The 141,665-nt window shown below is 36.8% G+C and overlaps 13 protein-coding genes, 1 long non-coding RNA gene, 1 other non-coding gene and 5 pseudogenes across 22 annotated transcripts; 8 read left to right on the forward strand and 12 right to left on the reverse strand.

The window, feature by feature from the left end:
• Positions 1-1,089: 1,089 nt before the first annotated feature.
• Positions 1,090-3,010, reverse strand: LOC121810394 (annotated as a pseudogene).
• A 2,403-nt stretch (positions 3,011-5,413) lies between these two features.
• Positions 5,414-8,129, forward strand: LOC121742718 (SPX domain-containing protein 4-like). The gene is made up of 3 exons (XM_042135953.1): positions 5,414-5,844; positions 7,190-7,355; positions 7,467-8,129. The coding sequence occupies exons 1-3, from the start codon at positions 5,602-5,604 to the stop codon at positions 7,937-7,939; spliced, it is 882 nt and encodes a 293-aa protein (XP_041991887.1). The 5' UTR covers positions 5,414-5,601; the 3' UTR covers positions 7,940-8,129.
• A 647-nt stretch (positions 8,130-8,776) lies between these two features.
• On the reverse strand, positions 8,777-12,541 carry LOC121742491 (vesicle transport v-SNARE 13-like). The gene is made up of 5 exons (XM_042135634.1): positions 12,212-12,541; positions 10,123-10,181; positions 9,847-10,035; positions 9,369-9,539; positions 8,777-9,151 (listed from the first exon to the last, which is right to left on the reverse strand). Exons 1-5 carry the CDS (start codon positions 12,303-12,305, stop codon positions 8,999-9,001), a joined length of 666 nt encoding a protein of 221 aa, XP_041991568.1. The 5' UTR covers positions 12,306-12,541; the 3' UTR covers positions 8,777-8,998.
• Positions 12,542-14,725: 2,184 nt separating this feature from the next.
• LOC121810860 (SNF1-related protein kinase catalytic subunit alpha KIN10-like) lies at positions 14,726-21,387 on the reverse strand. 2 transcript variants are annotated; one of them, XM_042211576.1, is made up of 11 exons: positions 21,236-21,387; positions 20,190-20,379; positions 18,340-18,524; positions 18,054-18,236; positions 17,810-17,941; positions 17,081-17,266; positions 16,683-16,772; positions 16,531-16,614; positions 16,238-16,375; positions 15,774-16,016; positions 14,726-15,323 (listed from the first exon to the last, which is right to left on the reverse strand). In XM_042211576.1, the coding sequence occupies exons 2-11, from the start codon at positions 20,374-20,376 to the stop codon at positions 15,210-15,212; spliced, it is 1,542 nt and encodes a 513-aa protein (XP_042067510.1). In that variant the 5' UTR covers positions 20,377-20,379; positions 21,236-21,387; the 3' UTR covers positions 14,726-15,209. The 2 variants fall into 2 exon arrangements, with proteins under 2 accessions (XP_042067510.1, XP_042067511.1); XM_042211577.1 differs by having other exon boundaries at positions 20,190-20,415; positions 21,236-21,359.
• A 7,134-nt stretch (positions 21,388-28,521) lies between these two features.
• LOC121810395 lies at positions 28,522-29,353 on the forward strand (annotated as a pseudogene).
• Positions 29,354-31,073: 1,720 nt separating this feature from the next.
• LOC121810396 lies at positions 31,074-31,740 on the forward strand. Its single transcript, XM_042211174.1, has 3 exons — positions 31,074-31,239; positions 31,381-31,450; positions 31,568-31,740. Exons 1-3 carry the CDS (start codon positions 31,108-31,110, stop codon positions 31,738-31,740), a joined length of 375 nt encoding a protein of 124 aa, XP_042067108.1. The 5' UTR covers positions 31,074-31,107.
• Positions 31,741-32,323: 583 nt separating this feature from the next.
• On the reverse strand, positions 32,324-34,022 carry LOC121740896. 2 transcript variants are annotated; one of them, XM_042133547.1, is made up of 4 exons: positions 33,535-34,022; positions 33,180-33,274; positions 32,705-32,807; positions 32,324-32,582 (listed from the first exon to the last, which is right to left on the reverse strand). In XM_042133547.1, exons 1-4 carry the CDS (start codon positions 33,826-33,828, stop codon positions 32,559-32,561), a joined length of 516 nt encoding a protein of 171 aa, XP_041989481.1. In that variant the 5' UTR covers positions 33,829-34,022; the 3' UTR covers positions 32,324-32,558. The 2 variants fall into 2 exon arrangements, with proteins under 2 accessions (XP_041989481.1, XP_041989480.1); XM_042133546.1 differs by having other exon boundaries at positions 32,331-32,575; positions 33,535-34,020.
• A 4,080-nt stretch (positions 34,023-38,102) lies between these two features.
• Positions 38,103-40,735, reverse strand: LOC121742400 (annotated as a pseudogene).
• Positions 40,736-52,918: 12,183 nt separating this feature from the next.
• LOC121810398 lies at positions 52,919-53,641 on the forward strand. Its single transcript, XM_042211175.1, has one exon. The coding sequence runs from the start codon at positions 52,919-52,921 to the stop codon at positions 53,639-53,641; it is 723 nt and encodes a 240-aa protein (XP_042067109.1).
• Positions 53,642-57,794: 4,153 nt separating this feature from the next.
• Positions 57,795-60,228, reverse strand: LOC121810399. Its single transcript, XM_042211176.1, has 4 exons — positions 59,421-60,228; positions 58,929-59,312; positions 58,236-58,459; positions 57,795-58,110 (listed from the first exon to the last, which is right to left on the reverse strand). The coding sequence occupies exons 1-4, from the start codon at positions 60,226-60,228 to the stop codon at positions 57,856-57,858; spliced, it is 1,671 nt and encodes a 556-aa protein (XP_042067110.1). The 3' UTR covers positions 57,795-57,855.
• A 1,420-nt stretch (positions 60,229-61,648) lies between these two features.
• Positions 61,649-63,539, forward strand: LOC121810400. The gene is made up of 3 exons (XM_042211177.1): positions 61,649-61,685; positions 62,486-63,328; positions 63,436-63,539. The coding sequence occupies exons 1-3, from the start codon at positions 61,649-61,651 to the stop codon at positions 63,462-63,464; spliced, it is 909 nt and encodes a 302-aa protein (XP_042067111.1). The 3' UTR covers positions 63,465-63,539.
• Positions 63,540-77,703: 14,164 nt separating this feature from the next.
• Positions 77,704-78,836, forward strand: LOC121811411 (zinc-finger homeodomain protein 9-like). The gene has a single exon (XM_042212266.1). It carries the CDS (start codon positions 77,891-77,893, stop codon positions 78,665-78,667), a length of 777 nt encoding a protein of 258 aa, XP_042068200.1. The 5' UTR covers positions 77,704-77,890; the 3' UTR covers positions 78,668-78,836.
• Positions 78,837-80,505: 1,669 nt separating this feature from the next.
• On the reverse strand, positions 80,506-80,585 carry TRNAL-CAG. Its single transcript has one exon. It is a non-coding gene; the product is annotated as a tRNA-Leu (tRNA).
• A 1,435-nt stretch (positions 80,586-82,020) lies between these two features.
• LOC121742304 (40S ribosomal protein S9-2-like) lies at positions 82,021-84,796 on the reverse strand. The gene is made up of 3 exons (XM_042135412.1): positions 83,741-84,796; positions 82,914-83,295; positions 82,021-82,378 (listed from the first exon to the last, which is right to left on the reverse strand). The coding sequence occupies exons 1-3, from the start codon at positions 83,766-83,768 to the stop codon at positions 82,198-82,200; spliced, it is 591 nt and encodes a 196-aa protein (XP_041991346.1). The 5' UTR covers positions 83,769-84,796; the 3' UTR covers positions 82,021-82,197.
• A 2,975-nt stretch (positions 84,797-87,771) lies between these two features.
• LOC121742303 lies at positions 87,772-89,881 on the reverse strand (annotated as a pseudogene).
• A 3,869-nt stretch (positions 89,882-93,750) lies between these two features.
• On the reverse strand, positions 93,751-97,655 carry LOC121742586 (probable polygalacturonase). 2 transcript variants are annotated; one of them, XM_042135771.1, is made up of 6 exons: positions 97,168-97,306; positions 96,619-96,745; positions 96,200-96,320; positions 95,836-96,084; positions 94,869-95,022; positions 93,751-94,462 (listed from the first exon to the last, which is right to left on the reverse strand). In XM_042135771.1, exons 2-6 carry the CDS (start codon positions 96,634-96,636, stop codon positions 93,937-93,939), a joined length of 1,068 nt encoding a protein of 355 aa, XP_041991705.1. In that variant the 5' UTR covers positions 96,637-96,745; positions 97,168-97,306; the 3' UTR covers positions 93,751-93,936. The 2 variants fall into 2 exon arrangements, with proteins under 2 accessions (XP_041991705.1, XP_041991704.1); XM_042135770.1 differs by lacking the exon at positions 96,619-96,745 and having other exon boundaries at positions 97,168-97,655.
• Positions 97,656-115,473: 17,818 nt separating this feature from the next.
• Positions 115,474-124,598, forward strand: LOC121741810 (serine/threonine-protein kinase BLUS1-like). 4 transcript variants are annotated; one of them, XM_042134728.1, is made up of 21 exons: positions 115,476-115,692; positions 115,902-116,202; positions 116,893-117,147; positions 117,746-117,870; positions 118,115-118,159; positions 118,247-118,328; positions 118,426-118,494; positions 118,581-118,751; positions 118,840-118,905; positions 119,574-119,642; positions 119,732-119,875; positions 119,944-119,993; positions 120,386-120,562; positions 122,077-122,180; positions 122,272-122,366; positions 122,438-122,479; positions 123,690-123,809; positions 123,894-123,942; positions 124,027-124,073; positions 124,237-124,298; positions 124,385-124,598. In XM_042134728.1, exons 2-21 carry the CDS (start codon positions 116,035-116,037, stop codon positions 124,437-124,439), a joined length of 1,995 nt encoding a protein of 664 aa, XP_041990662.1. In that variant the 5' UTR covers positions 115,476-115,692; positions 115,902-116,034; the 3' UTR covers positions 124,440-124,598. The 4 variants fall into 4 exon arrangements, with proteins under 4 accessions (XP_041990664.1, XP_041990662.1, XP_041990663.1 ...); XM_042134730.1 differs by lacking the exon at positions 122,438-122,479 and having other exon boundaries at positions 115,474-115,692; XM_042134729.1 differs by having other exon boundaries at positions 115,476-116,202.
• A 217-nt stretch (positions 124,599-124,815) lies between these two features.
• On the reverse strand, positions 124,816-126,163 carry LOC121741811 (annotated as a pseudogene).
• A 12,114-nt stretch (positions 126,164-138,277) lies between these two features.
• Positions 138,278-141,394, reverse strand: LOC121811526 (ethylene-responsive transcription factor ERF113-like). 2 transcript variants are annotated; one of them, XM_042212408.1, is made up of 3 exons: positions 140,967-141,394; positions 140,245-140,737; positions 138,278-138,500 (listed from the first exon to the last, which is right to left on the reverse strand). In XM_042212408.1, the coding sequence occupies exons 1-3, from the start codon at positions 141,148-141,150 to the stop codon at positions 138,479-138,481; spliced, it is 699 nt and encodes a 232-aa protein (XP_042068342.1). In that variant the 5' UTR covers positions 141,151-141,394; the 3' UTR covers positions 138,278-138,478. The 2 variants fall into 2 exon arrangements, with proteins under 2 accessions (XP_042068342.1, XP_042068340.1); XM_042212406.1 differs by having other exon boundaries at positions 138,278-138,513.
• LOC121811527 lies at positions 138,482-141,054 on the forward strand. The gene is made up of 3 exons (XR_006052550.1): positions 138,482-138,920; positions 139,224-139,300; positions 140,928-141,054. It is a non-coding gene; the product is annotated as an uncharacterized LOC121811527 (long non-coding RNA).
• Positions 141,395-141,665: the final 271 nt, after the last annotated feature.

Raw genomic sequence — 141,665 nt, forward strand, 5'->3', positions numbered from 1 at the left:
GTTCTCGCCTCCAATTCAAGTTCGCCGGAGCCTACGAGTTTGAGGTGCTTCAACTCGATAGGAGGAAAGTCGTTTCATCTTTGGGGACATTACGCCAATCCGTGAGCACTAGTCGGGGCGTATTTCGTCTTGCGGAGAGAGGGATACCTCGACTCGACTTGAAGAATACTATAGTTTGCATCTCTTTACTTTCGTTGTAATTTATTTGTTACATTTACCTTCCAACTTTGTGTTTTTTGTAATAGCAAGGGTTGCCAGTGTAAAGGCCATTATATTTCCAACATAGGTCAAATAGTGAAAAAGTTCTATGGTTAAGATTATCCCCTAAGTTCAGGGTCGAGCTATGGTATTTTTAAAGTTGAAGATCTATTTTTGTTCAAACTTGGAAATTCATGTAGTTCACTCTAAACAATAAAAGTAAAAGTTCATGAGTTATTGGCAAATGGTGCCGATTTCGTGAGAGGTTGAGAGTTTGGTTGAGTAGTGATAACCTAGCACGATTTTGGGGAGGAAAGTCGCTATTGAAGAAAAGGAAACCGACGCCGGCGATGGCGTGGAGGGCAAATCGCCGCTTATGCGTGAGATAGAGAGAATTCTGGGCTGCTTCATTCTTGTTGTCGCCAATTGAGAGAAACAAAGGGTTAGAATTTATATTGGGGTTTGACCGATTCAGAGATGTGAGTGGTTTAATTTCACTTTTCATGTTTGGTCAACCAACTAAAATAATTTTGGGCTGATTCTTTTAACACTTACCGCACAATCGGCAACCATGTTAGATAAATAAGACATGTCAGCTCGTTTCATGGCTAGAAAAATCGGGAAAACGGCGACTGATTGTAAAGTTCATGACATTAAATGCCATTTTTTTAGTTAATGGGAAAAACTGAAAAGTAGAGAAAGTTAATTATATTTACTCCATTTGTTGAAGAAGAAAAAAGTATTACTCCATGTACTTAATTTTTTTTTCACGTATTGATCTTATTCAACAAGCGAGTGAGTGAGCAAGAGTGCAAGAAGAGGTGAGTAAGATAAACGAAAATTCACAGATTTATTATAATAAAACGTACAGGTCTAGAACAGCAGCATCATTCATGCATATCTCTGCGATGGGCTAAAGAGAGAGGATTCTTCTCTCCCAAACTTGAGGCTCTTAGCTTCGTCCCGAGAGATGCCGAAAGCGTTCATCAGGACCTCATTGGGCATTGCCCGGATCGCGGAGAGGCGGCCTGCGAGCTGTGCGTGCACCGCATTCTCGTTGGTCTTGAAGCTGATCCACTCGGATCCATTCTCCCCCGCCTTCTTCACCACAACGAAGTTTTGCGGGACTACCAGAAGCTGCCCCTCCTTCACCTCTCCGTCGAAAACCGATCTTCCTCCGAATCCGACCACTTGGATTCTAGCACTTCCTTTAGTCACTTACAAGGCGGAGTGGGCGTTTGTGGTTACAGTATTCTGTTGATTAAATATTAGGAATTAGAATTGTTTGATTTTTTCGAAGCAAATGAAGATACTAATGAACCTTATAGAGGATTCCTCTTTGAGCGCTGAGTTGCAGGTAGTTGAGGATGGGGAGAGAGAGGCTGTTGAGGTTGCTGATGCGGCCGGTGCGGGGATTGTAGAGGTCGGGGCTGGTGGGGAGGTCGAGGTTCTTCTTGATTTTGTGTGAGCAGAAGGTTTCCTCCAAGCCGTTGTAGGGTCGGCCTCGTCTTGGTGCTTGGCTTTCGTAGTCGTCGGGCAGCACCATTCTCAGCTTCTCGGCTAGGACGATGATGCCTCTCTCGTCGTTCCTGCCCTGGAGCTTCCTCATCAGCTCTGGCTCCGTGTTGAAAGCCTCTGCTAGAAGCTGTTCATCAAACCCGTAGAATATGTTTCTTGATTGTTGGCCTTCTCTCCCCCTCATGTACCTTGTCTCTCCACGCATGCCTTGCTGCCTTTCAATGGATTCTGGGTTTCCTGCAAGGACAAATTTCTGCAACAAACATTCTCATTATCATCTACCAATGATTGATAAACATGGGTTTTACATGTTTTAAAGTCTAGATTTCAATCGTTTAGAATGTCAATCATATAAATTATATTTTTAAATTGCATATTTTATACATTTTTGTATTTTGGAGAAATTCTAGAAAAAGGTAAAAAAAATGTCAAAACTGAAGTCCGGTGTAGCCGCCTTAGTTCGAGCCAATTTTTCCGGCAATTTTGAAGTCCAATAAGTCCTTAATGCGTAGCATTATCTTCGTTTTTTAAAGAGCTTCGCGTTTATTAAAAATAAAAAATAAAACTAACAAAACAAACGAATCTAAAACTAACAATAATAAGAAAAACAACTAAACTCATCAGAGTGAAGGATATATATATGGTTGAGAATCTTACTCTGAATTTGAAGTCAAGCTGGTTGTTGTCATTGCCAATATCCAACATGGACACGTAGGTCAATGGAGCATCTCCGTCGTTGTAAGCGAAGGTGGTGATGCCCTCGGGCAAAGCAATTACGTCGCCGCGGCGGATCCGCCTCAGTTTCTGGTGGCGGTCGCCTTGCTCTCCTTCCCGGGAGCGGGAGCTCGAGCTCGACCCCGACTCGGATTCATAAGTCTTGGCACATCCCGGAATCACAGTCCCCAAAATCCCGCTACCTAAACAATTTCACCACAAACATTATAATCAGACACTAATCCGAATTCGACAAAAAAAAATCAGAAACTCGCCTTGGACAACGAAGGTGAGTCGAGGGGCGTTGGTGTAGAAGGGAAGCACGAGGCCCTTGGGCTGCACATGGTGTCGCACGAACTCAATGCCGGCGCACTCGAACTCATCGCTGGAAGTGTCCCAGTACTCGGTGACACCGGCCTCAGGTGGGGTCGCGGGAGGTGAGGTGCTGGATTTGGCATTGGGTCTTGGCGCGGAAGCGGTGCTGCTGCTGTTGAGCTTGAGATTGAGATTGAGCTAGGCAGCAGCCATGGAGGAGGAACAGGAAGCTCAGGAAGAGAGAGAGAGAGAGAGAGAGAGAGAGAGAGAGAGAGAGAGAGAGAGAGAGAGAGAGAGAGAGAGAGAGAGAGAGAGAGGGGGAGAGCTTTAGCCATGGCTGAGCTAGAGAGGCAGTTGATTGCTGGTGGGAAGTGGAGAAGGGAAAGCGAGGTCAATTTATAGAAGGTGCGAGTCGACATGTAAATGGGTGGGTGATACACTTGGTTGTGAGAGTGGGCATGTGTGTTTGTTTGTTCCTTATGCATGCTTTGTAAAATTGTCCCTTCTACTTCTAGTATATACTTATGTGGCATTCGTACGTATAAATGATACATTTGCCTTTAGGGTGAAATAATGTATTTTTCCAATACATATTCACACGTACTTAAATATACTCCCTCCGTGCCTTGTTAATAGAGGCATTTCTTTTGGATATGGAGATTAAGCATAGGGTGAATAAAGTACTAAAAAATACTAGTAATAAAGTAAGAGAGAATAAAGTAAGAAAGAGTTACTTTTTTGCTAAAAATAAAAATGAATCAGTTATCTTGAAACTTTCTAAAATAAAAAAATAACTCAATTAACAATGGAGAAAGTACTCTGCACTTATTTTGCAAGTAAACTGAATCGAAGTCTACTGTATTTATTTTGCAAGTGGACTGAATCGAAGTCACATTTAGACAAATAAATTATTCTTCAAAAATCTTTAAACTTCCATTTCTCCTAATATTTACTGTACAACAGTAAATACTAGTAAATCTTTTCACTTTTCCAATTTCATTAAAAGAATTATAATGATACATTTGTTGTTTTTTAAAACTCCATATTTTATATATGTATAAATAGTATCGTATGAGTTTGGCGAGTCCTTCAACAAGTATATCTCCAAATTTGCTATTTTCGCTTCTAGAGTAGTAGAAATCTTGGAATTTGATGGATTTAGTGAAGGGAAGAGGTTGTCCCACATGTTGAATCCAAATTTTAAACCCAAATTTATTTAATAAATACTAAATTGCCTTCAAAATCAAAATTTTTATGTGTTTGCGGCTATTTGGTCTTCCGATTCTTCTCTTCAAATTGATACGCATGCAAACGATATTTGAGTAGTATAGTTGGAGAGATATATTATCAAACATTGTCATTGTCATCATCAAAATTTAATGTATCATTTTATCCCAAAACTTATCATCATAGGTGGCGTTCGGTTGTCATAACTAATATCATGAGACTATCCATCTAGGATTAAGTTGTGGGATTATTTTAATTGGAGGGGGAGGCTATAACTAATTATCATGAGACTATCCATTTAGGATTAAGTTGAATGGTTCAATCTTATGAACCAAATATGATACATATTTAATCATGAGATTTAATCTTACCAACCGAACGCCATAGTGTATTTAGATACACCGTTAATAATTCTCGTACTTGGTCTAGTGGTATGATTGTCTTCCTTTGCGGCAAAAGGCCCTGAGTTTGAGACCCATCAACTGCACATAATGTTTTTTTTCCTTGTGTTTTACTCTTTTATTTATTCGAATCTTTTTATCTTTTCTAAAAATTCGAATATGAATTCCAAAATAGAAACCTATTTAATGCACAGTCTTTAAATTTTCGGTTTCTCTTTTATATATTAAAATCCTTTTATCTTTTCTATATATTCTAATATGGATTCTAAAATAGAAACCCATTTAATGCACGTATCTTTATTTTTCTGTTTTATTAAATTTTTTTTATTTATTTTGTTTTTCCAAATCTTTTAAGGCATTATTTAACATTTTCATCATTTTAGCTTTTAAAAATATTCTAATGCATCAATTCACACACATATTAGTTTTTTCTATTTTTTAAAATCTTTTAAAGCGTTTTTTATATCTTCATCATTTTAGCCTTTTTATTAAAATATTTTAATTCCATATCGTTTCGTCATAATGCACATCTCTATGATGTTTTTAATAACAAAAATAAAATCATAAATTTTGATTGGAAAAATAAAAAGAATTGGTTAAATTTAGAATTGGTTAAATTTTGAATCTTCAAATCGTTATAATTATCTATTGTACCTTAGTATGCATGGTCTTAACTTAAGCCTAGAGTCTGGTCATTAGCTCGGAAATATCAACACTAATATTTGTCTTACCATCAAATGAATTGATATATAAGTATATCTTTAGAATATTATACTAGATTTTATCAATATCTTCTTTAATAGTATTGGATTTTAGGAGATTTCAAAATTAATAAAGATATAAATGTAGACAAAAAAATATTTTATCCGAGAAAGTTGGCCTTTAATTTGATCTAGTTGTTGGTTTCTTCGTCATGACCTCACGCCTGCCAATTGTAATCAGAAACGACGAAATTGCATAAAGAATAATCCCTAAATTCGACGCAACTTGCAACAAGAAAACCACTTTGATTATATATAAATACGTGTCAATATATGTGAGTGTTAAAAATGTGCCTGCAAATATAGAAATACAATGATTGCCTTCATTTCCATGTCTGTGACTGATATAGAGTATTCCAAAGCAGATTCTCCGCTTTTCCGCACAAACTTTTCTTCGACAATCTAATCAGATGAGCATAACTGAATCGGGAAATTGAATATCAAAGGTCAACGGCGACGAATTCATTATGAAATTTGGGAAAGAATTCAGGATTCATTTGGAGGAAACCCTACCGGAGTGGAGGGACAAGTATTTGCAGTACAAGCCCTTGAAGAAGCTTCTCAAGAGTATCCCGGCAGCTGATAATCCGCCGCCGGACGGCCCCTCGCCGGAGCTTCACGAGTGGTTCGTCGGAACTCTCAACGAGGAACTCGAAAAGTTCAACGATTTCTACGTCGATAAGGAGGAAGACTTCATCATCCGCTTCCAGGTTTTTCTCTTCATTGTTTCTTGATTAATTTCAGTTACATAATTTTAGTCAAGAGGTTTATACTTTATAGTGATTTAGATTGATTCTATTGAAACTTGAGCCTCTCTTGTTCGGATTCATAGCGTCATCCACTAAAAACTTGGACTTACTTTAGTTACATTGTTGAGTATTGTGTGTGTAAATTGAATTTTGGGTTGGTGAGATGATAAGGTTCAGCAACTTACTGCATATGAGAATCATAAATCCCTCCTTCTAAACTTAGATACCGTCGAACTTTACGAAACCAAGAAGCTGCCCTGCAAAATGAATTGGTGCTGAATGCAGGCAGGGCTGTTTAGGATACCTGGTGTGGATTGTAATTGTAATTCTATTGTTGGTGTGAAACTTAAACAGATATGGTGCAATTTGGAGATAGAGGTAGCTCTATGAGTATGAGTGACACTAGTAGTGAGGAAAAAACATGACTATATAAGCTATTATGAAAGTGGAATTCAGTGTTTGTTAGTTGGAGGGTTCAAAAGAATCTCCCATGGCATATTCCATTTCTTCTCATGTCATTTATTTATTTGACCTTGCTTGAATTTGCTAAATGGAACATATGTCTTTACATTGGCCTCAGTTGTGTCAACATAGTTCATTAATAGATACTTAATACTTTTCTAGAAAGCGAATATCTATGCGTAAAGGGAAGGGTAGAATATGGTTAATGCGAATGAGATGCTGTCAAATTTGGGTGATTGCAGTTAGTTTTGAACTTTTGATGTGAAATACATGGAGAAGTTTTGAGAAAATAGTTATGGATTTGTCTCTCCAAATGTTTGGTCAGTTGGCTTCATGAAGTTCTGTCGAATTTGGATGCTTTGGCATATCTGCATATTGCTAAGGCACGGCTCATCTTCATCAATACTCTCACGCCTCATCAAAAGTAGCAGCTATATAGATAGAGAAATGCTCCAGTTTATAGATTCATACACTGGGATATAGTGTGCCAACATACAGTTTGACATGAGAATTATGCTGAGCTTTTTATAAGCCCATTCAAATTATGTAATTTCAATAACAATTAACAACGAAGGTACGATACTCGGTTTTTTCTACTTGAGGTATTTCAATGCAGCTGCTGATCTCTACAAATAAATCAAAGACTTGTTAATATTAAATGCTTGTTATTTGGATTGGTGGGGTATATGGGCGTTGTTCCTTTTGTGTCCAGATATAATGCGAATGATAGGAAAGGGTGCAAAGAAGTGGTATATAGCATATGTGTTGTTAGTGGATTACCAATAAGCATAACCAGTGACACACCTTCAGTCTGGCACTTGAACATTTTCATTTGTCATTTCAGGCATTGAAGGAAAGAATAGAAAGATTAAAGTCGAGAGGAAGTACGAATTCGGTGTTTACATCTGAGACTGAGTTTAGTGAAGAGATGATGGAGATAAGGAAGGATTTCGTCTCCATCCATGGGGAGATGGTCCTTCTAAAAAACTACAGCTCTCTTAACTTTGCAGGTTAAGTAGCTGAGTCATTATTTTTAGTGTGGTTATGAAGGTCTTTCTCACTATCAGCTGTTGTCTACTTCTGTTTCATTTATCTTAATTATCTTGTGCATACCTAATTAGGTCTTATCAAGATTTTGAAGAAATACGATAAACGAACTGGGGAATTGTTGAGTCTGCCTTTTACTCAGCTTGCTGTCCACCAGCCTTTCTTTATGACTGAACCAGTCACGAGATTAGTTCGTGAGTGTGAGGAAAATCTGGAGCTCCTCTTCCCACAAGAAGCAGAGGTTGTTGAGTCAACCTCCATTCAACAGAAGCAGAATGCTGATCCACCAAATGCTTCTTCAGAATTAAAATTGGCACCTGGTGAAGAAACTGTAGATATATATAGGAGCACACTTGCTGCCATTAAAGCTATAAAATGCCTTAAGAAGGCAAGCTCGACCTATAATCCTCTGTCACTATCATATATCTTTGGAAACCAAGATAACGATGTCACAGGTGCAGTAACAGCAGAAAACTCACCTCGTGATTCTCTTGTAACCCTGCCTAAAGAAGAGGACGCAACTGAAGATGTTTGTTCACCCGTGTAAACACCGTTCTACGTCACTGTTTGTTCTTTTGTCTTCCAAGAGTGTGCTGCAGTGTGATGTTTGAGAGATTGTGTGCTGTGTGATCTTTTCTCTTGAGAATATTACAATGTACTTTTATACTTGCTGAATAAGCTGCCAATTGATGACAGAATTTGCATTGCATTTTTATGTGTAAGAAGGTGTTTGGCTATGCTTATTGTGGAATGTCTCATAAGTTTATAAGTTGTCTCAAGTGTTTTGATGATTGAACTTCAAAGTCAGAGATAGAAAATTGGGGGATAAAACTAGAATTGTAATTGATGGAAATAACAAGTATACTATGCTTGTTCTGTGGTGTAAGTTGCAAGTGAGTTGAGTTTCGTGAAATAGTATTCAAATATGGATGATTTGTGGAAACAAGATTTCCTCTCATACTTTTCGTCGATGATTGATATTGGATTTAGGGAGTGTTTTTTTGCCTTTGTTTGGCGTTTGCTACGCAAGTTAGCTTTATAGTTGGGCCTGCAATTAACTTAATAACTTGGTCAAAATGTTGTTGACAGTTAAATATGGACAAAACATATTGTTTATCAAAAACTATCACTTAATGTGTAGGATAAAAAAAACTTTTTCGAGCATTTATAAAAAGACAAATTTTGAATTTTAGTCAAACAGAAATAAGATTCCACCTCCTTATGAGAATTTTTATTTGCTTAATACTACTACTATTACTACTGCATGTAATGAAACCTCGCATGTGAACGCGCAGAATTATAAAAAGCAACATAGAAATTTACAAAAACAAAAATCAAAACCATATATTGCAATTGAAAATTAGATAAGAGAATAGACAGAGGATTTAACTTTATGTAATTCAAAACTGTTGATAAATATATATACTACTACTACTACTATAATTCTTTGCGAATACACAACCAAAACAAGCGCAAACATTTGCAGTACTTCACATTTAGAAACTTCAAATTTACAGCTATACAAAAAACAATGGCAGTTTCACTCAGACCAATGGATCAAGAAGCATAAAAACAAGCACAAAATTACACACTTCATATGTCTTGGTTACTTGGCCAATTTAAAGTATAGGATCAGAGCAATCACGATAACCAGTACCGTGATTATACCACCTATCATCCACTTGTCCCGACTCATCCTTCTTGTCATGTTGGTTAAAATTTTCTTGCTTCTGCCTACGTTATTGTCGACACCACTCAACTGCAAGACAGAGACTACGGTTCAGCTGATTACTTGATTCTTCATGCTTTTTTAAGTAGAGAATAGACAAAAAGTTGAAAATTTTTTTATATCATTCTTCTTATCTGGAGCTGGATAAAGACAATATACAGCATGTTCTATTTATAGATAGAAACATACTACTGTTTCTTCAGATTAAAATTCAATCGTGAAAGGAGTAGTTGAAGAGAAGAAATACTGTGTTATCAGCATGCAAGAGAGACTGTCGCTGCTGATGCAAATCTTGAAGAAGTGAAACGCTAAGCTCTTCTGTTTCCAGCATGACCTCCCTACTATCCTTGATCCTGTTACTCGAATTATCCAGCCGTTCAGTTGTCACTACTAATCTATCCCTTTGATTTGCAGGCACCTGTTACAAGCAATGCAACATGCTACTAAATCAGTCAGTTAAGAAAAGGGGTGCAAATCACTAAAAAACAAAACTTATTAAGCTAAAGGATTTTCCATAAATGCATATATATGTGAGGTGTGTGTATGTGTGTATGCTGATTACAAAGCATGAAAAACTATGGCTGATTGGTTTCTACAATTTTGTACCAAAAGAACCACCAATCCCCACACCATACATCTGAAAGAAAAACAGAGAGTAAATAAGTAAAGAAGACTAGGAAAGAGAATAAAAGACAGATACAGTCCAAAAAGCAGCAGAAACATACTGCAAGTGTATCCGCCAATCCTGCCTCCAGCAGCTCATCCCGGGCGGCTTGGTTCAAGTTTGTCGACACAATTCGTTTAACTTCACTTTTCAAATTGTTCAGATCAGACTTATACTCTCTTAACTTAGCAAGCAGCACTGCCTTAATATTTGGCTGCAAGGCACGAGCCTCCAAATCCATCTTCCTAATCTGCAAGACAATCAACCATTTTCAACTAAATAATTTGAAGAGAGAGAAATGGAATAGATTAACTATTAACCAATAACCATTCTGTACCAATGCTTCTGCCTCATCCAGTCCAACTTTTATTTCGGAAATCTTCTGCTTTTTTTGCTCTGCAAACAAATGATATGTTCATGCTCCCACGCACAAATTTCAGTCATAATTACAATTAACATTATGCAAAAGAAATTCAAAGAAAAAAGGAAGATAATACAGAATACCAACAATTATGACTAAGCACAAAAAAGGAAAAAAATTATTCATCTCAAATTATTCATCCCTAAACCCTAAACCACAGACCATGGGTATTTGCACTAAAACAATCTACTTATTACATTTGTCAATGAAGAACATAAGAGAGACCAGCATTTCCCCTACCTACTTCACAAAATATGTAATTAGCCAGAGTTCAGACTTCACAGAGAGAGTAACATAAGTAAGATGCTTTGTATTCCACACGTAGTTAGCCTATAAAAATGAAGAAAAAAAATATTCCTATCACTACATAGCCCTTTTGGGCATTCTATCAAGTAATGTAGGTCAAGGTGACATGTCCAAACTATGCTGTGTCCTTGTGTTCATGATCTCTCTTCTGAGTAAAGGGGCAATAGTTGTTATATTATTCTGTTCAGTTTTTCACTTGAAACTACAATGAGCATTTATCTTGTGTAGGTGAAGTATAAATTATAAATAAGAAACAGGAGGAAAGCAATTACTCCAGACAAAACCAATCATTACAGTTTATAATAATAATAATCTTATAATATGAAAGAATCAATTCAGAATTCTGAAGTCCGAACACTCCCATGAGTCCCCTTGAGTACAGTACAGATATCTTTAATGAAGTGTTCAACATATAAAACAATAGACAAAATTCCCAGATATGCAGTAGTTTTATGGTTAAAAATCCATGATACAAGAAATAAGCAAGAAAACAACACATCGTTAGTGTAATTGCGCCCAATCATCAGGAAGAACGTATGTACACAGAACATCAGGACCAGTTTCTGCTTTGATTTCATGTTAAGTATATGACGGAAGTCAAGAACAAGACAAAGACAAAGACAAGGATATAATATAAGTCAGTCGTATGGCCTACCTAAGGGAGTCTACCTTTATGGAGTATTGTTCTTTGTTGATTTGAAATTACAATTAGCACCTTTATATATGTGAAATGCGTATGATAGATAAAGATTGTGAGGAGATCACTCAAAAATCAAATCAATATCACAATAATCAATTAGAAATATTCTAATTTTACTCCATATGAAAGAATCAATTCATGACTTCACGACAGTTGGGGTAACTATCAACCAATAACCGATAACACTTCAAAATGTAATCTAGGTAATTACAATATCAGAATCAACAAGCATGTCATACTATATCATTGCTGCAGTTATGTTACAAAGAGGCAGAACTAAGTTTCAGATACATAATAATTGGACTTGGACTGCTGTCAAACTTTTCATACAACTTGATTTGTTACTCAAGTCTGCTTGGTGTGGAACTGTGCTTCGAAACCAAAAAAAATACTAGCAAACAAGAAAATCCGGCCTTATCGTTTAGGTATGGACATAAACCTTCACCACTTGAAATGCACATGATGTAACTTTAATACGCTAATAAGGTCATGGACTCATGAGTAACAAGCACAATGAAGTATTAAATCCCAATCACAATTATGTAACGGAAAAGGTGAAAGAAAGTTCTTTAAAAAATCCTTCATCATACAAAAAAAAGGTTGAAACCCCAACCTAAGGGCCCCACACATCCTGGTCCGACGGTATTGTGAGTGGTGTTAATTCAGCGTTCTTTAAAAAATCCTTAATAATCAGAACTGCAGTCTAAAATCACCTATTTTATGCCGTTAAATTCATATGCTAAAAAACTTAGCTTCAGTAGCTGGCAGCCATATCACAATCGTGAGTTCACATGTTCTTAAACAACAAATTTCTTTGAGATTGATTCAAACTACTAAAAAGATTAGACTTTTAAGCGAAATCTAATCTCTAATAAAACAGAAAAGAAAATGTAACAACAGAGAGAGGCGTGATATAAAGAAAAACAAAGGCCAAACAATAGTAGAAATAACATGAGAACCTGATTTGGAATCCCAAATTGAAATAGGGTTTCAACTAACCTCCATCAAGGTGGTTGGCTGACGCACACTTCTTCGACAAATTCGCAGAGAGCTCGCAGTATTGCTTTTCGTAACCTTCGAATACGGCGCTCATTGTCCTAACAAGTAAGTTTGAGCAGAAAATGATAAATCAATGATCGATCAATCGATATTCCTGATTGTGAAACTACTGCAGTGTACACAACAAAGATTCAAAAGCAAAATTGTCAATAAATTCCGAGAACAGCCGATTTATAGATGTGTTAAATCAGTATTTGTAATTTGATTAAATTGAGAAAACTTTGGGTTTCCTCTTTGCCGACTACTTAATCCAACAATAATAATTTCTTTTTTTTTGGCACGTAAATGAATTTTTATTGAAAGTATATTTAGTGTCTGGGATTTGGTAGGACTTACTCCCTTCCCCTCATAGTTGAGGTAAAACTTTTCTATAAGAAGTTTAAGAAATTTATGTTTAGTGTATTAAATAAATAAATAAAAAGTAAGAGAGTAAAAAAAATAGAAAGAATAAAATAAGAAAGAGTAAAGTAAAAGTGAGAAAAAGTATTACTTCCTATGTCTCACTTTAGAAGTCTCAATTGAAGTACTATAAGTAGAAATGATACAACTATGAGAAAACTTCCCAAAATGGAAAAAATGACTCAACTATAAACAGTACTACTCTTTTTAAAAAAATTTTGCTAAAGTACCCACGCTATCTCCTTTTTATTTTCCAGATTAATAATCATCATTTTACTGTCTTCTCATATGAAATCCCTATTTAGGACTATACTATGCCCAAAAATGTTTTGATCTCAAATCAATATATCAAAACACAATCTACATCCACTAATAATAATCTTGACAATAGATAGATACTCCCCCCGTCCACCATTAGAAGTCTCATTTTTTGGCGGCACGAGCTTTAAGAGATGTTAAGAAAAGTTGGTGGAAAAAGTTAGTGAAATAGGGATCCCACTTATATATATTAGTTTTAAATGAAATATGAGTTGAATGAATTAGTGGAAGGTGAGACTCTATTACTATTTATGGTAAAAGTGAACTGGGACTCTTATTCGTGGACGGACTAAAATGAAAAAATGAAACTTCTATTCACGGGCGGAGGGAATAATAAGTTTAAAAATGAAATTAGTGAAGTATGAGAAAAATAAAAAGAAAAGGCTATGAATATTATTCCCTCCATCAATTTCATAGTGAAATGTAGGAAAAAAAATAAATGAAACATTTATTGATAGATGAACAAAAATGACAAAATTAGGGCAATCCACAATAGAAATAGCCCAGCAATAGCCCAGCCATAGCCTAGCCACTGCCACATCATCAGCACTAAAAATCCTCCTGCCACATCATCAAAACAAGCAAATAGCCCAGCAATAGCCCAGCCATAGCCTAGCCACATACTATCCACATCACTATTAACAAATATATACAAAATGCAATAATTAACAATAACGCAATATACGAAATTTAATTTACGAGACATATACGGGAAAATTCACTAATATTAATAAAATTTAAAAAGTACATAATTAAAAAAAATTACATAATTAAAAAAATTACATTAATTAAATTTACAAATGAAAATTTAAAATACATTACAACTTAAAGTTAAAAAATAAAAAAAAGACATAATTAAATCTTAAAAAAATAAAAATGACATAATTTAAATACGTCCCACATCGAAAGTGGAACATAAAACATTCAAGGATATCTCTCTATAAAAGAGAAACATCCTTGAATGAGTTTGTCCCACATCGAAAGTGGAACATAAAACATTCAAGGATATCTCTCTATAAAAGAGAAACATCCTTGAATGAGTTTGTCCCACATCGAAAGTGGAACATAAAACATTCAAGGATATCTCTCTATAAAAGAGAAACATCCTTGAATGAGATTGTCCCACATCGAAAGTGGAGCATAAAACATTCAAGGATATCTCTCTATAAAAGAGAAACATCCTTGGAATGAGTTTGTCCCACATCGAAAGTGGAACATAAAACATTCAAGGATGTCTCTATAAAATAGAGGCAACCAAGAATGAGTTTGTCCCACATCGAAAGTGGAACATAAAACATTCAAGGATGTCTTTATAAAAGAGAGACAACCAAGAATGAGTTTCATAAATTCGCAAGCCCATTAAATATATATGGGCTATTACGAATTTCTAGTATAAATTTATTCATAAAAATTGATTTTTATATATAGAAAACAATTTTTATAAATAAATAATATTTTTTTATATTTGATTTTTTTTTTAAAATTCGAATTTCAAAAATTCGAATTTAAAAAAAAATCGCGCTGGGCGATCCGGGCGCTGCAATAGCTCCGAGCGGATCGCCCAGCGCACCGCCCAGCGCAACGAAACCGCCCAGCGCTGCGCGGTTTCTCTCTCCAATCGTCCGCTGGGCGACTGCAATAGACCGCCCAGCGAACCGCCCAGCGCCGGCGCTCAGCTGGGCGCCTATTGTGGATGGCCTTATTGATAGATGGAGAGAGTAATAACGAACTCATTAGTGAGAACTTATAAAATATTTTATAGCAATCGGCGCTTCAAAATAGGATGAAACATGATACAACAAAAACCTTCAGTCCCAGAGCCGCATTATTATTGAATAAAACTGGGATCTTATGAGAATATAAAACTAAGCTCTACAGCTAAATAAGTGTTGACATCAACCTGCTTAATTGGAATTCTATTACATTATTACATCAGCAAAGTTACAGCTGACACAACTTAGGTCGACTACCACAATATTTTCAGGTGTTGATGAGAGGCTTTGGTCTCTTTAGGATTGCATAATACTAGGACAACAAAAGTTACAGCAGATGGAATGTCGTTGCAGAAGCCAACTCCTGGCGCGTCGGAGCAAAATTTATCAGCTTGGCACGACGTTCATCTCTAGGGAGGAGATTCGGCACTTAGCTGGTAACAATTATATACACAAATATCACCTTGTATTTCTCCACCCCGGACGAGAAGATGTTTCGCTGCTAAAATTCAGAGCACACGTAGCTGAGCTAGGAATGCAGCGCACAGATCAAGGAACAGGAACTGTGGACCCTGAACTCGCTGCAGATCGAGCAAATATTTGTCTTCGCGGGTCTTGTAAAGCTGAAAATAATTACACGGTTTAAGCATGGAAAAAACAAACACTAACATTAACACCTCAAAATGATAACTAGTCTACAACTAGACACTATCTCAATTGATGAATGAGTTAGTAGTTTCTGGCACAAGGTTTACGACCATCATTCATAAAGACTTGAGTTTCGGAATCTATATCCTTATGTCAGTAAGAATCTCTTCAAAATATTAAGGGTTAATCATATACGTATCCCCATTTACTATCAGTGTTTTCAGGAAAAATGTCCTCAACTTATGTTCTCTCCAAAATCCAAACATAGCGAAATGTTTGATTTATGTCGCCCTGGACATAATTTGGCGAGAGAATTAGAGTTATCTGATAATTAGTACCATCTTTAGTTATTTGATAACGTTGTGTGCAAATATAGAGTTACTCGTATAATGCAGAGAAAGAAAGGCATTAATCAAAAATGTTACCTGCACTTCAAATTTGACCACATGCTGTGGCTTAAAATTGGCACCATGCTCGACGATAGAAGATTCATCCTCAAAATAATTGTTGTCGTGCATAGAATTATTAACTACTCCTTCACTATGACCAGGATCGCCAGGAACCCATCTGCATTTCATGTTGTACTGCCCAATCTTTTTCCAGTTAACATTCAATTCTTGAAGAGCTTTGAGAACTTCAGCCATTATCTCGCGTGGATGGGCTCGAGACTACAAATAAGCCAATATGATAAAAAAATGTATCATATCAAACAAAACAAAAAAACTAAATTAGCTTGACATTCTATGCCCATAGCTACAAACAAGAAAAATTTAACTGTCAAAATCATCGCTAAGACTAAGAACATTTAAGGATTTAAAACCAGCACACACAAAATCTCTGTTGTCACAGATGATTCCAGAATGATACAATGAGAAGCATGCCAACTAACCTGGAGTCCAAGTGCCCATTTCCTCTCGGATGGAAATTGCCTTTCCCCCAATTGTTGATAGTTGATAGCTCCAGGAGATCGTTGCCCAACAGGAGAGGCTACAGTCTCACTTGGATTAGTTGAGTTATATCCGAGTTCCTACACAGGTAGGGATTACTCAGAACACAAACATTAAAAAAAGAAATTACACACATTAGAAAATCAGAAAATGGAGATCAGAAAAAATGCAAATCACAACCATATGAAACTGCAAACTAGATATGTACATAAGCTGAAGTGAAGAGAGAGCGCACCACAGTTTCTTGAAATTCGGATCCAAGGTAGCCACCAGATACACGAAACCTGTTGTCTAGCAGCAGATAGTACGTAACAGTACCCTGAAAGACATTCAAGATATAAGAAAGCTTGAACATAAAGCATAACTAGGATACAGCCATACGCTAACCTCATTTTGAACTCTGTTTTGAATAGAATCAAGAAGCACATTCCTGTCGAATCCCATATTAACCACTTCATGAAGAATCTCTTCGTCAATCTGCACATAGACATCAGAATTGATTTTTTGTCATGATACCATAGTCTACAGCCACAATACAATAGAATCAGATTTACAAAATAAAAAGATTGTCTAATTCATAAGAAAGAAAGCATGATGGTTGAAAATTAAAACTTACTATACTATTCAATGAAAAGACCTAACACCTGTAGATCACTAAAAGATGTAAAACAGAAACTTAGAAATCTTCAGTCCCAGTATATGTGTTCCTAGATTTGTTTACATGTACAAGAAACATCATGCATGCTTTACAAACATCTAAATAGAGCACTACGAGTTATATCAACCTTTTTAGCTTGTTGTGTTGTATCTGGCGGCGGAACAGCTAAGTAGCGGGGCAGATGAGCTTGGAACCAAAGGTGAGCACGAATCTCGGGAATAGTGATTCGCTTAGTTGGATCAACAATAAGCATCCTAGGAATCAAATCTCTAGCACCAACCGATAAATGGCTGGGGAGGGTATAAATTCCACCCTGCAATTAAATTAAACAAAATACATTATATGAATACAAATCCAGCTACCTGGAAATAATATTAACAATAGAATTAGCAGTAAACGCCATAAAATTATGGTGGTAGAACATAACAGTGCACTAAAGGGGAACTTTTGGAATACATCTTGGTTGGATATTGGGGGCATCAGACTTGCAATACTTGTACTACTGGATGTGGTATAGGATTAACAAGCTTGAATAGCTAGTCAGGTTTTAGAGATTCAACTCTAGGCATGTTCGTAGCTTGCTTAAATTAGGTTAACAAATCATTAGAAAACGAACTAAGCCAATGAGACACATTTAGACCGAACTCATTATTAGTCTTGACATATATAATAGAGAGAAAAAGTAAGAAATTCATGATGTGTTCAATTAAGAGCTGTTTCACACTTCAAAATCCTCAAATTGTAAGCTAAATGTTTCAACAAATAACAGACGTTGATTAAGAGATACCAACTTTTCACCTACTATTGCTGAGCTCCAGATTAGACACAGTAATGGGTCTCAAGAGTAAGTCCATACCTTAATCTTCTTGAAAAGATTAGGAATGTTCTCATCATCAAAGGGAAGGGTGCCGCAAAGAAGTGCATAGAGAATAACACCACAGCTCCAGACGTCCACTTCAGGCCCCGCATATAATTTACCAGATATAACCTAGGAGAAAATACAATATCAGAGCTTTCCGTATTTCAACTTTTTTTTTCTTTTGTACTTATTTATATTCTTTATCTTTTTGTCATTTAAGGTCTGGTAAAACTTTAAGCACCTCTGGAGCAGCATAGTTGGGGCTTCCACAACTTGTCTTCAGGAAATGACCATCGCGCATGATGTTACTCAAGCCGAAATCAGCAATCTTCACGTTCAATTTAGAATCCAAAAGCAAGTTCTCGGGCTTCAGATCCCGGTGAACCACCATATTCCTATGGCAATATTCCACTCCCGATATTATCTGAAATTATCAGCAGAATGACAAACACTCTACAAAAATGAATTTATAAACTGACTTGGATATTAGAAACAGCACTACAAGTCTATACAAGAAAAGCACCAACCTGCTGAAAGAAGATGCGGGCTTCATCCTCATGTAACCTGCCTTTCTCCACAATGTAATCAAACAATTCACCAGATTTAACATACTCCATCACAACGTAAATATCAGATTGTGTCTCCACGACCTCATACAGACGAATGATATGCGGATGCATAAACAATCTCAAAATTTTGATTTCTCGTCTAACTGCGGGAAGAACACCCACTCTTAGGAATTCATCATGGTCAAATAAATATAAAACCAGGCTAACTTTTACCAACATTGGAAATAAAAAGAGATCCAGCAAGGCAGCAAGTTATATTTACTTAGGTAGCAGTTAAATTAAAGGTAGGGACACTTAATTCCTAAAGGTTTTTGCCCATATAAAGTTTTGAAATATCCAAGATTACCGAATAAGAATATTCTAATTCTCTCTTTTTTTATATATATTTAGTACTAATTGGCAATGAAATCCTAGCTGCTAAGTGGTGACATGCCATCATAATTTTTATTAGGTGCTTTGGGGTTGTGGAATGGAAATGGAACTAAATTAATAACTAATAAATGGGTATCAATCATGCTCCTCAGGGAAACAAAGCCCTAACATACTTCACCAGAACCTTCATTCCCATACTCATTTACCTTAAACTGGTGGATTAGAGTAAGAGTGGATGATAAAGATCAATAAGACCCAACCTTAGAGGTTTGGCTAACTTCTATGCCACTAAAACATGTAATTTTCTTAAACTAAATATGATACACTGACACTTGGTGATGCAACCACACGTTTTATCAGCTCTTCTTAATTCCCTACAAGGTAGATGGCTATTGCAGAAAGTCACCTATCTCAGTAGTTCCAGAGAGTCAGAGACAGTAATTAGGTGTAGTAGGAGGTAGCACCCCTGGATCCTCCAAAAGGATTTTTCCTATTCGAGATATTGATTTACAAAATCCTCCATCTTCTGGCTAGTGTTTCCATCCTCAACCCCGCCACATTATTTTTATAGGTTAATTTTAACATTTTAGTAGTGTTTCATTGCTTTTATATACACGAAGTTCACACCAATTTCAGTTTTTAATCAAAACTAATTTTTGCCAAAAAAAATACACAAACTTGTCATTTTTGGAATTTGACCTGAAATTAAATTCCAGCCGCAATTAATCCTACGTGGATGCTGGACCTTGGTGACATGGCATTTCGTATGCGATCAGCTCGCACTCTAAGTGGAAATTTGGCTAAAGAAGACACCGTATTGAATGAATGGTAACTTGGGGACTGAATTTCCATTCTTTCAAATTGCTTTTGTTCTTTTTGGACAACATGCTAACTAATGTGATCATGATCTTAATGTCAGTCAATATATATGTATTGAATGTTTTGTATTATTCGGCCAAAAATATGAATTTTCATAAAAAACCGAAATTGATGTAAAAACACCATGTGTTTACGGGCAATAATCTATAGGTAAAATTTAGAATTGATTAACGAGGCCAAAAAAAATACTAGTACCTGGAAGCAGCATTGAAATAAAACTACCATGAAAAGTGTACAAAGGTGTTTCCCAAAGAACTGTGCAGATCTCAATGTAGTGAAACCCAAGTAGATGTAACGTATGTAGAATCATGACATAACTAGTGCTCGAGATAATGATTGAACATACACAAATCGAATGACACAGATGGTACCCAACAAAATATTTTAATAAGGTAAGCAACATATTTTTAGTTTAGGTTTTTTATCAATGGCTGTGGTCTACCTTGCGCTGAAAAGCATCAAAAACAGAAGAATGAACAGATGAACGAAGTACAATGATCATCACAAAGTAATTAACAATAGTAAGTAAGCATCACATGCTTAGTTTACTGACTCACCTTTTTCTTCCATGTCCATATTCTTAATTTTCTTGCGGTTAAGGATCTTGACAGCAACTTTGTGGCCAGTCAATGCGTGTTCAGCAATTTTAACTTTACCGAATGAGCCAATCCCAAGAGTCTTTCCGAGCTTGTAGTTCCGCAAGAATGAATCCACGGTTCTTCCATCTTGGATTGTTCCATCCATTTCCTGTGCCCATATACAATGAAATTAAAGCACCAATTTCTGAAAAAAAAACAAGCATCATGCATCAAAGATGAAAGAACTAATAACAGCCCAGAAACAAGACTGATGTATGTAAGCAGTGAGCAGTCCACTTTCGGCCTTAGAAGCAATTATCACAAAGGGAAAGATTCAGGAAAATTTAGATGAAATATTGTGCGAAAACCAATTATGATACCAAAAAAACACAAAATATCACATAGTTCAAAACTTTTTGAAAGGACTATTTTCAATCTGATAAAATAACCATATTTGAGGCAAGATTGCATTTTTTCATATCTTCTTCAGGCTTCAATAAACAATAAGGTTTCCTATTTCACACATCAGAGCACATGTTTTCTTCTCCAGAAAGGAGCACTGAGAATACTAAACACCAAACAGCTCATTTAAACTTGAAAACAAGCAATCAAATCCCAAATTGAAACCAGAAAAGGGGTAATTCTTCAAAAAAATCGTAATTAAACGAGCCAGCACTTCACTGAACACCCTAAAGCTCCTATTTATGCAATGAAACAAACAATTCACCAAATTAAAAATGCACAGCTCCACAAACCCGCAACCCGCACAAACCCACTTCAGATCTGAGAATCCGTCTGAATAATAAATTTTCAAAAGAAGAAAGAAAGAAAAGAGGGAGACTGAAAATCCGGTCTTTAGTTCACTATCGAATAAAAAATAAACGCTACAAATAATTATAGCTCAGAGCCCCAGTAAAATTCAAGAAGAGTGAACTAACACATAAACAAAAACACACAGAAGAATGCCAAAAACTAGGAGGTGGTGCAGTTAAGATTTAAAGAGAAGAAAATAAATGATAAATTACGAGTTGAGAGGGGGTGACTAGGTGTGAGGCGACGAATCGCCCTCTCTTCAATGGAGTTTCACGAGATGCTGAGCACAAGGCGATGCAGCGAAGCTCGATTGTTTCCCTGCGCTACCTTTTTTCTGTCATTTTCTCTCAATTTATTTCATCTATCTGTATTTCGACCCCTAAAATTTGTATAAATCCCATATTTTGAATATTCTGTTACAGTGGTGAATACCAAAATCTTGTTTCAGTAAAAATGTCCTGTTCGTCGAGGGTAGATGTTTTCTTGTTTGGAATTTGGATGTTTTCTTTGTGCGTTATAAACAGAAAATATTTATTTTTACACTATTAATATCTTTTATAGGATAAAACTAAAATAAATAAATAAAATGAGGAAATCTACCTTCGGACAAGAAAGTTCTAACAGTAGTAATTTAATTTTAATTAGCAACTCACCCTGTGCAAGACACGATATATTATGTTTCTATAAAAAATACTTCCTTCTTACCATAAAAATATTTACATTTTTTATTTCGTTCGTCCCATAAAAATATGAGTATTTCCATTTATCAAAAATTATCTCCAACTCATTTATACATATGCATCAACTTATTTACTACTCATTATATATTAGTAATAATAATGTGGGTCATACTATTCATTAACACTATTTTTACTTTTTTCCTCCACTATCTCAATTTACCAATTGTGCATTAATTCTCGTGTCATTTCAAATGTCCATATTTTTATGGGATCGAAGAGAGTATATAGTACTCCAATCTAAGATTAAATTATTGTGGACCAAAAATAGAAAATAAAAATCACTACCTCCATTCTTAAAAATTATAAACTTTTAAAATGACATGCGTTTTAATGCACAATCAATAAAGTCAGAGATGTAAAGAAAAATTGATAAAAAGTAAAAGAGTTAAAGAGAAAAAATAGTGGAAGTAGTGTTAGTGGATTGTGGAGTCCATATCCTAAAATAGAAAGTTTAAGAAGTTTTTTGTTTTTAAGAGACAATCCAAAATGAAAATAGTTAAGAATGGAGATAGTACTATTTATTAAAATTAGTTCATAATATTGAAATCTAATATAAAAATGGTAAATACACGTCAACAATTAGTTTTATAATAAAACACCATCCACAAGAATTAAATTAATATAAATAGACTTTCATATTAAATTATAAAATATTATTAATTCATAAGTTTTAAAAAATTATCTTTTAAGCAATATTAATAGTCGAATAAATTGTAACATTAACCTCATTACTACAAATTAAAAATTTATAATCATTCACGACTCATAAATGGGATTGAATTCATAGCAACAAAACAATGTGTATATATATTGATAGAAAGAAGGAAAGTATCGATCAGGAGTTTCGATCAGGAGTTTCGATCAGGAGTTTAGCACCTCGTACTCTAAGCATGAGGTTAGGGGTTCGATCACTGTCCATGTGGATGGAGCAAACCACTTGGCCAGTAGCTATTTAGGGCATCAGCAGTGGGGCGCCCTAAGGTGCGCCCTATGTCGCGCCACGTCATCAATTTTATCCTCCTTCCCCCCCACCTGCAGTGGGGCGCCCTAAGGCACGCCCTATGGCGCGCCACATCATCATTTTATTGTTTTGTTTAATTAATTTAAATGTTTTTAAATAACAAGTAACGAGTAAATAAAAAACGTCTAAATAACAAATGGCGATGCATTAATAAAAAAAAGTTACACCATTCAACTTAAAACAAAATAACTAAGTCGGTGCAATTCCCAACTTCCGACGCAGCTCATCGATTAACGCCCGGAGATATTCAGCTTCGTCGGGGTCGGTACACTTCTTGAGGGCCTTGTGCGTCTGCAATAACGTCCTCGCCATCGACGATGTTGCCAACGACTCAAACGCGGTGGCCGTCTGGGTCGGGAGCGTTTCCGGGAACGGAGATGGGTTTGCAGCGGTCGAGGATGAGGTCACGGCCGCCTTCCCCTTGGCCTTCGCAGCCTTGACGCCGGGAGGACACCGGTGTGCCGGAACTCCCTTCATCCACGTACGTCCGGTTGAGGTCAACTGGGTGATTGTTGCTACCGCTGCTCGTGTAATCACCAGCTTCGGTGGTCTTCGTTCTCTTCGGCGCACCAGTGTGCAGAATTCCACCTTGGAACTTCTGCTTGTCCCTCAAGAGCGCCCAGATGACCTCGTGCTTGAAGTCGCCGTACATCGACCGGTACGACAACAGCGCTTTAGCGCGCACGTCGCTCAAGCTCTCGCCGCTCCCCTGTGCCCGCGTGGACTTCTCGAACTCCGCCGCGTACAAGTTCACTTGCTTCTTCACTTGATCCCAGTGCTTGCTGAGTTACTCACGTTTGCCCTTGTACGCGGTCGGCGGCTTGGCCTCATTGTAGAGGCCGGCGATGCGCTCCCAGTACGCGCCCTGCCTCTGGTTGTTCGCGAAAATCGGGTCTTCCGATATATCTACCCAACACCGGGCCAAAATGAGGGTTTCGTCGTCGGTGTAGTTCGTACGGCCGGGGGCGTACTCATCGCAATTTCCGGGAGGCGACAACTTCTGCGTCCGCTGCCGCCGGTTCCGCTTCTTTTTGGCTGGGGCGGAAGCGGTCGCGACGGGTTCGGGATCGGAAGATGGCTCCATGTCAGACAACCCGTACGATTCCGTACTGAAATCGGGATCGTACTGGGTGTCGGCGTCGAACGAACGATATTCGCCGGGTTCTGTACCCGGCCAACGCGCCTCTCCGCAAAACATAGAACTATTGGGACTTGAATCCATTTCGTAGTAATTTTGTAAATGTAATAATAAGTTTCGAAAGTGAAATCGTGAAATGAAATTACAAATGAACTCTATTTATAAAAAAACGAAACCGCGTGCCATCGTCCGCGTCGATCGTCCGCGTAGCCCACAGTGGGCCGGACGATGGTCTATCGTCCGCGTAGGCCACAATGGGACGGACGATGGGCATCGTCCACCCTATACTCCGCGCCCTTAGTATAGGGCGCGACGATCGTCCGCGGCCTATGTCACGCACCCGCAATGGGGCGGACGATGCGCGCCATCGAGCGTGCCATCGTCCGTCCCATTGCGGATGACCTTAGTGCGCTGACCGTTGGAATGATGAATTAGTCGTTTAGCTATCGGCACAAGAGATACATTTAAAAACTAAAAAAAATAAGACAGTTCCTAAATCTTGATGAGCCGATTTACAGAAACCAAATCTCATGCATTTATTGTTCGAATAAAAGTTACATGATTATATTACGAAATCTTTCATTTCACCCCCTTAGGGCCTGATTTCCCATATTATAGCATAATGTTAAATTTGACACATGTTTGTTAAGTAAGATTGCATCCAATGCTCAATTATAGATTCAATCATATGCCTTATCATGTGATTCTACATCACAGTCTCCATCTTCTGATAAAAACAATCTTTATGCATGTATGCATAACATTATTCTATTTTTTTACCTTTTTCTTTTTCTCCAAATCATTTTCTACCATTGCTTAGTTGCGTGAGAAATTACCTTTATAGCCTATTTCTTCAATAGGGAATTGGGCAAAGCGAGAAGAAAATCGATTGAATTGCATAAGTAAATTCAATTTCGTCATATGCATAGAAGTGAGATTTCATTGGTCCTTTGGTTCTTTTTCTTTCGTTTTCCATGAAAATCTTCAGCATCAAATTTATTAAAAAATAAATAAAATTAAAACAAGCATTAGCAAAAAATAAATGTATCATAATATTACAATTTGTAATTTCAAATCCATTTTACTCGTGCGAGGAATAAATTATATTCTCATTTTATTAATATTAATGAGTTGTAATTTATTACGGACTCAATTCCCACATCGGTCGTGAGAACAACTGATGTGGGGTATATAGACTAAATGAGTTCTCTCTCCTATAAGGCTAGTCTTTTGGGATGAGTTCTCCTGTTTGGTCTGTAACAATTGGTACTTTCATTGAGAGCCCAAACGGCTCGGAGTGGTGGCCGGGCAACGAACTCGCCGTGACCAACGAGTGCGTTTGGGACCGCTCGGAGTGGTGACCCACGGAGTGGTGGCCGGGCAAAGAATCCGCCTTGACCAATGTGGCCGTGACCAACGAGAACTCGGAGTGGTGGCCTGGCAAAGAACCAGCCGTGACCAACGAGGACGTTGGCCCTTAAAGGATGATCGAATGTCACGGACTCAATTCCCACATCGGTTGTGAGAACAACTGATGTGGGGTATATAGACTAAATGGGTCACAACCGATATGGGGTATATAGACTAAATGAGCTCTCTCTCCTAACAGGCTAGTCTTTTGGGATGAGTTCTCATGTTTAGTCTGTATCAACCGCTCGGAGTGGTGACCCACGGAGTGGTGGCCGGGCAAAGAATCCGCCGTGACCAACGAGAACTCGGAGTGGTGGCCCACGGAGTAGTGGCCTGGCAAAGAACCAGCCGTGACCAACGAGGACGTTTGCCCTTAAAGGATGGTCGAATGTTACAGACTCAATTCCCACATCGGTCGTGAGAACAACTGATGTGGGGTATATAGACTAAATAAGCTCTCTCTCCAAGGCTAGTCTTTTGGGATGAGTTCTCCTGTTTAGTATGTAACATAATTTCTCACTGCTCAAGAATTAATGGTAATAGTCCCCCAAGTATCAATATGGAAAATGAATATATCAGTCCAAGGTACTAATGTCAATTACTAATTTTTATGCAACTTTCTTTATTTAAATATCGTATAAAATTTTAATTAAAATTATTCTTTTTATAAACCTTATAGGAGTATTACATTGAAGGTAATTTTTCGATAAATTATACTGTAGCGAAATATTAATTGCTATGTACACATATAGAAGTTTGCACGAAAAAATGCAAGTTGTATGCATATCTACCTACTTGCAAAATAATGATGTTCGTGGTAGTGTTATGATGACTCAAGTTCATTAGTTCAAGGAATACAATACAAAAAAAATATACTCCATCATCCTTCTGCGATTATGACTTTTGGTTGGATTCGGATTTTAAGAAATGTTAATGAGAGTGGATGAAAAATGAAATGAAATGTGGATTTCATTTTTATACTAATAAATTGTGGGCAAAATGAGTTAGTAAAATAAAGAACTTACTCATGTTTTTATAGTAAAAATGAACTGAGACTTCACCAAAATAACAAACTAAGACTTCTAATTATAAATGGAGGAAGTAAAATTTAGTTTTATTTTTTAATTTGTATGACAAATAACATCTAAGTTTAGGTATATTGTAATTTTATAATGACCCAATGTCAATACATATATCTAAGTTTAATGTAATTAATGTGTTAAATAACAAAAAATATTTAATAGTACTACATATTATTTATATACATAATGTATACAATAAAAATTAAAAAGTGTAATTAATTTTACAAACATTATTCCTTCTCTCTTAATATAATTAGTAACTCAATGATTAAACCACCTACTACTAAGCTTACAAAAGCCCAACAAATTCTGGCCCAAAATTTACACAAGACATAAAAATAAAATAAATAATTTTCTGCTTGACCATCTCTCGTCACTCCAATTCCCCGTTCTCTTCAAAATCTCCGGCGACACTCACAATCAACCACCACTACCGCCGCCTCTGCCCCTTTTCTTCCTTATTCTTTGCCGACCGACCAGGACGTCATCTCCTCGCCGCGTTACCGTGAAATTGTGCTGGCCGCCCTCTTCTCAGTCTTAACTCAACGACATCAGGAAGCCTTAATCTATTTGTTCATCAGGTCAACTTCTTCTTCACCGATGATACATCTCTTCTACACTTCCTCTTCTTCCTATCCCAGTCCACTCTTTGCAGGGTTTTTGTAATAAGATCTGAAGTTTTCTAAATTTTCCTGAATTGGAATTATGGATCTATAAATTAGAATAATAGGATTCGTGAGACATTGAAATTTGACATTTGATTTTAATTCACATACATATATCATTTTGTTTGATTTCATTTCGTGGACCGCATTAGGTTTGGAATAAACGCTTTTAATATTTACTGATTTGGAATTTCACGTGTATTAACCGCTAATATCCACAGATTTCTATCAAACTAAAGGCTTTTGTAAATAGAAAATGTATTACTACTACTCATTCAGCAAGTATTTGGTGGATGGTGGATGAGTTTAGGCGCCAAAATCTTTACTACTACTGTAATACTTAATGACATGCTTGGATGAGGCTATATTCACAATCTTTTCCTATGGTTTGATTTCTATGCGAACATGCTGGATGAACCGTTTTTGTGGATTTAGTTGGTCTTATGAGGCTTATTGGGTACTCTTTTTAGTAACTAGTGTTCCTTATGGTGAAGTGGTGTTGCTCTGATTGTTGCTGATATGATTATTGGTAAACATCCATAGTGGGAAGAGCATTTGGTTGATTTTGGAGTTTTGAAATTTTTTGCTGATAATGTGATGTGTTATTTGGGAATTTTTGATTGAGGGTGATGATTGATTTGGATTAATGTGAATTTAGATTAAAGAGGAAACATACCTGTGGAAAGTTTTCATTCTTAGATATATCAAAAGATGTAGGAATTTCTTCGTGTACTCCTTAGATATCAGCTGGTCCGATCCAGATATGTTTAGTATTTAGAAATAAATGTTAGGTTTTGAGCACCATTTACATATATTAGCCTACGGTCTAGACTCTAGAGATGGAGGAATTTAACTTTTTGACTTTTAAGATATGTACTTCACGGTTCACAGTTCACACCTATATGAGTGTTTGATATTGTTGCACTAGCCATTTTGCTCTGCATAAGCTATATTTTATGAGTATAACTTTTTGGAACTTTTGGTTGAGTATAGAAGTCAAGGCCTATGGATATTGCTGCATCTCACTCTTTTATTAAGAGCACATATTGTATTTGAATGAATTTATGCATGAGCGTTTTGTGTATTTACCTTTTCATGTAATGGATAGTTAATTGCAGTTTTCCTAAGCTTTTAGTTTGTGCAATAGACTGGGATGTTTTTTGAATATGTAAACTGATGAGAAATTGAAGTAAATGGCTTAATTATCACATGTTGCAACCATCATATGCATATGGTGCTCCTAGCTTTGAATTGTTTGTAAGGATATACTTCTCTATTGCCGCGTTGTAGGTGTCGCTTGGCTTTTCAATTTTCTCCATAAAATTTTGTTGGTCTTTTCAAAATTCAAATATCCTCGTGTTTTGTATTGAAGCTTTCTTATTTTGTGAGGTTGTTCCAGGGATCTTTCTATAAAATAGACTTACAAGAATGGCATCTAAAGGAACGTCCGATATAGTCGTATGCTGATGATGACGATGACTATAATAATGGTAGTGGTCCAACTCGACATGACCCTAGATTTGATTATACTCCCAGAAGCTATGACAAAGTTCCTTGGAAGTCGATAGCTCTTGCAATCTTTTTGCTGCTTCTTGGGTGTCTGCTTATCTTGCTTGCAGTTTTCATCTTCACTGGTCACATGGGAGGCGAGCTCTCCCAAGCTTATGGCCTCTTAGGACTAGGTTTGCTGACCTTCGTGCCAGGTATTTCGATAGCCTCTTTGTTCAATTATTTAGTACCTTTTGGCCTAGAGAATGATTATAAGCACTAGATTACATTCTACATGGTCTTCCTGAGGGGTAATACATAACTCGTATACTCCACCTGTTGCTACCCTCTTTTATGTGCTGTATTCCTCTGCCTCAAAATGTTTGGTGCAATGTGTTTACACATATAAATACTTTATAACCCGAAATCCTCCATAGTCCATACTATCGTAGATGCATCTTGTTTGTGTAATTTCTTGCGCATGACTCAGCTTTTATACTTACTATTATGAAATGATTGTAGGCTTCTATGAAACTCGGATTGCCTACTATTCGTGGAGAGGTGCCCAAGGATACCGGTTTGCCAACATTCCCGACTATTGAGGTTTTGCTTTGTTTCTAGTCGTGCCATATTCGTTTTTTACACATTTAGCATACAAGATTCCTCTGTAAGAACTTGTGGCGTATTCATGTGTATAATACGTAGAACCAAGTGTGTGTAGTGTGTAAATTCTTGAGTTAAGTTTAGCATAATTCTGGTGCCACACACTGAACTGTCGTTTACAAATGTCCGGGACCGGATCGGATAGTTTTTTTGTGTGTGAATCTATGAGCTAGATGCAAATTGACAATGGCATTGCATTGAGGATCATTTTGTTGGTTCTTTTATTTCAGATTGTACGTCATTTTCTAGCCTTGGTTATATATTTATATGTGATGTGTGAGGGGGTAGGGGTGTGTTATGGTGACACTATCTTTAAAGTGACAACGTACCACCAACCTCGTACTGTCACTTGCCACGCTATCCTGCAATATTGGGGGCGTATCCAACAATATCATAGTAAGCGCTTTAGATGGTTGCATGATAGTACTACGTGGATTGCAGTGTAGATTGTTGAGTATTGCATAATGCAATACTCAACAATCTACACTGCAATCAACCTATTACTATCATGCAATTTGTAAACGCCTAATAAATGAATATTGTTGGATACGCACCTAATATTGCTGGATAACGTGCCACGTGGCAGCACGGGATTGGTGGTACGTTGTCACTTTAAGAAGGGTTGTCATCTTAATACATCGCGATGTGGGTATTTTCGTTAATTATTTTACATTGTAAAGCGTTGCGGCTTGCCTATTAATGTGTTTATCCCTAAACCAAAGTACAGAGTATATAGTAGTAATACCATTCATAAATTTCAATTCTACATTTGTGATCTGAAAATCGGATCAAACTAGCAAGTTCAACTAATTTAACCGCAGACCGATCATTTAATCGATCCAATTATGTTTTTAAGTTTAAAATTCAATGAAGAAACCACACACCAAATAGAAAAGATTTCATTTTGACGCGAGTGATGCAATAATTCATGAGCATTATTGATGGTAGAATGCCAATAAACCAAACAAGAATCATTAAATCAGACAAATTGGATAAGATTGTAAAGCGGATAATAAGGTTGATTCACCACTTGGAAAAATAACGAGAAAGGAGGAGGGAACACCAATTAAACAACGTTGCTATCTCCTCCTATCTGTATCTTTAACCCACTATAGATACAAAAATGGAAAGAAAAATGGAACAACACAAATAGAAAGGTGCAAGATTGGAGTTTCTACCGGACCCACTTCTCCTTTTCCCATGGAGAGCCTTTGTTACAGGTCCCACCTCTCTCTATCTCATCTTCACGCACTGTGTCTATTTTAAGGCAAATTCCTTCTGGTAATAAATGGAGTATTAGTTTATGTTTTGGTGCTTGAATCCCATTTGTTAAATGTTAATCACCTTGACGCTTAAATTCAAATCAATGATAGAAGCATATACTAGAAATTTGGTCTTCTATTCTTATATAGTAATCTCAATAATCAATTGTTTTGTAAATTATTTCATTTTGTTGGATATGTTGTTGGTTGAATTTCCAGACCAGGCTCACACTTTAGCACTCTTGATGTATTGGTAGTTCATCAGGGGAAGTGGAGAATGCAATTCATGAATCTTCCCTCTGATCTTTAACCTATTCAAAGGGGGAGGACTGCACTTGTTGCAGTTACGGGGCGCTTCGTTGTTCTTAATGCCGTGCTAAGGTATGTGTGTCATGTATTATCAATTCAACAAGATAAAGGCCCAAGGCATTTTTCAGCAGCACCTTATATATTTTTGCAGAGATTTAGAGACTGAATTGCTATAATGGGTGGTTGTGTATCATCTCCATATATAGCAACTAAACGTCAAAAGTAGTAAGACAGGGAGGTACCATGGTCCCTCGAAAAAGAGACTCGTGAAATCAGCTTCAGAGGTAAACAGGATACGGAATAGTGATGCAGGAGCTCGAGTATCTACAGTTAGTGAATTTGTTCACACGACTGCCAAATGCAGAACATCTCCAGTCTCTAATTCCTCTTTCCATCTCACTCAGCTGCAATTTCACCACAGTCAAAGTGATGTCAATGGTATATCCTACAAAACTGAAAATTCTAGTGTTTTATGTTATCACTCCAATCCAAACTGATGAACCTCCGTTTCTTGAGGATTACGAGATTGGCTACGTTAAGAATGACAAGATATACTTATATTCTACAGCAATCTACCAGGAAGAATGGTTTGACACACTCAGTTTACTGGAGTCCGACTCCGATGATGACTTTAGTAGCGTTCATGGAGGTAAACAATAGCAAACTTCTCCAGTTTCTTTTCACCTCTTTGGTTTGCTCGGAGCATTAACTTATTTAGCTTTTGGATCAGCAACACCAGTTTTTATATTTCCACCTTCTTGTGTAGATAATGGCCCATTTACAAATGGAAGAGTTCTTCATTACGAAGTAGATAGCAAGAGTAATCTTAAAGAGTTGTTCTCAAGCAAAGATGGAGTAATGCTAATAGATGCCCAAAGAAAAGGGCATCCTGGCTTAGTGCAGAGTGAAGATTCTGGTGCGGTGAAGACACTAAACTAGACCAGGCCTACTTAAGTTTTAATGGTATTAAAGTTCATGCGAACGACCATGATGATAAGACGTCGGAGACCCTATTGAAATCTGTCTTGCCGGCATTAGTTTCCACCTTAAGTTTCAACGACAAGATGCACAAGGCAGTAAATTCTATTCCACAATCTCAGAAGAATTCAGCAACTATATTAGGCTCTCCATACAAAAAGAGGCTATTGAGGAAGAAAACAAATGATTTTGTGAGTAACCTTTTAATTTATCATTTGCCTAATGGAAGCAATCATCCCAGCTCTTATTTTTAACAGAAGTTCATACAGGTGTCCACAACAAAATATCTTTATCGCCCTAGAGCTGGCTTATTGATTCTTGTACTCTGACCAACATGCAATGTCGAAACCTAACATAACGAAGATTTTATTTCCACCCAGCATGATAAAAAAAAGAGAATAAAGAGGGATGTTGTTTGATTCCAAGGTTGTCAATAATATTCATCCAAAGCATGGGAGACACATGTCCATACAATCATAAAAGCAGTTAAATATATAGTTTTTACATTCAGGCTATGGATCAGATGCATATTGAAACATCGAATATTAAGTACGGCTGTGTTTCCATAATAACGATGAACAATCAAAACAATAAATCAAAGGTTTTTTCTCAACTTCCAATTTTAGGAATTGTTAACCTATTCAACCAAAACTGCTTATCTATATCGCAGAACACACCTGGGAAATTCTTCTCCAATATCATCTTCACCTAGAACCCCTTTTCTCAAAGCTGTTTCCAACATTCCAGCTGTTTGGTATCTCAATGCAAATGCCTTCTCTTTAGGAAAGAACCCAATCTGCAAACTAAATTCATTGGATGATACGCAAAGTAATTCAAATTTCGATTATTGAACTGCCGGCAAATTTAGATCTTGCGCATTACTATTGAATAACCAATAGTGAGATCAGGCAATAAGAAGTCTCACCTGCTGATATTTGTCCACCGTAAACATGTTGGTCTCTTTAATCTTGTATTCAAACCACTCTGGCTCGTCTTCAGGGCTCAATGGAGGCTGCCTGATGTATAACCTATATTTTGGGAAACCAGTTTAACACCCGAGTAATACCATATAGAAGAAAAACAGAGCAATGGGATTCTATTAATAGCAACCATAGCATGCTATGCAGTTTCTCTGGCACTTGGAAAGATATAGTTACTTCAAAGTTCGAACCAATAAATAGTTGAATCTCAAAACAGGTTATACAGTTTCACCTTCCAAAAACATTGACTTCACAGAAATTGTTCTCAATTTATTGGTTAGGAACTTAGGATAGTAAAGCTTCAATCATACCCAAAGGAAGAAAAACGAAAATCATATGAAAGCGACAAATAACCTATATCCATGGTAATGTGTTCATATCGAAAGTCCGTTCAAGTAATCTTCCAGGGTAAAAACTTACGACTGGATCAAACTCATGAGTTCATTTTCTCCGTAAGAGCTCGCAGCAAGCTTTGTACTAATCTTATATAGCAAATTCCCATTACAATCGAATTGCTGCAATATATCAACCAAAAATGCATTATCAGCATCCTCGCTCAAAGTTCAAACTCTCTAAATCACAGTAATAAAATTTCTTCAAATCAGAAATACCTCACTCATACAAAACAAACACAGAATGAAGCTTCATATTAACATTGTCAACGATTAAAACTGATCAGAAGAATCATTACAAACATTGCATACATGAAAACGTAAAAGTGAAAACCTAGATTTTGTTCATAGAAAATACAGAGCTGGGAAGAATGAACAATTACATGGAGAGAACCCTTCCAACTGCCGGAGTTGAGGTCAATGAAGCGCTTAAGGACGTCAATGCTCATCGAAATGTCACCGCTTTGCTGTCCACCTTCCACCGCCGCCGCCGACGGGACATTAACGGAGCTCGGCGGTGAATTGGGTGAAAATGGTGATGTCGTTCGAAGAGAAGGGGCGAAGGGGCGAAGAAATTGCGTTGTTAGCCATAGGGACGATGGAGGGTTGTTGAAAGTGGATGCAGAGAGGGAGCTATGCGCCGTTAGCGGCAATATGGAAGATAGCGCCGTCGCCATTGTCACGGCGACGCGGGGAGAAATATCTTATCCGTTGGGGAAACAAACGTTTGATTGCCTTCAAATTTTTATCTTTAATACTTCCACCAAAAACATGGACTTCTATAATTCGATTCAAATCAATTTCTTGATTTCCAAATTTAATTTAGCACAGCATTTTTAAGATTGCAAACTTAATAAGTTAAAATTAAGATTGTAAACTTAATAAATAATAGTCGCTCAAATTTCATGCTAGGTAGAATTAAAACTTCAAAACTTCAGATTTTAACACAGAAGTTGGGGTTACAATTCTTCGGATCTTTTATTTTTCTGTATATACTAGTAGTATTTCATTTTATTTTTATTTTTATTTTTATCATGGTATCAAAATAATTAACGATCTATAATTAATTGTTAGTTCATTCATTATGATATCTATATTGACTCGGCTTAACCCTAATCCATGCATATAAAAAAAACCTTTGATACAAAAAATAAACAAATTCGACAAAAGCACAAACTATCAATGAAAAATTGAAGTGACTAATGAATATAAGCAAAAATGATTTAGATTGACTTATAGACACGAGCAAAAACTGACTATGTTGGTTTTTTAACAAGAGTCAAAATTGTCAACAGAAAATGAATGAAAGAACTACTTAATACCTTGATACTAACCTAAATTATCAAATGTTGAGTTAGAAAAGATTGTTGATATCAATAAAAATTGAAGAAGTGATAAATGAGATAATACAGTTATAAATTGAAGATAGTAAACAATTAAGCAAAAGAGAAAAATGTATAAGTGTGAGTTAATTTATTTGAATACAAGCAAACTCTGGAAATAGAATGGTAAAGGAAGTTCAATAAGGAGATTCAGCAGAGAAGGAAGATTGTGGAGGAATAACAGATCTTTCATTGTGGGTTTGGCCCTGTTTCTGCATAATCCAACTCAAACATTGTCCTTCATTTTTCCTGCAAATGTTCATATAAATATACTACATAAAGAGATTGAAATTGAGAGGATGAGAATGTTGTCAAGTAAGTACCTGCAACTCAGTAGCAGTAGCAGTAGCAATGGCGTGAGTTTCTTGGAGTGCCAGTTTTCTTCCAAATCCTAATAAGTATTTTTGTGGGTCAAACGCACGCATTTATGTGACTACTAGTTGAATAATAATTCATGTACTTGTATCAAAACCATTAAATCCAGTGCAACTTTATTTTGCTTTGAATCTACTCATACTTTTTCTTTTATCTTTTTTATTTAACTATGTGTATCATAAAGTCCACGCTGCCTCTCTTTGTTGGCAAATTATTTCATTTTTTAACTAAATGGTAGTATAGTTTCTTACTGGGAATTCAGGTCCAATATCCTTCTACGAAAAATACGTCACAGGACATTGTTGTGATGGAGTAATAATTACACTAATGTAGAAGTCTTTTTTGACAGCATACAAGTAACATCATTTTCTTAAAACACTTGAACAAGAATTCGTCACTTGTCAATGTGATTGAAAGAGCAAACTGAAAAGACGAGACGATATCTTACACTAAGAGCATCCACGATAGTTTTGGACAAGCAATAGCTCAGCCATAGCCTAACCACAAACTCTTTCTGCTACATCATCAGCACTAAAAACTCTTCCTGCCACATCATCAGGACAAGCAATAGTCTAGCCACAATAAACAAAATAATAACAATCACACCAAATACGGACTTCAACTTACGACACAAATACGGGAAAATGCAATAATTTTATTTAAATAAAAAAATTACATAATTTTTTTTTCAAAAAAACTAACTATGTGCAGTCCTCCGCGCCACAACTCTTCAATTAAATCCTTTGGAGTCGAACATGAGCTTCTACTTAGCGCATGTCGGCATGTGCTTGGAGGCGGCCGGCTTCATCATGAGGTACCCCACTTCGTACGTTCGGGGCGGCCACGTCGTGGCTTGGACCGACTGCATTATCGTCGTTGGCCAACTAGTCAGTTGTACACCTTCATCTTCGACAATCATGCTGTGCATGATAATACAGGCGTACATTATATCAGCAATGCAATCGACATGCCACAACCGCGTTGGACCCCTAATTGCCGCCCATCGAGACTGGAGCACACCAAATGCGCGCTTCACGTCCTTGCGCGTCGACTCTTGCCGTTCTGCAAAGTAGGCCTTCACCTCATCTGATGCGCACCTGATCGTCTTCACAAAGACGGGTCACCTAGGGTATATCCCATCCGCCAAGTAGTAGCACATATCATGTTGGTTCCTGTTGGCGATAAAACTGATGGCCGGACCGACGCCCTGACACTGCTCGTTGAAAAGGGGCGACGAGTTGAGGACGTTGAGGTCGTTGTTCGACCCGGCTACCCCAAAATATGCATGCCAAATCCACAGCCGGTAATCAGCTACGGCCTCGAGAATCATCGTGGGATTCTTTCCTTTGTAGCCGGTCGTGTAGAACCCCTTCCAGGCAGCGGGACAGTTCTTCCACTCCCAATGTATACAATCTATGCTGCCTAACATACCCGGGAACCCATGCTTCTCCCCGTGCATCTGCATCAGCTCCTTGCAGTCTTCGGGGGTTAGGGCTTCGAAGATACTTATCACCGAATATTTCAACCACGCCCTGACAGAAATACTTCAAACATTCAAGGGCAGTCGTCTCACCGATGTGGAGGTACTCGTCCCACATGTCTGCCGCGCCTCCGTAGGCCAACTGCCTAATTGCCGCAGTGCACTTTTGAATAGGTGTGTGGTCGGGTTTGCCAGCCGCATCGTGTCTGAAGCGGAAATACAGATATCGACGCTCCAAAGCGTTAACAATACGCATAAACAGAGCCCTGCTCATCCTAAAACGCCTCCTGAAAAGGTTGATGTTAAACTGCAGCTCCGGTGCGAAGTAGTCTTCATGTAGCCGCTGATGTGCAGCTCTACGTGATCCCGCTCAATCACTGCTCGGCGGTGGACAACGGGTCGAGGTCGAGGTACCGCCGGCTGCAAGGCCCTCTGTAACAACCGGTCTATCTCACGGGACGTATACGCCTCCAACACTTCGTTCATTCGCCGGTCGTACTTCTCAGCATCCCCGCCACTACTACCACCCGCGCTACTCATTTCGCGTTGTTGCTCTTATACAAAAATTAAGATAAAGAGAATACTCGTTAAAACAAGTGGTGCAAATGAAAATGAGGTGCAAATCGCGTATATATAGTGTTTCGAAAATTAAATAAAAAAATAAAATCCGCTTGCCGATCGCTCGCCGATCAAGAGCCTGCAATGGGTACCAGCCGATCGGCGAGCGCATCGACCAGCGGTCGGAAATCGGCGTGCGCTCGCAGTTTTTTCCGCCGATTTGGCGCTTGCCGGCTGCAATGGTTAGACGAGCAGACTGGCGAGCACCAGGGATCAGCTAGCCGGTGGGCTCGCCGCCAGGGATCAAACTCCTAAATCGTTGTATACTGGCTTGTTATTTAACTTGCAAAATGTATTTTGAATTAATACAAATTAGCATATGTTATCCGATATGAAGTGCAATTATACAAAAATCACGCATACTACCCATTTTTTGAAGAAAAATATGGAGTGTACGAATTCAAGTTAACATTTCCATCAGAAATGTTAATTACTGTGAGGTACAAAAATTGGCTACAATATACCATTTCCATAAGCTGGAAAATAAATTCACAATGCATGTATAGAAGTGAGAATGATAAATTAGATGAGATTTATTTGAATATTGAAATCCACCAAAGAAGATGATAGAGCTATTACTAAAAACATGACAATTCTGGCATCATTGATTAGTTGGGTTAACAGTAAGTTCGAATTGATGATCAAATTGAAATTGAAATCGAAATCGAAAGTGAAAGGAAGAGGTGTGTTCTCATCTCTATCTATTAAAATCATATACCTTGTCATTATTTTTCAAAATAAATTTCATCTTGAGCAAGAAAACCCCACACACACACATGCTAAGAAGATAAATCAATATAATACTCAACAAGCAGATAATGTGGACCACTGTATTCACCATCTCCTACTCTTGAGCCAAATTTGACATCTCACATGCTTAACTAATCAAGAAAGACTATCGACTGTTATTACACAAGTATCACTAAACTAAAGGGAACACTGACCTAAAAGAGTAGAAAGGCTTCTTCTTAGTCACACTTTCTAAATACTGTATCATCTAATTCCAATCCAAATATCAAATTCGATGACCATCTCGGCCTTGGATAGAAATGGATGTTTTCCGATAAGAACCTACTTTAGGAAGAGGCAAATAGTATTACAAAGAAACTCAACTTATTGCGCTGCACAAGCATTACACTGTTCTTGCTCTCGCATATAATTATGTACAATAACTAAACAAGCCCCCGAGTCCATCTACTACCTACCAAAGAACAGCTATTTGCTAGTTTTAATGTTAAGTAATCACATGTTTATGAAGATTGAAGAGAATTTACCCAATCTCCAGCCTCATTCGTCTGTAGCTTCATCAATGGATATCCTGGCACAAGGGATTGTCTGGAACAAATCAAGCAATGATATCCTGTCGAGACTATTCAAGAAGAAGACAACTACAGTTCGGTAAGCTTAAGAGCTCTCTTGGAAGCTCAATGACCTAGACAAAGCTGCTGGATTTGCTTGTAATAACTGTCGATGTTTCTGGACCATGAGCCTTTTCACCGCCTTTCGCTTGGCTTTCGAAGGCCTTAAAAAGACCACCACTACCCACAGAATCCGCTCTCTCATTCTTTATACCTAAAGTTGCCCATATGGAACTCTTGGCGGCCTCTCCAGGATCGTCAATTCTCAAAGTTTTCGGAACCCACAGACATTTCTCGGGATTACTCTCCTTCTCACTTGCTTCCTCTGGGTTGACGGGCATCAGAGTGTTGTCATCTCTCGAGTGCTTCCCTAATGTCGGGGAATTGGGGCTGGAATTCGGAGGAGTGTGGCTCTGTGATGGTGTTGGGGGGATAATCCAAGGAACATTCCAAGGGCCAGGTACAGTACAACCCCAGTAAGCTGGTGCCGGAGGATAGAAGGGCAAAGCAAAGCCACCGGGTTGAAAGTTTGGTGGAGACACGGGAGCAGTCCACTGAACAGAATGCCACGGATAAGGCCATGGGGCACCTGGAAAGCAAGGAACTTGGGGAGGAAAGGGATGACTGTTTGGTATCAGTTCAGGCAAGCCGGTTTTACCAACTTCTTCCTTTGAACTTGCAGCAGTGGTGGAAGATCCACTTGAGCGATCATCTCCATTCTCTTTAAGCCCATGAGAAGCCTCGATTCCTACTTCTTCCGGTCTGTGAAACCCGTTCCTCATGTTGTTTCTGACGGTTTTATCGGCAATATTTAAGACAGACACCATTGATTCACATAGAGGTGTGTTTGAATTGAAAGTGATAACAGTGCCATTGGGGCTCAGAACAGGGTGGTGTATTCCGTTCGGGAGGTCCACCCGAACATTCTGAAGGCCATCAGGAACAGTTAGATGACGGAACTGGGAAGCAGCATTCTTGTTCTTACGGCGACCGGCCCCTACAGGCACATTCCTCATGGTCCCACCAGCTGTCCAGTACCTCTGACAATTCTTGCAGAAATGTCTTGGCTGGTTGACGTTGTAATTGTTAAAATAACAAAATTTTGTATCCATGCTGTTGCAACGAGGACACGGGAGTATCTTGTCTGGCTTCTTCAGAGTTTTGTCCTGTGAGTCACTGGTCTCAGTCTGGTCCTCTTCCGTCTTCAAGCTTTCCATGGGGTCTGGCATCGCTACCAGCAGACAATGCCTTAGGTTCCTCAACTATAGATGGGGTTGCATTAGAATCTTTTAATTCATCCAATGTCAAAGCCTGGGACCGACCCTCCTCTTTATCGTCGTGTTTTAAGCCTGATTGGTTCTGCAATCATATGGAAGCAAAAGCTATGAGTTCACAGTTGCTACTAGTTGCATAAGTAAGCCCCATTTAAGGTCTAAATAGCACATTCCATTTGTTTATAACAAATGAGGGATTCCATTAATGCCAAAAACATCACAAAGTCACAATCTAGAAGACAATAAAGAAGAGATGGTTACTAAATTTCATCTGTCTTCAATTTTATCACTACAACTAGGATTTTCTCCATCCAATTCACAATTCTCTCTACACTGACCCAAACACTTTTGATTTTGGAATATTGAAGTAGACAATAGATATTCATAAAGATCACCATGAACCCCAGAAATACAAGGAATAAATCACAATTGCAAACCTAACCAGACACATAGAAACCATATAAGTTATATCACTTTATCATAGATACTAAACTAAGCTTTCGAATTCATATTCAGTGTAAGCCAGAAACAACATAACCACTCTGAAACCCTAAATCGAGACAGCATAACACAAAAGTAAACAAAATTAAAAAAAATCAATTAAAACCAAGATCGACCGATTAATGCTCATTCCAAGGACTTTTCATCAAAACTTCAATAATCAATTACTAGTTCGAAATGAATACCTTGTTCGATTCATGGTCCTCTCCGTCGCCGTTGATATCATTTTCTTCAATCATGGAGCTAGATGAACAAGGGGGATCTTGATTAATCGAAGTATCCTCTCCAGCAGCATCACATGACTGAGCTGCTTCACCAGTCTTCTCCGCCGCCAAGGCAGTCTCGGGAAGTTCGATGGTTTTTCCGAAAAGCTTAATCTTGGGGTCTTTCACTTCAGACATTTTCTCTCTGGTTATCCCCTCGAGTTCTTTCTTCCACCGTTTATAAACAAGACAAAAAAAACTCCCGATGAGTTGGGATAAAATTGAGATAAAATTGAGAGATCTGACACGCACTCACACTGAGTTTTTTGTGTTCTTTTTCTATTTCTGGGGGTACCTTTTTGCTCTGTGTTTGTGCGTGTTTTCTCTCTCTTATCAGTGCATACCTGTTCTTGGGCAACGTGGGAGAAGAGATGGCGTTTTTAAGGTTTGATTCCACATCAGCAGCGAAACTGAATTCTGAGCCACAAGTTTGTATGTGGCCTCAGATCTTCTTTTATTTCTTTTTATTTTTTTGCCTGTGTGTATTCTTCTACAGTCTACTCTTCGGTCAAATAAAAAAATTCATCATTTTTAAAATCCCTCCGAATTTTCTCCTTGGTGCCTACTCCCTCCATCACAAAGGTGAGACCTACTCCATACATCCGCCGTTAGGAATCCATTTATGAGCAGTACGGATTTTAAGAAATATTAAGAAAAGTAGATGAAAAAAAGTTAGTGGAATAAGAGTCTTATTTATATATATTAGTTTTAAATAAAATGTGAGTGAAATGAATTAGTGGAAGGTGGGATCCTATTATCATTTATGGTAAAAGTGAACCGAGACTTCTATTTGCGGACAGTCTAAAATGAAAAAACGGGACTCCTATTCGCCGACGAAGGGAGTAACTTTTAGGCACGAAAATTAAGAAATTGGAGTGAAAAGTAAGAGAGATGAATAAAATAGGAAATATAAAGAGAGAGTAAAATAGATAGTAGAATAAAGTAAGGGTGATTGAATGTTTTGTTTTTTGTTAAAAAAGGAAATGACTCAACTTACTTGGGACATCCCAAAGAGGAATACGACTCAACTTAGTTGGGACGGATGGCGTATATCCGTTCGTGAAATAATGATTCATTTTGCTACTTTAGCTCTGTAATTTAAAGTCTCGTTTGCTTTTTTTTCATTTTAGGTAAGAAAGCCCGCCTTATGCACCGCCACGTCAGCATTTTATCCTCCTGCCCTTCCACCTGCAGTGGGGCGCCCTAAGGCGCGCCCTAAGCATTTTCTTCTATTTGAATATTTAAATAACTACAAAAATTGGGAAAAACCTTTATTTGAATAACCTCGTGTTGCATTATGGCTAAGCATTCCGCCATTGCGTCTTGCACGGCTGCATTTAAGGCTCGAGTCAAGGTCGGACTACCGTCCTCCGAGGAACTCCGGTCGTCGTCGTGGTTCATTTTGATTTGTGAGAGATGGAGAAATGTGAGAGATGAGAGAAATGAGAGATGCGAGAAATGTTCGTATGAAAAATAGAATGACAATCGAGGTTTAAATAGACAAATTTCGAAAAAAAATAAAAACGTGTTGCATCGTCCGCGTCGCCCACAGTGGGGGGACGATGTCACGGACGATGCCCTATCGTCCGCGCTTCGTCCGTCGTCCGCCCACCCACAATGGCGGACGATGGCGCGCCAGAGGCATCGGGCGGCCTATCGTCCGTCCCACTGTGGATGCCCTAAGAGCATCTCCAACCATTTACACAAAACTGAAACTCATTTTAGTGTAAATGTCACATCATGATTTTACTCCAACCATTTACACTAAATTCAAACTTTAAAGAATATTATCCATTTTAGACTATTAGCAGTGGGGCGCCCTAAGACGCGCCACGTCATCAGTTATCCTCCTACCCTCCACCTGCAGTGGGGCACCCTAAGGCGCGCCACGCCATCAGTTGTACTATTGTTTTGTTTAATTAATTTAAATGTTTTCAAATATAGTATGCAAACGAAAATTAACAAAAAAAGAACGAGTAATTAAAAACCGGCGAATATTGATTACGGAAAAAGTTACACGATTCAAGTTACACTAAAAACCGGCTAATCTACGCAATTCCTAACTTCCGGCACAGCTCATCGATCAACGCCCGGAGATATTCGGCTTCGTCGGGGTCCGTACACATCTTGAGGGCCTTGTGCGTCTGCAACAACGTCCTCGCCATCGAGGCAGTTGCCAACGACTCAAAGGCGGCGGCCTTCGGGGTCGGGGCTGGAAACGGCGATGGGGTTGCGGTGGTCGAGGATGATGTCGCCGTAGCCTTCACCTTGGCCTTCGTAGCCTTGACGCCTATGGGACGCAGGGAGGACATCGGTGTGCCGGTACTATCGTCCTCCATGTACGTCCGGTTGAGGTCTACCGGACGATTCCCGCAGTCGCTGCTCGTGCCACCACCAGCTTCTGTGGCCTTCGACCTCTTCCCCCCTGGTATGCACAAAATCGCCTTGGAACTTCTGCTTGTCCCTCAAGAGCGCCCAGATGGCCTCGTGCTTGAACTCGCCGTACAGGGACTGGTACGACAACAGCGCTTTGGAGCGCACGTCGCTCAAGCTCTCGCCGCTCCCCTGCCCCCGCGCGCACTTCTCGTACTCCGACGAGAACAGGTTGATTTGCTTCTTCACCTGGTCCCAGTGCTTGCGGAGCTGCTCCGGTTGGAGCTTGTAAGCTCTCGGCGGCTTCGCCTCATCGTAGCGCTCGACGATGCGCTCCCAGTACCCGATCTGCCTTTGGTTGTTCGCGAATATCAGATCCTCCGATATATCCACCCAATACCTCGCCAATATGAGGGTTTCATCCGGCTGGTAGTTTGTACGGTCGGGTGCGTACTCTTCACATACTTCCGGAGGTGGCAACTTGTATGCGCGATGCCGGGTCCGCTTCTTTTTGGCGGGTGCGGCGGATGGGGTGGCGTCGGCAGCGCGGCGGGAGGGGGCGACGGGTCGGTTTGGTGACGGCTCCATGTCAGAAAAATCGTACGATTCCGTGCTGAATTCGGGACCGTACTGCGTGTTGGCGGCGAATGATCGATATTCGCCGAGTTCTGTACCCGCCAACGCGCCTCACCACTGAACATCGGACTGTTGGGACTTGATGAATCCATTTCGTAGTAATAAAAAATGTGAGTTTCGAGAGTGGAATCGCGAAATGAAATGTTAAAAATGAAAGGTATTTATAAAAAAAATGAAACCACGTGTCATCGTCCGCGACCATCGTCCGCGGAGCCCACAATGCGGTGGACGATGGCGCGGACGATAGGCTATCGTCCGCGCTATACGCCGCGGACGATGTATCGGCCGTGAGCATCGAGCGCGCCCGATGCCAGGCACCCACAATGGTGCCATCGTCCGCGCCCGAGGACGATGGACGCCATCGGGCGCCCCATTGTGGATGCTCTTATGCTTTTTTACTGACAAAATTTGAAAAACTTTTGGGTTTGAGTTTAGTGTAAACCTAAAGATAGATATTTTTTTTCCAAAAATAAAAAATGAGATTGGTTTTGGAATACTATTGGAGCTAATTACATATCTCATTTTAGATTTTATTGTACCCTTAGAGATGGTCTGCCTCTATACACTCACATTTTATTATAAACAAAGATATTAAAATGGGATCAACTTTGCACTAACTCATTATCCCATTTTCTTTCACAAATTCAAACAATTTCTTAAAACCATACTTACTCTTTTTTATTCCCCCTCCTTCCCATACTCAATCTCACTCAGTATCGAGAAGGATATCTAGTGATGGATCCAGATGAAATTGAAGGAAGTTTACCAATCCTACGCCAACTCATATTGTGAGAAAATTTCACTGATCTTTAGAACTGTCCCGAACTCACGATACCAGAGATAGATTTAAGTGGGGTCAAAGTGGTTTGCCCGCGCCAACAAGGGTTGGTAAACTCTGTTAATATTCTAAGTTTAAAATAAAATAGATATAAACATGATTTATGTAAAAATAAATTACAAAAATTGAATACTGCAAAATGAACAAGTATTATCTTTGTCTCACTATAAGTGATTCATATTTCTTTTTGTGACATACTACCACCTAAAATGAGTCATTTCCTATTTTAGCAAAAAAAACTAATTATCTCTTTTACTTTATTCTTTTTTATACTTTATTCTCTTTCCACTTAATTCTTAAAAAAGAAGCGTCTTTCTTATAGCGGGATGGATGAAGTAATAAGTAAAGGAGTAATATTTATATTTTTGCGTTAATATTGATTTTAGAATAGAATTTTCAAAAATTACACATACAAGTTTATAACTTTACGCTTTACATTTAGCAATAGTAGTTACTAAAAAGACGATGAAACGCAACTCAATCGGCAAGACTAAAAGACAATAAAGTTTTAAAAGAAATAAAAAGAATATATGATTAATTCAAACCCTAAGAAACCATGTTTATGCAGATAGTATATGAAGCTATGTGCATGATAGACAGTTTGTAAACATATTCCCCGTATTCAATATTTGATATAAACTTTTATTCCCTCTGTCCCACTTTAAGAGTCCCAGTTGAGTTCGGCACGTGTTTTAAGAAATGTAAAGGAAAATTGGTGAAAAAAGATAGTAGAATGTGGATCCTCCTTTTTATATTAGTTTTATAATAAAATGTGAATGGAAAAAAGGTTAGTGGAATATGGGGCCTAATACCATTTATGAAATATTCTAATCGGGACTCCTAAAGTGGGACACCAAAAACGGTAAACTGAGACTCCTAAAGTGGGACGGGGGGAGTAATATATTGTTATTATATTATATACTAGCAATTAATTTAATGTTAATAAAAAGTGTATTAAGTATCTTTCACTATCTCGCTCCTAGGTAGTTAATAAGAATCCTAGTTAATAAGAATGACAATAAACGTAATACGAACAATCGATTCATATATTGAATACATATCCAAATATAGTTATAATAGTATAACATACACCTAAACATATATTCTTTTTATATGCGTATTGCTCGTTCTTGTTGTGTACTGCCACGGACGATTCATACACACACTCATTTGACGGAGACCCCCTTTTCCACTTTCTATTTTTCCAAATTAAATAATCCAAACATTAATATAAATAAAGAATTTGCAACAAGAATATATCTAGCTATGACAGTTACTATTGAGGCGTAACTTTTTAGAACGTAGTTTAAGAAAGAAATGTTAAGTGTGTTAAATAAATAGATTAAAAAAATAAGAGAGAGAAAAAAGTAGAGAGAATAAAATAGAAAGTGAATAAAGTAAGAGATAGATAGTAAAGTAAGAGTGGGAAAAAAGTTATAATATATAAAAATGACTCAACTATAAAGGAACTTCTCGAAATGAAAAAATGACTCAATTATAAAATAACGGAGGAAGTAGATATGAAACATAATAATCATGAAAAAAAAATCACAAACACAATAGTTATAGAAGCAGATATGACTTAAATGCATAAATATTTTATTCGTAAAACTAAACCTATACATAAATGAAAATGTTGCCATACAATAGTTATAGAAGCGGATATGACTTAAATCAAATTTAAAATTTCGAGCAAACTCTAAATTTTTTAAAAAAATCTATAATCCAATCATCTTAAACTCAAATTAAACAGGTTAAACTCAACCATTTTAGTAAAATGTCACAAAATCCTATATAAATTTTACCAATGCAGAGTATATTTTTGTTTTGCATATTTTCAATTTCTTAATGAGTCCTAAAAAAATTAGTTTTTAAATCGTTAGATTAAAAAGAAATGAAAAAAAAGTAGAGAAAAACTGATATTATGCGGTAATAATGTAATTAGAAGACATACATAAGCATTTGCTTTTAAATTATTAAAATAAAAAACTTGACACGCTTCTTTAGGCATAACAACTCGGCACATTTTGAAAATAGTTTTTCTAATATAATAATATTATTCTACTCTATTAGTCATGTTTTATGAGTTGGTCTTCTTCATCCTGTAGCCGCAGTCTGCTATAATTCTTAGTTTTCCTCTACAAATTTCTATTTTCAGGTAAGTTCAGCCCCTTAAATCGATCAATTTTCAATAATTTAGTCCCCAACAACATTCATACAGTAGGGGCTTAAAACATTTTTTCAAAAATTTCAAAAAATTAGAAGTATAAAAAACCAAAAAAAATATTTTGGGTAGGGGCTTAAGCCCTCCCCTCTCCTTTACTGGGTCCGCCCATGGTGTTAAGTGAGAGACCCCTCACTTTCTCTCCTCTATTCTAGATCTTTCTCTCTCTCTCATCAACATTTCTCTCTGCCTTCTCTCTTCGTTCTCTCTCTACACGTCTCAGGTGATTTCGCCGGTGAACTCCTCGGATCTTCAGTTTTTTCCGATTAATCCTTGTTTTAGTAGGATCTATCGGAGTAGATCTTGAGTCAGGAGACTTTCTCGGTTTCCTTTAGAGTGAATGATTGGTTCTAACCTAGGGTTGGAATCTGACGGTGCTTAGTGTGAGAGAAGTGAAAACTTGTGGAGTGCTTGTGAGATTTGTGAGTTCCAGTAAGTTGTGAGCTGAATAGGCGGTTTGGTGGCAGTCGGTGTGGTTAGGGTTTTCTGACCTAGAGTTCGACGATTTCCCATCTTGTGACTTGTGGTTAAAGCGTGTAGGCAGGTCCTTGGCCTGGTTTAGTCACTGTTGTGACCTGAGCCATATCTCTACTTGTTCTTCCTTGGTTACTGGTTGTCTATTGCTCTTGTTTAGATCCGAGACCGAGAGGATCTTGTGTTGGTTTACTAACCTCTCTATCTAGTGTGTAGGGTTTATATCAGTGCAAGCTTGGATTCCAGATCTTGTTATTGATCTATGATTAGTTAGGGCTTAGATTAGAAACACAATCTGTAATAGATAGTTAGTTAGTTTCATAGATTACTTGTAATCTTGAATTGGAATTTGTAATTAGCTTGTTCTTACTGAGATTAGCTATCTCAGTGGTGACCTAATACAAAAGAGGTCCCGGTAATTAGTAAATCTTGAGTGATCTGATCCCTACAGTGGTATCAGAGCCACGGAGGGATCACTTGGGTACGCCGGGTGGCAAATTAAGAGGAGGTGGGCTCTCCAGAGTAAAGCTCGGCCTCCGGTATAAGCCCTGAGGTAAGACGGATACACCTTAACGAAGGGTATCCGCTCTGGTATATTGGCTTGAACCCTAAAACTTTTACTACTTTCTAGTTTTAGGGGTGGGCAGTTGTTGCTGGTAGTAGCCACTGGCCGAAGCTTAGGTTTTCTGTGCTCTTGTCTTCTACATGCTTCTTGGTGCTTTACAGCTTTCTTGCTTCCGTTGCCGCTTTCTGTGTGCTTGTTTGTGTTCAAAGTGTGTATTCCAGAACTTAGTTTCTGTGTCTTGAGTGAATTGCCTATCCACCCTGTGCCTTAACCACCTTGAGTGACCCCCTGCGCCCCCATACATTGGGTGATTGTGAACTGGGAAATCCTCTTGCCGGGGTACACGTGACGGATAGGGAGGAACTCATTTGTACTTCATTCCTGTTTCGGGAATCACTTTGAACTGTCTCCTGTGTGTGTGTCTTGCTGTAAGTGTGCATCTGTGATTCTTGCCTGAAAAATCCATGCATACCTGTTCTAAGTGGACTCTCCGATTGTTCTGTGTTTAAGTCCACTTTCTGTGCTAGCAGGGTTGCTTGTTGTGCCTTCTGTCTTGTTGGTTCTTTTGTGTGTGTTAAAATTTTCCTCAAAATGTCTCAACCAGTTGGTATTGTTCCTTTCAATGGGAAAAATGATTTTGTTATCTGGAAACAGAAAATAAAATGTATTTTGATTCAACAAATGTTTTTAAGTCGGTAGAGGGAACTATCCCTGATACTGAATATGAAAATAAGGTTGCAGAAATGAATGAATTAGCCAGGTCTACTATAATCCTCAACATTTCTGATTCTGTGATCAGAAAGGTTGGGGCCATTGAGTCTGCTTCTGAGTTATGGGCAAAGCTAGATACTCTGTATACTGAAACCTCAATGTCTTCAAGAATGTATTTGTTGAAAAAAATTTTAAGTTCAAGCTTGATCTTTCAAAGGACATTGAGGATAGCATTGATGTTTTTCAAAAACTTGTTCAAGATATTAAAAGGTCTGGTGACAAAACCATTGATGAGTATACTAGCATTGCTCTAATGAATGCTATCCTTGATTCATTAAAGCTGCTATAAAGTATGGCAGAGATAGTGCCCCTCTTGATTTGATCATAAGTTCTTTAAAATCTAAGGAAATTGAAATTAAAGAAAATCAGGCTTTTAAATCTGCTCAGTCCAAAGCTTTAAATGTTAGAGGCAGATATAAAACAAGATGGGGTAATGAGGACAGTAACTCTAATGGTAATGGTAAAAAGAAGGGCAAGAGTAGGTACAGGTCTAAGAGCAAGAATCCTAAGGCTAATAGAAAGTGTTTTAACTGTGGTGAGGTTGGTCACTATAAAAAGGAGTGCCCTAATCCTAAAAAACAGAAAAACAATAATAACCAACTGGATTCAATTGCTAAACTGGCTAAGAATAATGATTCTGAAGGTGTTTGCTTCATGATTCATGATATTCTGTCTGTTAACTCCTCTCTTGGCTGTTCTTTTTCCATGAATGATTGGCTAATTGATTCAGGATGCACCTATCATATCTCTCCATTCAAATCTGTGTTTTCTGAGTTCAAACCTGTTGAAACTACTTTTGTGTCTATGGCTAATGGAAAAAAAGTGTCAGATTCTTGGCATTAGAATTGTGTGTTTGAAATTTAGCAATGACTATGTGTTTAATTTGAAGGATGTGAGATATGTGCCTGATTTATGTTACAACCTGCTTTCTTGTACCTGTTTAGAGCAAGATGGGCTTGAGGGTAAGTGGGGGCAGAGTGTTATAAAAATCTGTAAATGTGCTATGTGCTTGTTTAAAGTTGTGAAGAAATGTAATCTCTATGTGTGTTCTGCTCAGTCTTTGGCCTGTGTGAATAATGTTTCAAATGTGGTCAGGGTTCATAAAACCATGTTATGGCACAATAGACTTGGTCATATGAGTGAGAAAGGGTCTAAATATTTTGAAGAAAAATGAGTTGTTGTCTGAAAATGATTTTCAAAATAGTCTCCCCATCTGTGACACTTGTGTTATGGGCAAACAACATAGAGTGTCTTTTCCAACACCTTTGACTAAAAATATCAGTCAGTGTTATTGAGTACCTACACATGGATGTCTGGGGTCCAGCCTCTGTTTCTACTCATTCAGGGTCTGTGTACTTTCTGTCTATTATTGATGATTTTTTCTGAAAAGTTTGGTGTTTTTTGATAAAAAATAAGTCTGAAGTCTTTGAAAAATTTTTGACATGGAAAAATCTTGTTGAAAATCAAACTGGTAAAACTATTAAGGTGATCAGAATAGATAATGGTCTTGAGTTTTGTAATTCCCAAATGGATTCTATGTGTTCTCAGTTTGGAATTAAAAGACACAAGACTACTCCTTATACCCCTCAGCAAAATGGAGTTGCTGAAAGGATTAACAGAACCCTTTTGGAAAAAAGTTAGGTGTCTTTTATCTAAAAGTGGTTTGTCTAAAAAATTTTGGGGTGAAGCCTTACTGACTTCAGCCTACCTTGTCAATAGGTCTCTTTCTGTTCCCCTCAAGGGGAAGTGTCCAGAAGCTATTTTCACTGATATAAAAATTACTTTATCCCATTTAAGAGTCTTTGGTTGTAGTGCCTTCATTCATACCAAAACTGATAAGTTGGACCCCAGATCCAAGAAAGGGGTGTTTCTTGGATACCCTGAGGGTGTTAAGGGTTATAGGATCTGGAATAGGAGTGAGCCTGGTTTCAGGGTCACTATAAGTAGAGATGTTGTCTTCAATGAAGATGAATTTCCCTGTCTTAAACTTGCCCCTGATTCCTCTCCAACAAGTATTGACAGTGAGCCTCTTAGTGAGGTGGAGTCCACTGACACTCTCACTGATGTGGAGTCATCTGAGGATGCTCCAAGTGAGGTGGAACACTTCTGGAATTCCAATCCTATCACCCCTGAGCCTGAACCTAAGACTGAGCCATTACTTGTTGACAACCAAAATGTGACTCATCATGATGACCAAGTTGCTGAGACTGAACCTATTGTTAACCCTGATCCAGATTTGAAAAATTATCTTCTGTCTAGAGATAGAGTCAGGAGACACATTAATGAGCCTAATAGATATACTGGTTTGGTCAACTTGATTACTTTATCTTTTAATGTGCATGAATTTGATTGTGATGAACCTCATTCTTATAAACATGCTGTTAAATCTAAGTTTTGGAGTCAATGGCAAAAAGCCATGGAAGATGAAATGCTCTCTTTGAAAATTAATTGTACTTGGCTGCTTGTTCCTCTGCCTGCTGGTGCTTCTGTTATTGACTGCTGTTGGCTCTATAAAATTTAAAATGAGGTAGATGGCCTGAGGTACAAGGCCAGACTTGTGGCTAAGGGTTTTATTCAACAAGAAGGGGTAGATTACACTGAAATATGTGCTCCTATTGTGAAGTTTACTATTGTTAGACTAATGCTTGCCTTATGTGCTCATTTTGATTGGGGGTTGAAACAAATGGATGTGAAAACTGTCTTCTTGCATGGTGAATTAGATAAACCTATCTATATGAAGCAGCCTGAGGGCTTTGTGGATTCCAAGTATCCCATTCATGTGTGTTTCCTGAAAAAGTCCTTATATGGTTTAAAGCAATCCCCTAGACAATGGAACATCAAGTTTAATTATTGTATGCAAAAACTTGGGTTTGTGAGAAGTACCTTTGATACTTGCCTATATGTGAAAAATCTTGATAAGGTTCATGTCTTTCTTTTGCTAGATGTTGATGATATGCTGATTTTGGGACCCTACCTTAATGCCATCAGGTATGTGCAATCTGCTTTGTGTGATAATTTTGACATGAAGGATCTTGGTGATGCTCAAAAGATTTTGGGTATTAATATCTATAGGAACATAAATGAGTCTGTCCTTGTACTTTACCAAGAACCATATGTGCTTAAGATCATGCAAAAGTTTAACATGTCTGCTGCTAAAACTGTTTCTGTGCCTTTAGCTGCTCTTTTTTTGTTGAGTACAGATCTGTGCCCAAAGTCTGAATCTGATATCAATGCTATGAAAAAGGTCCCTTAGAGTTTATGGTTGGTTCTGACCTAGGGTTGGAATCTAACGGTGTTTAGTGCGAGAGAAGCGAAAACTTGTGGAGTGCTTGTGAGATTTGTGAGTTCCAGTGAGTTGTGAGCTGAATAGGTGGTTTGGTGGCAGTCAGTGTGGCTAGGGTTTTCTGACCTAGAGTTCGACGGTTTCCTATCTTGTGACTTGTGGTTGAAGTGTGTGGGGAGGTCCTTGGCTTGGTGTAGTCACTGTTGTGACCTGAGCCATATCTCTACTTGTTCTTCCTTGGTTACTGGTTGTCTATTGCTCTTGTTTAGATGCGAGAGGATCTTGTGTCGGTTTACTAACCTCTCTATCTAGTGTGCAGGGTTTCAATCGGTGCAAGCTTAGATTTCAGATCTGGTTATTGATCTGTGATTAGTTAGGGCTTAGATTAGAAACACAATCTGTAATAGATAGTTAGTTAGTTTCATAGATTACTTGTAATCTTGAATTGGACTTTGTAATTGGCTTGTTCTTACTGAGATTAGTCATCTCAGTGGTGACCTAATACAAAAGAGGTCCCGGTAATTAGTGAATCCCGAGTGATCTGATCCTTACAATACGGATAAATCTGGTTCCAAAAATATGATCTTTCTTGCTATTTTTGACCTAACAATAACTTTGGTTTTATCCGCCACAAACTGCTTTTTAAATTTTTGTAATGTTTTTTAAATTGGCACTAAAAAAAGCGCACTTTAACGGTGCAAAATGTTTGATGGTATTACAATGATATCTTGGAAAATGTATATCTTACATGCGGATCTCCAACAAATTTTGGCGAATCAGATTAGCGCCATAATTGTTGGTTATTTTAATGTAATTGGATTAACTTGATTGATCAATATTGTTAAAATGAGACATCATACAAGTTTGGAAAGTGCGGAGTGCACGCTTGCTTGAATTCATTATGATTAGACGGGGGTTCAGGAGAAACGCCCCCGAGTAGCGGGGTCTAAGGGGCGGCAGCCCCTGGCGGGGTCCAAGGGACAAAGTTCCATTCAAGTTGCTGTATAGAAAATTCATCCGGAAATATAATTTCTAATAGTCGAAGGACTAATATGCAATTTTTGAAACCCTTTGGAAAAATAGTTAAAATTGATTAAGAAATGAAGAGACGCAACGTTTCGTGAAAAGACACGACGTTTCGTTTCAGACCTCTTCTTATTGATCATTTTTCGGTTCAAAGTGGGTATTGCAGAATCAACATACGAAACTTCTAAACCTGAATTGTATCCGATCAAATATTGGTAGAACCACCAAATTGATTTGATCTAAAAGTGTTTCACGCCTTTCAGGATATCCTATTGTTCACATTTGGGTAAATATCCATAACAAAAATCAAATCAATTTTTTTTTAAATGTCGAACAAGCAAACAGCGAAGGAAGCAACGAAAGGTTTCGCGAAGTTGGACAAGTTTGCTGGCCAGGATTTCAGACGCTGGCAAAAGAAGATGCATTTCATGTTGACGAATCTGAAGGTAGTGTATGTTCTGAGTACTCCTATGCCCGAGGCTGTTGAAAATGAAACTCTGGAACAAACAAGGAGACGGATGAAGTGGGAGAACGACGACTACATATGTCGTGGTCACATCTTAAACGGTATGTCTGATTCCTTATTTGATGTGTATCAAAACGTAGAGTCTGCTAAAGAGTTGTGGGATTCTCTCGAAGCCAAATATATGGCAGAAGATGCCTCTAGCAAGAAATTTCTTGTTGGGAATTTTATTAACTATAAAATGGAGGATTCGAGGCCTGTCATGGAACAATACAACGAATTGTTGAGGATATTGGGACAATTTTCCCAATATGATATGAAAATGGATGAATCCATTTCTGTTTCTAGCATTATCGATAAACTGCCACCCTCCTGGAAAGATTTTAAAAATAATCTGAATCAAAAGAAGGAGGAGTTGAATCTGGTCGAACTTGGAAGTGACTTCCAAATCGAACAGTCCATACGTGATATGGAAAAAAGCTCTGTTGGTAATGGTAAAACAATTGTTGGTTCTTCTGTGAACATGGTGGAAGAGGGTGAATCCTCCAAGGCTGGTAAAGAGAAACGAACATTTCAAGGGAAATGAAAGTTTCAAGGAAACAACAGTAAGGCTGGGAATAAGAAGCCTAAACTGATGTGCTGGAAGTGCGGTAAATCCGAGCACTTCAAGAGGGATTGTAAGTCTGGAAACGGTGGAGGTAAAGGAAAGAACGAGGCTGGTACAAGTGGATCCAAGGATCCGAGAAAACAATCAGGTTCGTTTTCTATACCTTATGATCATTCTGTTGAGAACTATTATGCATCAATAATTTCTGAAGCACTTTATGTGCAGGATGATGATCTCTCATGGTGGATTGATTTGGGTGCAACATGTAATGTGTGCAAGGATCGTGAATGGTTCAAAGATTTCAAACCAATTGAAGATGGATCTTCATTGAAGATGGGCAATGTTGCAACTGAACCAATCAAAGGAATAGGAAATGTTAGCCTAGTATTTACTTCTGAAAACTCTTTAGTTTTAGAAAATGTTGTGTATGTACCTGGAATTCGTAAAAACTTAGTATCTGGTATTGTATTAAATAATTGTGGATATAAACAAGTTTTAGAAAGTGACAAATACATTCTGTCAAGACATGATACTTTTATTGGATTCGGTTATCTTTGTGGTATGTTTATGTTGAATCTAGATGTTTCTTTTGTTGAAAATTCTGTTTGCATGACTTCTACTAGTTCTAGTAATCATGTTAGCAAATCAGAATTATGGCATGCTAGATTAGGTCATGTACATTACAAGAGATTCAAAGATATGTCGAAAATGAGTTTAATACCAACTTTTGGATTGAATGTTGAAAGGTGTAAAACTTGCATGTTAACTAAGATTACTCGACAACCTTTCAATAAACATATCAGTAAAGATACTAAGGTATTAGAACTTATACGCAGTGATTTGTGTGACTTTCATTCGACTCCATCACTTGGTAATAAAAAGTATGTAGTTACTTTTATTGATGATGCTTCTAGATATTGCAATGTCTATCTGTGCCATTCAAAAGATGAAGCTCTTGATAAATTTAAAATCTTCAAAGAAAGTGTAGAGCTCCATCATGGTGTGAAGATTAAAGTTCTTCGCACTGATAGGGGAGGTGAGTACTATGATCCAGTATATTTCGAATCTACCGGTATAGTACATCAGACCACTGCTCCATATACACCACAACAAAATGGTGTAGTGGAAAGAAAGAATAGAACATTGAAAGAAATGGTTAATTCAATATTGTGCTATTCTGGCCTAAGTGAAGGATTTTGGGGTGAGGCTATGTTAACAGCCTGTTATTTGTTGTACAGAGTTTCTAATAAAAGGAACAAGATAACCCCTTATGAACTTTGGCATAAGAAACCACCAAAACTGAGTTATCTCAGAGTTTGGGGTTGTCGGGCTGTGGTAAGACTAACTTACCTTAAAATTAAAATCATAGGTCAAAGAGGTATAGATTGTGTATTTCTTGGCCATCCTGAAAATTCTGTTTGCTAGACATAGAACCTAATGACTACGTATCCGTGCACTCTATTATTGAGTCAAGAGATGCTGATTTTGGCAATGAGGATAGATTCACGTCTTTACCTAAACCTGGAGGCATGATTGCAAGTTCTAGTAACTGTGATGTGACTAACAAAGTGACTAATACACCTCCTGAGGCTAGGAGAAGTGGTTGAGCAAGAAAAGCTAAGTCTTTTGGTGATGATTTCCAATTGTACTTGGTAGCAGGATCAAGGAATGAATTTAACTTTCCATATCAATATTGATTTAATATTGGTGATGATCCAAGGACCTACAAAGAAACTATGGCATCGAAGGATGCTGCATTTTGGAAAGAGGCAATCCAAGATGAGATGGATTCTATAATCCAAAATAATACTTGGAAACTGATTGATTTACCATCTGGGTGTGAACCTTTGGATAGTAAATGGATCTTCAAAACGAAGATGAAGGTGGATAGAAGCATAAACAAATATAAAGCTAGATTGGTTATCCAAGGATTTAGACAAAAGGAAGGAATTGATTTCTTTGACACTTATGCTCTTGTTGCTAGGATTTCCACCATTAGATTATTGTTAGCACTTGCTGCTATACATAATCTTATAATTAATCAAATGGATGTTAAGACTTCCTTTTTGAATGGTGAATTAGATGAAGAGATTTACATGAAACAACCAGAAGGCTTTGTCATGCCTGGTAATGAACATAATGTATGTAAATTAGTAAAATCTCTTTATGGACTAAAGCAAGCCCCCAAGCAATGACATCAAAAGTTTGATGACGTGGTATTGTCTAATGGTTTTGTATTAAATCAAACAGACAAGTGTGTATATATCAAATTTGATACTACTGGTAAAGGAGTGATCATTTGCCTATATATATATGACATGTTGATCTTTGGTACTGACCAAGACAAAGAAATTTTTGTCATATAAGTTTGAGATGAAAGACATGGGGAAGGCTGATGTGATTCTTGGAATTAAGATCACACATGGAGAACAGGGAATTTCCGTTTCTCAATCACATTATATTGAGAAGGTGTTGGAAAAATTTAATTTCAAAGATTGTTCTCCAGTTAAGACTCCTTTTGATCCTAGTGCAAAACTCGTGCCAAATAAAAGAGTTGTTGTGAATCAGCTTGAATATTCAAAGGCTATTGGATCACTCATGTATGCTATGATTAGTACTAGATCCGATATAGCCTTTGCAGTTGGAAAATTGAGTCGATATACTCACAATCCAAGCAATGAATTTGAGTTTGTGGCATTAGCAGTAGCTGATAAAGAGGCTTAATGGCTAAGAAATTTAATATATGAAATTCCATTGTGGCATAAACCGATATCACCTATATCTATCAGATGTGATAGTGCAGCTACCTTGGCTAAGGCATATAGTCAAGTGTATAATGGAAAGTCAAGACACTTAGGTGTTAGACATAGCATGATTCGTGAACTTATTACGGATGGTGTGATATCTGTGGAGTTTGTGAGAACTCATAACAATTTAGCCGATCATTTAACCAAAGGGTTAAGTAGAGATCTTGTGCACAAGTCGGCTATAGGGATGTGATTAAAGTCCACTATAAATCTCTGATATTAAGATACCCAATTCCCATTTAGTACGATACTAGATGTTGAATTCAATGTGGAAGGCTTAATGTTTAGAGATTGAAACACATTGAAGAATCATCCTAAGGTATGTGTTCAGACCTACAAGTTAAAGAGGTTGAATGTATATATTCTTAATAGTTCTTTTGAAAAATTGCATATGTAGGTGCAAGAATAAAAGAACTACCTATATAAGCATGAAGATTAGCCGCTTCAAGGAACTAGGACTTGGTTTCAACATGTTTATGAAGGATAAGGACATAGGCTAGTAAATATAGTGTCAAGATAGAACATATTCGTATGTAAACTTTTGTGTACATTATCTTCGTGTATTCAATGTGAGTTCCCAGTGTTCAATCCTTAGAGACACCCTGGGTATTCGAATGTATGGAATGTGTAATGTACTAAGGTGCAATTCAATCGTTACGATATTTCATTTATGCAAAAGTTTGAATTTTGAGATGACTTGTTTTTAGTTAATCAAGGATTGCACTAAAATAGGAGAGGATTGTTGGATTATTTTAGTGTAATTGGATTAACTTGATTGATCAATATTGTTATAATGAGACATCATACAAGTTTGAAAAGTGCAGAGTGCACGCTTGTTTGAATTCATTATGATTAGACGGGGGTTCGGGGGCAGCGCCCCCGAGTAGCAGGGTCCAAGGGGCAGAGTTCCATTAAAGTTGTTGTATAGAAAATTCATCCGGAAATATAATTTCTGATACTCGAAGGACTAATTTGCAATTTTTGAAACCCTTTGGAAAACAGTTAAAATCGGTTAAGAAACGAAGAGACGCAACGTTTCGTGAAAAGACGCGACGTTTTGTTTCAGGCCTCTTCTTATTTATCATTTTCTGTTCAAAGTGGGTATTGCAGAATCAACATACGAAACTTCTAAACCTGAATTGTATCCGATCAAATATTGGTAGAACCACCAAATTGATTTGATCTAAAAGTGTTTCACGCCTTTCAGGATATCCTATTGTTCACATTTGGGTAAATATCTATAACAATAATTGCCGGCTGTTAGATCTCCAATAGTTGTTATTTAGCTAATTTAATAATTTAAAGATAGAGGGTGCTTATTTAAAGTTAGAAACTGTAGTGTATATACATATGTATATTGCTAAAACAATCGATACATCCGATGAATCAAGGCAAGGGAAACAGCTGAGTGTTTGGCCCCCTAAAAACAGTGTCTTCCTTAAAATCTAAATTGTTAAGCTTGTCTTGACACCATTTGAGGTGAGACCTATTAATTAAAGGCATCTTAAGCATCCTTTGCACTAGCCTCACATCAATCATGCCAACCACAATGTTTCTCTTCTCTTCTGCTTGCACTTCTTTCACTTTCCTTCTCATCCAACACTTTCTCTTTCCTTCCACACCTCTCAGCATTATCTCTTTCTACACAAAATTACAAATTCACAAACATTATGGCTGTGGTTAAGGTTAATGGCTGCTAAATGTGATGATTTTTTCCTTATTTATTTTTTTTGTCATGATAAATTTGCAACTAAATAAAGCTCAACCTTATGAAAATCTTTGAGCACATTGTATAGAAGCTCCAAATACTGAGGATCTTCAACAGATGGAGGAGCCCTCCAGATACCCTTATATTTCCAAAATGGCTTCTTTTCATCATCTGTTTTGATGTATAACCAGAAAGCTTTGGTGCAGTTGTCAATGGCTTCTAATAATTGAGCTGGCCTTATGCAGCCCAGCATCTTGTTTTCTTTCTCCATATGGACAAATCCTGTGGATTAAATAAACATACATTTCCCATGAAAATGTTTTTATTTGTGCAGCAATCTTAGTTAGCATGCATGCACAAAATTAAAGAAAATAATAATGAATGATTATATATAATGAAGTTTTGCACATATGATACAAGTCAAATTGGTCCCAACAAGTGAGTTTTAATATGGTTCAATTAAGTAAAGCTAACAAATACATTTTATAGTATTTTACTGATGTAACATTACCACATACCTACTCGATCATTAGTAGTAGTATTTAATTTCCTACTGGATCATAGTATATTCTTAAAAAATTAATTCCTGCATGACCAAAACTGCACTATAACAAGTCGTGAATCAGGTTAGAAAATCATGGAGAAGGGGAAAATAAAATAAAAAAGATCACAAGTTGCCACTAATCCAATTATCCAAGGTTACCCAAATCAAGAAATTGGACTAAATTTTGTGTTATGCAGAAATATTTACCTGCTGCATTAGGGATACGGAGAAGACTCTGGAAAGAAAGTCTTTTTCTAGTAATACTTAAAGATTTTTGGCTTTCACATCTTTGATTCTCCACAAATCTTATCAATAGAATCTCAATCTCTTGAAATTTCCCTGAAATGTTATGATGAAATAGTATGTTGCCACAGTTTTCAGATAGTGAAAGAGACTCAACTTTGTGATACTGATGATCAAGGGCCTCCCAAAACAGGCAAGACTGAGCCACATTAATCATTTCAAGATCAAATTCCAAACTTTTCAGCACCCTCTTTCTTGCAGTTCCACTCCACACAATTGGATAATTAGTCAATGGCGCCATGAAGTCGAAAATGATAGGATTCCTCAAATGCTCGTTCAAGATCGCATCTGCGCGAAATTTTAGGCCGTGCACAAAATCAGAATTCAATAAAAGTTCATTCATGTATTTAGATTTTAGACATACAACTACCTCATTTATAAAAAAATCATACTTACTGATTCCATGTAGTCTTTCGTGATAGAGGACGTCGAAGAATCTCACTCTAGACATGTACTTATTGTGGAATGGATCTTCAGCATCAGTGCTACAATATGATGGCAAAAAAGCTTTATGTACAAGCACGTCGCCTGCTGCTGAAGACTCGTCGTTGACATCCAGACTTGAAAGAGGCGAAACGCAGTCGTCTTGAATCATATTCTCAAGAATCAGAGGATCATTAGAAGGAGTACTAATCACAGAATCTTCAGTTTCACCATCAACTGAATGGTTCAAGAAAGTAGAAGGAATTGGAGTTGTACATTCATGTTGATCAGGTTGTACATAAGTGGACATGTTAGTAACATCGTACATGAAATTAGAAACAGTATAGTTGTAATGATCAGAATACAAATACTGATTCAACCATGAATCTTTAACACATCTACGATGAACTATTTCATTTCCACTTGTGTAAAAAACCCGGGATATTGTTGCAGGTGTCGATTTCCTAGACGAAACGAAAACCTGGCAATCTTGTAACGATTTATGTTCTGGTTCAAGAGCATCATAATAGACATCATCTTTGGTAATTGGCCTAATGTAGGAAAACAAAAACACGACTACCCTCGCGATAAATGGAAACACGAGGTCTAAAGGGAGAAACAAGAAGATGAATAGGTTGAGCAAGTCGTTGAACCATAGAAAGAGTTGGCAGAAAACAAGAAAGGATGGATGAATGTAAAAGCTCAAGTAGAACCACTTGATGAATCCATGTGGGACGACGAAAGATTCGACGATCAACCAACAGGAAGCTAACAGAGCCATGTTTATGAATGGCTAAACTTTCAAGCTAATATATAAGTCGAGTGCATTACTCTTTCTACATCATGTATAATATGCACGAAGTTTCCTTCTCATTTCTTTATGTTTCTCTTGTTTCTGGGCTTATCGGTTAAAAGAGTAAAGCCAAGAATGAGGAATAAAATGTGTCGTCCTTGCATATTTTAGTAGCCATGATGCAATTAAAAATATTAAAATCGTGGTTGAAGTATTATGAGATATTTTAGGCCAATTTGACTATTTGGGCTCAACCTAATCCGATAAAGTGCCTTAGGCAGTATTAGGAGTATAATTTATTCTTTTTTGCTTTCATGTTAAATTGTGTGTAACCAAGTTTCTTCATCTTCCGATAGTGGCACACATTAATTCTTCTATATAATCAAAAGTATTTGATATATGTAATTTATGAAATTAATTAATCTATAGTATAATTTATTTTTGGATATGTTTCAATTGTTGGAACATTTTAATATGGTCCAACATAATCGTCTAAAGATTGTATAATATTTATGACTATTTATTGAATGACCCGATTACGTGATCTACTAAGTTAATATAACTTATAGGGTCAAACGATCATCTATAAAAGTATGAGGACTATTGTGCAGATACTACTTTTGATAGCTTTAATTTTATTATGGGTGAAATTAGAGTTATAATGAAGTTAGGGACTCGTTCTCTAAATACGGGGTTATGGTCCCCAAGTGCAACATAATAAATACATCGATAGATTCCCATTCCTATCAATGTTACAGAATACAGAAAACATATTCTCTGTAAAAGCGTTGACACTTGGAAGACCAACTTCACGAATCATCAAGAACATCACATCATGAATCCGAATCCATGTACGCTTCCGCTTGTTTATCAATCTTATTCAACATGTATGATTTATGTGAATCATTAATTTGATTCCAACAATTGGTATCAGAGCCAATACATGTTGGAACGAATTGATAATTCGTTGATTTATAATTTTGTTTTGGATTCGATAACTATGTGATCTGTTCGGATGAAAATTCGAAACTGTGTTTAAATTTGTTCAATTCATCCGAAATTGATTGATTCAATTCATTCAATTTTACTGCACGCAAATCGAGATATGATAAGTATAGTTAAGGAATTCTTGTTCTGTGTGCGATTATTTAATCAATCAAATTGAATTTTAATTGTCGGTGGAATTCTTCTTCATCAAATTTCATGTTGGATTCTTAAATTTCTGCATTCGAGAACGGGCCTGAAAACTGATTTCTGTCAAAATTTGAATCTGTCAAATATATATATATATATATATATATATATATATATATATATATATATATTTTTGCTGGAGCATTCCTGTTTTCAAAATTCTCTGACCGCCATTCTTTTATTCCGACGAACGGAGAGTCGGCAAGTCCCGACGATGTCGGAGCAGTTGACGGCGGTTGAGGCGGTGAAACGTTGGCCCTGTTTTGTGAAACAGCGCGTCTGTTTACTTTTAATTCAGTTTCTTGGGGCTGAATAGTTGTGATGTTTTGCAACGAAAGTGATTTGGTCGTTTTCTAAAATATAATTGGCCAACAAAAGTTTATTTATTTTTTCAAATGCATTTTAATAGCCGACAGTTGCTATTACGTTTTGTAACTCAATTATTTAACAATTAACTTAAATTGTTGATTTCTTTTCAATTGAGAACAGTAGCTAATGTTTTCCTTTTGGGCTTATTTATTATGTTTAGAAAATAGCCCAAAATTAAAACTGTAATACAATTAAAGTAATTAATTGTTTTGGTTTTTAAGTAATTAATTAAATAATGACTTAAGTTTTTGTTGTCTATTATTCTAAATGAGTTAATTAAAGCATTAACTCGCCAAAGTGGGCTCTGATGTGTAGATTAATTTATTTGGAATGTATAGGTTATTTGTATACTTGAAATACATGCGAATAGTTAATCGGCCCAAAGGAAGATTGTTATTTGGCCGTGTTTCTTGTGTACTTTGTGGTAATAATATGAGATTATTCTTAAGTCATTGTGGACACTAAGTCGGCCCAAAGGAAGACTTATTGTTTGACAGGAAATGATTATCTATATTTGATTACTATGTATTAAGATGTCACTTGCGAGTTATTATTTTGTCCAAAGATGAAATTTTAATGTTGTGCCGACATCTTGAAATGGGAATTGTCATTATTTAATTTATTTACTTATTATTTCCGTGAGCTAATTATTGTCCTACTTGTTATATTTGTTCTTTGCTAGCTCAAGAATCTGCTATTGGTTTTCTAAATTCCATTCCTGTACTTAAAGGCAATACCTATGCATCATGGAGAAGCAAGGTATTGATTGGTTTGGGGATTGCAAATTTAGACTATGCACTTCGAACGGAGCAACCCTCCCCTCTTACTGATGAAAGTTCCGATGAGGATAAACGGAATTTTGAGAGGTGGGAACACTCCAATCGCATGAGTCTTATGATTATGCAACATGCTATCCCTGAAAACTTTCGTGGTACTGTCCCAAAAGAAGCAACTGCTAAAGAATTCCTCGAGGCCATTGATATGAATTTCGCAAGCAATGAAAAGGCCGAAACGGCTTCATTGATGCATAAACTTGTGACTATGAGGTATAATGGCCGAGGGGAAATTCGGGAGCACATTATGGAAATGTCAAACACTGCTTCAAAGCTTACGGCACTTAATTTGACGATCAGTGATGATCAATTAGTGCATTTGGTTATGATATCTCTTCCTCATCAATTTGATCACTTCAAAGTTAGTTACAATACTGTGAAGGATAAATGGTCATTGAATGAGTTGATTTCTCATTGTGTTCAAGAGGAAGAGAGGTTGAAGCAAAGTAAGACAGAAAGTGCTCACTTAGCAACAAGCTATAGGGGTAAACGAGGAAAGGACAAAGGAAAGAGGATTCTTTCCGAGTTCGCTAAGGGGAAGAGGATTCTTCCCGATTCCTCCAGAAATGTTGCGGGTCCATCTGCAAAACAGTTTAAGAAGGAAAGATCAGGTTCAGTTTGCTTCTTTTGCAAGAAAGATGGACACAAGAAGAATGATTGTGAAGAATATCACGCTTGGCGCGTGAAGAAGGGTACATCTTTCACTTATGTTTGTTCAGAAGTTAATTTAGCTTCTGTACCTGGACATACTTGGTGGCTAGATTCTGGTGCTACTACTCACATAAGTGTGTCCATGCAGGGTTGCCTCCAGTGCCGAAAGCCGATTGATGCTGAAAGATTCATCTATGTGGGCGATGGCAAACAAGTTGAAGTGGAGGCAATAGGCACATTTAGATTATTACTAAAAACTGGTTGTTATTTGGATTTAGAACAGACTTTTGTTGTACCGTCATTTAGACGGAATTTAATTTCTATTTCTGTATTGGACAAATTCGGTTATACTTGTTCATTTAGAAATAGTAAATTTAGTCTTTATCTAAATTCAAATTTGGTTGGCACTGGTTCTCTTTCTTATGGTGATAATCTTTATTTGCTTAATACTATTACTTCATTTAATGAAGCCCTGCATGTGAACTCACAAGGTACAAAGCGTAAATTAATGAGTGAGAATTCTGCCACAATTTGGCACAAACGTCTGGGTCATATCTCCAAACGGAGAATAGAAAGACTTATATCAGATGGAATTCTTACCATTCCCAATATGGCAGACTTTCAAGTCTGTGTTGAGTGCATTAAAGGGAAACAAACAAACATTAGGAGATTTGAAGCCAATCGGACTACAGACGTCTTAGAACTTATCCATACAGATATTTGTGGACCGTTCCCTACTGCTTCTTGGAATGGTCAACGATATTTTATTACGTTCATAGACGATTATTCCAGATATGGTTATTTATATCTAATAAGTGAAAAATCTCAAGCACTGGATACGTTCAAGAGTTACAAGGCCGAGGTTGAAAACCAACTTGGCAAAAGAATTAAGAACGTCAGATCTGACCGTGGTGGAGAATACTATGGTAGATATGACGGCTCAGGTGAACAACGTCCAGGACCTTTTGCCAGATTCCTAGAGGAATATGGAATCGTTCCCCAGTACACAATGCCTGGTAGTCCTACCATGAATGGTGTTGCTGAAAGACGAAATAGAACCCTCAAGGATATGGTTAGAAGCATGATTAGTCATTCTACTTTGCCAGAATCCCTTTGGGGAGAGGCACTTAAGACCGCAACATACATCCTAAACCGTGTACCTACTAAAGCAACTGCCGTAACCCCTTATGAATTATGGACGGGCAAAAAGCCCAGCTTAGGTCATTTACATATTTGGGGTTGTCCAGCAGAAGCTCGGCCTTATAGGCCACACGAGCATAAGTTGGACTCTAAAACGGTAAGTTGCTACTTTGTAGGTTATCCTGAGCGGTCAAGGGGTTTCAAGTTCTATGATCCCACAACTAGATCATTTTTTGAGACGAATAATGCAAGGTTCTTTGAGGAAGTTGAGTTTGGGGGGGAAGATGGTATGAAGAATGTTGTCTTTGAAGAGGAAGTAATTTCACTTCCCTTCATTCCAGAACAAGACGAGACTCTTGTAATTCCTGTTCCGCCTCCCGAACTACAACATGAAGAACAACCTCAACCTCCTCAAGAACATGACGAAGTAGTGCCACTAAGAAGATCCACTAGAGTGAGGAGACCTGCAATATCTACAGATGAATATATTGTATATCTCCAAGAGCATGAGGTAGACATTGGAGTGATGGAAGATGACCCAGTCACTTTTCGTCAAGCCATTGAAAGCCCTAATGCTCAAAAGTGGATCGATGCTATGATTGAAGAGATTAAGTCTATGCAAAGCAATGACGTTTGGGATCTTGTCCCATTGCCTGAAGGTGCAAAACCCATTGGTTGCAAGTGGATTTTTAAGACCAAACGGGATTCGCAAGGCAATGTGGAAAGATTTAAGGCTCGTCTTGTAGCTAAAGGCTTTACTCAGAAAGAAGGCATCGATTTTACCGAGACTTTCTCTCCAGTTTCAACGAAAGACTCATTCAGAATAATCATGGCACTTGTGGCTCATTTTAATTTGGAGCTACATCAGATGGATGTAAAGACAGCATTTCTTAATGGCGACATTACAGAAACGATTTATATGGTGCAACCTGAAAACTTTGTGTCGGGCGACCCAAAGAAGATGGTATGCAAACTTAAGAAATCCATCTATGGTCTTAAACAAGCGTCTCGTCAATGGTATGTTAAATTTCATCAAGTTGTCGTGTCATTTGGTTTTGAGACGAATCCTGTTGATGAATGCATATACTATAAGTTCAGTGGGAGCAAATTCATTTTCCTAGTTCTATATGTCGACGATATTCTACTTGCTTGCAACGATGTAGATTTATTACGTGACACCAAGAAATTTCTTTCAAGAAAATTCGAAATGAAAGATCTTGGTGATGCTTTTTTTTGTATTAGGAATCCAAATACATCGGGATCGTTCCCTAGGTGTACTTGGATTATCACAAAAGAGCTACATCGATAAAGTGTTGGCAAGATTTGGCATGAAAGATTGTAGACCAGGAGATACCCCTGTGGCTAAAGGTGATAAATTCAGTTTAAATCAATGCCCCGAAAATGAGCTTGAAAGAAAGGAAATGGAATTACATCCTTATTCATCTGCTGTGGGAAGTCTTATGTATGCACAAGTATGCACGCGTCCGGATATTGCGTTCATAGTAGGCATGCTAGGCAGATATTTGAGTAATCCCGGTATGGATCATTGGAAAGCAGTCAAACGTGTTTTGCGGTATCTGCAAAGAACAAAGGATTATATGCTCACTTATAGGAAATCGGATCAGCTTGAGATCATTGGGTATTCTGATTCGGATTTCGCGGGATGCCAAGACAGTCGTAGATCCACGTCAGGTTATGTGTTCATGCTAGCCGGAGGGGCTATATCTTGGAAAAGTGTTAAACAAACATTGATAGCCACCTCTACAATGGAAGCAGAATTCATAGCTTGTTTTGAGGCATCACAACATGGAGTATGGCTGCGAAACTTTATTCAAGGACTGCAAATTGTGGATAGTATTGAAAGACCACTCAAGTTATATTGTGACAATAAGTCCGCAGTCATGTACTCCAACAACAACAGGAGCTCGTCGAAGTCCAAACACATTGACATCAAGTTCCTTGCTGTTAAGGATAGAATTCAGAGTAGACAATTGCAAATTGAACACTTAGGTTCAACTTCCATGCTTGCGGATCCTTTCACTAAAGGTTTACCGCCTTCGGTCTTTCATGAGCATGTATTTCACATGGGTGTTCGACCTTGTGATACTTTGGTTTAGTGGGAGTTTATGTTCATATATGTAATGATATTGAATTTCAATTATTAAGTGCACACTTTAGTTACTATGGTTTTAGTTACTTTGAATTATACTTTGGTATTTTCTGATCTCACTATAGTTTCAGAGGACCAGTTGGAAATAGACATGCAAAAGATCACATAGCATGTAATTTTCATGTTGCACACTCATATTTTGATTTGTGTTGCTAGATGTGTTGATATTTGTGATCACTGATGAGTTTAGTCATGTATACGTGTTGTGACTTAAACTTCTTTGGTTCTATATTAACATGCTTAGTAGACCGGATCGGTAAAGATGATTAATATAAATAGTAAGCGCGCAACTTTAGTAATGTACAATCATTTGGTGACTTTTATGTTGGCCCAAGTGGGAGATTGTTGGAACATTTTAATATGGTCCAACATAATCGTCTAAAGATTGTATAATATTTATGACTATTTATTGAATGACCCGATTACGTGATCTACTAAGTTAATATAACTTATAGGGTCAAACGATCATCTATAAAAGTATGAGGACTATTGTGCAGATACTACTTTTGATAGCTTTAATTTTATTATGGGTGAAATTAGAGTTATAATGAAGTTAGGGACTCGTTCTCTAAATACGGGGTTATGGTCCCCAAGTGCAACATAATAAATACATCGATAGATTCCCATTCCTATCAATGTTACAGAATACAGAAAACATATTCTCTGTAAAAGCGTTGACACTTGGAAGACCAACTTCACGAATCATCAAGAACATCACATCATGAATCCGAATCCATGTACGCTTCCGCTTGTTTATCAATCTTATTCAACATGTATGATTTATGTGAATCATTAATTTGATTCCAACATCAATCTCACTAATCTGTCATGAAATGATTCTTGCAAATTGTAGATATATTTTTATAAAAATATGATTTTACAAAAGTGCAAAATTATGATGGAAGGAGGTAGACATGCATTAAGTCAATGGTTTCTACACCTAAACGGTATTATACATATCTCAACTAATTATATTTTATGGTTTAATATGATCGATTTGGTGATGAAAAATTAATTAGAACTGCCCAACCCTGCAAAAGCAAATTTACACCACATGTGCCTGCGTGCTATGATGATTATCATTTTATTTTTTCGATTTCTGGTTCTAGTCAAAAGATTATTTATGCCTATATATATTAAATAGTGGTGTGATATCATATACGGTATGGGCATCTATTGTGTCATTGTGTGCGACATGCAATTTAAATCAATCCGGAATAGTAGTACAGATTACTTACTTACTTAGATGCGGTTTGGACCAAAAATCACTTACTGTAATTTTCAAGAGTAAAGATAAATGTACATAAATTGTACATGTACATAATATCCTTAGATTTTTAAATTTAATTGAACTTAATTAAAAATTTATTTTGTTATTTATTGTATTATAAGTATGTAGCAATAAGAAAGAACTAATATATAAAATTTATGTCAAATCGTAACATGATTTCGAGCTTAATTCGAATTAATTATACACTATTTAGTAAAAAAATATATTTTTTTCTTAAATTTACAAATACTTAAGTTAAATTTCAATTTTTTTTGAAGTGTTGCAAAATGATTATTATGAAATTTATTTTAAATTAATTTTCAATATAAAATGTTAAAAAAAGTTTGATTATATATGTACAATTATGTAAATTTATCACTACCAATTTTTAAATACTAGTATGATTTTGAAAAGCTAAGTTAAACTAAAAAAACATTATTGGCAGAACCGTTTGAGCACATATAAAATTATAGTAACACAATACATTTATTTGAAAGGAATTAATAAGAATTAAAGTAAGTAGAATTTTTTTTTGTTGAAAAGCGAGGGTTTACCCAGTTATAATGAAGTCTAGCGCATATAAGAAACACTTAATTTATCATATATCCAATCATGATAGTTAGGTTTTTTTATCGGACAATACCAGGATTTGGCACATGCATTCAAAATTGCATCTAAATTAGATTTAAAAATAGCAAAAAGGGTGATTTTGTAATCTCTACAATATTAGTTCAACATTATTGTCATATCGTACTTTGCTAAGTATAGCAATACCTAAAAACTGTAACTAAGTGTGTGGATTAATAAGAAAGGAATATAAAGGAGATTAACAATAAACGAATAAACAATTGAAAACCCAAGATAATCAAACTCATAATATGAGCACGGAAATGAAACGACCGCACGAATGAAGGCATGCGCCTCCGAGAGTCTTCAATTAGAATAATTAGGAAACACTACAAAGCTCTACTCAGCACTCTCCTCTTCTTAGCTCAACCTATATATTTAAAAATATATGCAGAGCTAAGAAGAATTGATTCCAATAATTCGAGATGAAAGATCTTGAAGCCTTGAAATATTTTCTTGGGATGGAAGTCTTGAGATTAAATGAGGGATTTTTCTTGCGCCAAAAAAATATTTGATCTTTTAGCTGGAACAGACTTTTGGACTATAAATTTGTTTACACTCTAATTATAGTAAATCATGGACTAAGAATTAGAGAAGGAGCCAAACCAATATATCGTAGAGATATCAACACTTAGTTGGGAAATATATTGATCTAGCTCTCTTACACCATGCCAAAGATAGCTTATGTCGTCGTGGTATAAGTCCATTCATACATCAACCATATGAGGATTAGTCATGTTGAGAAGCAAAAAATAAAAGATAGTGGCTCTATCTAGTGTTGAGGTTGAGTTTCGAGGAGTTAAAAATTACTTAACTGAAGTTCTATAGTTGAGAGGGTTATTAACAGAAATTGGGTTTCCCAATATAAGAAAAAGTCAATTATTTTGGGACAACAAAGCAACTGTCAGCATCGCCCAACTCCTAGTTCAATATAACAGAACCAAAAATATGTGAAAATTGATCAACATTTTAGGAAAGAAATGGTATTATGGAACTTCATTTCATCTGATCGGAGAATCAGTTAGTAGATATCTTGACAAAAGCAGTTAATTCGAGAAGCTTCAAATCGTTGTTACCAAGTTCGGTATTGGAGATATCGTAACTCGACTTGAGAGGAAGTGCTAAACATATACTCCATCCATCCCACAATAAGAGTCACATTTTGTTATTTCGGTTCGTCTTACAATTAGAGTCACATTTCACTTTTATCATGAATGTTAAATAAGCCTCACATTCCACTAACTCACTTCACTCACATATTATTATAAACCAATATAAAAAAGTGGGCTCCATATTTCACTACTTTTCCAACTCACTATTCTTTACATTTCTTTAAACACATGCCCACAAACAAATGTGACTCCTATTGTTGAATGGAGGGAGTAACAAATATCAATAGATTTGTGGAGAGAATTATGCAAATTGATTTGATTGACTTGTAATTTAAGGTATAAATATATTACTACTTCATTAGTTCAGTGTATAATTCTCCCTGCAAAAGGAGGGACCATGTACAATGTAAATCATCATCGAAGAGAACTTGCCATTTAGAGCATTCACTATGCGGCCCGTCACCGTTCCGCATTCCGTCACGGAGGGACAGAACAGCGGAGAGACGCGTTGCAGCAAGTCGTTCCGTCCCCAGCCCGTCCCCGTACCGTCCCAAGACCCGTCACGCCGCGACGTGGGACGCGACGTCTCGCCACGCGCCGAGGCGACGTGGAGAGCTCCCAGGCCATGCGTGACGCCCACTGACGCAATAATTCATTTTTTAAAAAATAAATTTTTAAAAAATATTTTTTATTTATAAAAATTGATTTTTATATTTAAAAACAATTTTTACAAATAAATGAATACAAAAAATTCATAATAACCCATATATATTTGATGGGCTTGCGAATTTATGAAACCATTCTTAGTTGTTTCTCTTTTATAGAGACATTCTTGAATGTTTTATGTTCCACTTTCGATGTGGGACAAACTCATTCTTGGTTGTTTCTCTTTTATAGAGACATCCTTGAATGTTTTATGTTCCAATTTCGATGTGGGATAAACTCATTCTTGGTTGTTTATCTTTTATAGAGACATCCTTGAATGTTTTATGTTCCAATTTTGATGTGGGATTTTAATTATGTCTTTTTCTATTTTTTTAAATTATGTCATTTTATTTTTTTAGGATTTTAATTATGTCTTTTTCTATTTTTTTGAATTTTAAGTTGTAATGTTATTTTAATTTTAATGAAGTGTGTTTTTTAATTGAATTTGTTGGAAAAAAATTAAAAAAATATAATTGAATGAATAGTAATTTAAGGGACGATTAAGGGACGGTTAGGGGACGGAGGGTTGCAGGTTCCGTCACTTAGTTAATGGATGGAGTAAAAAAGTACAGTGGGGCCTGCAAATAGTGTTTTAAGGGACGGTATTGTGACAGCGTAGTGGGATGGCCTTAAGAGTATCTGTGTTTGTAATAGTGTGTGTGGTCTTTTTATTTTATATTTCTTTGAGGAACTTGCTAACGTGTCTTCGTTTTCTTATGTTGAAATTATGCCCACTTGGATTACAAATTTAAGCATTTTATACCCCGAAAAATCTCATAGTAGGTACCATTCTTCATTATATTTTGCATATAGTTATCCTTAATTTTTTTATGCATATGCATTCACGTACTGATCAAACTAAAATGGCTCGTAAAATTAATGCCAGTTATTTAAATATAGAGTACTATTTGACTTAAGTCGTGAATTATTAAATGCTACTAGTAGTTTGGTATTTCATGATATTACGCATTTATATCTACTGGATACCTGGCGATAGTGGTGATGTACCATATAAATGTTGAAGGACTACTCAGAAACTCCTTAACAAATTATAAATCCTTCTTTGTTATACTTTTATCTAATTACAATTACAGATTGGACCGATGGAGAAAGAACTTGGAAATAAAATTATACTACTAATACTTAAGGTTATTTTGTTATCTGATAAGGATGAAGCTCTTTAACTCGTAGATTTTGCGTCGAACGTCGCGGGAGCTTTTGCCCGTCGATCAATCCGGCGTCAAAATTAGGGTTTTGTTCGTTTTGCACGTTTAAAAGGAAAGAGAGTAAGAGAAAATAAAATAGAATGATAATTGATATTTCTTGAATGATCAAAATGACTAACAATGTCCACTATTTATAATAGTGGATACTAACTTAATGAGCAAGACAAAAGATATGAAAAAGATATGCAAATCCATAATTAACTAACTAAATAATAATAATAATAATAATCATCGTATCATTATCCAAAATACAATTAACGTTGATTGCTTTAAAGTAGTTGACAAATTCATAGTTTAGGATGTTTAGGTGGGTGATTAACACACGTTGTTGTATATTTTGAGGTATAAAATATAGGTTTCATCCACTTATTTGCTGTTTTTAGAGTTAACGAGTTTGTCGAAGTCTTGATGCAAAAACAGGTCTAAAACGGGCAAACGGAGCGAACAGGATGTTTCATATACAGACGTTTTGGGCCAGGATTCCAGAGAGTTCACCCGGCCGAGTTTTTCGCATCCGACAAAATGCCCGACCGGGCGTTTGAAGTTGATGTCGCGATTCTACCGGAATGCTCGTTCGTACGTTTTCCCTTTTTCAGATCGCGCGGTCGGGCGTTTGTGACAGATACCCTTTTTGCCTATTTTTCACTCCGAGTATAAAATGGTTCTCACTCATTTTCGAACCCTAACCTCCCATACTACAAAATCAAGAGAGAAATCTAGAGATTGAAGAGGATTGAAGGCAAGGAGGCTTCCATCTTCAAGAGATTGAAGAAGAAGACTCTCCCCAACATCAATTCCACCTTAAGGAGTTCAAATTTCCATTTCCATTATGTTTTCATTTGTTTCTTTTGTATTTTCTTTTGTTTTGTGTTTGACTATGAGTAGCTAGATTTCCTTTAGGGATTTGGTGAAGTTTGAATGGATTGTATGGATTGAATCTATGGTTTAATGCTTATCTATCTCATTTTGTTGGTTTTGTTGATTCTTGAGCTTTTAATATCTAATTGCTTAGCTACCAATTAGATACATCCTTTTTGCCTAATTGTTGTCATTGAGAAATGCGGATAGATGTGTAATCAAAAACTCTGTGCATTACATGTGATCGAGAGATGCATGAGCTAGAGAGAGGGCTTGGGTCCGTAGTTCTTATGAGTCAATCTCGAATTGTATGGACGAGACTCCTACTCTAGAGATTGATCCACGTGTTAGATGCACCCGAGAGGGGGTCTAACCAACCTTCTCGACTTTCCTAACCACAATTGAGGCCAAATAGATGAGCATGACTAGACATGCACAAACCGAACCGGCCCGACGGTTAACCGCCGGTTCGGGCCAGCCGGTTCATCAACCAGAACCGGCGGTTTGAACCGTCTGGAGGGTTGCCGGTTAACACGGGCCGGTTCAGGGTCGGCGAATTGTGAACCGTGAACCGGCGGTTCGGCAGTTTGAACCGCCGGTTCAACCGAATTTTTAAAAAAATTATTTATAAAAATTTATTTTTATATTTAAAATCAATTTTTACAAACAAATGAATACAAGAAATTCGTAATAGCCCATATATATTTGATGGGCTTGCGAATTTATGAAACCATTCTTGGTTGTTTTTCTTTTATAGAAACATCCTTGAATGTTTTATGTTCCACTTTCGATGTGGGACAAAATCATTCTTGGTTGTTTCTCTTTTATAGAGACATCCTTTAATGTTTTATGTTCCACTTTCGATGTGGGACAAACTCATTCTTGGTTGTTTCTATTTTATAGAGACATCCTTAAATGTTTTATGTTCCACTTTCGATGTGAGACAAAATATGTTGAATTACTTTCTTTTATAACTACATGTTTAGAGCATTCATTCATCTTTTTCCAATGTGGGATACAAAACTTTCTTTTGTCTTCTACTTTTCTTCATGTTTTGTATGATATAAATAAATAAAATTATTATTCAAATATATTCTTGATTGATAAAAATAAAGAATTATTGAGAAATATGATTTGTATATAGAAAATATTTATTTTTATAATAATTATTGTTAGGTTTATACAATTGTATAAGAATTATTCTTTCAATGTGTATAATATTATTTATTAGTTAACATATACATAAATTTATAAACATAAGCAAATCATTAATGATAAATAACTAATGAATAATAGTTTATGTAATAATGTTTGTTATTATTACATAAACTATTATGTCCAATATTAAGTATTGATATTTTTTATGTCCAATATTATTTATGTATTTATAAACTATTATGTCCAATATTATTCTATAATAAATTTATGTATTTATGATCAAAGCAAATTATTCTATTTCATTAGTTATTTATGTATATATTTATAAAATATCAATACTTAATATTGGACATAATAGTTTATGTAATAATAACAAATATTAGTACATAAACTAGTTTATTAGTTATTTATCATTAATGATTTGCTTATGTTTATAAATTTATGTATATGTTAACTAATAAATAATATTATACACATTAAAAAATAATTCTTATACAAATTGTATAAACCTAACCATAATTATTATACAAATAAAAAAGAATGATATTGTCCCACATCGAAAGTGGAACATAAAACATTCAAGGATGTCTCTATAAAAAAGAAACAACCAAGAATGATTTTGTCCCACATCGAAAGTGGAACATAAAACATTCAAGGATATTTCTATAAAAGAGAAACAACCAAGAATGATTTTGTCTCACATCGAAAGTGGAACATAAAACATTCAAGGATGTCTCTATAAAAGTGAAACAACCAAGAATGATTTTGTCCCACATCGAAAGTGGAACATAAAGCATTCAAGGATGTCCCTATAAAAGAGAAACAACCAAGAATGAGTTTGTCCCACATCGAAAGTGGAACATAAAACATTCAAGGATGTCTCTATAAAAGAGAAACAGCCAAGAATGAGTTTGTCCCACATCGAAAGTGGAACATAAAACATTCAAGGATGTCTCTATAAAAGTGAAACAACGAAGAAAGATTTTGTCCCACATCGAAAGTGGAATATAAAGCATTCAAGGATGTCTCTATAAAAGAGAAACAACCAAGAATGAGTTTGTCCCACATCGAAAGTGGAACATAAAACATTCAAGGATGTCTCTATAAAAGAGAAACAACCAAGAATGAGTTTGTCCCACATCGAAAGTGGAACATAAAACATTCAAGGATGTCTCTATAAAAGTGAAACAACCAAGAATGATTTTGTCCCACATCGAAAGTGGAACATAAAACATTCAAGGATGTCTCTATAAAAGTGAAACAACCAAGAATGATTTTGTCCCACATCGAAAGTGGAACATAAAGCATTCAAGGATGTCACTATAAAAGAGAAACAACCAAGAATGATTTTGTCTCACATCGAAAGTGGAACATAAAACATTCAAGGATGTCTCTATAAAAGTGAAACAACCAAGAATGAGTTTGTCCCACATCGAAAGTGGAACATAAAACATTCAAGGATGTCTCTATAAAAGGGAAACAACCAAGAATGAGTTTGTCTCACATCGAAAGTGGAACATAAAACATTCAAGGATGTCTCTATAAAAGAGAAACAACCAATAATGGTTTCTTAAATTCGCAAGCCCATCAAATATATATGGGCTATTACGAATTTCTTGTATTCATTTGTTTATAAAATTTTATTTTAAATATAAAAATTAATTTTTATAAATAAAAAATATTTTTTTTAATTTCGGTTGAACCGCCGGTTCATGATCCGGAACCGGCGGTTCAGGCAAAAAACCGGCGGTTTTGAACCGCCTGGTGAACTGGCGGTTTTTTGAACCGGAACCGGAACCGCCGGGAGGTAGGCGGGCCGGTTCAGGTTCAAGGATTTCCTGAACCGTGAACCGCCGGTTCAAGAACCGGAACCGGCGGTTCGTGACCCTTGTGCATGCCTAAGCATGACCCTTAGATGACGTCTTTGATCCATTCTAACGGATCTATATCCCTACATTTCCCAATTTGTGTGAAAACCTTATTTTACTTGCTTTACTTAGTTAATTGTCTTTACTTGATCGTTTACTCTTTGCTCTTAGTTTAAAAAAAAACAAAACCCCTTTTATTAGTCTAGATAGTGTTCAAAGTTGCATCATAGTATTCAAACCGGCTTTTAGTCTTCGTGGATTGATAATTTTAACTTGTCACGTGCTACTTATCCCGTACACTTGTGGGTGACGCTTTTGATGCAAAATTAGCATGAGTCAGTAGTCGATGTAAATAAAAACTCAAAATCAATTCTTTGAACCACTCAAATTAATCACTAGTAAAAATCATACTTCCTTTGTTCCACCATAACGAAACGCTTCTTTTAAGTACTCATATTGAGAAAATGATATTTAATAGTTAAAATGGAGATAGAGTAAAGTAAGAGAAAGAATAATTCTTATCTAGTTCACTCTCTTATTTTTACTTTTGTTCCATTTATTTTTTTTATAATCTAAAAATCTCAAACCACCAAGTAGTGGTGAGGTAGACCAACCACAATAAGAAGAAGAGCAAAGAAATAACGTCTGCAAAACAAGAACCAAGCTGACCCAAGAAGAAGGAAGCAGAAGATCAAACCCATAGAGCAATCACCCCCCCCCCCCTAAAAAAAGTGATTATCTTCCGTGAGGTGTCTCATTGCCCTTGCCCACATTCTAATATCATCAAAAGTTTTCATTATTAAATTGCTCCAGTTTAATAATCAGATATTTTCTCAAAACGAGGGCTTAAAAGAAGTGTCTCGCTTACGGTGGGACGGAGGAAGTATATGCTTAAGTCGCTATTTTTAAAATTCTTAAGAATAATTTGGTAATTTAATGTTAATTTCATTTACTGAAAATATAAATGATTCAATTATTTTGGAATATTCTGAAATAAAAAATGATTCAATTAATAAGGAATGGAGGAAATATTTTCTTTTCTTTTTTGACATTTATTAGAGGATTTTTTTTCACATTATCAACATGGAACCTATTATTCCATGATAATGACATTCAAACTAACAATTCAAAAGATAATACTAGCATACGTAAAAGAATAAACATTATTCGGGAGACAAAATCCAGAAGCAATTTGAAAGAAAGATGGGTAAGGTATATAGTTTTTCAAATAATGATTTCTCACATGTTTAAACAATACTACCTCCGTCCAGAAAGTTTGTCCCATTTTTCCATTTCCGTTCATCCCCCAAAGTTTGTCTCTTTTTACTTTTTACTATTTTTGGTAGTGGACTTTATATTTCACTAACTCATTCTTATTCACATTTTATTATAAAATTAATATATAAAAGTAGAACTCACAATCCATTAATTTTTTCAACCCACTTTCCATTATATTTCTTAAAACTCGTATCGGGTTAGAGTGAGACAATATTTGGGGTAGGATGTATTAGAAAACAAGAGTGTAAATGGGAGGGTGAATGCGAGACAAAGACTTTGATAAATTAAGGTGGTTTCAGTAAATGCTCAAAGTCTGCCCCTTTCTGCTCTACTTGCACTGACATCAATTTGGCAAGTATAATTAACTCTCACGCAACTACAAATTTCTCTCATTTATTATACCCATATTATTTACTCTTGTTTCATTTCTCACAGCTTGAATTTTAGGGGAACCAATTGTTTCGATTTGAAGCACGACTAACAATTCCACAAAATATAAATTGATAGTACTATTAGTCATACTAGTAATTTGAATGCTAATAAATAAATACTCTTATAATTACAAAGCCTATTCTAAGCTAGTAAGATTGGTCTAATTTAACATGAAAACAGCTATTGGTTATTATTTTTTATTTAACACTTAAGTTCTACAAAATATTTACATAAAAGGAAAATCAGGGAAATGACTTTTACCTCTGAGTGGGCTCTATTACCAGGTACTGTACACACTGTATTCCACAGGCATAAATTATTGAATTCAATATGTGCTGTAAAATCCCAAAAAGATCACTAAAATCCAAAATGACCACATTTCCTATTACGTTATGTGCGATAAATTAGACAGTGAACTATGGTTAGAATTTACATGAAAATAGATCATATTAAAACCAAACAGAAAATAATGATCCACATACACATAATTAACTATGGTTAAAGAGAAATAGAAATAAGCGGTCAACACGCATCTCCACCAAATCAAGATTTGTATCATCAATATCATCATCATCATACTCAAAACAAAAAACCAATCACATTCTTGTTGTCTCTCTCCTCATACCCTAACTCCATTTCTAATCCCAATCTCTTAAAAAAAATACAAGAAATAAAAAAAAGGAGAAATTAAAAAAAAACCTCATCCTTTTAGTTTAAAATTAAACGAGTGTAATAGTAGTTGATGTAGTTTGAGGAGCAATGGAGCTAAGCAAATCGGCAGTCAAAACCCCAGATGCTGAACCCGAAACCCCGACCCGGTTCCAACCCGCCCCGCCTCCCTGCAACGGCGCGATGAAGCGCCTCCACCTCGGCCACCCCGTGGTGGTGGCATACAAGGAGTGCCTGAAGAATCACGCCGCTGGCGTCGGCGGCCTCGCCGTCGACGGCTGCGGCGAGTTCATGCCCTCCCCTCTCTCCAACCCCGCTGATCCCGCCTCGCTAAAATGCGCCGCCTGCGCCTGCCACCGCAATTTCCACCGCCGCGAGGAGCCCCCCGCCGCCGCCCCGCTGCCGGCGCTCGAGTACCGCCCCATCCACCGCCACCGCCCCTCCCCGCCGCGCCTGAGCAGCGCCAGCCCGGATAATTCGCCGTCGCCGCCGCCGATCTCATCCTCGTTCTACCCCTCGGCGCCGGTGCACATGCTGCTGGCTCTCGGCGGCGGCGCTCTGATCAGCGGCGCTTCGCCACCGGTGATGAGCTCCGGCGGCCGGAAGAGGTTCCGCACGAGGTTTACGCGGAATCAGAAGGAGAAAATGCTGGAATTCGCGGAGAGATTGGGGTGGAAAATGCAGAAGAAGGATGAAGATTTGATTGGCGAATTCTGCGGCGAAGCTGGATTGGAGAAAGGGTGTTTCAGAGTGTGGATGCATAACAACAAGAACACTCTCGCTAAGAAAGATCGTCCGCCGCCGACCGCCAATAGCGGCGGCGGAATGAGTTGCGCCGCTGACAGCAAAGAGGTTTTAGATAGTTGAGAAAAGATAAATCGGAATTTCGCCTGCAATTTGTTAGTAGTTTAATTTCTAATTCTGCTTCTTAATTAGATTCTTACCTTGCTTAACTAATCTTTATCTATTACTATGAGTAGGATTGATCAAATTTATGGGTGATTTAGAGTATTTGTTTAGTTATCATTTATCTAAATCGGTCCATGCATTACTTTTTTCTTAATTATCTCTATATTATCTAATGAAGAATTAACATTACTTTTTCACTTGGTTTGTCTGAAATCAGGCAGCAAAAGTGGCTATATTAATCAAATTGAGGCATTTGTGTTTTTCTAAATTTTAGGTCCTTTTGGAGAGTATATAGTACAGCTTCTTGTTCATGCTAGAAAAAGATTGACATCCAGATTTGAGATTATTATTTTAAATAATTGTTCCTGTTTAACACTTTAATTTAATCTCGTTAGTTCACTATCTCATAACTTTATTCGCGCATATTTGCTTTATCTTATCTATCTATAGTGATCTTTATCTCATGGGTGGTAATAGATTTGAATTGACTTGACATTGTCTTTCGAGGGTTTTATCCATGATAATTAAATTTTGACTTTTAATTAAATAGTATTCCTCCTTTGCAACTAAATTGAATTAAAATTTTTGGGTAAAGAGATCAAGAAATAGTGTTAAAAAGTATGAGAGAAGAATAAAATAGAAAATAGAAAATATAAAAAATAAAATAGGTGATGGAATAAAATAAAAATGATTGAATTTTTTATTTTTTATTAAAAAAATAACTCAACTTAGTAGAAATAATACCACTCAGTTTGGAAAGTAATATATAAATTAAAAATATATACTATTATGACTTTGTAGATGTACTTTCCTAATCTAAATGGAAAGTAATATATAAAATAAAAAAAATTTACTAGTATGACTTTGTAGATGTGCTTTCCTAATCTAAAACATATTTGTTGTCTTAATATATGGACTCTTAAATTCTTAAAGTGAGTGAATTATTTTTGGTACTTCCTCTGTTTAATGTTAATAGAGACATTTTTCTTTTACACAAAGTTTAAAAATAATGTATTAAGTGAACGATAAATAAAGTAAGAGAGAATAATGTAAGATAATAAAGTAAGAGGGATGATTACTTTTTGCCAAAAATAGGAATGATTCAATTATGGTGGAACTTCTCAAAATAGGAAAATGACATTATTAACATTGAATAGAGGGAGTACCATGTTTATTTCAAGTTTATTGCAGACATACAAAGCTATACACAATAAGAAAGTACTCCCCGTTCTTTGTTAATTATGTTAAATAGATAATGAATGAAGTAAGAGAGTTGAAGAGAATAAAGTAAAATAGAAATGATTTTTTATTAAAATCTAATTATTTGACTTTCTAAAATAGAAAAATAACTCAATTAATATGGAATAGAGGGAAGAGTACCTATGAGGTTGTGCTAGGTTGTTAATTTGAATACCTATTTACTAAATCCTAGATGTATTTACATCCTTCTTAAGGGAACATAAGTTATTATTGGAAGAGTGGAGCTGTCTTGTCCACAACCTCTTCCATTTTGTTGCGTTGGAAAATCGAAACACATATAAAAATCCATCAAATATCAAAATAGCTGGTTTGTAACTAGGGATAGATATATATTTATGACATCTTAATATATCTAACTTATTGTTTTTTTGAACACGAGGCTTTTTATAAAGATATATTTTTTAAAAAATTAGGAAAATAATGAAGAATAAAGAAGTAAAATGAAGCACAGGATTGGAAATCATAGAGAGGAAAAAAAGAGAGAATAAGAAGGTAATTTGATAAGAAAATTTACTCAAAAAAATAAAACAAATAGATGTCAAGAGTGGGATTTGAACCCACGCCCTTTCGGACCAGTACCTGAAACTGGCGCCTTAGACCGCTCGGCCATCTTGACTCATGACTTTTTGTTCAGTATTTAATATTAAGTATATGTGGAGTCACAAGTTCGATAGCACTGTACTGTATATCCGCTTTGTATACTGTAGTCTGTACTACTATTATTTAAGCTTCCCAAATCCCCATAGATACATTTAAAAAATAAGTTATGAAACTGTAAATTTAATTCAAATAGGCAACAATGTGATAACAATATAGAGTATATTTATCTATAATATGCGATCGGGAGTAATCAATGGCTAACTAATTAGCAATCACACATTAATACTAAATCTTAGCTATTAGATTAGGAGAGGGTTGAAATAATGCGACATGAATTATATTTTAAATGAAAAAATTTATTAGATAAATTCAAAGGGTATTAATGTCAATTCTCTCATATCAAAATCATCTCAAAACTTTAAATTTACGTATCTCTCTCGATTTAAATTATTTTTTCGCAAAAAATATATCAAATTAAAGATAATTTTGTAAAGATTCCAACGAGATCTCAATTGCATATGTTCCGACGATGTTCGGGTGATGAAATTATATTTAAATTTTCGTACACGTTGATAAGCAGATTTTATCAATAAATGCAAAAAAAATCTCAATATAGTGTTTGCAAAATCTCAATATAGTGTAGGTAAAATATCAATAAAACTGTGTTGATATTTTCTTGTACTTATATTGATATTCTCATGTCATATTGTTGATATTTGTAATACACTATGTTGATATAAAAAATACTCACGAAAATTATCATATGATAACATAATGACGATATTACCCTTTTGTTGATAGTTTGTCTACTATTTATTGAAATTTGTGAGCTTTAATCTCATCCACTCATTTCAAAATCTAAGGGTGTAGATTTAGTCTTAGTTTTGGATTATGGTGTTATAAGCATTAGAAGATGACCCCTGTAGTATCTAGTTTTTACTATAATAAAATTGGGTTAACACTTAACAACTTAAAAGACCTTGTTCATATTAATTTTATGAGGATAGGTTAACAGCTTACTGTATTTATCATGAAATATAAGATTATAAAAATTCTTTAAAACAATTACAATTTTTTTTAGATATTATTTCACATATTGTTAATTCACAACTTTAACATGTATCCCATTATTCTCTAAATTAAAAGGTTACCCGTCAAACATTGTGCTTGTGTCCTACTGTCCTTGTCTCATTTACAAAAACTCCATACTTTGTCTTTGTCTATGTATTGTCTTATTAAAATTGTCAATTCATCTTTGTTTTGGTCTCATATTGTCAATTTATGGGTACCTAAAGGATAAAAATACCTTATTAGCAAACATGATCCGTGCAGATAACATAAGGAATGTATAAAACCCACTCTTCTATCATGATGTAGCTGACGTTGATATTAAGAGCTGGAAATATCATGTTCATTTTCATTCTCATTCCATGATGTAGCTGACGTTGATATTAAGAGCTGGAAATATCATGTTCATTTTCATTCTCATTCTTGCAACTTAAACAACAAAAAATGTTTGTTAAAATCTCATACTAAGAAAGAAATGACAAACAGCGAGGCAGAGCATCATAAAAGAAAACAAGAGGCATTCATTCATAAAGAACAATGAAAAGTTACAAACAATACGCTTATTCTTCATCATCTTCTTCATCACCACCACCAGCCTTCTTGGCTGCAGCTTTCTGATTCTTTCGCTTGACTCTACCAGCACGGCCACCACCAAAGGGACTAGTCAGAGAGAAGTCTATATGTTTCTGTGAATCGACTCTCACCAGAAAGGACGCCACATTAACAACTTGTCTTCCCACCCTGATAAATTACATAAGTGAGAATATGAACAATTACGACCTGTGTATTCAATATACCACAAGATACACTGGCTAGAGAAAAGAACTAAAATCAGTAAAACGATTCCCTAAAGAACAACCTTCTAGACAATTGAGTACATGTTCCAGTAAGCACGCCAGAGAAAGATCGGCATGGATAATAACATTACAAGGTAAAATATGGGTTAACTTGAATTTATGTGTCTTCGTTTACAGCAAGTGAATGATGAATAGACCAGAAGATGCATGCCAGAGAAAGATCGGCATGGATAATAACATTACTAAGGCACGCTACATCCACACATGATATAAGATTGGATAACATATAGATGCATGCAAGCCAGTTGAAACATTTAATACAAATCAAGAGTACCAAGAAGATGCTCAAGCATGAGAAGGATTGACTCTATATACAAAAGAAGCTGTATATCTTTCAAAAAAAATATACATTTACCACTTTTGAATGAAAAGCAATCAAACTAGAAGAAGATTTTACTATTCAGCTACAAAATACATACCTAATATGCCTCTGTCTGATGAGCACACGGGCATGATGAATCGACTTGGCCATTCCAGCCTTGAACACAAGGGTCTGAAGGCGGCGTTCGAGAAAGTTCTCCACAGTGAGGGACAGCACGTAATCGAGTTTGTTTTGGCTTTCATCCAAAAGCCCATACCTGTTCATCCTACGAAGAAGGGCCTCACCTTCAAAGATACGCCGGGGATCCTTCTCATCAAGGGTGAGAAGGTTCCTAGCATTGTTTCGGATGCGACTCAGAGCGTATTGCACCCTCCAAAGCTCCCTCTTGCACCTGAGCCCATACTCCCCAACAAGCTTGAGCTCCGCATCCAATCGCTCCTTCTCATAAGGCCGACGAGGCTTCTTGAATGTCTTACCATCTACATCAGAATTTGGACATAAATAATCTTCTATAACAGATTTCTACTATTTAATTAAGAATCACAACAAAATGAAATACAAGAACTACATATACAGATCAAACAAACAGAAGAATCCTTATCTAAAATGTTCAACGCTCACACAAAATCAAACTTGAATATTTAGAATAATCCTTAATTACTAAACATCATAACATAAACTAATGTAAAATGCGCATAACTAAGCATATCAAACATAAGAAACAATTTGAGCTCGATCCAGAATTCAAAATCTAAAAATTGGCACAAAATCCAAACACATTATAAGAAACTGTAGAAAATGGCCTTATAACTAATAGAGCTTATCGGCGCCCAATTTACCTCATAAAAAACGACGGAAATCACACAAGATGCGAATTCGAATATATGAGAAATTATAAATATCAAATGACAGAGAAAAGCTTACAGTTGCGGTAGAAACTAACGTGCACCATTGTAAGAAGCTACGCAGCTGAAGAAGTCTGAAACTTTTGCAGAGATGTGTTTAATACAACTAGATTTGAATAAACCCTAAGCAATTTTCGAGTGTGGAATTTGGGCCTGTGAGAACGGGTTGGGTTGGGTTCTGTTTATGGGCTTTAGCCCTCTTATGTACTTTGTGTTTGGGAGAAAAATATAATGGTGAGGAAAATCAATGTCAATAATCGCGACCAAATCTTTTTTACTGTTGTCTACCTAAATACTCTATTAGTCATTTAAAAATATGAACTATTTCCTTTTTAGTCCGTTCCTAAAATATATGAACATTCTAATTTGGAAACTCTTTTTCTCTTTAATGAGGTGAGATTTATTCTCCACTAACAATATTTAAAAAAAAAATTCTATTTATTTCTTTCTTACTTTACCAATTATGCATTAAAATCTGTATCAAACCAAATGTTCATACATTTCAGAAATGAATGGATTATAAGAACTTCATTTTTTGTCATTTCCTTATTTTCAAATTACATGAATTTTGTATTCTTCTTAACTTTTTTGAAATTCACAAATTTAAAGCTCTTTTTAATCGAAATGCATACCACTTCTTTAGTTGAAGGTATTAATGTGTTAAATACTCAGAGCAAATGTAGTTGGTGTGAGCCCAGAACACAAGTTGCGAGTCTTGCAGGCGGGAGAATCGGCTGTCAACATCTCCACATCGGCGAGAGATGCTCGCTTGAACGTTCAAGAAGGATAAAACAAATACTGGATGTTCTTTAGTGATCAAGGAGCTATGAATAATACACTCTAGTAAAAGAGTGATCGTTAGGGTAATACTAATTTACAGCCATAACTAATACTCCCTCCGTCTCATAATAGACGTGACACTTTCTTTTTTAGGTTGTCCCATAAAAGGTATCACATTTCACTTTTTGAAAAAAATTATCTCTCACAATAACATAAATATACTATTTTCTCTCACTATTCAACACACAAAATAACATCTTCTAAAATCTCGTATCATTACCCAAGTGTGTCATCTATTATGGGACGGAGGGAGTAGTAACTTTCAATTATGTGTATTAAAATTATCAATACAAAGAAATAATTATATCAATACAATATATAAATTTAAATCTTAATGCAAGAAGATTGATAAATTTATATCTTTATGTTATAAAATTAAAATTAGTTATTATTATAAATTAGTTAGTATTTGATTACGCACCTATAAATCAATTAAAGTTATTGCACATAGTAATATTTTATATATCCATGATAAAAAAAATAAATAAAAAAGATAATGTATTAATTGGTCATGCGTCACTTTCTATAGTTGTTAGACTCATAGACCTGCCATCAAACACTACGCATTTCAAATTTGGTATGATAGAATTCAATGATTAATTTTCTTACTAACCTCTCTCAATATTATTGCGCCAAAATGTTGATAGATTAGCGATAGCTAATCTGTCAGGATAATGTTTTAAGTTTTCAATAATTCATTTACGATTTGAGATACCAACAACCCTAATAAGTAATAAGAACATGGGCAAGCATACCAGCACGGTGAAGGATAACTTGTTAGAAAAAATTGAAGAATAATTCTAAGGCCACCTGCAACGGGTCACGCGGGTGGCCCGTAATCCGTCAATAAGGGACGAGACGGTGGCGTGACGCGTTGCAGCGCCCCGTTTCGTCCCCAGCCCGCCACACGTTCCGTCCCGCCGTTATGGATGGCAAGACGTCTCGCTACGCGCCAGGGCGACGTGGCGCGCTCCAGCGCCATGCGTGACGCCCACTCGCCGACCCGCGAGTGGGCTACGTCACGCTGACGCAATAAATCTTTTTTTAAATCCAAATTAAAAAAAAATAAAAAACGAAAAACGGTAATATTACCGTTTTTTTTCAAATCATCTACATTTCCTCTCCAATTTTCATCTAACCTCTCATCACAAAATGTTCGGCGACGGAAACTCTGGCGGTGGCGGCTCCGGCGGGTTCGACATCAACGCGTTCGGCGACTGGGGGGGCATGTACAATGTCCTGGGTGGTAGATCCGGTTCGTCGACGCCGGGCACCCAGGGTTCGTCGACGCCGGGGGTACCAACCACCCCATTTTGATGTGGATGCATACGTCCGTCCCTCCGCCTCGAGGTATTCGCAGGGATTATCTCATATTCGGGAGGATTATTCCGTTGAACCCACTCCAGAAGAAGGTCGAGGCGGAGGAGGAAGCCGAGGCGGTGGAGGAGGCCGAGGCGGGGGAGGAGTCCGAGGCGATGGAAGCTCCATGGCGGAGGCGGACGAGGAGGAGGATCTAAGCCGGCATCCGCACAGCCCCATAGAAACGCTGGCGGTGTACAACGCCTGGATCTGCGTCTCGTACGATCCCATCGTCGGGAATCAACAACCCCGGAAGTGCTTCTGGGAAAAGGTCACCGAGGCCTACCACGAGATTAAGCCGAAGGGCTCCCGCCGCCGCATATATAAGATGCTCCGCGCTCACTTTGACCGAGTCGACAGAGAAGTAAAAAAATTTTGCGACATCTACAAGAGTGAAGCGGCTCATTACCAAAGCGGAGCCACGGGAGCCGACATTCTGAGGTCGACTTTGCGAGTCTACTACGACGACACCGCCAAACAATTCAATTATGACGATGTTTGGGAGGTCGTCAAAGACGAGGAAAGGTGGGCCGTCGGTGTCCGGTCCAGCTCGGGCTCGACCTCGCAGCGCACGAAGCACACGGCGGGTGGCCAATACTCGTCTAGTGAGGGCGGTTCGGGCAGCGCCGCACAAGAGTTTGCATCGCAGGAGGTTGAGGGCACGGCAGACGATGCCGGGGGGTCCTCCCGTGGGCGCCGTCGGCCGCAAGAGAGAAATGCAGTGAAGGCGGCTAGAGGGAGGAGGGGCCGAGCCGAATCAAGCCAGGCGGGATCGGGCTCGGGGGCACCCTCGAACTCTCTAATGTCCATGTACATGACCGCCACAATGGCGGACACTTCCCGCATGACGCCTCCCCAATACCAAGCCTATCTTGTCAGAATTGAGTTTATGGCAAGACAACTTGGTATTCCGCCTCCAGGTGGCTTCAATGCACCTCCACCGCCTTCGGGTGATGATTCGCCGACGAAGTAGTTTTTTTATTTTCTATAAAATTGTATTTTAAATTATGTAATTTTTATTTTTTTAAGATTTTAATTATGTGTTGTTTTTATTTTTTGAATTCTAAGTTATATTTTTATTTTATGTTGTAATTTTATTTTATTTTTAATGAAGTGTGTTTTTATTAATTGAATTTGTTGGAAATAAGAGATGAAGGATTGCAGGTTTCGTCCCTTAGTTAAGAGATGGAGTAAAAAAGTACAGTGAAACCCATGAATAGTAATTTAAGGAACGGATAAGAGATGAAGGGTTGCAGGTTCCGTCCCTTAGTTAAGAGATGGAGTAAAAAAGTATAGTGAGACCTATGAATAGTAATTTAAGGAATGGATAAGTGACAGCGTTGCGGATGGCCTAACAGATGACAAATTTTAAGAGAAACATGGAGTACCCAATTTGAATCTCTTCGCATTGGCATAGGTCACGAATACTATTTGAGCAGTTAGATCCACAAAAAATGTAAAGATAAAATAAATATAGAGTAAAAGTATTTAAGGGTATTTTGGTTTTGCAAATTATATTTATAAATGAAAATAGAAGTTTGAAAATAAATAAATAAAATTAAAAATTCAGAAAGGTGGTCGGCGCAATCACTGCAATGCGCGGGAAACGCCGAGCAACCTGGGCGAGAATTGGGAGGTCCATCTTGATATCAACGCTACAATAGGGCAGCCAACACGGTGGTGGGGCGGCTCTGTGGTGGATATACTATACTAAGTTGCAACTATTGCTAAATGACATCGGTTTATAGCAATTATCTATTAGCTTAAAATCAATTTTTAGCTTACTGCACATTGCACTGATAGAATAGACAGCAGCGTATGGATCATGAATATCGCTAATTGACAGGATACTGGAAAACATAATGGTTGAGAATAACTGGAAAAGAAATATGCAGAAATAGTTCACACAAACATGGAGCAACAAAGATTTCAATCCACACAGGATATACTGGAAAACACACTTACAAACAGGGAAGTTCATATCAGAGCCACTTCCTCAGTATTCCTCGTTCTCATCATCATCTCCTTCAGCAGACTCTGCCCCAACTTCCTCGTAGTCCTTCTCAAGAGCAGCAAGATCCTCCCTAGCCTCAGAGAACTCACCCTCTTCCATACCCTCACCTACATACCAGTGCACGAAAGCACGCTTGGCATACATCAGGTCAAACTTGTGATCAATCCTCGAGAAGACCTCAGCAACGCTAGTTGAGTTGGAAATCATGCACACCGCTCTCTGCACCTTGGCCAGATCTCCACCAGGGACAACAGTTGGTGGCTGGTAGTTGATACCACACTTGAAACCGGTCGGGCACCAGTCCACAAACTGGATGGTCCTCTTGGTCTTGATTGTGGCAACAGCTGCATTCACGTCCTTGGGTACGACATCACCCCTGTACATCAGACAGCAGGCCATGTACTTCCCATGGCGAGGATCACACTTCACCATCATGGATGATGGCTCAAATGCAGTGTTGGTGATTTCAGCAACAGAGAGCTGCTCATGGTAAGCTTTCTCAGCAGAGATCACAGGGGCATACGACGAAAGCATGAAGTGGATCCTTGGGTATGGAACCAAGTTGGTCTGGAATTCGTTCACATCCACGTTCAATGCTCCATCGAACCTCAGAGATGCTGTCAAGGAGGAAATCACCTGCAATTCAAGTAATCAGATAAATGTCCACCACTATGCATTTAAATGGAGTATCAAACTCAAAATAAATAACCAGTCAAGGGTTGACATACCTGAGAAATAAGCCTGTTGAGATTATGGTAAGTGGGCTATCAATATCAAGTGATTTGCGGCAGATATCATAGATAGCTTCGTTGTCAAGAAGCACAGCAACATCAGTGTGCTCAAGGAGAGAATGGGTGGAGAGCACGGAGTTGTAGGGCTCAACAACAGCAGTCGAAACCTGAGGGGAAGGATATATAGTGAAACCCAACTTCGACTTTTTACCATAGTCAACAGAGAGCCTCTCGAGCAGAAGAGATCCAAGCCCAGATCCAGTACCGCCACCAACAGCATGGAAAACCAAGAACCCCTGTAGCCCAGTGCAGTTATCTGCAAGCTTGCGGATCCTATCAAGGCAGAGATCAACAATTTCTTTGCCAATGGTGTAATGACCTCTGGCAAAGTTGTTGGCAGCATCTTCCTTGCCACTGATAAGTTGCTCTGGGTGGAACAACTGACGGTATGTGCCAGTGCGCACCTCATCAATCACAGTAGGCTCCAGATCCACAAACACAGCACGAGGCACATGTTTCCCAGCGCCAGTCTCGCTGAAAAAAGTGTTAAAGGCATCATCACCACCGCCGACGGTGGCATCACCGGGCATTTGCCCATCAGGCTGCAATACAAGTAAATCACAAGTTAGATCTGAGGGAATACCAGATCTGAAATGACAACATCACAAAAACCACAATATCTGATGAACATTGCGACATTAAAAAATTATACTCTTAAAATAAGATGAGAAAACACCTAGATCTAACGAAATATTTGAAAAGGAAGACAAAAGGTCTTGTATAACTACTTCACATACCAGAAGTGAAAGGATAATCCACAGATCTGATGAGATTGTACAAAAAAAATAACGAATACAGTTCTAATTGAACTAAGTCACAATGATAATACACAAAATGTAGCAAAATCTTACAAAACAGGAACAATCAGAAATACGAGCACAAAACCAGATCGGATCTGACTAAGTAAGCGAAAAATAAATGAGATCTAATGGATGAAGGTGAACCTGAATCCCGTGCTCAAGGCAGTAGAGCTCCCAGCAGGCGTTTCCGACCTGAATACCGGCCTGACCAATGTGGATCGAAATGCACTCTCTCATCTTCGAAGGTTTTGGGAGAAGAACTAAAAATTGAAATCGACAGAAATTTGAAAGTGAGAGAAGAAGAACAAAACCAGAGGCGTATACAAAGACGTCTCCGGATGAATGTTTTGCGAGGGTCTCGCTCTCGAAGAGGGGGATTATATAGTAGAATTCCGTGAGAGATAAAGGTGGAAATTTAGGCCATCCACAACGCTGTCTCTATACCGTCTCTTAAACCGTCTCTTAACTACTATTTGAGCACTATTTGAGGGCCCCACTGTCCTTTTTTCCTCCATCTCTTAACTAAGAGACGGAACCTGCAACGCTCCGTCTCTTAACCGTCTCTATACCGTCTCTTAATTACTATTCATTCAATTTAATTTATAATTTTTTTTAAAACCCAATTCAATTTAAACAAACACACTTTATTAAAATTAAAACAATATTACAACTTAACATTAAAAAAACGAAGACATAATTAAAATTCTAAAAAAATAAAAATGACATAATTTAATCTTCTCCGCCAAAGTTTTCCCAAATGTGCTCAATTAGATCCTCTTGGGGGTGGTGCGGCTTCCTCCGCCTCTCGGTTCCGATTGATGTACTTCCGGGAGCGTCGTGGGGGTGGTGCGGCTTCCTCCGCCTCTCGTCGTCGATCTTCTTCGAGTGATTGTTCCATTAATTGGCGCATTTGCTCAAAAGGATCCATTTGTTTGAGTTGATTGAAGATGGAAATTGGAGTGATAGAGAGGATTTGAGAGGAATAGATGTGTGTTTGTGTTTGAAATGAGTATGGAATAGAATTATTTATAGAGTAAAAAAATTAAAAATTTAAAAATGAAAATAAATATTTAACGGTAATATTACCGTTTGAAAAAAAAAATTTATTAAAAATCGATTTTTAAAAAAAAATGAATTATTGCGTCATCAGTGACGACGCCCACTCGCGGGCCAGCGAGTGGGCGTCACGCACGCATGGGGACGTGCCACGTGTCTCGGGCGCGTGGCGAGACAGCTCGTCGCGTGTCTCTCCGAGACGAGCTACGCGACGAGACGGTCGCGAGCTGGAGACGAGATGGCCGCTGCAATGCGTCTCGCGGGGGTCTCGTCTCTCCGAGACGAGACGCGAGCCCGGTGCGAGACGCGTTGTGGATGGTCTTAGGCTCGATAGTTCAATTTTTTTGTTTTTGAAATTTTTTATTCTTTTATTTCATTAAATCTTTATTTTAATGATTTTTTAAAAAATTGGAGCCAGAATATTCGAAATAGCTATGTATGGAGCTTCAAGTTTATTTTTTTGAAATTGGAGACAAGTTCATAAGATTTGGAAATAATGGTTCACGGCGTGGGCTATCGGGGCACGGTGAAGTCGCCGGCGAGTGCAAGGCAATTTGGTGGTCAAAATGATAAAATGGAATGTGACATAGGAAGAGAGAAATAGGGCACGAGAGAAGGTGAGAAGAGAGAGTACTTCTTTTACACTGTTAGGCCATCCACTACGCGACGAGCCACCGTCCCGCGTTTCATCGCGGAGGGACGGAATGCTCGCGCGACGCGTTGCGGCACACCGGCCCATCCCGCGCCCGTGACGATCACGTCTCGCGACCCGTCCCTGCGAGACAAGAGACAGGCTGTCTCGCCACGCGCCATGGCGATGTGGCGCGCCCCTGCGCCATGCGTGACGCCCACTCGCCGGCCCGCAAGAGGGCGTCGTCATACGCTGACGCAATAAATTTTTTTTTAAAAATCGAATTTAAAACAAAAAATTTAAAAAAAATTGTAAACGGTAATATTACCGTTTATATTCGTTTTTCTTTTTTTTTTTATTTTTTAATTAATTTTTTTACTCTATAAATACTCATAATTCATCCTCATTTCACACACAACTACACATCTATTCTTCCTAAGTCATCTCAAACTCCTCTCCAATTTTCATCTAACATCTCATCACAACGCGTTCGGCGATGGGAGACCATGTACAACACACTTGGTGGTTCCGGTTCGTCGACACCGGGCACCCAGGGTTCGGCGACGACGGGGGGGTACCAACCACCCAATTTTGATGTGGATGCATATGCTCGTCCCTCCGCCCCGCGGTATTCGCAGGGATTATCCCAGATTCGGGAGGATTTTCCCGTTGAACCCACGCCGGGAGTAGGCCGAGGCGGAGGAAGCTCCAGGGTAGAAGCCTAGGCGGGCGAGGAGTAAGAGGATGAGGATCTAGGCCGGCATCCGTACAGCAACAACGAAACGATGGCGGTGTACAACGCCTGGATTTCTGTCTCGTACGATCCCATCGTCAGGAATCAACAACCCCGGAAATGCTTCTGGGAGAAGGTCGCCGAGACCTACCACCAGATCAAGCCGAGAGGGTCCCGCAAGGGCACATATAAAATGCTCCGCTCTCACTTTGACCGAGTCGACAGACAGGTCAAAAAATTCTGCGGCATCTACTGGACCGAAGCGGTGCACTACCAAAACGGCGCCGCGGGAGCCGACATTCTGAGGGCGGCTTTGCGCATCTACAACCAGGACACCGGCAAACAATTCAAATTTGTTGATGTTTGGCAGGTCGTCAAGGACGAGGAACAGTGGGCCGGCGGTGTCCGCTCCAGCTCGGGCTCAACCTCGAAGCGCACGAAGCACACGGCGAGTGCCTAATACTCGTCTGGTGACACCGGTGAGGGCAGCGACGCACAAGAGGCTGCCTCGCATGAGTTTGCGGGTACGATCGGCGATGACGGGGATACAGCCGTGGGCGTCGTCGGCAGCAAGGGACGAAGGCAGCGAAAGCGGCTACAACGAGGAAGGGCCGAGGCAAATCAAGCTAGGCGGCCTCGGGATCGGGCTCGAGGGGAGGCTCGAACTCCCTTATGGCGGTGTACATGACCGCCACAATGGCGGACACTTCCCGCTTCTCGCCCTCCCAATACCAAGCCTGGTGGAACAGAATTGTGTATATGGCAGCACAACTTGGCCTTCCGCCTCCTATTGCACCTTCACCTCCTTCGGGGGATGATTCGCAGGCGGAGTAGTTTTTTTTTTTTCTTTAAATTTGTATTTTAAATTATGCAACGTTTAATTTTTTAGGATTTTAATTGTGTGTTTTTTTTTAAAAAATTTTAAGTTGTAATTTTTTTTATGTTGTGTGTTTTTTAATGAAATGTGTTTGTTTTAATTGAATTGAGTTGGAAATAAAAATAAAAAATGAAATTGAATTAATAGTAATTTAAGAGACGGTTTAAGGGACGGTTAAGGGACAGATGGTTGCTGGTTCCGCCCTCTAGTTAAGGGATGAAGTAAAAAAGTACAGTGGGACCCTCAAATAGTGATTTAAGGGATGGTTAAGGGATGATATAGAAACAGTGTAGTGGATGACCTAATCATATTGAATCAAAATAAACCACCAATAGGAATGATTTAGTCTATGACAACCTCTCTCCACTGCACCTCACATAAATTAATTGGTGAAAATTTAGAAAACAATAGCAAGTCACTTTGATTTTTGAAGAATTTTAAAGGTTCAATTCTGTATAGAATTTATTATTTATGTTTTAGGATTTTTTTTATTGATTTATATAAATTGCAAAATCTTCCACTGCAACGCCAACAAATTATAGTAAATTTAATTTAAAATTCTAAAATGTAGTACTCATACTAAACAAAAAAATGAACAATTTTTGGAATATTAATTATTTATAATTTTTGACTAACCGTTCAAAGGAGACTACAAAGTTTATAGTGTGATCATAGTAGTGTTTTTTTCCATCTTTCTAACATTGTAAACATGAATATCGATTGTGTACAGTATTAAATTTCACATTTTCAAGCAAATATAAAATTATAGTAAAAGATTTTTGTGTATCGCACAGGTTAACATTAGTTAGATTCTATTGAAATTTAAGTAACTGTTAGCAAAATTTTAAAGATTTTTACCTGGGAAATGTCAAAATCGAATTACGTATTATTTCATTTGAAAAATATAAGCTCTACACAAATACACCAATGAATAAATTTGCTTCTTTCGACACAAATTTCTCTTGAATTTTGAAAACTACTCAATGTTGTTGATTTTCTATGTAGTATTTTGTTCCACCAAAATTCTTGAAAAAGAGAGAGGTAAAAGATACACGAAAAAGATCGATGGGTCAAGACACCCAACAAATAAGACAACGACCTGCCTTCCAGATATTCATGGATCATATTCCGTGTCATCGCTGCTCTGAGATGTCGACGGCCTGACCAGCCGCCCTTGTTCGTCATACACATCAAGATTCTCACACGGGGCAGGAAAAATCTTCCCGATCACGTGTCCTTGGACATATGAACACTGGAATATTCGCTTTTTCTTGTATGTTATTCCGACCAACATGTCCTTGAAACTCACATTTCTCACTGGAATCTCTTGGCTGCCATAGATTCGAACTGGGATGCGAACTCCCTGTCCGCGTATCCCATCAAATCTTATATCTTCAATGAGCGGAAGGGCGTTTGGATTATAGCCTTCGTCTGGATGCTCATTGTAATCTGTCTTGATCACAATACCCACCCTCACGTTGTCTAGTGTAAGGTTCTGGTAGGTGATATGCTGAACAAAACCCCCCCTACCAGCACTTGTCTTGATTCTAATACCCCTCTTCGAGTTCCAAACAAGGAGATTCTCCACGGTTACATTTGTAACTCCACCGGACATTTCACTGCCAATCGATACACCTGCACTGTTATACATGACAGTCATCAATACAACGGAAAATAACAAGAAAAGATGACAGATGGTTATTAACATCTAGATACACATGACCACAGATAACATCAAAAGTAAAATCGTGACAAGCTCAATGAGAGTTGATCCAGTTGCATGTGTACTAAATATGAGAACAATCCCTTAAAAAGCAAAGGAAAATTGTAACTGAGATGCAAGATCATATTTGAGAAAGAAAGGCATGTGCGTCCATTTACCAGTAAGAAAACATGAGCTGACAAGTACTCTTAGATTACACACGATGCAAAGGGCATTCAGATGGAGTATATAATTATGCTAAAAAAGTATTTTATACATCCAACAAACGAATCCTGTCATCTGAATTCTTTAGCAGAAGAATTGCAACATAGCTGTCATCTGACCTTATCATTGAGCGCACAACGACATTACGTATGAGAATGTTGGCAGAAGGCCGGCCATAAGCAATTCCATACTGATCCCACCCACTTTTGATTGCAATTCCATCATCTCCTACACTTATGTAACTGTTCTCTATCAATACGTTCTTGCATGAATCTGCAGGCGCACCAGATGCAGTTTTTAACTTCATTTGATCAGTTCCCACAGGCAAGGTAAAACCCACAAAGAAGCTGTAAAGCGACATTTTTTCATCTCTATAATGCAGCTAAAATTTATTATTTGGTTTCGAGAATCCTTGCGGAGGCAAACCACTATATCCCTGACTCTAGTCCAAAATCCAAATAGTATCACTTCTCTTACAAGTGAGATTTCAATTATTCATTAGAACTTAAATCTTGTAAATTTGTCCCTTTTTTCACTGACAGTTCAAAGCAATTAGTCTTGTTACAGGTAAGAGCACCATTCATGTTATGTGTAACTTTATGCATCCTACTGCCTACTGGTTATACTAGACACCAAAGTCCCTTTTCTTTGCATTACAAAACAAGTGGGGTCAAGCTTGTCACTGTTAAGTAACTGCAGTATATATATTCTTAGCCTTCTGATTATTTGTAAGAGGTATATGAATGTATTGAATGAACACCTTTTTAATTCCTAACCACAGCTTACTTACAGAAAGCATTTCAAAGGATCACACAGGCCAGTGTTTTGCTTTAGATATTTGAATGACAAACAAATTTCAATGTTTCGACAGAGAATATTAGATCCAAAAGGCAAAGTTTCTCTAGACTAATTATATACTGAATATCTTTTTGTACAGAAAATCTCATCTCAAAATCATTACATTATATCAAAACTTGGTGCTGGCGTGCTGCTATCATTTAATTACACCAATCAACAATAAGATAACAGTCTATCATCTAAATCAACGTAAAAATTTTGATAAATATTTGAATAAAATAAAATTACCAGGATCTATTCCGTCAGTATTTGGGGCGCCAGATAGTGGAGCCAATATGGTCACGTTGCTGATAGTAACATTCTGACAGTCGTATGGATGTAGAGTCCAGAACGGAGAATCACGCAGAGTCACATCAGATATATGAATATCTCTTGACCACATAAGCTGCAGGAGTGGACCCCTTGTATAATTCAAAAGATTCTTCCGGTACTTAGTCCACCATGTTTGGCCTTGCCCATTGATGGTACCATTGTGTCCTGTTAAAACCATGAGTTACCAAGGCTGATCTAGTGTTGCATCAAACAAAATTCATTGAAAAATTTATCAGAAAAGCACCACAATGTGGAGAAGACTTAACACATATGATGTTACCTGTTATCACAACATCCGTTAGGTTCTGACCATGAATCAAGCTTCCATATCTTGGCCCAGCTCTTTCTCTTCCAAAACCATAAGAAGGCAGAGGAGGCATCAGCAACCAGTGATTCTCATCCTGTCTCATCCAAAAATATCTCATGTTATATGTCTTTTCTCCTAGTTCACAGTTTAATATACTTTCTGTTCAAGTGAAAGGTTGGGAACTGAAACAAAGGATAAAACAGGAAAAACTGGGGACAAAGTTTTATTTTGAATATAACCTGGTATCACAGGAAATTAAGTACAGCAGGCACAGTATCTATCAGCTAACAATTAGAGCCAGATTATTTTGGCTTCAACAAACAATAAAAAAGTATGAAAACACAGTGTGAACTTAGTAAAGATAGTTCAGCAGATTAGAAATAAAATCATACCAGGGGCCCTGTATTCATAACAAATGACAGACCCAAGGGTGGAGGAGCTATAAGTTATCCTGGTAGGAGTCCCCCTTTTCCATTTGAAACTTAAAAATCTTCATAGAGTCGAATTGCACAGAGTAAACTGAAGACAAAAGCAGAATGGTCTCAAGATTGTGAGCAAGGATTTTGTTCAATGAACTACTTATAAGCCAAGGCAGAATGCAAAAAATGTGGAGATGAGATGACTTCTCAAATTAAAGTGCTCCAAAAGTCAAGTGGTTTCCAAATTGGAGTGCTTTAACCCAATGGTTCATGTATTTCACCCTAAATACTCAGTTCTCCCAATGGAGCAAACACAACATGAATATCACAAACAGAATTAATTAGTTACCTCAGAATTTCACTACAAACAATAATGCTATTATTAAGCATGAAGATTCGAGCAAAAATTTCACCTTTCTTCCAAACGAAAAACAAAATTCATCCTAGTCCTAATTCACATTCCTTCACCAGCCAAACCTAATTGAACAAATAAGGAGATGAGGAGGAGGAAAGGACTCTCACATCAATTCCAAGAATAACAGCATTTTGGGCGAGAAACAAAGTCATGTGGCTGGTGAGGTTGAAAGGGGCGGTGAGCCAGCGTCCAGCCTCCACATTGAGCTGGCCGCCGCCGCGCCTCCAAATTTCCGAAACCGCCCTCTCAAAAGCCTTGGTATTCACGGTAATGCCATCTCCCACCGCCCCGAAATCGGCGAGATTGAAGACAAGCGGGCGGAGGCGGGGAATGGAGCGGGCTGGTGGGCCCCAGAAGCGATCGACGGCTGCCCTCTGCCACGCGATTATGAAAACGAAACCGAGGGCCCAGATGAGAGCCAGCGGAGTGCGGTGGAAGGAAAGAAATTGAGGGATCCATTGAAGCAGAGTGCGGCGGGAATCGGGTCTGAAAGAGGTGCTGCGTGAGAATCGGAGAGAATCTACCATTTGTTTCTAAGCTTGGTAGAAAATCGAAGAAGTAATGAGCGAGTGATCCAGCTGAATCTTGCCACTGACTGGAAGTAGGGCAGGTTATTCGAACCGACAAAACGGTTAACCGAGCATAAAAGTAACCGAGATTGAAGCATCGGAACCGAAACCGAATTGGCCTCGGTTCGGTTCCTAACCGAATAGGGTCGGTTCGGTTCTGGCTAACCGAACAGAAACAGAATTAAAAAAAAAAAAATTATGCAGTTCATAGCCTATTTCTCACTGTGCCCCAACAACATCCGCCGCTGCTTCTCCTCCGTATCAAGCTCGTACAACACTGATTTCGTCTCCGGCACGTACCCCTGCTCCATCATCTCCTCCGACAGCTTCACCACCAAAGCATGGACCAGCTCAATTTGAGGATTCACCTCGTCCACAGACCTAATTGAGTACACCCTTTTCTTCGCTTCAATCCAGCAGCATCCCGGTACCTTCTGCAGCCCCTTCTCTTCCAACACCTTCTTCACTCTCTTCACCTCGTCCCACATCTTCGCCTCTGCATATATCCCAGCAAGAAGCACATAGTTCCCTGCATTCGTGGGCTCGAGCTCAAATAGCATCCTGCTCGCCTTCTTTGCAAGCTCCACGTTGCAGTGAATCATGCGCGATCCGAGGAGAGCGCCCCACACCATCGCCCCTGGCTCATCTCGCCTATCGGCTATGATCCGAGCCGCTTCCTTTAGTCTATTAACTCTGCCAAGAAGATCCACAATGCAAGCGTAATGCTCCACGCTAGGGCGAATCCCATGCTCTCTCCTCATCGAATCAAACAACGATTTTCCTTCATCAACGAATCCAGAATGGCTGCAAGCTCCCAACACACTGATTAACGTTACTGGAGTAATTCGGTTCCAATCGGTTACCGAGTAGACGCCTTAATTTTGGAACCAAACCGAACCGATAACTGAATTTGTCGGTTATCGGTTAACCGAGAAGTGTGATATTCGGTTCGGTCATCGGTTAACCGACTAACCGATGACCGAATTACATGCCCTAACTAGAAGTGTCGTCAATCTCAATCCAAATACATTTATTTTGACCGTCAAAACATTAATCCATACTCTGAGTTTATCAGTTTAATAGATTTACAAAATTAATATTCTCTCGTCCCGTAAAAAAACTATGCATTTTTTTTGCAGAGAGATTAGAATTAAACAAGGGAAGAATACATTAGGAGAAACAATATAAAATAGAGTGAACTATATAAAAAGGGAACAATATAAATACTTTACTTTTGCACAAAAATGGTACTCCCTCCGTTTCTTGTTAAGAGCATCTCCAAGGGGAGAGATAAATGGAGAGGTAAAGTTAGATAACTACCATATTTACCTTTTTTGCATGAAAAATCATTATCCAATGGAAGAGGTATTTGAGAAGGTGTTATACCTTTTCCCATTTTGAAGAGGTATCTTTACCTCTCCATCAATGGAGAGGTAAAATCTTATAACTACCAAATTTGCCTTCTTTTCATGAAAAATCATTCTGCAATGGAAAAGGTATTTGAGAAGATATTACACTTTATATTTTTAACGCATTTTGTAGTATTATTTTATTTTTTAAAAATCATTTACCTTTCTATATACCTTTTTCTTTGGAATGTATTACTTTTTGAAAGGGTATATTTCACTTTTTGAGAAGGTAAATAGATGATATACCTCTTCCATTTGCCTTTCCTTGTTGGAGATGCTCTAATAGAGACATTTCTTTTCGACAAAGAGTTTAAAAATAATGTGCTAAAAGAATCCTGAAATAGAAAAAATGACTCTATTAACATGGAACGAAGGGAGTACATAATCTTTGTTTTATATCATTTTTTTATTTAAATATCATATTTTTAGGACCTGGTGTTAATTTTCACCCAAAATATCCCCTAAAAATCATATTTTTACATTTTTGCCACGAAGGACATTTTGGACGTGCACAAAAAGAGGACCTAAAATGATATATATATATATATATATATATAGGGATGTATTCATTTCCTTTTCCTATATTTTCTCTTTTTTCCTTCTTAATATCAACCATTAGATTAGAGAAATGGACGGTCAAGATCAACATTGGGTAATTAATCCCGAGTTGCATTATTTGTCCTATTTTGTGCATTATGAGGGTACAATAGTAATCTAATAATGGCTGGAAACCGCTACGAATAATGCACCACATGGTCACGAGTAATGCATATAATTGCCTATATAATGCACAATATGTGAACTGCAATGCATACGAACAAGATGTGTTGTGTTATGATGTTTGACACACGTTTCTTGTTTCCCCTAAGGGTTTAATAAGCTTAGGGGCTAGGGTATAGTACGTAGACATGTATGTAATCTTCACATGGTAACGAGTAATGGATATATTTGACTATATAATGCACACTTTGTGAACTGCAATGCATACGAACAAGATGTGTTGTGTTATGATGTTTGACACACGTTTCTTGTTTCCCCTAAGGGTTTAATAAGCTTAGGGGCTAGGGTATAGTACGTACGCATTAATAATAAATTATAAAACGATACGAATAATTCACCAAATTGTCACGAGTAATGGATGTTATTAACTATATAATGCACAATATGTGAACTGCAATGCATACGAATAAGATGTACCATGTTATGATGTTTGACACACGTTTCTTGTTTCCCCTAAGGGTTTAATAAGCATAGGGGCTAGGGTATAGTACGTAGACATTACTAAATGCACGTATGTAATCTTCAATCCGTTGATTAACCCATATACACAATACCTCTAATAATGCATAATATACTGAGATAATGACAATTAACAGCTACATAATGCACTACCTAAACCAAATAATGCACATACGTATATTCCAATAACAACAATTTGTTAGTAATGTCTACGTACTATACCCTAGCCCCTAAGCTTATTAAACCCTTAGGGGAAACAAGAAACGTGTGTCAAACATCATAACATGGTACATCTTATTCGTATGCATTGCAGTTCACATATTGTGCATTATATAGTTAATAACATCCATTACTCGTGACAATTTGGTGAATTATTCGTATCGTTTTATAATTTGTTATTAATGCATACGTACTATACCCTAGACCCTAAGCTTATTAAACCCTTAGGGGAAACAAGAAACGTGTGTCAAACATCATAACACAGCACATCTTGTTTGTATGCATTGCAGTTCACAAATTGTGCATTATATAGTCAATTATATCCATTACTCGTTACCATGTGAAGATTACATACGTGTCTTCGTACTATACCCTAGCCCCTAAGCTTATTAAACCCTTAGGGGAAACAAGAAACGTGTGTCCAAACATCATAACATGGTACATCTTATTCGTATGCATTGCAGTTCACATATTGTGCATTATATAGTCAATTATATGCATTACTCGTGACCATGTGGTGCATTATTCGCAGATACCAAAATGTGGCAGTTACTTTTCCGTCAAATGTCAATAATAACCCTGTAATGCATACAACCACCTTCTATAATGCAACATGGAACCAGTTTTATAGAATCAATCTGATCCGTTGATGCCTTAGATCTAACGCGAAATATTAAGAAGGAAAAAAGATCTAAGATGTGAAAAGGAGAATAACGCTCCCCTATATATATATATATATATATATATATATATATATATTTATATATATATATCTTCTCTATCTTTTTTTATTAATTTTTATTAATATTATTATTATAATAGTTAAGAGCATCCACAATAGCGGACGTCCACTATTGGGGCGGAAATCAGATCGACGGAAGAGGGGTCGTCCGCGGTCATGCGCGGACGTCCGTCGGGATGTCCGTCTTCTCGTCCGCTATTGTGGTGACTCGACGGACGTCTCAGGGGGACATCCCAATTTTCGATTTTTTTTCAAAACTCTATATATACGATTCGTTGCACTTCGTTTCATTTGCACCACGGACGAGCAACAGGCTAACGCATGTATTATCATGCACAACATGATCGTCGAAAATGAAGGCCTAAAAGAAAAACATATCCTAAAACAAAAACATATCATACCGTCCCGTTCGGCTAGCAGCAAACTATACAGATTCAAGGCATAACATGTACTTTGTGTGACATCCATGACCCAAAACATGCATCATATTTGCATATTTGTGCATTTTATTATGTTTTGCACATTTTATTATCCTTCAAATTATAGAGACATTAAATGGACATCATTTAGGATAACATTTTTTTTTCTATTTTTATTACTGAAAAATTAATATAGCTATAAAATAAGGTACATAAATTATAGGTTGTTGAAATAGTTAATTTTGATTCATGCATGCACTAAATATGCACATATGTACTAGTTACTTTGGGATTTGATATTCCATACACATACACATCTAATACATATATTTGTATTTCATTAAAATTATGGGTGCGCAAAGTGTTTTCTTTTAGTACGCATTAATTTTATTATATTTATTTAGAGTTGTACATTGTGGATAACACAAATTAGCTAGTACACGTGTTTCCCTATAGCTACAATAGTTATCATCTTAAAATTCATCAAACAACAAGTGTCATCTAATTAGATAATGTAAAATTAGATAACTTTTATTTATTTATTTTGTTTGATTTTTCAAATTATTAAGTCGGCAAAAACCGAGACTTATTTTTCATACTACTACGATATATACTCTATAGGAATACAAGGAAAAAAAATAAAAACTTGGAAGAAAAATAAAGGAAGGGAAATAAAACTAGAAGAGAGGTAAATGAGAAAAATCTCACGCAGGCACACACAGATTCGTATTTATTCGTATTCCTATATATTAAGAGTTCTTTGTGTAAATTTTATTTTTTTGCAACCATTAATTTATAGGGTCGGAGCTTTTAAATCAGGAGTCAGAATCACGACTTCGGTAAAATTTTCTGTCGTAAGCAGGTGTGTATAAATCACACTTTTAGTTTTACATATTTTCTGTGATTGATTGCTAGGTGTTAAATTGGAGTGAACATTTGAATTATATGATGTGAGCCTGAAATGATTATGTGTTATTTGATATTGATGGTGTAATATGATGTGGATATGTGATTTGTGCAAAGGATATGTTTATCTATGGTATTGGAGTTAATTGGTGCAATGTATGGATATGTAATTGGTGCAATGGATATGTTCGGCATATGACATTGGAATTATTCGCATCATGTGATTAAAGAGGATATGTGACGGTCTTGCTCTGAATCTGATATACAATAGCAATGGACCTACGGGTCATATACAATGATAATAGACCTACGGGTCAAAGCAAAAGATCAAAGAGGGACCTTTGTGGAAAGGTCAATACAAAGAGCAAAGAGGGGCCTTCATGGAAAGGTCAAATAAATATAAAGGACTTACGGGTCGTATACAATGAAAATCCCGGGGCAGATACCAGGCTTGATTAGTCACATAATATTAAAAAGGATCATAAAGGCATATGCATATGGATGTGAAATTGTTTATGATATTTGTTGTTTCTAGTTATAGGGTAGTGATAAAATGCAAACTCATATGTTATACAAACTCCAAACTTTTCAACACAATGTCAACACAGTGTAAATTTTAAGATTTTAGTGTCAACACAATGTCAATACAATGTCAACACAATATCAAAACAATGTCAACACAGTGTCAACTGTTGACACTGTACTGATATTTTCTGTTGCTATTATTTTATAATCTGTTGATATTTTTAACAGTTCAGATCATAGTTTGGAGTTTGTACAATATTTAGAGTTTGCATTTGATTACATTCTTCTAGTTATATATATATATATATATATATAAGTCTCATTATTCACAAATCCACTCTTAAAGACCGAACCACCGAACCATACCAAATTAGGGGTTTTAGATCTAGTTTTTTATGGATGAGAGACACAAATTTATCAATTATTTTCGCCTTTATCACGAGCCTATTTTAATTCAACCGAAGGTAAATAAGTCATACTAACATGTTACGAAGATTTAACTTCATTCCAGTAGGTTTTTACTTCATTCCAGTAGGATTATTACTTCATTCCAGTACGTAAATGCGGTTTCGCCGTCGCGTGCCATTCTTTCTCTCTACAATATCTATCACCACCGCCACAACGCTGATATGGTGTAATAAACACATGGAATGATGTAATAAATTATTGGAATGAAGTATGTGTAGAAGCATTTGAAGTCCTACTGGAATGAAGTATGTGTAGAAGCATTTGAAGTCCTACTGGAATGAAGTAAAAACCTTATCCAATGAAGTAATAACGTTTCTGAATGAAGTAATAAACGCACTTGAATAAATTGCATTTTTTAATGTAAATAAAGTAAAAACTCAGGTCAATGAATTCAAATGAAACATATGTTGAATCAATTCAAAACATACCGGAAGAAAGTAAAAACATGTTGTAGTTTCAAGGTATTACGTACGGAATGAAGTAATAAACCTATACAATGAAGTAAAATGGGCTTGTAATGAAGACCGAAAAATTTACACAGCAGCACATCTCATCAAATAAACTAGATCTAATGGCCCAGATTAGGTCTCTAGTTCGGTCTTTAAAATTGGTTCGACATTGATCACAACCCTTATATATATAAGGGTGCACTATGGTGACTCCTTAATTAAAATGACAAGCTAACACCATTTATATCCATTAGATCTAGTAATTGGACGGATTGGATTAATTTGTAGAAATAGAGTTCGTTTTGCTTGATAGTGAATTAAACATTGCTTGAAAGGGTGTTATTGGCATTTTACCTAAATTGAAACTGATATGGGATTTGGAAAATCACGCTAATTTGGGAAACAGATTAAGAATAGATATCTCTTTCCCACACCGCTGTATCTCTATCCCACAACATTGAAAACTGAATGGTCGTTTCTCACTCCCCCATTCTGCAATTAGGAACACTGATTTTGGAAAAAAACTAACCTAGGGCGGTAGCGCTGTAATCCTTAATCAAACGGTTTTCGCAAGTCATTGATTGTCTTCTTCATTTAACCACCGACGCCGAACATCAGTCCATATCGTTCGTCGATATAATTGGCCTTCGTAGCATAAATTTGGTTTTGAGTAGGATTCTATCGCCAGATTTCATCGCTTGGCATCGCTGGTCGTCGATGATAGAAGCTGCTGCCATCGCTGAACAGAGCAGGTACGTGCTTCTGTTCGGTGGTTACTGATTCCAATTTAATTTTGATAGGTTTAGTTTTGCTTACAATTCAATTCAATTAATTCGTTTGATAATTGCTTATTCAGTGCGTTAGAAATGCTTGTTAAGTTTGTTAGAATTGCTTGTTTAACAAATTGCTTGTTCAGTGAGTTAGAATTGCTTGATAAGCATTGAAAATGTGGCTCAAAAGGCATGTGTTTAAGTTGCTTACCAATCTTGGAATTTACGTTTTAATAAATTATTATTTAGCTATTTCGAATTTTCTGCCCGTTGGAATTGCTTGATAAACGTATTGCTTTTTCAGCGTGGTAGAATTGCTTGTTCGAAGTGTTAGAATTGCTTGATAAACGTGTTGCCTTTTCAGAGTGTTAGAATTGCATGTTCAGTTTATTAGAATTGCTTGTTCAAGCTTATTAATTGTTCCTTTAATTTTCGCTTTAATAAAGCATATGAAATATGTGTCAAAAGGCATGTGTATATAATTTGCTTACTAATGGTTGGGAATGTGCTTGTTAATACATGATAAGTGTAATGGTTTTCGTCATGCAACACAGAACACGATTAAATTATGGTTAGAAAGAGGAAGGTAACCGCAAAGCTGCAGAAGAAGACTCTCGAAGGGAATATGTAGAAGCTCAAAATAAGTTCTTGGATGATGTAATGAATACGACAACACACACAATAGAAGGGACTCATTGATGCTGAAAAAATAGTTGCAGAGTACTCCAGACCTTAAATGGTGAATGATATTGTTTTAGGAGAATGAACGTCACTATGTTTTGTCTAAAAGTTTTTGAGGAAACTAACTCTTGATGGTAGATGACTTTTGGTTTCTTTTGATGTATACATTGATAGTTTTTGGTTACTTTTTGTTTGGTGTAGACATTGAATGTTAAACACGCATAAGGCATGATTTACAATGGTAAGCAAATTCTGACACATTGGCAAGCAAAACACGCATAAGGCATGATTTACAATGGTAAGCAAATTCTGACACAATAGAAGGGACTCGTTGATGCTGAAAAAATAGTTGCAGAGTACTCCAAACCTTAAATGGTGAATGATATTGTTTTAGGAGAATGAACGTCACTATGTTTTGTCTAAAAGTTTTTGAGGAAACTAACTCTTGATGGTAGATGACTTTTGGTTTCTTTTGATGTATACATTGATAGTTTTTGGTTACTTTTTGTTTGGTGTAGACATTGAATGTTAAACACGCATAAGGCATGATTTACAATGGTAAGCAAATTCTGACACATTGGCAAGCAAAACAAACTCTTGTAACATATTCTGACACAATGCCAAGCAAATTGCGATACAAATTATGAGTTGAGTACAAATAATTTCAAGCACTAATCTGTTTACATCCTTGGTAATACAAAGCACTAAATGATAAATTGACATGCAATATGTGATGCAATTAAATTATAAAGAAGAATATGGAATTAATGACAAGATATGCTATTTCATATAATGAAGCAAGCAATCCAGTACATGCAACCAAACAATTACAGATTCTAAGGCAAGCACTATCGAATTTTTATGATAGTATGTGGAAACACTTGTTACAGAAAGCAATGCCAGGGGGTTTATCTCAACTCTTTAAGTATCAGAACTTCAATTACATATGGTCATCCAATGAAATAAAATCTTCTTCCACCCTTTTCCTCTTTTCGGTACCAGGTAAGGTCGGAGAGTTGCTCTCAACTCTTTCCCAAAATCTAGCATTGCAGTTGAAAACTGACATGAAATTTAATATCCACTAGCAAGCAATATCACATATATAACAAGCTAACGTACAAAATCTGTATAAAAATAATCAATCAATAAATTACAATCCGTCTTTAAATTTGAACTCCATGAAATTTAATTACGAATACATAAATTTCATTTGCAAGCTCATGAAATCAGAGAATTTCGTCAACGGGTCATTAAATCATCTGGGAATCCCAGACGTTAACATGCAATTTAGTAAACATAAGCAAGCAACATAACATATTCCGTCAAGCAATCAGACAGATGAATTTGTAAGGCGTAATACAAACACTCAATCACTAAATTGCAATAAGTTAAGAAATATAACCACAAGAAATTCAATTCCCAATACATAAATTTCATTTACAAGAAAAGATACAAATCCGTGAGTTCAATTACCTATCAAATTCATGAAATTCAATCGCATATCAAAATCCATGAAATGTAATAAGCAATTTAACAATCACACGATTATAAGTAATACTTACCGTCGGCGAAATCAGTGAATTGGACATGGGCAGGAACATCATTTTCCATGGTTTCAATGAAGGTTGAAGATTTAATGATGAATTAGAGAGGTTGAATATTTGCGAGAACAACACAGATTGAACATCTGCAGAATCGAAAAAAGAGATTGAAAGTAGCAATGCATGATCTTTGGAAGAATTTACACAGATTGAAAATAGCGCAGCGAATTTTGGTGAGTTTTGATGAAGATTTGATATAATATTTGCCAGAATTGAAGAAAGAGAGAAGAGGAAATGACGTGATTGAGGTTGGAGATAAAACTTAAAGAAGATTTCCCATTATAGCCTTCAGCATTTTTTTAATATTTTTATTTAAAATTGAGCCTGCCACATGGCAAGCTAAGGGTGAATCCGATCCAAATCTAACGGCTCACATTGGTGGCGTAGTGTCACCCAAAATAGCGTTGTCATTTTAATATCTCCATATATATATATACATATATATATATGGATATACATACATATATATATATATATATATATATAGGATTGTATATATATATATATATATATATATATAGGGGAGCGTTATTCTCCTTTTCACATCTTAGATCCTTTTTCCTTCTTAATATTACGCGTTAGATCTAAGGCATCAACGGATCAGATTGATTCTATAAAACTGGTTCCGTGTTGCATTATAGAAGGTGGTTGTATGCATTACAGGGTTATTATTGACATTTGACGGAAAAGTAACTGCCACATTTTGGTATCTGCGAATAATGCACCACATGGTCACGAGTAATGCATATAATTGACTATATAATGCACAATATGTGAACTGTAATGCATACGAATAAGATGTACCATGTTATGATGTTTGACACACGTTTCTTGTTTCCCTAAGGGTTTAATAAGCTTAGGGGCTAGGGTATAGTACGTAGACATTACTAACAAATTGTTGTTATTGGAATATACGTATGTGCATTATTTGGTTTAGGTGGTGCATTATGTAGCTGTTAATTGTCATTATCTCAGTATATTATGCATTATTAGAGGTATTGTGTATATGTGTTAATCAACAGATTGAAGATTACATACGTGTATTTAGTAATGTCTACGTACTATACCCTAGCCCCTAAGCTTATTAAACCCTTAGGGGAAACAAGAAACGTGTGTCAAACATCATAACATGGTACATCTTATTCGTATGCATTGCAGTTCACATATTGTGCATTATATAGTTAATAACATCCATTACTCGTGACAATTTGGTGAATTATTCGTATCGTTTTATAATTTGTTATTAATGCGTACGTACTATACCCTAGCCCCTAAGCTTATTAAACTCTTAGGGGAAACAAGAAACGTGTGTCAAACATAATAACACAGCACATCTTGTTCGTATGCATTGCAGTTCACAAATTGTGCATTATATAGTCAATTATATGCATTACTCGTTACCATGTGAAGATTACATACGTGTCTACGTACTATACCCTAGCCCCTAAGCTTATTAAACCCTTAGGGGAAACAAGAAACGTGTGTCAAACATCATAACACAACACATCTTGTTCGTATGCATTGCAGTTCACATATTGTGCATTATATAGGCAATTATATACATTACTCGTGACCATGTGGTGCATTATTCGTAGCGGTTTCCAGCCTAGATTAGATTACTATTGTACCCTCATAATGCACAAAATAGGACAAATAATGCAACACGGGATTAATTACCCAATGTTGATCTTGACCGTCCATTTCTCTAATCTAATGGCTGATATTAAGAAGGAAAAAGGAGGAAATATAGGAAAAGGAAATGAATACATCCCTATATATATATATATATATATATATATATATATATATATAGGGGAGCATTAGGGTGCCACCATAGTTAGAGCGACAACGTACCACCAACCTCGTGCTGCCACGTGGCACGCTATCCAGCAATATTAAGGGCGTATACAACAATATCATAGTAAGCATTTTAGATGGATTTCTACCGATTGCATGATAGTACTACGTGGATTGCTGTGTGGAGTGCTGAGTATTGCTGTATTAGCTATACAACAAAATAACGGTATAAAAAACAATCTGTCCACATATATACTACAACTGAAACATTCTATGCCTATACAACAATACTCAACAATCAACACAGCAATCCACCAATTACTATCATGCAATCTGTAAAAACCATAGTAAATGAATATTGCTGGATGTGCCTCTAATATTGCTGGATAACGTGCCATGTGACAGCACGAGATTAGTGGTACGTTGTCACTTTAAAAAGGGTTGTCATCTTAACATCATCCTATATATATATATATATATATATATATATATATAGAATATGCTTGATATTTATGTGACATGAAATTAAAGGTGAAATTTATATACATTGAGTTGTGGCTCATATAAACCACTAATATTTTTCAGGCAAAGATATTGCTGATGTTTTGGTCGATATGAGTTTTAGAAACTCCACGTGTTATCAGGGTTGGCGGCTGACGCATTATAGCAACCTTTTCTTCCTCGTCATTTTGTATGTAAACCAATGTATCACATATAGAACGATGAGAGAGTCTATATGTAAAGATGTAACAGATAAATGTTGATTTCTGAATTTATCTTATATTGGTGTTTTACGAATTTTACATGTAGGTTATTTGCTTAAAAATTTTATATTATATAATTATAAGAATATACGACAAAAGGGTTGGTCGGGGTGTGACACTTTGTTTGAATTGTTTTTCGGTTTGGGTTGTTTTTTTTTGGTGAACTATGTATTTTTTTTAAATTTAAATATGTATTTTTTTTAAATAAAATGGTTGTATTTTTCTCGTATTCGTGTCGAAATTTTAATTCCATAATTGCGTATTTGTGAATTGGTGAATTTTTACTATTGTGCTTGTCCTTGGGGATGTCCGCTATTGTGCAGTGAGATGTCCTTATGACGTGGCAGTGCAGTGGGATGTCCTTATGACGTGGCAGGAGGTGTTTTTAGGATGTCAGCGGGCTTTTCCGCCGGGACATCCGTGCCTATTGTGGATGCTCTAAAAGCATCTGCAATAGCGGATGTCAGGTAGGACGTCCCGAAGCTCTTGTTCGCACCCGAAACCAGACGTCCTACCTGACGTCCGTGCTCTTGTCCGCTATTGCGCGAACAAGAGGTAGGACGTCCCGAATTTTTTTTATTTTTTTATTCTTTTGTTTACTTTTTTTTATTTATACTCAGTATGTACAACTCATTGCACTTCATTTTTTGTATATTTGATAAACACCAACAATTAAAATAAATTAATCGTATTTTCAATTTGTTTTATTGGCTAGGGCGTCGGCTAGTCCTAGTACTAGGCTATTATTGTGCAGTGAGATGTCCTAGTGATGTGACAGTATAGTGAAATGTCCTAGTGACGTGGCAGGATGTATTTTTGGGATGTCCTAGTGCTAGGCTATTGAGATGTTCACTATTGTGGATGCTCTAAATTAATTTTTAATTTATTTTTTAATGTAATTCAAATTATGCATCACACTTAATTATAGTTATTTATTAATTACTAGTATACTTATTTAAAATATGAATCATATAATAGTAAATTATAAAATAATAATAATAATAATAATTATTATTATTATTTTATCTTATTAATAATTCATTAATATAATCTTAATAATATTTAAAAATATGAATTATATTTATAACGATATAAAAATAATTGAATATCATTTATGCTATAATGTGTATTAAGATCAAGAAGAATGAGACAAGTTCCATAATTGGAAGTCTCATGTATGTTATGATATATATTAAGTTAGATAGTAGCTTTGCCATTGACATAGAAGCTTGATATCATTTTAAGTATGGGAAAAGACATTGGATTGAGTAAAGAATATACTATAGTACTTGTAAAAGACTAAACAGTATACTCTAGTTTACCAGACATCCATGTAATGTGCTTTAGGTTACAACCACTCATATTTTATAATTGATCGATGATTGAGTAAGTCATCCCGTGGCTATGTGTTAACGTTAGGAGTTGAAAACTGAGTCATGAAGGAGTGTGATTACATCACAGACTCTATCATGAAAATTACAAGTGTGATTTCATTGAAAACTGCTAAGGCAATTGTTCATCTCAGTAACTTCCTAATAGCTTTGACTGTGATTCCGAGTATACATATGAGTATTAAATTTTGTTATGATGACTCTAGCCATGTGTCTAACTCAAGGGAAACACGAGCTGATAAAGCTAAGCAATCACATAGAGAGGAAGTATGAAATTAATTAAGGATTATGTGCGCAGCGAGACATTATGGTTACCAAGATATCATCAAAGAACAACCTAACAGATTTTTTCACAAAATGCCTATATGACATCATGTTTTACACATAAGGTGAAAAGTATGGTAATTCGATGTATCATGGTCCGAGACCTACTTAGAGTATAAGTGGGAGAGTTTTGGCAGTGGGTATACTCGAAAGCATGATTTTGAGTATAAGTGAGAGATTGTTAGCATTGTTTTACTGAAATGCATATTTCGAGCATGTTGCACGAATAGAATTGCTTGTATATAATAAACTCTACAATCCACTTTTAACCCAAGGCGAGAAGAAGTAATTTTATCGCATTGGTGTTTGCTTATGCATTTATAAGATGTTTCTCAAACATTTAAATGTATAAGAAGCACACAAGTCTAATTCTTCTACATAGTAGACCGGTCGTAAACGACGTTCACAGAAGGTGACGTAGTCGGTTCTTTGTAGAAGATAAATAGAATTTCACAACCTAGACAGGCTTTGGCTACCTGTCGTGAAAGGTTGCAGTGTCAATCCGCATGTTTCCTTATCTTAGGAAATAAACAACACTAGTGTAGTATAGCACTGGAGGATCTAACAGTTGAGATAAGTCATAAGTCTTTCTTGCTATTTACTGAAAGATGAGGTCTCGGCAATTGTTATTTCTTAATCATTGTTGACATAACATTGAACATGCGATATTGATTATGCACTGCTTTGATTTATGAAAAGGTGCGGATTTTTTGCAATCTAAGAATCCTAATATCTTGGGTAGTGGTGATCAATGTCTAGAGGTGCTAGTATTGTTATTGCAATGAATTGTGTGCTAGGTGAGTCCAGTTTGATAATATCCTTAAGAGGTGTTTGAAAAATGTTTCATTATTTAGAAACCCTGCCGGTTGGAATTTATTACATAATAATAAATAAAGATTTTGAACTAGACAACTTTTGGAAAAAGATAGGAGTATTAATTAATTAAAGTCAAATAACAAACTTAGATTAATTAATGGATATTTATATTTAAACACGGGAAATAATAAATTAAAGAGGTAAAGCTCCGATTACTCGTAATTTGGGATTGGACGGGCAATCAATATTATTTTACTGTAGTGGCTGATAATAATATTCTGTTGGACTTGTATTAAATTGGGAGTCAACTTAATTGGTAAGAGTCCAACAGGTTTGGCCCAAGTCCAACCTCCAAGGATCCCTAATCTGGCCCATCATAACTCTATATAAAAGGAGATTAGAAAGGAGATTTAGTGTATCCACTATGGGACCACCGCGGCTATAGCCCCGGCGGGGGCGATCTCGGGGTGCCTTATAGTGGAGGCGACGTCCGCCCCGGGGCGGACGGTCATGCGGCGACTTCAGGGCGAGGACGCGCCGGTCAGCCTTTCGCCGCGCCTATAGGCGCGCCGGCGCCCCCTCGAATTTTTTAAATTTTTTTTAAAAAAATTAACTCTGTAAATACCACTCCTCCACCACCCATTTTTTCACCATTTTCACACACTCTCCCTTCATTCACTATCTACACTTTCACTCTCTAAAATGCACGGTGGAGACGACGAATCACCCGGTTCGCAGGAATCGGGCTATGGCGGCAATCCTTCACAACCGTCGGGATATGCCGGGTCTCCGTCCCAGCCGTGGATTTGGAGTCAATCTCCCCCGCCGTGGGCATCGAGTCCAAACCTTCCTCCATCTCAGTCGTGGAGCTCGTTTTCTAATTATTTACATTGCGATGATTTTAATTATACTTGATTGAAACTACAAACATTTTAAAATGAAAATTGATTATAAAATTTGGGGGCTACTGGAAGTGTTCACCATAGTGGCGGAAATAAAAAATTGGGGCTGTGGACAAAAAAAATTGAGGCTGTGGACAAAAAAGAAGAGCGGGGCTATTGGAATGTCCACCTTATAGTGGACACTCTTAGAGTTAATAAACTCATAATTTTCGTGCTCCCCTCTGGGAGTAGACGCAAAAATCAGTTCTTCACATAACTGAAGTTCTATATTCTTTCTAACTAAGCCATTTTCGATTCTGACAAGCTTTGCCCACCCAAAGGCCATTTTCTGAGTTAGGGATAATATTAGAAGGTTCGTGGTTGAGTATGAAGAACATCATGTGAGAAGGCGCAAACAATCGACAATTCTTTGGAGAATCAAATTGGTAATTCTAAACTGTAGGAATTCATGAATTAGAGTTTTGATTCATTATTTGTGAATTATATGTGTTCTAAGCATGCAATTGATTGTTTAACATGTGATTAATTGATCCTATAATCGGTCAAATAGATCTATAGATCTGATTTATTTGTTTATGTATGACTTCCGTTGTGAAGGGGTACCAAACCCCAACAAAAATTACGTGTTATATCTCGATGATATCACTAACTCAAAACCATAACACTTCATAATATCTGTCCTTTGACTTTCATTTTTTCAAGGTTCTGGAAAGCCTTTGTTGCCAATGGGTAAGACAGATGAGCACCGTAATGAGGAAGAGAAGCCAAGGGCAGTTTCATATTCATATTCGTTCTTCCACTTAATCTTTTCACTTGCGAGCATGTATTCTACTATGCTCCTCACAGGTTGGTCGACCTCAGTGGGAGAGAGTGGGAAAATTGGAGGATGTGGGGTGGCCGTCAGTGTGGGTTCGTATCATAACCAATTGGGCAACTGCTGTGATGTTTATATGATCTCTAGTTGCACCGATCATCTTCCCTCACCGGAATTCTGATCATTATAAGAATACTAATGGTGCTCTTGTGCTTCAGTCGTTTAACATTCTCAAATTCTTAACTTAATGAAAATGATATCCGCCAAAGTTCTGTCAAAAAAATCTGAATGTATGTAGTTGGATATGTTCTACTCCGTCCGTTCTATAGTAGTGGAGACATTTCTTTTCGGCACGTGATTTAAGAAAAATTGTGTTAAGTGAGTTAAGGAAAATAATAATAAATTAGGAAATGAAAAATGTAGAGAGATGAAGAGAGAATAAAGTAAGAGAGAGTAAAGTAAGTGAGAAGAAATGTTTTAACTTTTACTAAAAAGGGAAATGATTCCACTACTATGAAACGTACCAAAATGATAAAATGACTCTACTACTATAAAAAAAAATGATAAAATGACTCTACTACTATGAAACAAGGAGTAATATTATTGTATAAATGTGTGATTTGGTTTGATTAAATTGTGGACTTCTTTAAGAGGTTTGTGAAACTAGCATCACCTCACCGAATAGTTAAACAATTTCATAGGACTAGAGTTAGAAAATTTATAATTTAAAAGAATCTCAACCGGAACAACTTGCAATTCAATAGGGTTGGCTCAATATGAAGCCGAGCCTCATAATGGTTAACTTGAAATGATTAAATTTTATCATTTAATTTTCATTTTTTTTTATTATTTTTAAAACTTTTAAAGGTTAGTAAACTAGGAGTATTGTTTTTCTCAAATATATTTCTAAACATATTTTGATTCATTATTTTAAGTTGAGCTCATTATTTTGTTTTTATATTTTACTTTTATATTATCTTTAAAAATACTTAATAGATACAAAATTAACATATCACGGGAGTACTATTATTTAGGGAAAAAATTGTATTGTCTCTGCTTTACAAATTACATACTGTATTATTTTCGAGTTGAAACAACATTCCATTTGTATGTTTATCCAATTATTATAGGTTAAAATTATCAATACAAATATTCTAGTTAAAATCAATATTTTCAAGCCCGATTTGCCCGATGGTTAACATGAAACTCGAAGTTTTGAAGATTCAAAGATATGGTTGATAATTTATAACTAGGAAAATGGTAACTTGAACGATGTGGGACAATCTAAAATTGTTGACCCAAACTCAAGCAGGTTGGATTGATTGACCTACCTTATTATAGTATTCATTATTCGATATGATAGTGGTCAAACCAGTTTAATCAATTAAAGCATATACTGCGTGGCTTTGCTGATTCCATAACTGATCCGTTTAAAACATCCATTTCATGACTTAATTGAGATGATTATGAATGAAATTGAGTGTGAGTATGCACTCTAGCAACTGGCCGCACCACAAATCGCGGTCTGGCAGCTCCATCCGCGGCCCTGTAAACCCCAGCCAAAATGAATCACAACGCAAAAAGAAAAGGTAAATAGGAAAAGGTAGCGTGTGGCAATGTGATTGTATTACTAATATATAAACAAATTAATAAGTGGCGGGATTTTCGTACTTCCCCCTCCTTTCTTAGCGACGATCCGTTAATACTGCACTTCTCTCTCTCGCACTAAACAAACCCTCTGTCGTCATCAGCAAATTTTTTCCCCTTCTTCCCAGTTTCGGCCACGCCCATCCAATCTGTAGCTACATTTAATCGCCTTGATTCTAGGTTGCTTCTATTTACCTTTCACGTTTCCTTTTTGTATATTTATATATTATTAATTTGATTAACGGACGCAAGCTCGTTTCTCGTGAGTTCCTTTTTTCTGCCTTTTGTTTACACCATTAACATCACATGCAGCGGAGCCGGTCGACTTTTCGAAATATCTATTCTGTAACCTTTTTGGTTGATTTTTGTGGATGATTTGTCTGCCGCAGTTTCGATCTCTTGATTTCCGGTGGAGCTGCATTAGCGCGTTTGTCGACATCGATTTGCCGGAATTTCTGTGTTTCTGCGCGTTTGTTGAGATTTTTGCGTCTTTATTTAGTGTGATATTCAGGCGCCAGTGTAATGGAGAAGGAGAGGAAAAAGTATCCGATTGGAGCAGAACATTACACATTGATTGAGGAGGTAGGGACGGGAGTCAGCGCTTCGGTTCACCGTGCGCTGTGTAAATCGCTCGACAACGAGATCGTCGCCATCAAAATTCTCGACTTTGAGCGTACTAATTGCGATCTGGTAATTTCTCTGCTTGATTGTTTGATGAATATCTTCATGTCAATAGACTGTGAATTGACTCTATTTTTTTTAAAATTTCCTCCGATTTTTTTTTTCATTTTGGAACATGACTGTCGCAAACTTCTTCTTTTTACTTTTTTGAATCAGTCGCATAGGGAGCCTAGCTCATAAGCTTCGAATCTATGTTATACATCTCTTTTGATGATCGTTGTTCATTTATTTATTTTTTGTTTTGATACACATTTCGCCTACATTTGAAAGAGTGAGTTAGTCTATCACTGGTTCAGTAAGAGAGTCTTGATGCTCTCCTTTGCTCTATTCCTGGATATTGATATATTAGTGATAGTCAATTGCAAGGATTCGATTGATAAGATAATAAAATTGGACGGACTTGATATAACTATTTTTTGCAAACTTTCTTGAATTAAGCTTAGGCATCCCGTTAAATTAAGCTGGGTCCTGCAGTTATCAGCTATTTGATTATATTTAATTTCTGGCATATAATTCATATGGTGCATTTTCATCTAATCTACAACTATCGAAGCTACTAAGAATGTATATATATGTGGAGTTTAAGCTTGCATTTCTGTTTCTCAGTTGCTTTTGGTTTGCTTCACTAATTTTCTGTCATGACTCATGATAGCTTGATCAGCTCAATTTTCTGATTCAGTTGTTGCATTCTACACCCAGAATAACGTTTCACGCGAAGCACAAACAATGGTCCTTGTTGACCATCCCAATGTTTTAAAATCGCACTGCTCCTTTGTCAGCGATCACAATCTGTGGGTTGTAATGCCTTATATGGCTGGTGGCTCTTGCCTGCACATCTTAAAGGCTGTACATCCTGATGGCTTAGAGGAGGTTGTCATAGCAACAATCTTACGGGAGGTGTTGCAAGGCTTGGTCTATCTTCATCAACATGGCCACATTCACCGGGATGTCAAAGTGAGTAGAAACAGTTAGGCAACTGAGTAATGTCCAGTAATTTTGTAATTCAATCTTTTCATGCCAATTCAAACAGGTTTCTCAAAAAGCAAAGCTATATCTTTGTCATTTATTTATATGACATACAATATATATCTACTTGTCAAGCTTTTGAAAACTAATTATCATATTATATCCTTCAAATGTGTTGCAATCACATTTTCGAGACATCAAAATTGTCTCCCCAAATGCTCTCGCAGACACAAGTGATAAAGTTCTGTGCATCTTTTTAGTAATTAACAGAAAGTAAGAAAAGAAAGAAGTTGCACGAAGTAATTATCTGTCAAAGTAACCAAGTCGGAGTCATACTGAAAATCAATGAATATTTTCGATTGAGAGTAACCATACCATCATTACTTATATCCTCAACCTTTCCTTTCCCCTTCATGTTTTCTGTTCCTTAATCTTAAATTAACTGAAGAATGGTCAACATTCTTCAGGACTGCCAATCGTCATTTAAAATTCTTGTTATTTCAGTTTTGAATATAATGAGATTGCCAGTATTCCCCATCTTCTATGATCTAAAGTTGCCTTGCCTTTGTTTGTGTGTTTTTTTCAGGCTGGCAATGTTCTTATCGATTCACGTGGTGGAATCAAACTGGGAGATTTTGGTGTTTCTGCTTACTTGTTTGATGCAGGTGACAGACAACGCATGAGGAATACTTTTGTGGGTACTCCATGCTGGTATGCTTGAAGTTTAGAGTAGTTTATGCATGGATCTGTCTCTTAGAATTTAAATTTCTATATTTTTCCAAGTTATCTACTATAAAAGGTTTATGGAAAAAAGTTTCAGAGTGTACAATGTCACATATAATATACCGATGTATGCAATTGTGAATTGTCTAATATTATTGATCATGTGGTGCTCTCATAATTTTTCCAAATTTATTTCGGCTTCTCTATGATGAGAGTTGTTTGTGCTTTGTAGGATGGCACCAGAGGTTATGGAGCAATTGCATGGTTATGACTTCAAGTGTGTTCATCTTTTTCCAAGATTCCTGTTTCATTTAATCTGAATTATTAATCAATTTCTTATCTGCTGGGTAAACAATTTCTGCAGAGCTGATATTTGGTCTTTTGGCATAACTGCATTGGAGCTTGCGCACGGTCATGCCCCTTTCTCAAAGTATCCTCCAATGAAGGTTTTCTCAGATATAGTGACTTTCTCAGTTCTCACATCCCCTCTTGTATGGACAGTTGGACAGTTAAATCAAATGTCAATGTTATTATATTATGCAGGTTTTACTCATGACATTGCAAAATGCACCACCTGGTCTTGATTATGAGAGAGACAAAAAGTTTTCCAAGGTTTGATTGCTAATGCATGTAAGCCAATAAGAAATTACTTGTTAAATGGAGATGATATTAATATACATCTTTTGTGTGTCTGCTAGTCCTTTAAGCAGATGATTGCTATTTGTTTGGTGAAAGATCCTGTAAAAAGGCCTTCTGCAAAGAAGTTGTTAAAGCATTCTTTTTTCAAAAAAGCTAGATCTAATGAATATATTTCTAGAACTCTTCTGGAAGGTCTCCCAGACCTTGGTGATCGCCTCAAGGCATTGAAGGTTCGTCTTCTACGTTCATACAAATATCTGCTAGCTGAAGTGCCTTTTTTAGGTTATGTTCTAATTTAAGTGTATGCATTGGCTTTAGAGGAAGGAGGAAGATATGCTTGCACAAAAGAAAATGCCAGATGGTCAAAAGGAGGAAATATCCCAGGTTTGATATATATCACAGAAAAAACACATGTTAAGATGATTATGCTTTTTTAATCACTTATCTGCTCACAAGTTTACTCCTATGGTTATTCTATTTGACAATTACCATATTATGTGATAATTAGAAATATGCCCTTGACAATTGACATGTACCACAAATATCCCAGTGGGACTGATAATTGTGTTATAACTCCCACCCCAAAGATATGTAATTTATGCATGGTTATATATTAAGGGGTACTTGTAATTAACAAGCTTAGTTAAGTATTTTGTTATATGATTAAATCTCAAGGATAGATTTTGTAAGTGGACCTAATAACTACCTAACATGCATTTATTTTGATTCAAATTCTATAAGAGACCTAGAAATCTCAGGTGCAATATGAAATCTCAGGTGCAATATGAAATCTCAGGTGCAATATGAAATCTCAGGTGCTGAAGAGACCTATTGTAATACATACTTCACTTACTTGCTTGGATGAGGGTATGGACTAAGAGGTCCTCAAATAAGACCTTGCATCTAGTATATGCTTTCAATGGGAATCCCTTCATCTACTTGGGCTGAGAGCTTTTAAGTTGCTAATACACCATATACAACCAGTAGGATCACGACTGAAATGCAATGATCATATTCATGGAATAGGTAACAACTTTTGTATTTATGAACAGAGCGAATATAAACGAGGGATTAGTGGCTGGAACTTCAACCTTGACGATATGAAGGCTCAAGCTTCATTGGTATATATGCTTCCCAATTCTCATTCGATTGACTTATTTAATCTGGGATATTTATGCAAAGTATATAATACCTTCTTGGCTGCTTACAGATACAGGATGATGATATTATTCCTCAGAAAGATGAAGAAATGCAAGTTAAACACTGTCAGGACCAGCCATCCTTGGACAAAAGTTCAAAAGGATTTCAACACCAGTTGTCCTTTGCTAGTCAATATTCTGATCCTGCAGATTCTGTAAGGTTATAATGTTTTCTCCAGGTTGTGACTTTTGGTTCATTTTTAACATCTGATTTTCTTCACAGGATGAAAACACCCCTGCGTCTCTCTCATCAGTGGACTCTTCAACTCACATGTACGCTGTCATGATCTGGAATTCTCTTTACTTTTAACTGTATGCTTTCGCTTATGCATGTGTTGTAACTCATATTGTGTTGTGATAACTGTTTACTTCTGACTGTATGCTTTCGCTTATGCATGTGTTTAATATCGTAATTCTGCCCCATTTTGTCAAGAAACATTGCAAATATATGTACTCTCCTCAGGTTGACAATCATAATCATGCAGTTTTAGTTTCTCACACACTTTTAAACTAAAAATTGTATCCTTGCAACTTGTTCACTTTTCAAGTAAAAAAATTTAAAAATAAAACAGGTTCACGTTTGTTTACCAGTTAATATTCTGCCTATTAAGTATTTCTCATCTTTGGTTCTGTAACCTGTCTAAATTTAATAATATCCTGCTTAGTGCTAAATGTGAAAAATCCGATGATGATGGATGTGCTCCTAGCTCAATTCCAGAGCGACCACCAATGAATGCTTCTCCTGGCAATGAAAAGCACACAGAAAGCAAATTAGCAGAAAAGCTTGCCTCAGATGTCAATGGAAAATCATTAGATGGGGCTGCATCAAGTATTAATCAAAGGTATATCTCTATACTTACTAAAATACTTATCCTGTTGCTGTCTGTATTGTGTTTCTCTCTTCTCTCAGTTCTTTTCCTTGTGCTGCTTTTGAATGAGTAGTATTCAGCTATATTAATATATCTGTTCTACCACCAGCCATCATCACTAATGGCCATATCATAAATTGCAGAGGGTTATGATACATCACATCCAGTTATAATTGCATAAAAGTTAGCGCTGACTGCCATCTACACAAAGCCTGATATTTCCCACTCCCTCTGCTTAAATACATTTCCCCCTTACAATACACCTTCGTCTTGCATATTGATCTCAACCAAAGAGAAAATTCATCTCTGGCTTCTTCTTTTCTTCTTTTTTATTAGATAAAAAGGCTCCTTTTCTAGAACGATGTAAGATAGTAATATTACTTCACTTTTTGGGCTCCTGTTGAGATTGAACACTTCAGCTTATCAGAAAAAGGCTGAAAGTCCAGTCTCCTTTCCATAGAGAATTTCATCTGTATCAGTCTCTTGTAATACTCACTGGCCTTCTCCTTATCCCATACCAATAAGTTGCTTATAACACTCACTGTCTCCTTAAACTAAGATGATGCTTTTCAATAAAACTAGAAGTTCCTACCGTCCAGGAAAGAAGACATAAGTTGAAGCACTTCTTTTCTTCCTTTGTCTAAGTTGTAATGTTGAAAAAAGTGAGTTGATAGTTTTCTTTCAAGAGAAATGTAGACGTACTGCAATGCCAATATTGTTTGCCATAGATCAAATTTTCAGTAGCAAAAGTCCTGTAAATATTGCTTTCAACATAAGTTTGGGTGCAGTATTAGTACTTCATCACTCAGGAGGAGAAAATGTAATTTTCCTAAGCTTACAGCCCAAAATAAATGAGTAGCAGCGAAAAAGAATAAAATGAGTAGTAGGAAAAAAACAATATATTGTGTATATAGATGGAAGGAGATTCCAGTCTTCCCCATGTAGGACCTTACCGTCCCTGAGATCCATCTTGCCCCGCTTACTTCTTTAAACCTCACACATCCTCAAATCACCCTCATTTGATGATCCATTGGGGTGTGAATCGTTTGGCTGTCCTTAGAGCCTTGCATGGTCATCCGCCACTCACTATTCCTTAGGACTAAGAGGCTATCTTCTTAAGGCCCATGTTGTTACCATGTCCCTAACCCTTGTAGAATTATCAATCCACCTCTTGATCCAATTCTCTTAGTATAGTTTAGGTAAGTAAGACCTTGAACTTCTCTAGTATTGTAGAATAACATGGCATAGAAGGAGGATTGAGTTAGTTTTTCATAAATTTTCAAGTATAAAGTGTTGAGTTTATAATATAGTGGGGCTGTGGATCAAATTTACTCATTTGTTTCCTGCTGCTGATCCACCACTTCCTTGTAACTCATTTCCTTCAGAAATGATATTTGTTACTCTTTTTTTTGGGTTCATCTTATAGCAGTTTTTTGAATGGTTTCAGCTCTAAATTGACAATTTTCTTTCTAATAATCCGTGCTTAGCGACAAAGTCCAAAATCAATGTCAAAACTTGTCACGGGGGGCACACAACAATCTGCAACCTTCAGAGGCACGACATGAGGCAATCAAAGGTTCAAAAACAGTAGGTAATTCATCTGCAAACAGAACGTTTTTCTTCCAATCGCGTAGCTGTGCTCTAAAGTGTCCTGTAACTTGTTTGTGAATTTTCTGATGCAGTTAATGGAGATGAAATGGATGAGAAAGCCAAAAATCCAGTTATTCAGCAAAAAGGACGATTTAAAGTTACATCAGAAAGTGTTGAGACGGATAAGGTTCTAATCCAGATATAATTTTGACTAATCATTTTGACATTTATTTCAATTCAATTTTTTCCTTCATATAGATGGCAGCAGCCCCTTTAATGCATAAAAGCCACAGCATGCAGGTTTGTTTTGAAACTTGGAACGTGATTGATACTGTTCGTATGCTTAACTTTTCTATGACATTGACTAAAGCAGTGTTAGTTTGTCTGATGTTTGTATAAGACTTGTTTAAAAATAATTCATGAATTGTGATTTACTGATCTTTATAGAGGGTTAGTTGTCAATTAAATCACCGTATTTGGTCCCATCTGATAACATATTACCACTTGTCAGTATAATGCAAATCCACACCAGACTTCGAAAGGTAGTGTTTTTGAGTTGAAAAGGGACTATGTAAGTAGAGAAAGACCCAAAAAGGAAAGTAACACACTTTTGATGGACAGATAAAAAAGAAAAAGAAAAATGATGGTGGACAGAGGGAGTAGCAATTAAGAGCACCCTCGATTTCTCTGGCAACCATGATTCCAAAGTGGCCTTTCCACGTGTAATTAACTTTCAAAAGTTAGAAACTCCCAAATTCAGCCAATCCAAATTTCAGCCACGGGTTTTAAACCAGAACTCTATCTACTCCCAAAGGTTCAAATAAATGTGGAAGAATCAAAACCCAAGAACCGAACTGAAAATAAATGGGAATATTGTAGCAGCAGTGTGTACAAAGCACATTCTGCACATTGGAACTGGGCTTGGCATAAATTTGATTAAGGTAGCCACGCAGACTGGAAGTGCAATCGTAGACCACCACTTGGTCAGACTAAGATGGGGTTTGTCATAACCTAAGCCTCGGTAGCGACCTTGGGGGGTCACTGTCCCAAATGTATGATCTTTCTCTGACCCTTGCAATCCCATTTCACTCAGATCCAGTGATTCCTTAAGGACCAGAGCCAGTGGGCCCAGCATATACTGATTGAGCTATTTCTGCTTAGAAAGCCTGACCTGAAAGTGAGGAGGTGAAGGTTATTGTAGCCACATTTTTATAGTTCTTGATTACAGAGAGTGAGAGAGAGTAACTAATGGAGTTTGAGTTAAATGTCCTTGTTAACCCATATACCTTTGAAAGTGGTGTTGATATTGCAAATTGGGTCCAAAATGTTGTCAAGAAATCCATGTATGTATGTAAGGATCACAGACCAGTCCAGCAAGACCATTCTTTTGCATGTATATACCTCTCTAAATCTGATATGTATATAAACCAAAATTTTTCACCATGGATGGCAGTATTCCCATACATTGCTACTATCAGAATGACTTAGATTCGTATTTTGCATGTTTTAGACGATTGCACAGCTTCCAGCAATGCCTTCGAGTTCTGAAGCTAGTCTGTCAAACCATCCTTATAGTCATGCTCTTTTTGCCCATCTGCAGAATGTTCTACTTACAAACACTCTTCAAAGGGTAAGGCTTATCTTGAAAAATATATTTATTCCTTTTCAGAGTATTCTATTAAGGTTGGGTCTCTTTTGGCCTTTCCCCCAACAGGATAATATACTTAGTGCAATGAAGCAAATTGCAGTTGGTGATTTCCCAGGTATCAGCCATTAATGCAATATAAATGCACACCAATGTAGTAATTTAGAATTCCTATCACTCATGTGTCAATCCATATTTGTAGATGCAGCGACCTTGCCGATGCACATACAATTGGCAGAAAAATCCATGGTATGAAAAGTTAGTGGCACGAAGCAAAACTTGAATTTGATTGATCTAGTTAAGCATTTACTTTGTTCGATTTAATCAAGCGATGTATGGAGCTCTTGAATTTGCCAGTCCAGATTGGATACTAAAATATTTGCTGCATGCATTTTTGCTTTTTCTTTTGTAGCTGGAGGCTGCTCATGAAAGAGAGAAGGACTTGATTCGTGAGATAACCGAGTTGCAGTGGAGGTATTATTTGCTCTTCAATGATCTGTGTACTGTCAACCTTAATGAACGTACACTAGTTTGTAACAAACCTTGTCTCATTCCTGTAGGCTTGTACGTTGTCAAGAAGAGGCCCAAAAACATAAAACGGAGAATCACGGGTGAACAACTTAGTTACAGTCCGATGGTATGGTATGGTATGGTATGGTATATATAGCTTTCCTAACATATAAAAGGACCACAGATGCACTTGATGAAATTATTACACAAATTTGTATCATTCATTTGAATTTGTGATGGAAGGCTTCTCCTAGTTTAGCTACATTCAGGTTTCCTTTACTCTTGCTTATTTTTTATTAGCAGGCTCGAAAATCTGAAGTTGTATAGTTTAGCTAAACATTCTAAAATCTTTTCATTCGTACCAATCGTTATTTTGTTGTTGGTATATAAAAACAAAAGAAATTTTAAAATGTCACATCCTAAACTATCATTTTGCTCTCTAGGTTACATGTTACGCTACAGAATATTAATTAACTCTATGTTTTCACATCATTAGTAACATATCATGTCACAGCTTGTTACAGTATTACTACATAAATTAACTGTAAATTTGAAAATAGTGCACAATTGGGAAACTGAAACAGAGGTGAAACGGAAGGCCATGAATGAGAATTGAAGGGGTGATTGCAGTTGGGAGTTGAGGTGAAGGAAGGCTCTTGTTGTGGGGTGTTTGGCCTCGGAGAGGCGTTGCACGTCTAAGATTTCGACAATTTCACCGTTGACAACAAGACAGACCACATCAGCTATTCCTCTGTATCTGCTTGATGCTATGGGAAACCATAATGATAGTCATACCGGCGTCTTTCTTCAACCTCGTCTTCTATGTTTTGAGTGGATATGGGATCCAAGGTACTCGTTGGCTCGTCCAGCAGCAGAACCTCGGGATCATTTGCCAAGGTCCTAGCCAGAGCAACTCTCTGTGTTTGGCCAATGGATAACTCTCCAATGGAGGTGCTGCTGAACGACGAATCCAAGTCCGCTAGAGCAAGCAAGTTATACACCTCCTAGTCGCTCAGCTTCTTCCCTCTTAACTTTGGCCTATACCGAATGTTATCTGCCACGCTGCCTGCACTTATACCAAACTTTCTGATCACAAAAATGGAACGAAGCAACAGTGGAAAACAATGTTTGCAAATGAAACAAAAATAACTATAACAATTTTCCACATCGGTGGAATAAGAGAACTGAAACCACTATATAAGTCTGACGACCGCTCCTCCTATTAGATCGGAGAGGAATTGCGAACCTTGAAAGAGAACAGGAAGTTGGAAGAGCATGCCAACTTTGCGGCGGAGAGAGAGAACATCGAACTGGCAGATGTCGACGCCGTCAAGGAAAACGCAACCGGAGGCCGGCTCCCACATCCGGCCTTGTTGAGAATCCTTACATCCTTGTCCGACAACTTCGTCAGATCCCTCACCTCGGTTTTAGCCTTGTGTTCTGACGACAGGAGATGCTCTTCTGCTTCGGCTGAGACCAGATTTTCGTTTGTCATATATACCCAATTAGACAAAAGAACGATGCAACAAATTATACTACTATACAACTGTGTAGGAAAAGAAAAGCTTTGAAATTTAACCTCTAAAATCCGACATTTCGACGATGGAATCTCAATTAATTTCCGAGAAAAATAGGCTGTTGAACGAAACTAATTTGTCAATATTAAACTGAATAGAATTAACTTCGTGAATATGATAAAATTGGAATTTATGAGAGAGAGATGAGAGATTAACACACACCATACAGGCAAAGAACTGGAAACATTCTACTCCGTAGTATTTTTAATTTGCTTGGTAATCAAACAATTAATATAATATAATTATCATTCCTGACCTTTCACCTACCTAAAATCATCACATAACTTAGCACTAAATATGTATTCCATTGGTCTTTTATACTACCTCCGTCCCCAAATATTGTCACACTTTGACCCGGCACGGATTTTAAGAAATGTAATAGAAAGTGAGTTGAAAAAATTGGTAGGATATGGGTCCTACTTTTAAAGTATTAGTTTTATAATAAAATGTGAATATGAATGAGTTAGTGGAATATGAGGTCCACTACCAAAAATAGAAAAAAGTGACGTGTGACAAACTTTCAGTGACGGATCGAAATGTTAAATCGTGACAAACTTTCAGGGACGGATAATACATTTTCTTTCGAGAGTGTCTCACTCAAACTACTATATTTTTTAAATTAGAAAACCACTATAAAATCTTGTAAAAAAAATTATTTACTTTAAATAGGACATAGAGATTAGTCTATATCTTAAATAGGTCTATGCCGGTGGTTGATATATCTATGACACTCCAATTGTTTTGTTTTTAAGTGGCACTAGCAACACTTTCATTTGTTTGATAATGTATAGACTTTTGGATACTCAAAACTAAAAGTTATTTATCCATTTTATTTCTATAATAGATTAAATTTCAAAATTGGTCTTGTAAATTTGCTGAAATATTTTTTTTGAGTGAACTACAAAAATGGTCTATGGACTATGGGTTTATCTTGTCCATAGTCACTGGACTTTAAAAATATCGTCAGACATACCTGGACTAAGAATTTATTTCAAAATTGGTCCTTTTGGCTATTTTTGATCTGAAAATGCCCTTTTGAGCATTTGTGCAATTTCTTCTTTTCACATTTTAACCGTTTCTATATGATATTATTTCAATGATGTACAAATTCTGATATTATTTCAAAATTATCTTCTTCTTCCCTTTGTCATCTTTCACTTTATTTTTTTTATTTCAATATTAGATTTAATTTTATAAAATTAAATTTAAAATCTAGATTTTTAAATGCCAATAAATTATTTGTAATCAAAATTATTAATTTATGTATTTATTATAATAGAGTTTAGTGTGAATTGACTGCATAATTTTATTTGTATATATATAGCTATGAGACGAGAAAGAATACATAAATTAATAAAATTTTAATTAAAATAATTTATTGATATTTGAAAATTTAAATTTTATATTTAATTTTATAAAATTAAATCTAATATTGAAATTAAAAAATAAAGTGAAGGATGACAAAGGGAAGAAGAAGATAATTTTGAAATAATATCAGATTTAGTACATCATTGAAATAATATCATATTGAAACAGTTAAAATGTGAAAAGACGAAATTACCCAAATGCTCAAAAGGGCATTTTCGGATAAAAAATAGCCAAAAGGACCAATTTCAAAATAAACCCTTAGTCCAGGGATGTCTGGTGATATTTTTAAAGTTCAGGAACTATGAGCGAGATAAACCCATAGTCCAAGGACCATTTTTGTAGTTCACTCAAAAAAATTTGGTTCACACATAAAGTGTGTTAATTTTTGGTCCTAATTAGCAATATGTGTTGGTCTATATTTAATAATTTCGTCAAATAAGAACGGTCAACCGCGGTTTAAAGTCCAAAAATAGTTTCATACATTTGTGCAAAAAAAACCTATTTGATCCTAAATATTTTTTTAATGTATTAGCTTTTGATCCTAGAAAATATATGGTTCCGCCATTGACTACAACAACTAGGAGTACCTCATGTCTCATTTATATGACATATTGTTCGGAGTATGAATATTCAGGAAGAATGAAATAGAGGAAGTATTAGATATAAAGATGTAAAGATAATATAAGTTACTTAAAGATGGTCATGTTAGGTTGAGATTTTTCAGCCACTCATTCACAATTTTCGCGCGATGTCAACTATGAAGACATTATGTTAACTAGGGGGCATAATTATCATTTTCACGCGATGTCAACTATAGAGACATTATGTCAACTACGATGTCAACAACAAACGTTATTTATGTCAACAACAACATTTTACAAATAATTATTGTCAACAACAAATAATTAATGTCAACGACCTATATTATTTATGTCAACAACAACGTTTTACATATAATATATGTAGATATATGTAGTTGACATTATATGCATGTAGTTGACATGAATTATATATGTAATTGAAATGGATTGTACACATAGTTGACATTATATGTGCATAGTTGACATGAATTGTATATGTAGTTGACATCAGGGACGGAACCAGAAATATAAATTAGCCGGTGCTAAAATTTAATAAAAAATAATATTATTTAAAATAATAATAATATTAAAAAATTAATTTATTGATATACTATACGGTTTGAGTTATTGTTTCATTCAATTTCTTTTTTAAAATAAAAAATATGCAATCAAATTTAGAAAACCTAATATTTTATTTGAAATCCGAAAACAAGTGATCATGTAGTAAAAAGTTAAGTTAAAATATGTATTACAATCAAAATATATCTATAAAGGAATATTAGAATAAAATCTAATGTATCTGTACAAAAGAAATATTAAAATAAAAAGTTAAGTTAAGATGTATTTTATTTAGGTATGTTTTAATTGGATTTTATGTTTTTTCAAATAACTAAAATAATTCAAATTACAAAGTCTATGAAATTGATGATTAGATCATGTTTGTACTCAAAATATTTTATCTATGAAATTTTAAATTAAAGGTAAGGATATTGAAAATATAGTGTGTGCAAACTTTATATTCTTTTAAGAATTAAAATTTGGACAATTTGGTGACAAGTGTCCCGCTCATGATTAAAAAGAAAAATAAAATGGGAAGAAAAAAAAAAGTAAATTAAAAGAAGAAATCAAAATTGTGAAAAAGAATTTATGCTAGGCTGCATAGCATGTGGGATTTAATTGTTGGGTTTTTTTTATTTATGTGTTTAATTGTTTAAACTTGGACTTGTTTTATTATCATAATATTCAATAAAAACAACCCAATAAATATTATATAAAATTTAAGGCCTAATAGAAAATTAATACTCCAACATGAGTTCAAGCTCATTTTCCTTCATCTTCTTCCCCAAATCTGGCGACGCAGCTTCTCAACTTTGAACACATTTCGCATTCGGTGTCGTGGCGCTGGGGCGCCGGGGCGGAGGGCGACCATGGGTAAGGAGGTTCCGGGTCGGCCAAGCCCCCACTGGAGCGGTGGCTTGGCCGCTGGTAGTTCCGTCCCTGGTTGACATGAATTGCATGTGTAGTTGACATGAATTGTACACATAGTTGACATTATATGTGTGTAGTTGACAAGAATTGTACATGTAGTTGACATTATATGTGTGTAGTTGACATGAATTGTATATGTAGTTGACAACAAAAATTAAAAAAAATTAAAATTAAAAAAAGTATTTATTGAATAAAATGTACCATGAAATTACCATTCTGCCCTTTCATTATTAATTAATCTAAAAATATTTTCCATGTGACAAATTCTGGACCACTCATTTAATAAAAATGAGTGGTTAATAATGCATCTCAATTCTCAATTAGGCTAAAAAACTCAAGATCACAACCCTACTTAAAGATCTGTAAGTAATAAAAATATTACAAAAAGATAACATGCAAATAAATACTCTCATTGGCTCAACTATTTCCGGGTTCCTTATCTTTGGCTGTCTCAAATTCGGTATAATGGAATTTTATGACATACTAAATTTTGATATGGTATATTTTAAAACCGTTATAAAATATTATTTTATAAATATATTTAATATTTATATTAATTTATTTAATATTTGTATAAATATATTTAATATATATAAATGTATTTTGTATTTGAGGTATATACACCAATTTTATAGAGCATATTGACGTTGGTATATATATACAGTAAATTATGGTATATCCCGCAATTTATGGTATAATTTCGGTATGTCACGGTATTACTGATGTATATGAAAATTCATACCATTATCATACCAAAATCTTTCGGTAAGGTATTATATTGTACTGGAAATCACAATATACTAAAAATTCAGTAATTCTTTTTGATATGATAAGTCCGGTATACCAATATTTTACTAGTACTTCGTATTTCTCACGCCCCTAATCTAAACTAACTTGTCTGCAACAGAAATATTTAAAATCATGGTCCATCTCAGTTAATTTCATCAAAGTCCCATGCAGCTCCAAAACTCATAACAAACGTTACAAAACAATTCTCAACACAATGGACGGAAATACTTACCGTATTCATCATTTTCTATTAATTTATCTTAAAAATAATAATATAAAAAAGGTAAAGATAAGACAATGAATTATGGAATTAAAAAAAAGTAAAGGTAAAGAGAAAAGAAGGGTTTATATCCCATCAGAAAACGATGAGTAAAAGATCTAACGCTATAAGAAATGCTCGTTCATTCATCCCATTTTATAAAGGAAGAACAAATATTTAAAAATGTCCCTATAAAAGACAACCATCAAATATATTTTTTTAAAATTCATGGATCCAACTTTATGTATGAACCATTGTCATTGGCCACTAAGCAATTTTTTTTTAAAATATGGACCATCGATTTTTATAAATAATAAAACGAAACCAGCCAAAAACTATTGTTTTGAAACTAGAACAAAAATTGGCGGTTTCATAACCGAAAATTGGAAACGAAACTATGGAATAATATCCCATGGAACTGGAACATGCGGTTTCAAACCGTGAACACCTCTGGACTTGGATGTGTCGAGACTCGAGAAAGTCGTAATTTTTGTATTGAAGTAGTAATAATTGTGGTATATCTAGTTATGATATATATTCCACCATTTTGTAAAAAATGTCTCATTTTGTCATTTCAGAATGTTCGCGATTTGAAGTTACATTTATTTTTTTCATTTTAGGTTAGTGGACCACGCAATTCAACCCAATCATAATATTCATATTTTATTATAAAATCAATTTATAAAAATATGGCTCACATTACACTGATTCATTTTTCTAATTTTTTTATAAAGTCATTTAGTAGATATGTTTCGCTATTATTTATCATGCATTTACTTATTGTTTGGTTTACAGAATAAAATAATCACCAACCCGGGTTATTTCTTCGGTCCAGAGAGGCCTACATTCTCTTTCTTAATTTTTTATCTATTTATTTTGCACACTCAATATTCCTTTCTTAGACTTCATGCTGAAAAGTTTCGCCTCAACTATGACGGAACGAAGGGAGCAGTAACAAACACAAGTGGAGGAGGTGAGGGGCTTGAGCCCCTCCTAAATTTCTATTATAAAAAATTTCAACATTCTTAGAAACTATCTTCGGCCCTTCCCAAGTTAATATATTTGGAGTTTAATGAGAAGGAGATTTAATAGAAAAGAGGGACAGAAAAATAAAATTACTGAGAAACTTCTTAGAACAATGGCAGCGGCATAGAGTTGGGATGAGAAAGAAAATATAAATAAATAAAAGCTGATTTATAAATGAATATAATTAACAATAATAGTTGAAAAGGTCAATTCATATTCCCTACTTAAACGGTGGCACGTTTTTATATTATGAAAAGTGTAACTATATTTTGAAGTTACTTATTACTTTTAAAATGATTTCCTAAATTTTCAACTAATGCTTTTCTATTCAAAAGTAATTTAGTGATAACTGAAAGTCTGAAAAGGATTTTCTTGTTCAACCCAACTCCATTCAAAGGCGGAAAAAATATTGAATCTTTCTCCCACAAATTTCAAATGAGAATTAGTGTATTAAATAATTATGCATTTTTATGTATTATTGCAGCAAAACAAACACAAGAACTTTATTATTTTTTGTTAAACACGTGTTGGATTAATTTTATGTATTAGATATTTATGCATTTATGTAATTTTATTATTATGATATTGTATAATGTACACCCTACGTTTATGAATAAATGTCTCATTATAGACCGAATCGCGTTTTAAAAAATTATTTAACTCTGGGAAGGAAAGTGGATAGAAAAAGTTAGTGAATGTGAATCCTACTTTTGCATCATAGTTTTATAATAAAATATGAGTGGACGTATGGTCAAAAATAGTAAAAGCGAAATGGGACATTTATTAGTGGATGGACGAAAAAAGGAAAAATGAGATATTTAATGGCGTACAGAGAAAATATATAGTATGAAATATTTTAATAAAGCCCCTGGCAAAATTTATTTCTGCGTCCTACAATATAATTGCTAAAATAATAAGTGTGGTGGAGGGGAGCAATATATAGATATATAACTTCAATTTATTAAGTACTTATTTGAAAACATTTAAATTAATTAACAAAATAATATTAATTAATGCAATATTTGCCGGTTTTTGGTTACTCATTGTGTTTTTAAATTAGTTTGCATTATATATTTGAAAACATTTAAATTAATTAACAAAACAATATTAAAACATATAGGGCGCGCCTTAGGGCGCCCCATTGCAGGTGGGAGGGTAGGAGGATAAAACTGTTGACGTGGCGCGCCATAGGGCGCTCTATCGTGGATGCCCTTATCCTCAAGCTTTGTTAGAGCATGAATAATGCTATGGGCCAGGCCACAAATCGCGAGTCCCGGCCCGTCCCACGCGTTAGAGGGGCGAGCGGCACGGCCTGGGCCGGTCCCGGGGCCGCGTTCCCGGCCTGGGGAGCGTCCCGCGGCCCGGCCTGGGACGAGGTTACACGGTTGGGGACGTGACGCAACGCGCTCGGCCCAGGGTTATTTGTGTTCGGGCAAGGCCGCAACCAATTTTTTTTTTAATTCGAATTTTTTTTATAAATACTACTCCATTTTCAGACACATTCAACTTCAAAACTCTTCCTATAATTCGAAAAAATGCGTCCTCGTCAAAGAATATTCGAAGATCAACTGTCCCGGGTGTTAGGAGAGGCGCTACCGGCAATCCAAGAAGAAATGAACAACGAAGTTGAACGCTTTCAAGCTTGGAACGAACAACAATCCCGGGTACCACGTACCCGAATGTATATTCACCGGGACCGTGAAGCAGCTGCGTTGCGGCTTTTCACGTATTATTTCTCAAGAGATCCGCGATGGAGTGATCAGATGTTCTGTCGCCGATTCCGGATGCGGAGGCCTTTGTTCCTACGCATTGTCAACGCAGTTGTATCTCGTGACATGTATTTAAGGCAAACTACTGATGTTGTGGGCCGGCAAAGTATATCGACGTTGCAGAAATGCACGTCTGCCATTCGTCAACTCGCTTACGGAACTACATCAGATATGTTCGATGAGTATCTCCATGTAAGCGAGCCTACTGGACGAGAGTGTCTCGCGAGATTCTGTCGAGCAGTCATCGAAATATTCAAGGCTACGTACTTGAGAAAGCCAACGACCGACGACGTTAGGAAGTTGGTCGACATGCACGAGCGAGCCCACGGCTTCCCAGGGATGCTTGGAAGCATCGACCTGTATGCACTGACAGTGGATTGTCTAACGGCTTGGAGAGGATAATACACTAGCGGGCACAAGGGCCACATCCCACGATTGTCTTGGAGGCCGTTGCCGACCAACGATTGTGGATCTGGCATGCCTACTTTGGTGTCGCGGGGTCCAACAACGACCTCAATGTGTTGAACGAGTCTCCATTGTTCAACGACTTGTGTGTCGGGCGAGCACCGAACGTAGAGTTCACGGCCAACCACCGTCGGTATAGTATGGGGTACTATCTGGCAGACGGGATCTACCCTCGATGGCCCGTGTTCGTGAAGACTATCACAGCTCCGACAACCGATCGGAGTGCAATGTTTGCCCAAAGGCAAGAGGCGGATCGGAAAGATGTCGAGCGTGCATTCGGAGTCCTCCAAGCGCGGTGGGCTATCGTGAAGGGAGCGGCCCGTGGTTGGCAGCGGTCACACATCGTCGACATCATGTATGCATGTATCATAATGCATAACATGATCGTTGAGGACGAGCAAGATAACGTCACTTTGTGGAGCGACGATCCGCTCGCCAGCACCGGGAGTGACTACGTTATCACCGAGCTGCCCGTGCAGGGCCTTCCTCCCGACATCCGCAATGTCATGGCCCGTTCAGCTGCGATGCGCCAAGAGGAACAACACAATCGCCTCCAAGCCGATCTAATCTAAGAAATTTGGACTCGCACCAACGTTTTCCAGCATTGATGTTATGTTTTTATGTATTTTATTTTTAGTTTTAAAATTTCTATGTTGTAATTTTGCAGTATTCGGCGAAATTAAATTTTCCGTGTTATAAATTTCCGGTGTTTTTTATTTTACGTTAAAAATAGGTTGGAGTTGTGAATAGTGTCATTTATTAGTTGCGGCCCGAGTTGCGGGCTGCAGGGTTAGAGGAGTTGTGGCATGTGCCGCAACTGTAGAGGAATGATGACGTGGAGGGGACTTGGGGCTGGAACTGGGGCCAGGGTTATTCATGCTCTTATTGCCAGGTCTGGTCATGTGTTATTGTCGGTACATGGTTTCACATGTCAAACTTAACCGCTCAATTATGGGGAAGTCAACTATAATAATTACTCTGTTAGTGTAAAATTCTGAATAGCTCCAAATGTGATGCAATAGTCGTGTGAATGAGTCAAAGTCCACAGCTTTAGAACATTCCATATTTCTGCTAACTACAACAATAATACAGTGTCTGATCGATTATCATTTATCAACGATGAAGTCAATAAAAAACACCACCCCCAAATTGATATTCGATTTAAAACGGCAGGCCGAATTCGATGACCTTTAACATTTCTTGATTTTCACACTTATATCTTTAAATTTTAAATGATTCTCTCAAGAAATAAAGCAAAATATATTACTATTTATATATCTGCAATCCACTTTTATCTTCTATAATACTATGCCCATATCGATATCTTTTCAAGCTTTGGAACTACCTATCAGCGGTCAAGTCTCTACCATGCCAGGCGAGTCTCCTCCTCTCTGTATCTCTGTGTATCGAATTACTTTGCTTCATTCTCATCCAACTCTTTATATTTTATACTTGTGTGTAAGTTGTGCAAATATACAAATAACATCTATATTTCGAAAGCAATCTAGATAATCACAAATTTCTCCATGTGAAATTATTCCAATACAAATTTCTGACACTTCACAATTTCATAGGAAGCAGTGAATCGGGAATCTCACTGCTTTCAAATGGAATTGGGACGTTATACATATAATCTCACCGTTCCATGAAATTATACCTGTATTTGTTTTGAAACGTATATTCTACTTTTTTTTAATTTTGAAATGCTCCAATATACAGTCAATTTTTTATAAACATTTGAATTGTCCTAAAACTTTACTTTAATATAACAATCTTATTTAAAGTTTGTAAAGATGATATATGTAGCATAAATAATACTCTACTTGTTTTCTTTCTAACAAAAATTTCTATTCCCTATGTTTTACTTTATTATCTATTTACTTTAACCTTTAGAGCATCCACTACGCTGTCCCCCCACCGTCCCTTAAACTACTATTTGAGGGCCCCACTGTACTTTATTCCTCCATCCCTTAACTAAGGGACGGAACCTGCAACGCTCCGTCCCTTAACCGTCTCTTATTCCGTCCCTTAAATTACTATTCATTAAATTTCATTATTATTTTTTTTCAACCCAATTCAATTAAAACAAACACACTTTATTAAAATTAAAACAACATTAAAATTCAAAAAAATAGAAAATGGACATAATTAAAATCCTAAAAAAATAAAAATGACATAATTTAATTTTCTCCGTCAAAGTTTTCCCAAATGTGCTCAATTAGATCCTCTTGGAGTTGGGCGTGGGCGCTAGAGTCGCGTGTCCTTGCCCGAATAGACAACTGTTCTTGTATTGACGGATGCGCTCCACTTCGCGGCGGACTACTTGCGGTTGAGCTTCCGGGGGATTCGGGGTCGAACCAATTTCCCGCCTCGGGTCCTTCGTCTTGGACAATCATGTTGTGCAAGATTATGCACGTATACATGATGTCGACCATGCTCTCCATGAACCACGAACGAGCCGGGACTTTGATGATGTTGAAGCGCGCTTGGAGAACCCCGAACACCCTCTCCACATCCTTGCGGGCAGCCTCCTGCTTCTGCGCAAAAAGAGCCTGCTTTGGGTTCGCAGGCCTGTTGCACGTCTTCACGAAGGTCGGCCACTTCGGGTAGATGCCGTCGGCGAGATAGTACCCCATTTTATACAGCCGGTTGGTGGCGACGAAGTTGATGGCCGGCGCTTTACCATCCAAAACTTCGGTAAAGAGGTCGGACTGGTGGAGCACGTTTATGTCGTTGATCGAGCCAGGGACCCCGAAGTACGCGTGCCAGATTCAAAGCCGGTAGTCGGCAACGGCCTCGAGTATAACGGTCGGGTGGGTGCCTTTGTGGCCGCTCGTGTAGGACCCCCTCCAAGCCACCGGGTAATTCTTCCATTGCCAGTGCATGCAATCGACACTGCCAAGCATCCCGGGGAATTCGTGCACTTGTTCGTGCAGATCGAGGAGGAACTGACAATCGGTCGTGCTTGCCCTCCGGAGAAATTCGTCGGTAAAGGCTGCCCGGACGCCTTTGCAGAATTTGAGCAAGCACATGCGCCCAGTGGTGTCTCCGATGTGGAGGTATTCGTCGAACATGTCGGCCGTTTGTCCAGTCGCAAGCTAACGGATTGCTGCAGTACATTTCTGCAGCGTCGTGTGGCGGGGACGCGACTGCGTCGAACCCTTCTCGGAAGAACTCTTCCCGGGCCGACAAAGTATTCGCGATGTGGAGAAATAGCGGTTTACTCATGCGGAAATGGCGACGGAAGTAGGTTTCTCCCCAAATCGGGTTATCGCAGAAGTAATCGCGTACTAACCTTGCGGCGGCTTCCTCCCGGTTGCGATGGATGTATGTCCGGGAGCGTCGTGGAGGCGGCGCGGCTTCCTCCGCCTCTCGGCGTCGATCTTCTTCAAGTGATTGTTCCATTGGTTGACGCATTTGCTCAAAAGGATCCATTAGTTTGAGTTGATTTAAGATGAAATTGGAGTGGTTATAGAGAGGATTTGAGAGGAATAGATGTGTGTTTGTGTGTGAAATGAGTATGAAATAGGATTATTTATAGAGTAAATAAACAAAAAAACTAAAAAAAAAAGAAAATAAAAAATTAACGGTAACATTACCGTTTGAAAAATAATTTTTTTTAATTAAAATTCAAATTTTTTTTTAAAAAATTAATTATTGCGTCATCCGTGACGACGCCCACTCGCGGGCCAGCGAGTGGGCGTCACGCATGCATTGGGGGCGCGACACGTCGCCTAGGCGCGTGACGGGCCGGCGCGTCCCTTGTCTCGCGGATACGGGCTGGGGACGGGCTACGGGACGGGACGAACGTTGCAACGCGTCCCGCGGCGGAACCGTCCCTCCGGGACGGAACGCGAGCCGCGCGCGGGACGCGTAGTGGATGCTCTTAAACATCAATTTCATACATTTTGTGAAAAAAGAAATGCTTCAATTATCTTGAAACGGAAAGAGTAATAGCTAAATATATTAAACAATTACTACTATATTTTTTAGATGTATTAAATATAATTTGTTAGTATAGTTAGAAATTAGAAATGGGCTGACAAATGAAATGGTCCCGCGCTAAACATTTTATTTCAAAGGACATGAATTTAGAAAGAATAGGTCACCTTAAACAGGTCTTCGCAAGCTCATTGCCATTTTAGTGCCTTGTCATGTCTCAAATTATATAGCACCACAAAGTATTTTTCTCTTTTTCCACCAATATCTTCAAAATATCTTTATCATAAAATCCAATCTTAAAGCCTTTATATTTTAAATTAAATTTAATTAAATTTGTATAAACTCATTTATTATTTAGTACTAATATTATTTTACAATAATAAAAAATAGATGAATGATCTAATATCTAATAAAACTTAATATATTATTTTTTACATTTATAAATTTAATGCAAAAAGTTATTTTTATACTACTACATAATGGTTATTTTTAGTTTATTTAATAGTATTAATTAATGTTTATGAAGTGATTTTTAATGTAAAATATCTAAAATGTTTAATTATGTACATGCACATTTATAGTTTATACTACGTACCCCACGCAATTCCTTTTCAAACAGCTTCACGTTCTATTTTAGAATTCAGTTTTAATTACATATTCAGGTATATACCACCAATAATTATATTAAAATCAGTATATAACATTTTGACACAAAGAATTGAAATCCCAACAAAAACATCCCAACATTAAAAATCTTACATATAAAAACATCCAAATATTATTCATCAAATATTCAAAATCGTAGATATAGAAATAGTTACTGTACTATGTTCAATGAACGAGCGTATGTGTCTAAATTCTCACCGGTTCAGCCCATTCCTCAATGATGGCCTTTTGTCGATCTGTAAAATCAGACTGTAAGAAGGTTTCAAGTGGTTTCCAATAAAGGTGTATCAAGAGCATCTACTACATATATAAATATCTAGTGTTTGATGTTTGAATATGGAGTCGTATTTCAGGCCCATTATATTTTCTATCATGATTATGATTTATTTTATCTTGTCATATTTTCTAGTAGTGATTAGGATTTGGGTGAAAAATTTATGTGATCATCTTTTTTATATTCGTAATTCTTTGTGTAATTGTGTTTATTTCCCAACAGTTGGTACATCTAATCTATACTTTATTCTCTTTCCACTTTAACTATCATTTTTTTAAAACACATGCGAAAAAGAAGTGGCTCAACTAGCAAAGTACGGAGGGAGTATATTATAGTGGCTCACCATCTACTTCTCCCTCTTTCGTAGGATATTTCAATTCAGGTATGGATATCCTTCAAGATATGTACATATCATCTTATCCCATAATATTCGGTTCATCTCTTTGTACGTACATGCTGTCCTATATACAGGCTAATGCCATAATTTTGCACCTTTTCTTTATTATCCTATACTACTACTTTATTGAGCTGCCTGTCTTTCAAAAATTGGGAGCTACTTCCATATTTTATTATACATAATGTTCAAATAAAAGTTCTACATACTTTAGTACGCAAGAGCAACTATACTTTCCTTCTAAGATTTCATAGAGTGAAACCCTTTATTTTTCTTTCAAAAAATTGGTAGTTTTCATGCTCGGACCATCACTCTAAGGATGAAATGAAGGTGTGAATTATGAACAAATTCAACATTCCAACTAGACTGTAAGTTTCCTCAACTCTTGGTATTAATTTCTCATTCCTTATCTGCTAAATTGTAGTAGTATTAATTACTTTACAAAACTTCCTTTGTATACTTTATGACTTAACAATTTTCTCTCTCACATTTTGGGCATCTCTTCTTACATATATAATACTACTACTCTCTTACTCTCTCTCACCTCTCTACGAATTTTGTTCTCATTTCTTTTCTTTTGAATTCCTCTTCAATATTCACTAAATTACTACCGTCATTCTATTTCATTATATCAAACATGTATTATGAGATCCTATCTTTTCTTAGGTGCAAATGTATTATAAGGTCCTATCGGATTCTAAAATTAAATTATGGTTACCTAATTGGCAATCACATTATGCTTATTACCTCAAAATTAAAATGAAAAATACTAGACAAGTAGCTTGGTCCTAGTTTGTAAGGGATAGTTCATTTTGCAAAATCAATGAAGTTTAATGCTTAATTAATTAAGCCTGCCTTAATAGAGTAATGCAAACCAAAATTAATACCTTAACACTTTCAAGGATAGGTTATTTACTCTCTACTTGGGTCTATTATATATGTAGGTTTTGCAGTAATAAATCTAATACTACAATATATACAACTTTCCTTATGATTAATTAACAATGATACTTTCACATACAGAGCACATCGTCTTAATTAGAACAACGTTGTTCTAATTAAACTCATTACATTATTACTATGGATCAGGAAAAAGGATAGGCATAGAACAAATTTCTCCATAGTAATTCCTTATAAATATGAGATATGTATTTTCAAGAGTTACAACTTACACGCACTATGTAATTCGTACCCTCTATCTATTAGTTGGAAGAGAAACGTCTTACCAATTAATTAATTAACTTCAGATTCATATATTAAACCATGTATATGAATTAATGATGATATTATATATTATTCCTCAAGAGTATACCTTTTCATCCTCTTGCTTCCTGCAGATTCTCCCCATTGATGAGTAGTTCCAAAATGGGTATCAATTTGTAGTTTCTGCTCATCTTCCTGGGAAGCTATAGCCCCACGAGACGAGCCCTCGGAAACAAGAGGCTCTCCACTGTAAAACCCTTGCGAATTAGATGAATTTCCATGGTTATATTGACGAATATTGATGTGGTTTTCTTGATGATTAGTAGTTTGAGATTGAGAAGAAAATTTAGGGATGATGCATCCATTTGTTAGGTATCCGGATTGAGTCCTTCCCTGAACCCTCTCGGGAAAGTTAAGCTTTGCCTTGTTCCCTTTAAACCTAAGCGCGGCCTCGTCGTAGGCGAGGGCAGCAGCTTCTGCGGAGTCGAAGGTGCCAAGCCACACTCTCGCGGCCTTGATAGGGTCTCGAATCTCGGCCGCCCATCTTCCCCACGGCCGCTGCCGGACTCCTCTGTAGTGTCTCCTCATTTCATTATTTTTTGCTAATAATTTCATGTCAAACCAACAAAGTTAGTCACATCTATCATCATCTTGACACGTACATTTTAGGTCAGATAACTGTAAGATAAAGATAGAAGAGTAATCTACCTTAATAAAGCGGACCCTTTAAATTTTATGATCGTTTTGAATTAATTGTTTACAAAGACGGTTGTTTTTCCTATAAAAACACAGCAGAGAGAGAGAGAGAGAGAAAGGATATACAGCAAGCACCTTGTGGTTGAGGTTGAGGGCGAGTGGATAAGAGAGATTCGGATGAAGGGGGTGGCTTTTGTGAAGTGGAGGCGAGGACTTGGGAGAGGGCGGTGACGATGGGAGACATGTCGAGAGGGGAAGAGTAAAATGGAGGTGAGAGAGGCCTCTTCCCAATCCCATGCACTAGATCATGATCATCCATGGTTGTTTCAGTTTCTGGACGTGCACGTTAAGAAAATGGAGTATTGAGGAGAATTAATGGAGATGATTGGTCTCTAAAGTCATGGTTTTTATTTCTACATTTTTCTAGGGTTTTCTGTCACTGGTTTGAATTTTTGTGAGATGACTTGGTCGTTCATTCCTGTCTGATTGTGACTGATGTAAATGCCTCTTTTCCTTTCGACCATATTATTGTAAGAAATTAAATTGTAGTACTAATTGTATTATCTTTTGTACAAATGTATGATCCAAAGAATCTAAACAATCTGCGTTCCCTCAGTTAAAAATGACTCCGTTAGTATTGAAATTTGAAACTGCTGATTATCAACCCACCCAAAGCACACTCCCAGCTCAATACTATATTTACAAGCAATCGGGAGAATCCTTTAATTATTTTTCATTTGTTAATTTTAAGATAAGTGTTTAATAAACATGTTGGTTTTATATTATTAACTTATTTTGCCTAGAGTTTGTCTAGTTCAATATTTATTGTACTAA

The sequence above is a fragment of the Salvia splendens genome, chromosome 7 (assembly GCF_004379255.2).
Source record: "Salvia splendens isolate huo1 chromosome 7, SspV2, whole genome shotgun sequence".
Taxonomy (NCBI): Eukaryota; Viridiplantae; Streptophyta; class Magnoliopsida; order Lamiales; family Lamiaceae; genus Salvia; species Salvia splendens.

What these genes read in the sequence shown, in the direction of transcription:
- LOC121742718 (XM_042135953.1), top strand. Translation starts at nt 5,602, where the DNA reads ATGAAATTTGGGAAAGAATTCAGGATTCATTTGGAGGAAACCCTACCG. An exon ending in ACTTCATCATCCGCTTCCAG is followed by an intron (nt 5,845 to 7,189) that starts GTTTTTCTCTTC and finishes TTGTCATTTCAG; the next exon opens with GCATTGAAGGAAAGAATAGA. An exon ending in CAGCTCTCTTAACTTTGCAG is followed by an intron (nt 7,356 to 7,466) that starts GTTAAGTAGCTG and finishes ATACCTAATTAG; the next exon opens with GTCTTATCAAGATTTTGAAG.
- LOC121742491 (XM_042135634.1), bottom strand. Translation starts at nt 12,305, where the DNA reads ATGAGCGCCGTATTCGAAGGTTACGAAAAGCAATACTGCGAGCTCTCT. An exon ending in AGCCAACCACCTTGATGGAG is followed by an intron (nt 10,182 to 12,211) that starts GTTAGTTGAAAC and finishes ATTTGTTTGCAG; the next exon opens with AGCAAAAAAAGCAGAAGATT. An exon ending in GATTGGCGGATACACTTGCA is followed by an intron (nt 9,540 to 9,846) that starts GTATGTTTCTGC and finishes TGCTTGTAACAG; the next exon opens with GTGCCTGCAAATCAAAGGGA.
- LOC121810860 (XM_042211576.1), bottom strand. Translation starts at nt 20,376, where the DNA reads ATGGATGGAACAATCCAAGATGGAAGAACCGTGGATTCATTCTTGCGG. An exon ending in CAACACAACAAGCTAAAAAG is followed by an intron (nt 16,773 to 17,080) that starts GTTGATATAACT and finishes GTCTATGTGCAG; the next exon opens with ATTGACGAAGAGATTCTTCA. An exon ending in TGGTCAAATTTGAAGTGCAG is followed by an intron (nt 15,324 to 15,773) that starts GTAACATTTTTG and finishes AATTATTTTCAG; the next exon opens with CTTTACAAGACCCGCGAAGA.
- LOC121810396 (XM_042211174.1), top strand. Translation starts at nt 31,108, where the DNA reads ATGCAGGAGCTCGAGTATCTACAGTTAGTGAATTTGTTCACACGACTG. An exon ending in CAGTCAAAGTGATGTCAATG is followed by an intron (nt 31,240 to 31,380) that starts GTATATCCTACA and finishes GCAATCTACCAG; the next exon opens with GAAGAATGGTTTGACACACT. An exon ending in CTTTAGTAGCGTTCATGGAG is followed by an intron (nt 31,451 to 31,567) that starts GTAAACAATAGC and finishes CTTCTTGTGTAG; the next exon opens with ATAATGGCCCATTTACAAAT.
- LOC121740896 (XM_042133546.1), bottom strand. Translation starts at nt 33,828, where the DNA reads ATGGCGACGGCGCTATCTTCCATATTGCCGCTAACGGCGCATAGCTCC. An exon ending in GTTGGAAGGGTTCTCTCCAT is followed by an intron (nt 33,275 to 33,534) that starts GTAATTGTTCAT and finishes GATATATTGCAG; the next exon opens with CAATTCGATTGTAATGGGAA. An exon ending in CTCATGAGTTTGATCCAGTC is followed by an intron (nt 32,808 to 33,179) that starts GTAAGTTTTTAC and finishes CCCAAAATATAG; the next exon opens with GTTATACATCAGGCAGCCTC.
- LOC121810398 (XM_042211175.1), top strand. Translation starts at nt 52,919, where the DNA reads ATGTCGAACAAGCAAACAGCGAAGGAAGCAACGAAAGGTTTCGCGAAG.
- LOC121810399 (XM_042211176.1), bottom strand. Translation starts at nt 60,228, where the DNA reads ATGGCTCTGTTAGCTTCCTGTTGGTTGATCGTCGAATCTTTCGTCGTC. An exon ending in CGAAAGACTACATGGAATCA is followed by an intron (nt 59,313 to 59,420) that starts GTAAGTATGATT and finishes AATTTCGCGCAG; the next exon opens with ATGCGATCTTGAACGAGCAT. An exon ending in CCGTATCCCTAATGCAGCAG is followed by an intron (nt 58,460 to 58,928) that starts GTAAATATTTCT and finishes TTTAATCCACAG; the next exon opens with GATTTGTCCATATGGAGAAA.
- LOC121810400 (XM_042211177.1), top strand. Translation starts at nt 61,649, where the DNA reads ATGTCGGAGCAGTTGACGGCGGTTGAGGCGGTGAAAC. An exon ending in GGCGGTTGAGGCGGTGAAAC is followed by an intron (nt 61,686 to 62,485) that starts GTTGGCCCTGTT and finishes GTTCTTTGCTAG; the next exon opens with CTCAAGAATCTGCTATTGGT. An exon ending in CGCTTGGCGCGTGAAGAAGG is followed by an intron (nt 63,329 to 63,435) that starts GTACATCTTTCA and finishes GTGTCCATGCAG; the next exon opens with GGTTGCCTCCAGTGCCGAAA.
- LOC121811411 (XM_042212266.1), top strand. Translation starts at nt 77,891, where the DNA reads ATGGAGCTAAGCAAATCGGCAGTCAAAACCCCAGATGCTGAACCCGAA.
- LOC121742304 (XM_042135412.1), bottom strand. Translation starts at nt 83,768, where the DNA reads ATGGTGCACGTTAGTTTCTACCGCAACT. An exon ending in CGTTAGTTTCTACCGCAACT is followed by an intron (nt 83,296 to 83,740) that starts GTAAGCTTTTCT and finishes ATTCTGATGTAG; the next exon opens with ATGGTAAGACATTCAAGAAG. An exon ending in ATCAGACAGAGGCATATTAG is followed by an intron (nt 82,379 to 82,913) that starts GTATGTATTTTG and finishes GTAATTTATCAG; the next exon opens with GGTGGGAAGACAAGTTGTTA.
- LOC121742586 (XM_042135770.1), bottom strand. Translation starts at nt 97,587, where the DNA reads ATGGTAGATTCTCTCCGATTCTCACGCAGCACCTCTTTCAGACCCGAT. An exon ending in CTGTTATTCTTGGAATTGAT is followed by an intron (nt 96,321 to 97,167) that starts GTGAGAGTCCTT and finishes TGGATGAGACAG; the next exon opens with GATGAGAATCACTGGTTGCT. An exon ending in AACGGATGTTGTGATAACAG is followed by an intron (nt 96,085 to 96,199) that starts GTAACATCATAT and finishes TGGTTTTAACAG; the next exon opens with GACACAATGGTACCATCAAT.
- LOC121741810 (XM_042134729.1), top strand. Translation starts at nt 116,035, where the DNA reads ATGGAGAAGGAGAGGAAAAAGTATCCGATTGGAGCAGAACATTACACA. An exon ending in CAAAGTATCCTCCAATGAAG is followed by an intron (nt 118,329 to 118,425) that starts GTTTTCTCAGAT and finishes TATATTATGCAG; the next exon opens with GTTTTACTCATGACATTGCA. An exon ending in CAAAGGTTCAAAAACAGTAG is followed by an intron (nt 122,181 to 122,271) that starts GTAATTCATCTG and finishes TTTCTGATGCAG; the next exon opens with TTAATGGAGATGAAATGGAT.
- LOC121811526 (XM_042212406.1), bottom strand. Translation starts at nt 141,150, where the DNA reads ATGGATGATCATGATCTAGTGCATGGGATTGGGAAGAGGCCTCTCTCA. An exon ending in CCCTCAACCTCAACCACAAG is followed by an intron (nt 140,738 to 140,966) that starts GTGCTTGCTGTA and finishes TGAAATTATTAG; the next exon opens with CAAAAAATAATGAAATGAGG. An exon ending in GGAAGCAAGAGGATGAAAAG is followed by an intron (nt 138,514 to 140,244) that starts GTATACTCTTGA and finishes ACCTTCTTACAG; the next exon opens with TCTGATTTTACAGATCGACA.